The sequence below is a fragment of the Stegodyphus dumicola genome, chromosome 2, assembly GCF_044657685.1.
Source record: "Stegodyphus dumicola isolate Sdum_Otavi_A_Nest chromosome 2, ASM4465768v1".
NCBI lineage: Eukaryota > Metazoa > Arthropoda > Arachnida > Araneae > Eresidae > Stegodyphus > Stegodyphus dumicola.
Window position 1 is genome coordinate 151,625,143 of NC_140769.1, and position 129,049 is coordinate 151,754,191.

Genomic DNA, 129,049 nt, shown 5'->3' on the forward strand with positions numbered 1-129,049 from the left:
AGATAAATAGAGAGAAATATGTATGGAGTAAGTAAAAGAAATAATATTGAAATTAATAACTTTAATCTTGAGTAATACAATAATATAGTTATAATACATTGATTTAAATGTATATTTTAATGTCTTATATGTCTTGTCTGAATGTTGTTATTTTTTGTTTAAAGATTTACAAAACTTATTAGGATTATTTATTATTAAAATTACATTAAGTATATTTTATTTATCAGCACTTTCAGGTATCCTTACTTATATGTGTTTCATAATTTTTGCATCTTCAGGATGGCTTGCTGCACAGTTTACCTTTATCAACTGAAGCGATTTCTGTTGCTGAACCATGTGTTGTAAGTCTTCATTTGAACAGTTATTAAATATTTAGTATTATAAACTTTTTCTAAAAAGTATTAACACTGTTTCTAAAATTAAAAAATATATTAACGTAATATTTACTTATGTTTAAGAAGTATGAATGCTATGAACAGTCCAATGTATTTATGCTTTTTTATAAGTTGAAAGTTACTTTTAAAATGGTAATGATTATTTGTATTTATTTTTATCTGATCAGAGTTTATAATTTCTTTCACTTCCACATATTGCATATATTATAATTTCTTTTATGTTTATTTGCCACAACCTTCAGCTTCATATTTTGGAGAAATAAATTTTGCTGCCGAAGTATCTGATGTAAATTGCCATATTGCACTTCTAAAAAAATGTTAATAGTTTTTTAACATCTATTCGTAAACTGTACTATGTTTTTTTTTAATGTTTCCATATTCATAATCATGCACTTTATTTCATTTCACCAGTGGTTGCAAATGTGTACATTACAGTACATCTCAGGTGTGTTTGCAACAACATTTAGCATTACCTTCTGATTAAATAACAGCTGCTAGTAAAGAATCTATTCTATGTTTTCATTTGAGCAGCTATTAAATGTCATATGTTTTACATATATTAATGAATTTTTATACGATTTCTGAAATATGAAATAACAATTTATTATCTATTTATGAATTATAAAATGTTATGTAAAATAATTATTTCTTAAAATGAATGTAGTTTATATTATCTGTATTTCTAAATTTCTTATATATATATTTCAGGTTTGTTTGCAAGAACAAGCTTCAACTTCATCTTGTGATAAAATGCCATCTATTTGTGAAGGATCTCATGTAAGATAATTAGTGTATTATTAAATTGCTTGCTTATACAAAACGTTTCTATTAACTTTTTTTTGAGGGGGGTAAAAGGAATGTAATTAATTTCATCAGCATTTACAAATTCTTTGTGTACATGTCAGGTTTGTTTGCAAGAACAGCCTTTAGCCTCATTTTGCAATGAAATACCATCTATTTGTAAAGGCTCTGATGTAAGTTGATAACTAATGTATAATTAAATTGCTTCCTTATATACATTTAAAATGTTCTATAAAGTAATTTTTTGGTAAAAGGAATGTAATTAATTTCATCAATAGTTGCAAATTCTCTATGTAAATTTCAGTTTTGTTTGCAAAAAAAACCTTTAGACTCATCTTGCAACCAAATTGTAATTAATTTTAATTAATTTCATCAGCATTTGTGAAGGCTGTGATATAAGTTGATAATTTGTGTTATTAAATTGCTCATGATTATGGAGATAATCGATCCCTTGAAAAGCTGGAAATAAATTTTAAAAATCTATTTTTAAGTGAAATAAATTTTAAATATTAGAAAATTAAACAAAAATAATCTAGAAAATGCTGAAAACAATAGAGTCAGATTTAAAAACCCACCACAGTGTAGGAAAAGAGACCTGGAAGTTGCATTTTTATTTTGTGGATTTATTATCTGTTTAAGTTTGGCATTTAATCCAAAGGGGCTTTGTCCCTGAAGGACTATTGTTTTCGTTTTTTATTGAAACATTATAAACGGCTGCATCACTTTTCAAATTGTTGCCACCAAATATTATCACCCTGTACTATATTTAAAGAAATTATATAGTGAAGAATCTGCATAAATGCATGTATGTTTTTTGCATTCTGATAAAACAACAGTACCTAGAGCCATCAAATTTTGAATGACTTAATTCTACTGTGAATATGGACATCTGGAAGACCGAATTTGAAATTCGGAATTTGTTTTAATATAGATTTTATATGTTGTAAAACTTTAACGAATTTTTGATTAACAAACTTGAGGATTTCAAAGCGAGCAATGGCAATGTTGTACAGAAAAGACACTTTTATCTCCAGCGTGTGAAACAATGAATCGGGAATTCTGAAGATATGTTCATTTTAAAATTATCTTGCAATATTGCTGTTGAACTGAATTTTATAGTTTAAGTGTGAAAAACTTGATATTTAATAAATAAAGGTAAAACACAAAATGTTAAAAAAAGGCCCCTTTGGGTGTAATTTAAAATCTGAAACCTTTCAGATCTTTTTTGTTTGTTTGTTGTGTTCCCCCCCCTTCTTTGATGATTATTCATATAGATTTTGTCTTTATTCCAGGATGTTCTTTTAAGGAATTTTATAAAACAGCAGACTGAATTGATCTTGCTTCTGCAATGCCAGAACAGAATATTACTGAAAGAACTTACAGCAACCAAAAAAAAAATGAAATTAATGTTTTAAAAAAATGGCATAGCACTGAAATTCAACTTCATGACCTTCAAGTACAGCATGAGGAATTGCTGAAAGGAGTGAAACAGATTTCTTTCAGATGAACAAATAGCAATGTTGAAAATTCCTCGTAGAAGCATTGCAAAATGGTCTAACGAGGGAATAATAAAAGGCCTCAAAGTTAGATTTGCCTAGGGCAAGCATGGTTATAATTACTTGCACAGAATAGGTTTTCCGTGCCTTCATACAGCACTTTAAATAAAAGACTTCGAGGTCTTGAAATGAATTTTGGAGTCATCAGTGAGATGATTAAACCTTTGAAAATTAAAGGAGAAAAAATGAATGCTAGTGATAAAGACTATATTTTATCATTGGATGAAATGGAGATTTCTGGCAATCCTGGTTTTGATATTTCAAAACGGAAATTTATTGGTAAATGTACATTAGGAAATCAAAAGGGTGCAGGAAATCACTATTTAGTTATTTTACTAAGAGGTTTGAAGCTGAAATGGAAGCAAGTGGTTGCCCATGAGATAACTGGACAGGTAACAGGATGCCAGCTCAAACAACGTGTTGTCAGTGTTATCGAAGCTGTCAATTCTGTTGGATTTAATGTTGTTGGTATTGTTAGCGATATGGCAGCAGTAAATAGAAGCCTGTGGAATTCTTTGGGAATATCTGTTTCTTGAAACCAAAGAAATAATTTCACTACTGAAATTAAGGGCAAAATTATTTATGTATTTGCCACATCTTTTAAAAAATCTCTGGTCTGCAACTCTTAATCATAGTATAAAACTGCCCAGTTATGTTTGCAATAAAGAAAATTTGGTTACTTTGCATGTATCTGCAGGATTTATAAAAGATATCTGGATTACTGAAACAAACCAAAATTGTGGTTTGAGAACTATGCATCATCTCAGCAAAGAAGATCTCTTCCCCTCACATTTTGGTAAAATGAATGTTGCATCTGCTGTGAGGTTTTTTCCAATTAAAACAGCTGTGGGATTGGAGAAGGCAGTAGCTTTAAAAGAGATAAGCCCTAATGCTCTAACAACAGCATGGTGGATAAGATTTATATGTCAGTGGTTTCAAATGCTATCCTCTAGATGTAGAAAGAACTCAATTTCTGTGACAAATAAAAGCAAAAAAATTGAGTTACTTTTTGAATTTATTAATGTTATACAGCTTATAGAAATTGGTAAAGGGTGGAAACCATTACATACTGGTTTGATTCTTTCTGCTTTATCAGCCATACAGTTAGCAGAGGCATGTTTTCTGAATGATTTTCAGTTTATTTTGACGAGCAGATTGACACAAGATGCTCTAGAAAATGTATTTTCTCAGATACGCAGAAAAGCTGGTTTGAAGCCAAGTGCTTTGCAAGATGTGAAAGCATTAAAGCTTATCTGTTTATCTCAGTTTATATCTGACATTAAGAACTCCAGTTATGCTACTGATTCAGATATTTACTTATTAAACTATGCGAAAGATGAATTTGAATTTCTGAAGGAGAAAAAAGCTTTAGAGCCTGTTACCATACCAGAAGTTTCTGATGTATCTCTACAGAATCTCACCCTTAGTGAGGAAAATAATGTCTGTTATATTGCAGGAGCTGCAATAAATTCTGTTTTGAAAAATGCTTGTAATTCATGCTCACAGTTTCTCTTAGTTTGTGAGCAAAATACTCCTTCCATTGATGAAAATAAGCAGTACATAATTAATTTTGCAAATTTAGGTGGGCTTAAATGTCCTTCTCCAGAAATTTTTAAATTGTGCCTTCTGTGTGAAAAAATAATTCAAAATTTTCGAGACGAAATAATACATGGAAATGTAACTATGGATGTGGAATTTGTTAATATGATTTGTAAGAAAGCAGGCGAGGTAAATATTCCCTCCTGTTGCAATATCAAAACGAAGATAATAAAATATTATTTGACTGCCCGTGGAATTGGTCTCAAGAAGCTTCTTCAAAATAAAAGGCAGCAGCGGCAAAGTTTTGCATCTCCTGCTTTTAAAAGGAAGAAAGTAAACTAGAATCTAATCAAGAGTTTAAGAAGTTTTTGCTGTTCAGTTCTGTCTGTAAAAAAGTAGAGTAGTTGTCACTGAAAAATTGCTGTTTGTCTCTTCGAATAATAATTAGGCCCACCAACAGCTGAATGGTTAAAGTTACTGAATGCTGGGAGTTCCATCTTCTGTTCTATTTCCGAACAGGCTGGCTGCATGGTTGGTTTTTTTGTGGTTTTTCCCCATGTGTAATGTGAATACAAGCCAGTTCTCCTTAGAAAGTCCTCTACAATAGAAGATCTCATAGTCAGCTAAATCGGATTTACTTTTGTGTGACCTTAAATGAGGCATCGATTGTGAATCTGTTTTGGCATGTTATTAGGAATTTTAAATGAAACATTTATTGCTGTTGTGAAACAATGATCAACTGATGTTTACCTTACTAATCAATGTCTTATAGTATTGTAATGGCTTGCAGGATTTTTCATAATGGGATGTTGCATATGTTTTACTCTTCTTTTTTACCAAATAAATAGAGTATGTTCCTAATCAGACATTTCTTCTTTTGTACCAGGGTTATATAGTATGATGTGATAATTTGGATTTGTTTATAGAATACATAACAGTATTTTTTGACATTCTAATAGAACCAGTGTATTTTATTTATTTACTTATTGCTTTAAAACAGATTTTGAATCAAGGCTTACTTCCCACCCCCTTTGGGTATGCACATAAAACATGTTTAAGCTATATTTATAATATATCAATGAGATACAGTGGATGGACAAAAATATGGAAACACCTTGTGAAATGCATGTTTGAAAAGAAAGATTGATTTTAATGAAATGTACGTGGTGCTGCCGTTTTTGACTACTGACGCCACCTATACAACTTCGTAAATGTGCTAAACAGTTCAGTTGTTGTCGGAGTACTGTTATGTGAGGTTGTCATTGCATTATGTCAGAGTTAACAGACTTCGAACGTGGGCAAATTGTTGGAGCACATATGGTAGGTGCTTCCGTAAGCAAGGTAGCCGAGGTGTTTAGTGTTTCAAGAGGTACTGTATCGAAGATTTATTCCGCATATTTGAAAAGCGGAAAAACATCATCTGCTAAATCACAGGGCAGACGAAAGTGTGTCCTGAGTGATCGTGACAGACGATCATTAAGGGCAATTGTGACGAAAAATAAGAAGACCACAGCTGCAAAAGTTACTGCTGAAATGAATGTTGTGTTACCGAACCCTGTGAGTACCAAAACAATGAGAAGGGAGCTTCATAAACAGGGAATTGCTGGCCGTGCTGCAATTGAGAAGCCACTCATCAGTGACACTAATGCCCGTAACAGGAAAAGGTGGTGTTTAAGTCATAAAGCCTGGACTATAGAGCAGTGGAAGCGAGTAATATGGTCTGACGAGTCTTCTTTCACATTGTTTCCCACTTCTAGCCGAGTTTACGTCTGGAGAACGCCATCTCAAGCCTATAATACAGACTGTTTGTTGCCAAGAGTGAAACATGGCGGGGGTTCTGTTTTGGTTTGGGCAGCCATATCGTGGTTCTCTGCTAGCCCCAAATGAACTGTGTCAGGGCACATGACTGCCAAGACTTATGTGAACATTTTGGCCGATCAAGTTCATCCCATGGTACAAACTTTGTTCCCCGATGGTGATGGTGTCTTCCAAGACGACAAAGCCCCTGTTCACACAGCTCACATTGTCCAGAACTGGTTTTCTGAGCACGAGGATGAGTTGTCCCATCTCCCCTGGCCACCACAGTCACCAGACCTGAATATTATCGAACCTTTGTGGTCTTAGGTTAGCTCCTTTAATGGAAAAAGAACAAAATAAAAATGATATACCTTGAAAACAAGAATACTATGTGAATAGTGTTGGCTAAAATTTATTCAGATGGTTTTTTGCATTTATTCAAACATCTCCGCATATAAATGAGAATTAATTATATTATATTAGTTTTAAAAGTAAAACTAATATAATATCATTCTATATAAAGCTGTTTGATGTATAATGGAAAAAATTCAATTACTGCAGTATGTTTTAATAAAATTTGAATATAATAGACTAATTGCACTACATTAGACCAAAAAGCAAAACATTTTTATTTATTTATCTTTATTTTCACTATATGTGTTTGTCATATGTTTGTTACTAGAGGACTTATTTTATAGATTTGAAGCTAAATAATATTTTTATGTTTTTACTTATGCAAATTAATTAATAAAAAGAACTGTGATTTAAGTATTGTCTTTGCTGTGATATAGATTGAATCTTATTATGTTATGGAATTATCATTTAAATATTCAGATACGTGTAATATTAAGAGCATATGTATGTAAGTATAATTTTTCCAAGTATAATAAAAAGTAACCATCAACAACAAATAAACTTATAAGTAAATAGTATCTGTAAATTCTGTATGTAAAGGTATTATTTTTATTTTTATTTATTTGTGTGTGTATTATTTTAATATTGTTTATAGCTAAATAAAGAACAAAAAAAAAAAATTAATGGAATTTTTTTACTCTATTAAATCTATGAATCCCACAGTCATCTGAGCATTGAAGTAATTTTTATAGCATTCTGCACTTCATTCTAAAAGCATTATAATTTAAAGGTGTATATCTTGAATCAGTATTTAAAATCATAAAGTGTTTAGCAGCTTTTTCTGGAAACACACACAAAATAACATTTTTAACAAATTTGCTACAGTAATAGACATTTGATTCCATGTGAGCAAAATTCAAATAACATATTAAAAATAAAAAACAAAAATTAAAGATTAAACCTTATCCTAAATTAATGGAGGTTGAGGGATTTCCCTCAACCATATTAAGAATGTGGTTGAGGGAAAGCTCTTGTCAAAAAATACATTTTGAGATAAATAACATTATGCGTGTATTTAAAAGAAAAAATTGAAAATTCAATAAAGGAGTTCAAAAAGAAAGCATTTTTAACTAAAAATACAAATTTGAAATATGATATGTGAAAATGTTTTAGAAACTTTTAAAATAACTTGAATCATACAAGAAATTTGGCAATTTAAAAAAAAAAAATACGAGAAAGAATCTGTACTGCAGACAAAAGAAGGGGGAAAAGCCACACATCTTTATAGGATTGCAGAAAAAAGCTGAAATTCGGATTCTCTAGAATGTTAAATTTTAGCGGACAGCGCTAAAGAGCCAAAGTTGCCGCTCCACACCTAAATTGCAACCCTAAAGCTTAGATTCAAAATGGCTGACGAGTCAGCCTGTATCTCTAGTAGCTCTAGATATATCTAGTTGGCCTTGGCCTACCCAACGACTTCTTATCTCGTTGGGCCTACCCCACTTTTAGAATTTTGACGTCTTGTATAAATCGACTAGTTTCGCCTGGATGGTAATTCTTGAGCAAGCGCTGAAGCTAAGGAGCCTTAGCTGAAGGGCGAGAAGCAACATAAACAGAACTTTGGCTTGCACTTGTAAACAGTGTTAAGTACAAGGAGGTTAGAATAGAAGGAGGGAGGGTTCGCAGTTTCCTCCACTATCGTCGAATGAAACTCCACGGAACAAGCAGCGTCCATGTTTGTTACTTCAAAACATTGCAATACGGCAGTGAAACGTACGTGTTTGTAAGCTGTTCTATGCATGCATTTTCCAGTAAAAATATGTTAAATTTATAATGAAATGCTTCTCTATTGTTAGTTTTTTGTTTTAAAGATATAAAGATGATATCCGTAATTTACTAAGTACAGAAAATCATTAAGAAATATTTCGAAATCTAAATGCATGTGCATAACATTAAAGCCTTTAAAAATTATGATTCTGCATAATTTCAAGAATTTGCTTAGGTTTTATTAGCAACTTCTCGGGTATTATACTTTCCAATTGTTTCTTTAAGAAGTGATATTTCTGATTTATTCGCAATATTATTATAATTTATTAAAGAATCATTTTTACCTGAAATTAATAACAGATAATTATCTAAAAAATGGTAACATGTTGCTTTTTTTTTTTAAATGAAAGTTTTAAATCGATTCTTTTCACAACCAATAATCAACTTATATCAACAAGAAAATAAATATTAATAAAATAAAACAGATTTATGTGAATTCAATGATTTCAGTTTATGCGCGTTTCATATTTATTACCTTGAATTAAGCTGAATTACAGAAATATACCTATATAAATTTTCGATATATCTTTTCACATGTTCAATTGTGTAAATATTTTACTTACATTTATCGCTATACTGCCCAGAAATTTGTAAGCTTATGCAAAAACATTTTAACAACAGAACAGTTTATCTTGATCAAATGCACAAATTATATCCGTAACAGCTCACAAAACTTAAGAATGAATAGTAATTAATACATAAACAAAAGCGTTGCTTTATTTAACACCTTCACAATTCATAAAAATGGTAACAATTGATTTCTTACTTTTCATGAAAATTATAAAACGAATTATCTAAACGTTCAAATTATACAGTTTAAATCCTAGCATATATCATTGTATGTTAAGGAACGAAGATACCAGCTGTAAGCAAAAACATTAAAATGTATTTAACATGTTTCGATTATTATTAAGTCATTTTTGTCACATCTGGAAAGAAAACAACATGAATTGTGATATTTTTTAACATACTTATAAAATTACATAGAAAAAAAGAAAATCAATACTTACGAATGAAGAGTAATCCCAGTAATATTTTTCGGAAATCTATTTGTGCATCCATATGCAATATAAGCTGACAAGCTTCAAAAAGAAAAGGGAAAAAATGTTACAATTTCAGACTTCCTTGCGCAAGTCACAGCGATAACAGTAACATGGCCGTCAAGCTTCACCGTTTAAGTTGAACCTTCCCTCCTTCTATTCTAACCTCCTTGGTTAAGTATAAACTAGCGCATGTGTCGCTAGTTTTTAGGGGCTCTCATGTTGGACGATTAGACACAGGAACTCGACGGTTCTTCCCAGGGGGGGGCCCAAGAGCGATGCGTAGTGCAGGGAGAAAATTATGCCACCTGCGCATGACGTCATGTGGGTGACAGTCGTTAGTTCTCGGCGTTTGTTTACATTCGTTGCATTTGATCTGGGATGCATTTGATTTGTGTTGTTAATTTGCTTTTATACCTAGTCGGAAATGGCAAGTTGTGTTATAGCGTTGTGTCAGAATTATAGAAGGAAAACTAAAAGTCAAGGCATCACATACCATCGTTTTCCAAGTGATCGTAAGTTATGGACTATTCGCTGCAAAAGAGCAGATAATTTCAACATCGAAAATGCCAGAATATGTGCTATTCATTTTATCATAATTTTCCTTTTATGAAGTAGACTTATAGCGAGATATTTAATCTCAGTGTCGTGTTTACCAATAGTGACTACCTGAATGATTAGTTGATAAATTCGCTTATCCAAGTTAATTCACATGTTTTGGTTACTTTCTTTACATCCCAAAAGTAATTCTATGTATTGAAGCAATGTCTGGGTTAAGCATTGAGAACTAAGTAAACTGATACATGCTTCAGAAGAAAGAACAATTTCTCGACCACACTATGATGCAAACATCGATGAGCGAGCAACATATTTCCTTCAATGTTGTTTAACTGATGCATATGTCTGATGTAATTTAATTGATATAACTAAGTGAACTTACACATAGCTGACTCTGAAGGAAAACAAATCTGTGTATAATGCTAGAATACAAATAGCGAAAGAGTAAGTAGATACTCTTCAGTGTTATTTAACTGCTGCATATGTTTTAATTTTGATTCCATATAACTTGTTTTTAATTATAAGAGAAAGAAAAATAATTTAATATTGAACACATATTTTGAGTATAACAAAAGTATTTTAAGAAACAACCTGATAAAAATACATTAGTAATTAAAAATATTTAATTTGTGTACAGGCTGAATTGAAACTAAGATGTGGTGGTGTATTTAATTATGGCAAAGCACACTAGGGCTATCTGCGTAATAGGTGTGATGCCTTCTTGGAGGACTTTCTCAGGTAAACTGGCTCGTATACACATTACACATGAGGAAAACCACGAAAATGCCCATGCAGCCAGCCCGTTCGCGGGATTCGGACCGAACTACCAGTGTTCAGCGACTTTACCGCTCAGCTGCTGGTGGGCTGAAACTAAGATGTATGGCAAGTTTATTATTATTATTATTATTATGCGTATATGTCTAAGAAAATGTATTTTAATTGTTCCATTTTTAATGTATGGAAGGAAGAATAGGATGCCGATATCGAAGATTATTTACTATAGCAAATAATCACGTCAGGATAAATGTTATATAGAAATCTTGGGAGTGTAAGGGGTTATAAGAGTACTTTTAGATTATACTGAAAAAATATGCACTTCTGCTAAAATCTGAAGTGAATCAGTATGAAGTGACTTTTCACTTTAAAAAGAATGTGATAAGTATACTATTTAAAAGTATAATGACGGATATTAAGAAATTTGTAGAATTTTATGGTATTTAAATATGAATTTGTTAAGTCAAATCTTTTTATATATATTTTTGCTTGAGATATGTAAATTAAACTGAAAATCACGATCATATCTTTCTCATGGAATGTCAAAGTTCATTTGTATTAAAAAAAGTGCATGAGCAATGAAAATAAATAGAACAATACTTTTTTATTATGTTTTTACCATGGTCTTAGCAGTTATGCCATCATGTGTTCTGTTCAACAAAATTTATTTAGTGCAAACAATACTACGAAAAAATATTGAAAAATACCTTGTTTTACAATATTTATTTCCCTTAGTTAACTTAAATATCGTTTTTCATTTTCTAAGGCTTCCCTTTACGAAAAGAATTTAATGTTTATAATTATTTTCAGCATTCGTACGAATTCTATGCATAAAATAAACATTTTCTTTAACAAAATACTTAATCGGAAAGTATATACCCGGTATTTCCGGTGTATCTACCACATATAAAATGATCATTTTGCTTTAGTTTACATTTTTTCCATTACCAAAATCATGTTGCAGACGCGTCGGCCGATGCGTCCTGTCTCCCGGGTGACGTCACTACCAGCAACCAATGGCACGCTTTTTCCGTTCCTGGCCTAACCTTAGTATATTAAAGAACCTTGGGTTCTTCCTGATCGCTATCGCATAAGTTTAAAGGAGTAAAATTTGGGTTAGAGTTTCTTCGTATTGAATTGACATTTGCAGTTTGATATGTTGAATGGATAGTTTGCTTAAGGAATAAGTGTAAATTATTTTACCTTCATTATTGCATGGAAATTTAAAGTACAGTAAGCGTTACATTCGTCATTCCATTGTATCTAAATTTCTACGTTTGACTTTGTAAGATCATAACATTTTGTATTATACCGACATGCATTGTATATAAATACTTATGCTTTTGTGTACTTTAGACATTGGTATTTCAGCCTAGTATTACTTAAAAATAAGTATTAGCATATAAATATGAATTGCACTGAGATACCTTTTCATAATCCACGCTTTTCAATGTTGCATGCATGCGAAACTTGTTATCCATTTTGTTGTGTTAGCTAATACTGTTAATCATTGCTCAGGTAACCGCAAAAATCATAACATCGTTATTGTTCTTAAAGTTTACATTATGATGCATGCTTACATGTTAAAGTGTTGCACAAGTGTCTATGATAGATTTACGACCTCAAGTTTTCAAAGCTGAAGGTTTGATTGTTTGAAGAATTGATCTTATTAATTTTCTTCATAAAATATTTTGGTATTACGTATGATATATCTGTAATTTATTATAATTGAATTATTATTATAATGAATGTTGAATTATTATTATAATGAATGTTGAATTATTATTATAATGAATGTTGAATTATTATTATAATGAATGTTAAATTATTATTATAATGAATGTTAAATTATTATTATAATGATTGTTAAATTATTATTATAATGATTGTTAAATTATTATTATAATGATTGTTAGATATAATTGATTAATGTTTGGAAACTGCATTACATAGAATTTTTTGGGGGGGATAGAAGTAAAAACATGCATGATTTATAACAATAGTTTTTAAAATTTCAGGTATAAAATATATCGTCAATGCACTTCTAAAATAAATTATTATTGTTGAAAAATATTGTTTGGTGAATTTCAGTGGTCTATAAAAGGCATGTTTTTTCCTAATGCCGATTCTCCTTTTTTTGGTGCTTATTCTACAAATTTGGTGAACATTTTCATTTTTTGAACTGAAACTTGTTCAGAAATATATCTAAATTAAGCATAATTTACTTTAATTTTCAAATGTTTTAATTAATTATAAAATTTTTAAAATTATTATTTACATAAAGAACTTCATATAATTTCCAAAATTATATGAAGTTCTTTATGTAAATAAGTATTTAAAGTTAGAGGTGCCATATAATTAATTTATTTATATACTTTTTTGAAACTACTTCCTTTAGTACTGTATTTACTTGTGTATTCTCTTCATTTTAATAATAATTTTACTACTTGAAAAAGGGGGTGGAAAATTTGGAGTATGAAGAGATAGCTTAAATGATAAACATAGCACATTAAAAAGCATACATATAAAGATACACAAGTATTATTATATTATGCATTTCAAAAGTCTTAACAATTGTATTAATATTCTTATTATTTACACAAAATAATTTCCTCTTTATGCATAAATTTTACATTATTATCATAAATCAGAAATTTGAAAATAATTTGCTAAGAAAACTGGATGGGCAATGCAAGTAAATATGGTAATCTGTTTACATGGAGTATTGCTTTTCTTGCAGCATTTGGCATATGTTAAAAACAATGACGATGTACGAGTTGATGATATACGATATCGAGTTTGTATGTCAGTATCGAATTATAGAAAGACATTTTACATGTCATAGAAGGGGAATGAGTTCTCTCTGCTTGCATGTGTTGTATCTACATTAATTTTTTTGTATACGGAATTATTTGGGATTTTTTATGTTCAGATTCTAATTAATAGAACATAGTTTCGTATGTTTCAGTAATTAAACATTTGTATATCAGGTGCTGAAGAAGTTCATCCTTTTGTTATAAAAATGCTAATAAAAAGGCTTGGTATTTCTTTGTTAAAGTGTTCATTATATTTAAGGGTAAAAATACATTTACAGATGCCCCTTGGTAAAAATTGGTGAGTTTTGGCAGCACATGGATACCAAGCTTGTGCAATTCTTTGACTTGTTATTTTGACTTTAATTAGCGATGATTTTTATGCCAAAAATTGCTGCTACACAAAGACAAAATGACAAGTCAAAGAATTGCACAAACTCGGTATCCATGTACACATCGACCTGTTTTCACTTAAAAAAACATCAGAGAATTCCATAAGCTGGGCACTGTACACTCGATCTATTTTCACTAAAAAAACATCGAAGAATTGCACAAACTTGGCAGTGCGCACTCCCTTAACTGTCCATTTACACATTGGTCTAATTTCACCTTTGATTTTAAGAAAGTCAAGGAAGCACCCAATTCTACAGTGGAGTCAAACAAAAAATGCATAATCTCAATAAACTACATTTTAAATCAAACAATAAAATAACATAAAAAATCAAATTCATCTTATGCATCTAAGCACTTTCTGCATCTTCAGGCTGTGAAACACAAAATTCCGGTTGAAATTTGCTGTACGGTTCCGCTTGGTTTCTGTCTGAAAAAAATCGCCATGTGGTATTTATTGTTCGTGAAATCTGAAAGCCCGCTGCGTGAAGTAGGTTTTTTGGTAACCCTAATGTTGGCGAAACTAGTTTTGGGGGAAATTGTGAATATTGCCAAATTTGTTGTGATGAGATTTTGGCTATTTTTTGTAATAGTAATCCTTTCTTATAGACTAAAGATTTTGAATTGTTGCATTTGGTTGCACGTGCATGATGTTTTATGAAAGTTTGCTTATTGTTATAAATGAGTATATTATTCGAGATACGACTATAATTTTTGACTGGAAGAAGTACATAGAAGGAACAAATTTGTTTTTTTTGGATCTGTTATACGCTATTAACAACGAATGAGCCGAAACGACCAGATATTTAATTACTTACAACGAATGAGCCGAAACGACCAGATATTTAATTACTTATGTGGACGAGATGTTGGTGGAAGGCTTTAATGTATGCACATGAAGAAAAGGTATGTTAAAGAATTGACGTTTTATTTATTTATTGGTGTCTGTGTGTTAATTTTTATTGAAAGATTTGTTGTTTAATGTTTATATGTTGGGAAATGTATATTTTTGGTTATTTATTCCTTTGTGTTTGTGTATTTTTGGTTGTTTGTTCATGTCTGTGTGTTAAGACAGCTGCAAATTTTTTCTGGTCAACATGATAGTTTTAACTTTATTTTAGCTTTCTGATTTTGTTTAAGTGAAAATAGATTGATGTGTAAATGAAGAAAGTGAAATTAGTGCACAATGCCTAGTTTGTGAAATTCTCTGATGTTTTTTTAAAATTAAAATAGGCAGATCTGTACATGGACACAGAGTTTGTGTAAGTATTTGTGATTTTCTGTAGGGGGTGGAAGGATCAACAACATCTTGAAATTGGTGCCAATGTTGGCATAAAAAAAATCAATGCTTTGCCAAGCGGAACCATAGAGTAAAGCCTAACCAAAATTTCTTAATAGCATCCAAAAACTTCCTAAAATTATCTGAACTAGAATCCGTATATTAGCATTGCCACATAAATTCACAAAAATGAGTAAAAAATATCTTCCGACGTCCAACCATACGCATTTCCTTCCTACAAAGGGGACACTTAGAATGGCTACTAAGTAAACCTTCATTTACACACCCGTCAATTAATGCTCTTTTCCCTTTTGTTCCAAATTGTACAGAAACTTCAAATTAATCTTACCACATTCAGCCATTCTACCATCTAAACCACAAAACAAGCAACGTACTTCCTAATTAACACACACCACAAGCCCTTACAAATCTCGTTTCCCATCATTCAAAATTTACCATAATCACGCAACCATTTACGTCATAATGGGGTTTCTATAACATTCAACTACTCCACGATAATACAAGGGGCACCCTTCAATCTACTCTAACCTATTTAAGCAAACTTAAATCAACAAGTCTGTAATGTGCAGATTTCACGTCTTCGAAGGCTTAATGGTAGTCACTTTAACAAGAGAGCAACAAATTGTTTTATTTGTTGACTTCTGTTTGCTCCTGTAACACCTTATAGCATTGTTTATATATATATATATGTGTGTGTGTGTGTGTGTATAGGTACACATAGTTAAATATTTTGCTGCATTGCAGCAATATCTATATTTAATGTTTTTTGAAGAGTATTCTAGTAAAATTTCCTAGTGCAAAATTTTGTTTTCGCCAGTTTACTCAAATCAAATAAATGTTGCAAGATCTTAAAATTACTCTAACCATTATGTTTAAATTATTATTGTTTGTATATTTAAAATAAAAAGTAAGGAATATTTAAGTATTTAACATATATTAGGAAAAACATGTTAAATAATAATATTACTTTCAATTAATACAGAAATTAATTTATTAAAACTTTAATAGTTATACAAAATAGATTAAGTTGAAAATAATTGGATTTACTATTTAAAAAAATTGTAATTTAACAGGATTGCCATGCTACCTGGAAAACCGTAAAAAGTCAGAGAATTTGTAAATTGACCAAAAAATTCAAGTAAAAGTCAGGGAATTTCATATGGATATTCCCCCCAAAAAAGTGAGTTTTGGAACCGACGTTGGAACCGATCACTTTCTAGGCGAATTATGTATCGCATGAGCATCATTCGGTCAGCTGGCTAAGAGCCAAATTTTTGCTGCTTCCCCATCAGACTGTCTTGAGAGAAAGGGAAAGCAAGTTTCCAGCAGCTTTTGGTTTCCAGTAACCTCGAGTATCGAGAGACTCCTATGCACATATGCAGTGCATGTTGAACTAAAGAAAATATGTATGCTCATATAAAATAAAATCGGTTTAATCCTAGTATAGGGCAACATGGAGGTTAGAATAGCCACGGGATTTGGGGATATTATGATGAGCAGTAAACGGGTCATTTTGGTGTTGGCGACAATTTTCAAAATCATGCCAAGGCCGTAGCGTATACTAGGATTTTACCGCAAAATCTTTTTAACCCTCCCTTTTTTTTAATAAATGCCTTATTTGTCATTTTGCAGTAAAATAAAAAAATAGTAAATAGTCACCTAGGCTAACCATTTAATGTAACTATATTCGCTAAAATATCGTTGATTATTCAAATTCAATTTTTAAATAATTATCTTTATTTTAATCTTATTTATGTCATTTAATGTTGCTTCTTCTCTCTAAATTTATTTATTATTTATTAGTAAATAAAACCTTCAAATTTCAGGAATGTTTCTCTGCATAATCCTGACATTAATTCTAGCAGTATGATGACATACCATCATGAAATTTAATGCATATATGTTTTGCTTATGCATGCTGTTAAATAAATATAAAATACCTGAATTTATTTTAAAATATCATTAAATAGATTTTCCTTTCGTTTAGCTGAAAAATGTCTGCAAAAAAGACATTTTTTAATCCAGATTGGGCAGATTCTAATCTGATTCTTCAGTGGATAAAACAACTATTATAGTTATAATAGTAATGCTTTGGAGATTATATAAGTCATATGTGATATATATATATATATATATATATATAAGTCATATGTAATTGGCAATTTTTGGGTTTTCAAGTGGTACCATAATTAATTTACCTCTTAGCACAGCCAATGTGCTTTACGCAGATAGACTGGAATTTTCTTAAAACACACCTGGAAAACCTGGAAGAGTCAGGGAATTTCATTTTCCTATTTGAGTGCCAACTCTGATTTAAGCATTTGTACAGTATTTTGTCATACATAAAATGTATTAAAATTTTTTTGTTTTGTGCATATGACTAAAAAAATAAAAATAAATAAATAATTTAGCTGTTGTAAATCTTTGAATGTCCTGAAAAATGTGTCGAAATAGTCTTCTACTACGCCAGTTTTCTAACTGCTTACTAAATTTTTCTTACAGTTGCATTGCATTGCTGGCGGCGGCTGGAAGAAGGTGCTGCTTGCTTTTACCGCTGCCTGGCGTCTTCTAAAGAAAATCTTTTTGCGTTTCTGTTTGCAGAATCATCGGTATGTCTGAAGGTAACATGCTTGGTGAAACAGATAAGGTTTCTTTAAATGGAGATGATAATGATTCAAAAGAAAGCGTTTGCAGAGATTTCTTGCGCAATGTTTGCAAACGAGGCAAATTTTGTAGGTTTAAACATCCAGAAGGCGATGAAGCAGAAGCTTTAGGTAAAAAAGAAATTGTATTTTGCCATGATTTCCAGAACAAAGAATGCAGGCGACCCAACTGCAAATTTATGCATTGCACCAAACAAGAAGAAGAGATATTTCGTTCAACTGGACGCTTACCAGCTGCAGTTCTGGAAAGTAAGGCCAACAAAATCCGTATGCAGAATGCAAAAATACCTATTTGTAAAGATTATTTGAAAGGCGAATGCAGACGTGCAGGTCGATGCAAATTTAGACACTTGTCTGCATTTGAATTGCAGATAGAGAGCAATAATCAGAATAATAATCACCTGAGACGAGATCGATTTGATAATAGTGATCAATATGATACCTTTATTGGTTATGAGCCACAGGCTAAGCGTCGTGCTTACGAAAATTCTTTTTCAGACGGTACCTTTCCTTTAGGTGAACGCCGACCAATGATGTCTCAACACTATCGCATGTTAGAAGAAGAGAATGCTATGCTGTTACATAAAATTGAAGAACTGAAGAAACAGGTTGTGGATTTGACTGCTACTAACGAATTTCTACTTGATCAAAATGCTCAACTGAGAGTGAGCAAACAGACACTTGTTTCCCCAATATCACAGCAGCTAATACCCCATACTCTTACTCCTACCATGCCATCACTTCCAGCACCATCTATTACTCAGTTATCCCAAATACCATTAAGCAGTGATCTTGGTGCTGCATCTCTTACTCCTGATCTTACTCTTGGGCAGGGTATTGCCCCAGTTTCAATTGCCCCTTCACAAGTGACACTTCCCACAATCTCTGCTGCATCTCTTTCCCAAAGTTTGCCACAAACTATCATAACATCCACAGCACTTATATCTTATCCTATCATGACTCAGAGCATGAGACCTGTGATTCCTCACAGCTTGGGTTAAATTCTTTTCGATAAAATATATAAGTGGTTTATCTTCAGATCATTAATTTTAACGAAATATAATTTGAATATCTTAACTCCTCATAACCTTCGTTTATTCCTTCATTAGAATTTTCCTACTTACTTACATTTAATTTGAATTTTTTTTTTTTTTTTCTAGCTGATCATGAAATACAAAAGCATTACATTTGTAGGAATGGCCATTTTAAATTTATGTGTACTAAATGCTGGTGTAATTAAATTAAATTCTTTTCCTTTGAATGCTTAATATAATAGTTATTTCAAGGTTGTGCTACATTTAACTATATTTCTCTCAAGTGTAATATTAACTTAATGATATTACTTATTAAATTTATTCGGTACTTTTCCGTTTCGCCGGCGCAAATCTCGCCAAGCAGACTGTATTGGCGACAACATACAGTATGCACATAAAAAATATTAAAAAAGAATGTTAGTTCTAAGAATTCTTTTTTTGAAGGCATAAACATTTTAATATCGCTTACAATTTTATAAAAAGCCAATAAATGAAGGCAATAAATTTGCAAAAAGACATTAAATTAAGAATTTACTATGGTTCAACATCCTGATTCGCCGGTTCATATCACGTGACCCCAAGCGATCTCATCTCATGTAAACTACTCTACAAAAATCTAATGCTCTCAGTAATTATCTACATTAATTTGAAGTTAAATCTTAATTTGGAACACAAGTTTAAATGCAAGAAATAATTCAGTTCGTACGAATAACTTACTCAGAAATTATGTAAAAATGCAGTACTTTACTTCGCTAATGCATTCTCATTAGAGTCGAGGAATTTAACCTTTGACTTTACCTTTTCTATATTTTCGGCTTCGGGCAAGCGCTGTGATTGCATCCTAACTGACTTAATTACCGAAAATGGCCTTAGACATAAAACTGAACTATCTGATAAAAATTCTATGTAATTATATGCCAGTAATGAAAGAAACAATCAATGTGATAAGAAAAAGCTGCGACTTGTTTTGAAAATGAGCCGTAAAAGGTTACCAGCCAGAATATTCCGTTTGGCATCGGTTGTACCATTGTTGGCGACTTTATCGCTTGCGCCGGCAAAACGGAAAAGTACCATTTATTCTTATGAGAAAAGGGAAACAATAAATATTTAATATTTATTATTATTAAAAAAAAACTTTGTTATAGTGGGTTCTTTTAAAAATCAATATCTTATTGTAAATTCTAGTAGATTTGTCATGCAGTGATGCAATACTAAAATATTTTACAAAAATGTCAAATAAAGAAACATATTTGAATGTATAGAATTTTAGCATATTTTACTAAACGTGTAAACTTTGTTTTTATGATTCTGTTTGTCCTGATGTAAAATGACATCGTAAATAAATGCTTGAATTTAAATGTTATTTATTTTTTGTATATTCCTTAAAAAGGAAGTACAAATATGTATTTGGCCAGCCTTGTTTAAACCATTTAATTTTATGTCATTAGATGCCACAACTGATCATATTTCAAATGTTAAAAAATGTGAAGAGTAGTTTAATAGTAATCAAATTAGATATATTAGGTAAAGACATATTGTAACTTTACTTATAATTATAGATACATTTCTTTAGAGAATATATAATTATTAATACAAACTATCAGTATGTGCATGCGAAAGCATATATTTTTAAGTTTATTTAAGAATTACAATTATTACTCCACATTTTGAGTGCAGTATGATTTAAAGTATTGGCTCGTATAATTTGTATTTTAAAAGTTAAAAAAAAAAAAAAATCCCCATTTTTTTTAAATAAGTTTGTATAGTTATTGTTTTTATTTAGTATGGGAAATATATTACAAAATTACCTGAAGTGTTTATTTTTGATTAATAAATATGAGTATTTATTTAAACTTTTCATTAATAATTATTTATTACACGTGATTGCTAAATGGGATTAAAAAATTTGAAGAGAAGATATGTATAAAATTCATCTTATTTTATTTATTTTCTGTAGAAGCCTGTTAAGTCGATATCATATGATTAAAAACATAAACTTGCAAATTATTAACTATATGTACCAAATAAACACTTCTTTAAATTTTTTAATAACCATTTTACATACTTAACTGCCAATTCTGTGGGTTTTAATGGGGAACTCCTGGCTTTTCATCACATCAGGTCTTCCGCTAGATCGCCAGATCTGGTTTTTAATTTTTAGCCTCTGCTAATGAAAGTGTTTTCCAGCAGTAAGTAAAATTTATTGAATTAATGAAACTTAAATTATTCATATTTCAATCGCACACTTCTAGAGTTTTTCAGTATAATTTTCCTTTTTAAATTTTTATTTGAATTGCCTTAATCTATTGTAGACATCTGAAGAATTTTATACAGGGTGCGACAGCCTTCATAGTAAAATATTAGAGATACACCATAAGGTAGTAACTATAATTTATTTATTACCTCTTATGTCAATTAACAGTTAAAGGTATGCCTCTTACTAATGCATAAGTCATTGCCCATTGTGTGGATTATTTTTTGAATGTGATGCCTCCTCTGCACAACACATTCATCTAGGTGGCGTTGGAAGCTTGTCATAACTCTGTGTAACATATTCCCTGGGACACTGCCGACGGCAGATCTGATGCGAGCCTTCAACTCTGGAATGATGGCACAACGTGTTTGGAAAACTTCTTGCTTCAGGTCGTCCTAAAGGAAAGAGTCTGCACATGAAAGATCAGGTAAGCAAGGTGGCTAGGAAATGTTACCAAAACGGGAAATTACTCTACCTGGAAATGTCTGGAATCCGTCCATCTGGAACTTTCCCATGATGTCCCAAGTTGAAATGTTGCCAAAATAGACACTGGGTAGCAATAACAGAGTAGCTATTCTTGAAATAACTTTCAACAGCAAAGGCACGATGCTGTGCACTCCACCAATCCATAACATCATCACACTCGAAATGGCAGCTCATTAGTACACGAATGCGGCATGAGCTGGCGTGCATTCATGCAGTACATCATTGTACTAAGCAAGTCAAATTACGCTATGAACGCAGCCGCACTCTGTATGAAGATTCAGCTAATGTTTAGTCAGTAAATATTTGTGTTTAATTTTGTTTTGTCAATTGGCATCAGTATATGGCACATAACTAAGTTTATCCACACAATAATATGTATATGAATTATTAATTTTATTTTTGTTGTGTTTCGGACTTTGTTAAATTAAAGCCTTCCTTTCCTATTCAGGATTTCTTCAGCATAAAAATGTGAGAAAGTTACAAAATGAGGTTAGGCAAAGATCATTTATAATCTGTAATTAAATATTAATAAATTTTACATTAGAATCATATTATAAATAGTTAAATAATCTGAATCGTGTTATAAAGCAAATTTAAGGCAATTTGGAGTTCATGTGAAATGGGCCCCCCCTGTAAAAATCTCCCATAAACTCCTAGTTTTTCATATTTCAAGTTTGGCAGGTATGTATATATATCATTTCCACTCATGAAGTAAAGAAAAAGTACATGTTATAAAATTTTTAATTTCTAAAAATTGCTATGATACCCTTTCATTTAAAATTAAAAACATAATTTTAAATATTAGAATTTCAACCCCAAAGAAAAATTGTAAATGAGCTGGGATTAAATTTTAATAGCTATAGATCATTAATTATGGCTGTTAATTAAGTGATTAGTAATATGATTTATTATTAATAATTATGTAATGAGAAAGTTTACTAGGCATAATTTTAAATTAGAGCCTATTAGAAGCTTTAAATATTTTCTGATTATTTACATCCCTGTGAAAGACAGCACGCTGTGTCGCCAAAATGCATTTATATGGCTACCCAGGCCTGTAGTAGATTACTGCAGATTCCCCTTCAAATTAAACTGTTTTTATTTTTGTTGCATTGAGCATTTTTTTTCTTGTAAGGAATACAGTACAAAGTCTTTAATCCAGAATGATCAATAATCCGGACCTCAAAGCTACAAACTTTCTACACATGCGTAGCGTTTACGCATGCGCGTTTAATGTATAACGGACGGTATAAGCTAGGCTAAAATTATCTAATTATCTATCTCAGTTAATGTTGCAGATTGCGTTGTTCCTTAATCTTCTAATTAGATCAGGCATATTATTTTTTGCAGGCTGTTAGAACAATTTTATAAAAAGTAAGCTTGAACTTTCGATTAAGTCAAAAAGACTTTCCGATTCTGGAGGGATCTACAAAGCGAAAGCATGTTTCGATGTCCATCAAACAAAAAGTGGAATTGCTGCAAAAAGTGGATACAGGCATGACGAAAGTGACAGAGAGGTTAGTGAAAACGAAAAAATTTCGATTGACAAGTTAGTCGGTATTCTCGGCACAGCAATTATAGGACTTGAACAGCGGAACTTTGTAACTGAACAAGAAATTATGTCTGTTTATAGAATTAAAGAGAAAATATTAGCACATGAAACGAAGCAACTTAAACAACTTACATTGAAAGAAATGTTTAATAGTAAACAAATAAATATTAAGCCTTTTTTTTTTTTTTTTTTTTTGTAAATTTTGATGCCCTTTAGATCATAATTGTTCTTTATTTCATAAATTACGGTTTCATATTTTAAATTTTATAATTTCTGCTTGCCATCTTACCAGATTTAAATTGATGATCTATAATCCGGAAAAACCCCTAGTCCGGAATCACCAAAATCCTGACGAGTCCGGATTAAAGACTTGGTACTGTAGTAGTGAGACTGTGGAGTCTACTGGCTGATGAAAAAGAAAGCATTCAATTTCTTCAGAAATGTGCTGTAATGTTTAGCAGTAGAGTATGTAAATTTTCTCATTCCATGAAATTGCATTTTATAAATATTCGAATTTTGTAAATCAAAATTTGTGCACTGATGTGGAAATTTTCTTAACTCTATGATTTTTTTTTTTTAAAGTAAAAACAGATTGCTGTATATATGGGAAAACAACAGCATGCACAATGCCAAATTTGTGCAGTTCTGTGATGTTCTTTGAATTTAAAACGTATCACAAACAACAGCATGTTCAGTGCCAAATTTGCGCAGTTCTTTGATGTTTTCATAGATGAAAACAGATTGCTGTGTTTGTAGAAAAAAAAATAATAGTAATAATTACACAAAGATTTCCTCAGAAGGATCAGTTTTTGTTCTGGTATATTTCTTGCTTTTTAAATTTTATTGATTCACTACTGTTTGATGGAATTCATACTGCCATTTTCAAAATTGCTGTAGCGTTTTGCATATTAGCTTCCTAAAAAATCAGTTGCCAACTAGTTAGTGACTTTGGGGGGGGGTGAGATAATCAGAAAGTAGCGTTGATTTCTAATCATATTAATAATAAAAAAAAATCTTAAATGAATTCTTTTTATAGCCATGCTGTGTTGTACAGGTAATTCATTGCATCCAGGCTCTAATCTAGATCTATGCTGAGAACAGAGCAAGTGAGTCATTTACTGCAGTAAAAGTGAGAAAGTGCAAAGTTGAATTATGATGAATTAAATGTTAATGTGAAAATGATCATGCATATTTAACAAATATATTTTGAGTTTGCCTTAGATATTGAAGTCTGTCAACATGGCTATAATAAAATCTGTTGTATATTCAGAGGAAGTTCATCAGAAATGAAAGCTAAATAAAGCAATCTTGGAGCAGCTCTGATGATCAGGTTCAGGAATAAAGTTCTGTGATGAGAAAACCTTGGCAGATAACCTAGCAGTGTGGTCATATTGCCTTTGGATATCATAGATATCTCTAATGCTAACTGATTAGAAATTGCATGTCCTTTAAGTGGTTTAATCTGGCCAAATGCAATAAAAGCCTGACTATCCGGCCTTCAATTAAATAGAAAGCTGATGTAACCGGAATAATTTAGAGTTTTACGGGAAAAAAATTACCAAATTAGAGATTTGCAATGCCATTAACACATATGTATTGTCATTAAAAAATAGTGTGATTTATTACCAGTAATGGATAAGTGTGATGTCACAATACAGTCATAAGAAGTTTATTTTGATTTAATGGAATTTCAATTAATTATTAATATAATGGTTAACTTTTGTAAAGGAGGATTCCTTGTATTTTGGAAAAGGGGGAAAATATATATTTGGGACTGCATGAAGGAGTATTTATGCCGAAAACAAAATTATTTTGTTTAACTAAAATACATTTTAAGAGTTTTTCATAAAAGATATTGAAACTGAGGCTAGCCTATAGCAGGTTTTTTTCATCAGTTTATAACATGTAATGAAGTGATAATTATATAACTGGCATTTAATTTTTGCAATTTGAAATTACAAACAGTGGCATAGTATATTTGATAAATTTAATCCTATGAGTAGTAATTTCTCATGCATTATTGCTATTTAGAGCTAGTAGTGAAATGTTTTTATTTACATAGCATTAGTTACTTTGATTTGTATAATAATGTATTTTCTGATAGTTTTTGTAACCTTCAGATCAAGATAATGATTTCTGAATCATGAAAGTAAGTAAAGATATAAACATCTTGAAGAACAAAGTAATGTATACAGAATGGCTTAAGCTCTCATTACCAATTAACCCTTTGTATTCAGTTGTTCTCTTAGAGAGAACATCATAAACATACCACTTTAATATTTCATATTGGAGAACATAAAAATTTATTAGTGATTACACAAAATAATTAATGCAAACAGAAATTTTTGAAAAGTTGCGTTTTTTTTTTAAGTTTTTCTATTAAAATGAAGGGGAAAACATCAAACCATATGATTTTAATGTACCATGGTATGTAAAAAAAATCTGCCAGTGTTATGTTAGAAAAGGAAGTTTCAAGTTCATTCATGGTATGATCTAAGTTCCATTTTAAAGAAAATGATAAGGATCATCTGTATGTGTAAAGTAGATTTGTTTTGATCTTTGCAAGATTGTGCATATAAAGGATAAAGTGTATAATTTGAAAAGATAAACATGCCAATTCTACACTGTAGTGTTAAAGAAGAAAATCTGCAAATGCAGTTTCATTTGAAGCATAACTTGGATAGATAGATCCTGCCCTGCACTAAATTTTACATTTCTTGGTAAATTTTACTCTGTAATTCTTAATCTGCAGTTTTATGAGCAAGGGTACCGAATTAAGAGTAGGTCAGTCTGAAGAAAACTCCTTACATAAAGGGTTAAAAAGCAGTCACGTCATGTGTGGGATAAAACAGGAAGCTGTAATTGAAAATAATAAATCATATTAAACTAATAAAACATAACCCAAACTAAAAGAATAATAAGGCAGTGTCAACATGATTTTTTCCTTTGCTAAGATTATTACAATCATATCTATAATCTTTCAGTGTAAGCATAAAAGGATGAAATACATCTCAGTCCATTTCCAGAGTGGGGAATTCCTCAGATTTCACTTTCCAGTTTGTTTCATGTTCTTTTAGTCAATTTTGGAGATTTTTAAGTTCAGATTTTAGCTGTGTTACATGTGATGAATTTTATCCTAGATAAGAAATATACATAAAAATTTTATCTTGAAATCCTTAATTGCATAGTTGGGGTTGAAGGAAGACTGCCTCCAGAAACTCAGGTTCACATGCTGAAAAGTGTAGAGATGTTAAAATGGTTTCGTTTTTAAATATAAAAGTCTTATTTTTTTTTGGGGGGGGAGGGGGTATAGAAAATTTAAAAAAAAATATTAAATTAAGTATATAATCAGTTTAGTAAATGAGAGAAAGGTAGAATTAAGCCAGGCTTTCATTGATGAATATTTTTTTAATTCAGAGTAAATATTAATTTATTGAGTTCATACTGCATAATTTGCTTAATTTGGAAATTTGTTTTTTTAAAAAATTAATTTGTGGTTTTATAAATCCTTTTGAATTTTTAGTGCAGTACAACACATATGTGGATCGAAAATCTGCTTAGTTTATATGGTACTTGAATGTATTATCGTGTCTACTGTGAAAACTGGCTTCTACTAGAAAATTGGTGGACATTTCACCAAAGTGGCACTAATCGTTCTTGTGGTGCTGAATTTTAATTAGGAATAACGTTGAGAATTTTGGCTTTGTGTGAAACTTGGTTCCTTACCAAAAAGGCATATGTGCTGTAAGTTAAACATGAACTATAATGGGTGCTTTCATTGACCTTAACTGATGAACAGTCTATGACATACTGGCAATCAACATAACATGATGAAGATGAAGGTTGGATAATGGGTGATTAACAAGACTGGTATGTTGTCAGATACTTGGCTGTAATGATTCCATGTATGAATTATGATTCATATAATAATTCTGTACCAATTCCACCATTCTGAAGAGAATTCCGGCTACTGGCCACATTGATAACCAGGATATTGTGAGGATACTCAGTCTTCTCATAGACACACCTACTTGGCTTCTACCATGGAACTAATATATCATTGAACTTTACGCATCTTCGGTAGCTGGAAAATTTACAAGAAATGCAAATTTTCTAACATACAGAATTCTGAAGGAATTGGTGAACCTTCTATTTGTTTAATAAACATTCATACTCGACTTGCTTTGTTTTTGCACTTCGTAAAAGTCTCTTGTCTATTTCTACCATTTTGTTAGTTTCTTTGATTTTATTGGACTCTGCAAGCTTAAACTTCCTGCTAGTAAATATTCTAGTCTATTACTGTTTTGTTGGTCATATGCAGCTGCCCATAATGTGTCTAAAAATACATACTTTTTTTAAATGCCATGATCTCGTGACTAAAAATAATCCATTGATTGCTGTTCTGTTAAAGGAATGTCCCAGAGTTTAATCATTCTTTTTAAAATGCAAGAAAAATACAGCAATAGCAGTTAATTTATATCCTTGTTCATAAACCAAAATGTAGCTTATCGAGAATCACAAAAGCCAGATGTTGTTATGAATGTGCTGTTACATTTTTCCTGCTTAGTCATAATTGGCGCTAAATTTCACTGCTTGGCAACAGTTTCCCAGTCAACAGGACAATACCGTTTATATTTTGTGTAGCTATTATACAGACTTCTTGGAAACTTAAATTTTCAAATTAAAATTGAATAAATAGCATGGGTGTTTTAGTTTGTAGAATAAGTTTAAAACTCATAGAATCCACACATACTTTTTAAACATACAATTTATTTGCTAAGCATATAATTTTATGTCATCATTCATCAGTTATGTTGTGTCTTGTGCAATAGAAAGGCAGCTTTGTGAAAAGTACAAATCATATTGTTTTTAAAAGATTGTTATTTCTTAAATGAGGTGGGATTTTCAATCATGCACAGTATATCATTTGCATAATTTTATAATTAATTAATCAAAAGTAAACCGAAAATTTATATATATCTATTGCAAATGAACTTATTCTAAATACTATCATATTTAGGTAATATATTGACATGAATTATCATCTACATTTCATAGTATTCATAGTTTATCATATGCATATTCATTTTACATACAGCATATTGCTTTTAAAGTATAGTGTACTTCATCACTCATATGAAAATACCTTTACTTAACTTTGACTATATAATGAATTAATCAGATTATTGTAAATATAAACTTAGATACAAGTAAGTATAATTTTCTTTTATGGTAATTTTCTAAAATACAATAAAAATTTCTGTATCACTATCAAAATTTGTAATTTTATCAGATTTATTCGATGGCAACCATACATGGTGGCAGTGTAGATAGTTAGATAACAGTCATGGTTTATTTCCTACGACTTGTAATGCTACGGAGTAGTTTGTTTTAATAATGGTTTTAGTTCTTTCACTGTGTGTTGCCATACAATCAGATCTTGATGACTTGAAATATATCAGTCTAAACTGTAATTGTAAAGCAATAAAAAGTAACAATTTTAATAATCAAATTAAAAATTGAAACGGAATAGTTATATATTTACACGCATACATGGCCAAATCATGATACTTGAAAATTTTGATAAGGTTTTAATTCAAAATTATGCATGGTTTTCTTCCATTTGAAGGAGATTTTAATTTCTGATAATTTTTACTGTGACAATGCATACAAAGTTAATGAACATATATTACTAAAAATATAAAGTATTGACAATGTTTAATATTTTATACAATAGAATACATTGTATAAAAATACATTCTTTATTAAGATATGCAGATCTGGCTTTTCCTTGCTTTGGCTATGGTCACTTAGCTTTGAAGCAGACGCCAATTTCGCTCTGTGTTCACTTGCCATAGAAACAAATAGTTATAACAACTGTGGCAAAAATGCCTGTTGAAATATTTTGAAGATCGGACAGTTTTTTTTTTTTTTTTTAGTTAAAAAAATCATAGCAAATGAGTCAGGACTATTTTTTCAAGAGTCCTTTGAAAATGGATGTATTAATATCTTGCTTTTTTGTCACATTTTTATAATCATTTTGTAATTCTGTTTCATCATTGTCTATTGTAATTTTTTTACAAGTCAGAGTTCTTGCATCATTTAAAGTTGGATGTTTTGCAGTTAAAGTCTCTGTTTTTAAGAAATGAAATTTCAGGTTTCTAAGAAAATTTTATTTCTGTGTAAAAATAAACTCCTGACAGGTTATCATTGTATTTGAGGCTAAAGGTCATAAAACAATTGTTCATGCCGAATATATTCAACAGGAATTGAAGGTATCATCTTTTGAAACATTCAGAAGTAAACAAGGAGCTGTTGCAAAAGTAAGGGATTACAAAAGGACTAATGTGGAGACTACTCAGCATTTCCAGAAAAAAAAGGGGGGTTAGATTTAGCTGTTTATTCATGTAAGAAATGGAAATTTGAAAGAGCAAATTTTTCAAATATAACTTTGGGAAAATGTACAGATTTAATGCTGAAAATATGTAAATGAGTTTACCGAAAGATTGGAGACAGAAGTTAGACTGCTTACATGTACATCTTTAGAAAATTTCTTCTTTCAGGAAATTGAATTTTCTTTTTATTACTTTTTTAGAATAACTATAAAGTATAATATGGGGATTTGTTTTAAATGTATTTAGTCATTTTTATATTTTTGAATCATTAAACTATATTTACTTTTAGTCTAATGAATAAATCTATTTTGATTGTCTGAATGCATTTTTTAGACTTTTTAAGTAACTTTAAAAATATTAAGCATATATTTATTTGTGTAATTGTATAATAAAAATGATTTATTAGAGATCATTATGTTTTTATATGCATTGCAGTTTGATTTAAAAGAAATTGATATTAATAATAATTTAAAGCTACATGACATAACAATTGATCTGTATACTTGCTACCTCTTCCTCCTCCCCAAAAAAACTCTGAAAATAACATATTAAGCTTGTGGAAATATTGATTATATTCTCTTCAAAGAAGCAAACATAAGCATAGCAGATTATATTTTTTATCTTGTCTGGATTAAGAAAATTTACAACTTTGAAAGTTGAATTTTTATTTCCAAAAGAAAATACTAATTTTATGTATCTGAGCTGTTAGTTAATTGTAAAAATTACTAGCTAATTTTTAGTTTTAAGCATTCTGTTTTCAAGGTTTTGTGCACTTTTGATTGAAAGTTAAATCAACTGGTAGAATAAGTATCGTATGTAGTATGAAATGCTTTCCATATATATGCATATTAAAACTGAGCATTAAAAAATTGCAAGGATGTGCATCCTGTAATGTACATATTATTGACAGTAATATGATTTTTAATTCATTGCTATTTAGTTTTTTTTTTTTTTTTTTTTTCATTTTCTCCAAATTAATTATTAAGATACATAAGATTTTAATGATTCTACTATTTGAAATTTAGCATGAGCACAAAACTCGATTCAATCCGAAATTAGAAAAGATTTAAAAATATTTATGATACATATTATTTTATGGTTTAAGAGAAGAACAAAAGAAACTATGTAGTTTTCAAAGAAGCAATATGGAATTTTTTTTTAACTTGTATTCATATTTTAACATATTCATTCTCCAAAAGATGGTTTTTCCATTTTTGTTTTCCCTTTGCAATCACCTTGATCATCATATTTGAAATCACAAGCATTGTCATCTTTCTTTGTATTTTTCATCATTCATTATTCTTTTCTTAATTGTGATCATGATTAGAAAATAAATACCTTCTAATGTGTTCTGGTGTTTCTGATTTCTTGAAAATATGTAATGACTATTTGTAACAGATATTTTTCATTACTTAACTATACAACTGTTATGCTAAAATATTTTCACTGCAAAAACATGAAAACAAACATAATAATGACAAGAGGTATAAAAATTAGTATCACAAAAATTCAGTTAACCAATAATATTATACTTCAGTTGTTTATTATTTAGCTTCCCCTTCATCAAGGGTTTTGGTATTTTACAGATGAAGTAATTTTTTAAATAGATAAACATCTTTTCCTATAGATGAAACTGGATAAGTAAACTGAACTATTAGATTACATTTCACACCTTCATCACATATTTTCATATACAGTGAAGCCTTGGTTTGTGAACTTAATTCATTCTTGAGTTTGTCATTCTAAATGTTCGTAAAACAGAACGTTGTTTTCCACAAGAATTAATGGATTAATTTGTCTACGGACTCCAAATGATTGTTTGAGTACTTTATGCATAAGCTCATGATACAAAATTAGTGGAACTCATTAAATATAATGCATATATAACATTAAGATATATACTATATCAACACTATATTAAATATATTAAAAAACAGGTAAAGATTTTACTGTGTCTGTACAAGAGGACTTGGCTAAAAGTATCATTTCTGTCTTTGAAAGAAAAATTTTGAGAAATATTTTTAGTGGCATAAGATGTAACAATATCTGGAGAAGAACAACTAACTGTAGATAAAGTACACTGCTCGACACTAAAAATGCAACACCAAGAAGGAGTGGCCAGAAAGTGATGAAATTTGGAAAATAGAGACAGCAAGCAGCAATAAGTGATCTTTATTTCAAAATGATAGTCAGAATACAGAGTGAGAACGGCGTCGGCTCAGTAGGATGTAGGTCCACCGCAGACAGCGATGCACGAAGATGCATGGCTGAGGGATGGCTCTCCATTCCCTTTCAACCATTTGCCACAGTTCGTCTTCTGAACAAGGTAGGGGCAGAGTCTGCAAACGGCATCCAATCACATCCCACACATGTACGATTGGTGACAGGTCAGGAGAGTGCAGTGGCCAGGGAAGCATCTGTATACCTTGCAGAGCATGTTGGCAAATGCGAACACTGTGTGGTCAGGCGTTATCCCACCAGCCATAGTACATTATCCAAGTATCGTTGGGCCGTCATAGTGCCCTGAATTTGAACTAGAGGCCACCTGGAATCATAGGCAATAGTGCCCCAAACCATTATGCCATGTTGTTGCGCGGTGGGGTGTTCCACAGTTACTGCCAGATTAGATCTGTCTCCGCGTCGATGCACACACGTATGCGGCAACTGTCACTGGATAAACAGAAGCATGACTCATCTGAGAACACGACGTTTCGCCATTCTGTCATCCACATTGCTCCAGTCCAGGACCATTCTAAACATTGGCATCTATGCTGTGGGGTCAATGGCAGTCCTTTTAACAGACGGCGTGAGTGCAGGCCACGTTCAATCAATCGACAGGAAATGATTCTGGTCAGCACGGAAAATCCAGGGTATCTTGCACATGCTGCAGAATCGCGGTACAAGTGACTTGCGGGACCGCCACAGCTTGTCGGCGGATGCGTCAATCCACGACACGCGTGCTGACGTCACACTGGTTGCACCTGCACCCCTTCCTCTTCCCACATTTCCTTGTCCCAACTATGTTCCCCGTAGCCTATGCACCGTGCTAGCACCCATGCGGGTATCAGCTGCGATTTGACGTAAGGACCAAGCCGCCCTTATCAATTCGATCACCATACCCCTTGTAAAATTGTCTATCTGCTGGAAGTGTCTTCGTTGATGGTGGCCTGGCATTCTCTCCTATTACACGTATGCTCTGGGAAAAAAATGAACTTTCTTCGATAAGTCATCTGGCAGAAATAACGACACGAATATTGCCCATTCTGCTCATATAAGGCAGTTCCGTTATATCTTACTTCACGTGCGTCAGAGAGCTGCACATTTCACATCTCGCATAACTCAGTAACGTGCGTCTACTCTTAAAATTTGCATAAATTTCTGACCACTCCTTGGTGTTGCATTTTCAATGTCAAACAGTGTATATAGTATAAATAATAAGTATATAGTAATAAGTAACTACATATAGTAAAATATATAAGGATTCAGAGAATAAATGGGCAGGACACCTGTGCAGAATGGATGAAAATCGTATAACTAAAAAGATCTTCATGGCCAGACCGTTTGGCACACAAAAGAGAGGGAGACCTAAACCTAGGTGGCTTGACTGTTTGGAAACAGACTTCAGAATTTTAAAGGTAACTAACTGGATGTCCAAGGCCAAGGATAGGACAGCTTGGAATTCAATTCTGAGGAAGGCAAGGGCCCATTCTGCACTGTCTGGCCATTGAAGAAAAAGTACAAAAGGAAAGTTGGGCATATGAAGAAAATGAAGTGAAAGGTACAAAATATTACTCCTTGAAAGAGAATTCTTTTTTGTAAACATATAAGGCAGCTACTGTTTTAGGGAGTTGTTTTTACTTCCTTGTACGAAGTAAAAAGGAAGTATTGTAATTGTGAAAAGTTTCAGGCAGCATATTTCAACGAAAATATCCATTTTGACCGCTATTGAATGCAATTTAACGATGTTTTTGTGTGATATATGTACATAAGGACAGAATAAAAGACTCGTTTCCTCCAAAAAAATTATAAAACTGCTCTAAAATTAGTTCTGAAGAGAATTTTTTGTGGCATCTGTACGAACATATGTACATGCGTACTCAAAAACGAGTAGCCTCAGAACGTTGAAATTTTGTATATAGGACTGCTATAACATGTAGATGTGCACCTTGTATTTTGGTTGCAATCAGCCGCACCAAACGTACATAAATATATTTATATATAGATATCCACTCTGTTACCCGGCTCAGTTTCTTTACTGTTATAGGTTTGTAAATTGTACATTTTTTGCTTTAAAAATGATTGAATTATGTTGTTTTTAACTTCCGGTTAAGGTTTTTATGCCTTTAGTAAATCTGTATGCAATATTTTTAGAATTATCAAAAATTTTAAAATTGTTTAAGTGCCGCTAAGCCTTTTTTTATATGGCGGCCATTGATTGTTTACATTTGAAACAGCAGACTAGTGGATTTGTTGCCAATCTAGAGAAACTTAGCTTCGCAACAACAAAGATAACGCTTTCATTTATTATTGCCAATTAAATTATGCTTAATCCTTTCTGGAATTTTTCGAGGAAATAAGTGTTTAAAATTTACTTCGTAATTTTTACTATAGATATTTTGAGTTTTTATGTATTTTTGCCTTCTCCCGAAGTGAGAACTGAATTAATTGAATGAGAAATACTCAATTGTCTGTTAAAAACTGTTTCTTTTTTGTTTTGTTTGCTTAATTTCTTTTATACATCGTTCTAGCTTTATTATAGTATTTGAATAAAACATGTGGCAATGATTATATAATTCTATTCTTTAAATGATATAAATTTTGTGCATTATGAGTTATAATATGAACGAAATATAATACTGTTAAGTGAATCTAGCGCTAGAGTGCTGCTATGGTAAACAAATACTAGAGTGAATTTTAAAGAATGCATTTATTCTGTTGTGGTTTATGCGCTGTCGGCAAAGTAAATTTAATTCATTCCAATAAGTTTAAATGAAATGCAAGAAAAAATGCATATAATTTAATATTCTGTAGAAGGAAGTCGTGGTGTACACATCAGATTTTTTAATCTTCATACTTCTGCTCTCTACGTGAGAATCACTAAGCATTAGTTCCATTAAAAATATAACCAATGTGATTTATTTCTCTGTACATTTTAAAATGGTCTTAAAGCAAAACATGGCATTGTCATCACAAATATTTACATAACATCTTACTAATGATTATCAGTTTTTTACCAAATGAGAGTTTGCACCACGCCCTATTTTGTATAAGCTTCGCACATAAAAAAAGTAGCAGCACCCTCCCTTCATTCATCTAAAGACATTTCCACGTCAGCCATCTTTTATTGCTGTCTCAGAAGTTGCTGAACTAATTTTTGTGGTCTTCTTGCAACTCTTCCATGTTTTAACTGTTAACTTCTAAGCCCAAGTTTCCACTTTTTTTTGCCAATATCATCAATAACAAACGCTTTCTCTGTATTACATCTCTCAAAGTCTCTGCCGGGAACTCAATCTGGCCAGTTTCTACCAAACTGAATTCAGTATCCTGCCAGCTTTGTTTATGTGATTTAAACAGTGGAGGGTTTTAAAAGGACATTTCCAGAAGTCTTTGAGCATTAATTCTGTATCAGAGATTACTTGAAAATATTGAAAAAGCACTTTGGTGTACATTTTTTTAAATTTTGATAGAACTCACTGATATAAGGCTATATTAGATAAGCCATGTTAGGAGGCAGTTAAAAAAATTTTCAAAGAAAAAAGTAGGTGCATTTTTTTCAGCAATAACATTATGTACTTACTGTGAAATTTTTAAATCAATAGCTATGATAGATTTTTTTAAAGAGTGCGTGCAAATATGAAAATCACCAATTTGAGAAAAATGGTTTTAAAGTTTCAAAATTTTCAATATATTTTCTCTCAAATAACACTAAAACAGTTTAAAACTGCCCAGCTGCAAACACCATACCCTCCTGTTATTCAACAGCTGTTACTGCAACAAGTTTGGCTCCTTTTCATGCTCTGCAAGCATCTATTGTAGACATCTCTGCCTTTATTTCGGCTGACCGAATATGATGTTCATCAGTGTCTGCTGCAGACTTGGCTGCATTATCAGCAATTCAATATCCAAGTTCATTCCTAGTATGTAATCGCCCAGATTGACCTTCGTTATATAACCCTCATTTACTGCTGTCTTCACAATATTATAACCACACCCAGAATTTTTAGGACACAATTTCCAAATCAAAGCATTCAATGATTCATTTGGATTCTGTGTTTGCCTCCTAAACACTTTTTAATAATAATAACAACACACTAATATCTTTAAATATACATCTTTGATAGCATCCATTACAGGTGGTGGAATTGAATTTTTATACTAGCCACGATCTCAGATTTCCACTCGCCCTCGCTCTTTGATATGTACACCACGAATCCTCCCCTGTTGGGCAAAAATTGTGAGTAGGTTCCACATCGGTTGAACGTTTCTGGTAAAATATTGCCCACACTGCCTTTTGCATATCTTTTACAGAATTGCAATGTTTCTAATAGCATTTCCATAATAAATTGTCAACTGGTTTATAATATCATCCGTAAGGCGACCTTTTCCACTAAGTTGCTTCCCCCTTCATTTCTTGCTTTCGTAATCTAGTGCCTATTTTTTTCTGAATGTGTCCAACATATTCAACTTTACCAATATACATGATGTTAACAGTAAAAATTAAAGCAATCTACGAGTGAATATTCGTAAGCAGCTGCGCGTACAAATATAAACAAATGTCAAGTGGTGATTTAAATGCCTGATCTGGCAATATTTACCTCAGAATCGTTTTTTTTAAATGTCATAATTTTTAAGGTTCTAATTCGTTTATCGTAACGTTGTTTGTTTTAACCCGTTCAGGACTAGCGTCCCATATACGCGACGCAGCTATTCTGCTCCTACGAGCCCAGCGTCACGTATACGTGACATTAAAATGGAACGATTTATTTGAATTTTTAAAAGCCAGTAAATGGAGCTAAGTGGTAATTGTTTTCAGATGGCCTGATTCATACAGCAATTGACCTTCATATACTGGCATTAGTTTCTGGTTTTGAGAGATTTATTGAAATAAACAAGCTGGAAATCACAGTTCTTTATAAGTACGCCTATGAATTAAAGGGTGTTTTTGTTTATTTTTGTTAAGTATTTTTTGTTTGTTTTTCTATTTATTTTGAAACTTAACATAAGCTTTCTTGCTTAATTAAAAAGTAACATTACAACAACATTAGGACAAGGGGAAAGACTATCAGCTTTCTCGATGCGTAATGCGTCTTGCTCGCATTTCTCAGGAAAGAGCCAGCATTTTTTTCTTACTCGATTTAATAGGTCATTTGTATATAATGCCTTAAATGATCATTATATATAATGCCACAGGAATTATATTTTGGGATATAATGTATATATTGACACGATCAGTAATGGATATCCCACCAATGGGGGGGGGGGGTCTTTCCTTGATCACTTTCCGGTAATTGTAGAGGCTGTTTTCGATTTAGAAAAACAGGAAGGCTTCTAATATAAACCTGATGTCACAGTGTTTGAGGATGAAATATTTCTGAGTGTCTTTTAAAGTTTTGTGACATGTGTTGGGGTTATATATAGTTTCATTCCGTTAGCCATGGCTAAAAGACCTTACTTAAAAACTTAAAAATTTTTCCAAAATCACCGGATACTCCACCTTTCCGTCTAACTGTAAGACAGTTTCTGAAAATTTACGTTGATAGAGGAGGTAATAAGGGTAGGAGATGATGCGTTGTGTGCGCTAAAACCAAGGAAAAGCGAAAGCAAACAATGTATTTTGAGTGCGAAATATGCAATGTAGATTCAGGTCTTAACTGCGTGTCGATTCTTGTTTTGAATTATTTCACACACAGCAGAACTTTTAAACTGGAATTTAATTACCTAGAGGTAATTCTTGTTCAGTTTTTTTTTTTTTTTTATTTCGTATTTGTAAATTTTTTTCATGTTTATAGTATATACTTCTGTGTCTATAGTTATGATTTTAGTATTTTGCCGGTTTAATTTATTTCTATTGTGATATTCTTTATATTAATACGCATTAAAAGAAGTACATTAACAACTCCAAAAATTGAAGTCGTAATATCAAAATGCTGATTTTATACGATTTTCTTTTTTCTTTTTTTTTGTAAAATTAGGCTTAACTGCTGAAAATGCGTGGGCCGTTGGCGACGATCCATTTCAGAGGGTCCAGTTCCGTGACTGTGCTTCGTTCTCCCGGCGCTGGTCCTTAAGAGGTTAACAGACTCAAAAATGTTTACAGTTTCTAAAAATGTAAAAAAATAAAATTTGATTTTTTTGAATGTGTAAAGGTCTCCCCAAATCACAAAGCTTTCATCTGATGGAAGCTTAAGTCTCCACTTGCTTTTTGACATAGCAAAAGAGACTATCTATCATTGAATTGTACCAAAATGCTATCTGCTCATGAGTGATGTATGTTTTCTTTGCCATTTTATTAGAATAAAGCAGTTTTGTCACAGTTCAATAATTAATGAGAAAGAAATCTTTCAGATTTTAATTCTCACTAAAACCCTGCATAAATTGCACAGCAGCTTTTTTGTTTGCACTTCCAGCTTCTCCATGCCTGATTACCTTATTTTCTTAAATTTCTCAAACCACCTTCTACTTGTTTAAAAATATGAATACCATTTGGGATAATTTTTTATCAGATGGTGATGCAATTGCATTTAAAAAAATTATAACACTGGGAAAATATTCGATGTAACAAACGCAGAGTTTCAAAAATAGTCAATTATTATAAATACAGTGATACCAAACTTGAAAATTTAAAAATGAAATTTATTATCATTATTTTAGTTTGTCAGCGGCACATAAATTGATGACTTTGGAATAATTAATAAATCTCCCTGCACAATATACTGGAAAATTTTTATAAATTATTGATTTTTATATAATTACTAAATCTAGAAATCTTTCTGTTTTGTGAAACTTTTATTTCATTCACATTTATCTCTATCTAAATAGAAAATAAGAGAGTGATTATTACAGTTTTCATGATTAGAATTTTTAGTTTTGAAGGAAAATATTTTATTGAAATGATTAAATCCAACAAGACTAAAACTATTAACTATAAAGCTATAAATATAAACTTTTATCAGTAGAATAAATCTAATGATAAAAACGTGAACTCACAGATATATCAATAAAAATAATAAAAAACTGATAAAGACTTAACAAAGCATAAAATATATATATATATATATATATGCAACAAAATCAAACTTACTTTTGTATGTTTAGAAGGCTGAAGGCCATCTTTTGTACACTTCTTAAGTCTGAGTTGGAAAGTTAGAAATGGAAACTATTGGAATGTTTTTATAATGGCTAGAACACATTAATGAGGCATCATATGAAATTGAATGATCACAAGAATAAATTCATCTAAAAATTGATAAGAATCCCTGCATGTTCTTCTCTCACCTAATACAATGGGGCTTTGAGCTTGCTGGAAGGTGCAAGGTTGATGGGGCAACTACTTCTGATGTCAAAGCTTCCTTTCGCTTCAGTGTCTAGGCTTTTTTCTGTTAAGAGAGAGGGGGGATGTCTTTGTGGAAGATTTTAAGGAACTGACTTGCATTCACATTACACATGTGGAAAATCATGAAACCTGTCATGCAGCCAGCCATTTGTAGCATTTGAATCTGTGGGCCCAGATTTAATTATGTTGCTTGGCCATTGGCAGGTCATTTTTAATACTGAGATGAATTCACTGAAGATATGATGAAGCACTTTTTTTTAGAATAAGGGCTGATAATAGTCAAGCAATTTATATCCATATTACTATGGCAATAAATTGCTATGTTGATTGAGCAATCAACCTTTCTTAGTAAGGAGGCTGACTTTTTTTTTATTTCTGGAAATCCTCTGGTTGTTAGTTTTCCAGCCAAGAGAATGATCATTTATTAGATTTCATTTTCAAAATATGAGAATTTCTTGGTAGAAAACAAAGAGTAAGGCCTGAAAGTTAATTAGGAAAGTTCATTTGAAGAATTTAATAATGGGTAATTTAAAAATTGCTTTCTTAATAACCTTAATTTCAGTTTCAAAATTTGAAGCAAGGATGCCTATAGTTTGTAAGTCTTCAAGAAAATCTCTGCAGAAGAATTTGCTTCAGAAGCACAGCCATCAATATAGAGCAGTAGCTCATCTGCACTGGAATATTCAGCTGAAATAAGATTCGAAGAAATACACTCTCAAGGCAGTGAGGATAGGTTCATATTTTTTTTTTCCTTAATATAAATGAAAAGGTTTTAATAAGTATTTTTAAAAAAGTGAATAAATGAAAAATGTTTTATGAAGCGTAATGAAATTTTGTTTACTTTATTAATGCAGTAAATTATAATTTTAAACATTTTTCATTTTTAAGTTATTCACATAAACAGTATTCAAAATCAGCTTTTCTGACCAATTGTTTGAAGTAAAGCTTATTCTGACTTGCATATGGTGTAGTTTCAAGAGAACTATTAAATTATCTCACTTTCAGAAAAACCTCTTTATAAAATTTGGATAAATTACTCATTAGGTTTTCTGCTTAGCTAGAAAGGAAGTGAATTTGAAAAACATGCTAAGATTATCTGTCTATGGGAGGGATGTGTTTATGGATAACTTACATAATTCCATTCTGAGTTTTGAGAGTTGCATTTAATCATTCTTCAGTAATGTTGCTCTGCATTTCATTGAAAATTCATTTTCATTAATAAATAAATTATGAAGAAAAAAACAATGATGTCATAACACAAATACTATAATAATTAAAAAATATGAAGCTGAATATCCTTTTTTATTGATTGTTATTAAATTCAAGTAACAGTTACAAGGATCCTCTTCATATGAAACAGTAAAACAAAAATACACAGATATCATTTTATATATATATATATATATATATATATATATATATATATATATATATATTATGTACATTAGGTTAGAATCTTGAGTCACTTCATAGTATGTGGCCTCTTTACCTAGGAAGAAAGTATGAAATACAATACCATATAAAAATTATATTGTTGTAAATTAAGCTTAGATAATATTAATCAAAATTAATATTATTTATATTAATTTTGATAGGATAGATTTGGAGATATTTATTGTTAATTTTATTTTATTTAGTGCCTTTTTTTTTTTTTTTTTTTGTTTCAATTTCGGATGAAAAGAAAAGCTATGTGCTAAGTATTAGTTATTTTTTGTTTTCTGTTTAAACTAAAACAAAACAATGATAAATAGAAATGCCATTATTTTATTTTATTCAAAATATAGAGAGGCTTTTCATCTTTTAGACAACTTTCATTATATTTACAAAAATATTTTAAGTAAAATTTTCGTGGTTTTTTTTTTTTTATAACCCTTTTTCACAACTTTCCTATACCGTAATTTCCAAGACAGCCTTTTGCAGTATCGGAAGAGGTATTTTATCCCATTCCTCTTAAACAGCTTTTCAAAATCTAAGGAGGATTGTACGTTAATGTTTGGATAATCAGATTTTTAAAAACCCAAAAAATCTATGGGTGATACATCAGGAGATTTAACAGGGAAAAGAGTCGAGGGTATGGTCTTGATACCAATTTCTTATTCTATTTTCTTCAGGAAATTAACAGTGGAATTTGATGTGAGGCTGTTTGCTTTGTCTTAATGCAGTTTTACTTAATTTCTTATTCTATTTTCTTCAGGAAATTAACAGTGGAATTTGATGTGAGGCTGTTTGCTTTGTCTTAATGCAGTTTTACTGATTGATGGCACTGTGGACAAAGAAAAGGTATTTCACATTTGAAAACTGGATATCAGATATGTTCCTGATAATGAGTTGATCTTAACATTCTGCTCTATTCTCTCTACTTTTAATTTGCCATTATATGAAAAACCAGCAACAATCATAAATCTTTTTGAAAAACTTTCTTTAGATTCTTTGGACCATGTTTTAGGGTTCCACTGAAACAGGAGAATGAAATTCCCTGACTTTTCCAGGTGTGTGTAAGAATATTCCAGTCTATCTGCGTAATGCACGTTGGCTGAGCTAAGAGGTAAATTAATTCTGGTACCACTTGAAAACACAAAAATTTGCCAATTACATGTGACTTATATATAATCCCAAAAGCATTACTATTATAACTATAATAGGAGTTGTTTTCTCCACTGAAGATTGAGATTAGAATCTGCCCAATCTGGATTAAAAAATGTCTTTTTGCAGACAAACGAAAGAAAGAAATCTGTTTAATGATAATTTTAAATAAATTCAGATAGTTTAATTTATTTTGCAGCATACATTAGCAAAAAATATGTGCATTAATTTTCGTGATGGTATATCATTATTCTGCTAGAATTAGTTTCAGGATTATGCCAGAGAAAATTTCCTGAAATTTTAAAGTATTATCTACTAATACTAAATAAATTTAGCGGGAAGAAGCAATATTAAATGATACAAATAACATTTAAATAAAGATAATACTTAAAAATTGAATTAGAATAATCAACGATATTTTAGTGAATGTAAGTTATATTAAATGGTTAGCCTACGTGAATGATTACTATTTTTTTTAAAATTTTACTGCAAAATGACAAATAATTTATTAAAAGGGAAAGTTTAAAGGTTTTGCAGTAAAATCCTAGTATACGCTACAGCCTTGGCATGATTTTGAAAATTGTCGGCAACACCAAAATGGCCCATTTACTGCTCATCATGATGTCGCCAAATCCTGTGTGTACCATACACGGAGGTTAGAATGGAACACATGTAGGCTATTTTAACCTCTATGATACCGTATACTGGAATTAAACTGATTTTGTTTTATACGAGAATATGTATTTTCTTTAGTTCAACATGCACATGCGAGTCTCTCGATTCTCAAAGTTACTGGAAACCAAAGTTGCTGTGAAAATTGGCTCTATGATAGCTGGCCGAATGGAGCTCACATGATACATAATTCACCAAGAAAGTGATCCCTTCCAAAGTTGGCACAAAACTCGCTTTTTGTTTTTGGAATCACCATATGAAATACCGCGACTTTTCCAGATTTTGCTAAAATATTTATATTCCTTGACTTGATTTTGCAAATGTCCTTTGACTTGGGAGATTTTCTTTTAACATGAAAGATCTTACCTTTGCAACGTTTGAAACATTCCGTTTTTGAAATTGGATTTGTATTTGGAACAATTTTTCCACTTGAAGTGAAAATTTGATATATTTTTCTCTTTTTTGTTAACAATATTATCTATTGTAGATTTAGATATCGAAAAACCATGACTCTGGCAATGTTTTTTGATAACTAGATAAGAATAAAATTTCTTTTGAAAGAATGTAAACATAGCCTTCCATCCATTGCTTCTTTAAAAGTGCCATGAAAACAAAACTGTCAAGTAGCAGATGATAATTTGTACTTTCAAAAATATAGTTGCAGTTAAAAAAAAATTCAAGCAGATGATTCCCCCCCCCCCCATAGTGAAGTAAAATCATCTAAAAAATAAGCGAACAGCCTCTGTATTTGTTAAAACTAAGTAAATGAAACCTTAGTAAATTAGTAAAACTTCTTCTTATCGATATTCTAGATACTTGGATTTCATTCTAGGAATAGTGAAATTAAGTTTGCTGTGAACTTTTTTTGTTGATTTAAATTATTTTTTAATTAAAATTCTATAATTATAACAAATGATAGATATTTATTGTTAATTTTATTTTATTTAGTGCCTTTTTTTTATTTTGTTTCAATTTCAGATGAAAAGAAAAGCTATGTGCTAAGTATTAGTTATTTTTTGTTTTCTGTTTAAACTAAAACAAAACAATGATAAATAGAAATGCCATTATTTTATTTTAGATGAACTTCTGTCGTATCACAGTTATTACGTATATGCTGAGAGGAAAATGATCAGTTGAACAGATAGGCTACAACCCTAAGTAGTCTGGATATTTATATTTTATTGCATTTAAAAAACATGCATAGAATCAAATGAGAAAGAAGAAACATGCCAATGTAACTTTTAAAATTTGGCAAAAAGCAACCTTGATGCAGTGTACATTTTGAATAACACTTTATGAATTTTGAGGGCCATCAGACATGGATCCTTCTTCAGAGAGAAAAAAAAAACTCTGGTTGAGATGGGAGAAGCAACTACTATTTTATATTGAGAACAATGCGCTGATTAAAGTGAATGTGAACTAAAGACCATCTCACAAGAAAAAGAGTAGCAAAACATGAAAAATTATTATTGTAAACGTCCAAAAGTTTTAGCACTGGAATTAATGCCCCTAACTAAAGAAGACAAAATTTTGTGAATATGAAAAGCTTCAAGGAAATCTAATTCACAAACTGTTGAAGCTTCATGGATAATTTTAACAAAATTGAAGTTTTATGAAGTTTATGACAAGAGTACCCTGCTGTGATTAGCCACTAAATATTTATGCTTATTTATCTTTTTCAGACATAAGATTCATATTCTTTGATGCAAAGTTTGAATGCTTTTTTTTTTTTTTTTTTTTTTTTTTTAAGTTTAACTGATATATCAAATCACAGTGACAAGATATGTTATAAATTCCCCAAGAATTTAAAATCATTAGGAATAAATTTTATTGATAAGTGACATAAAGATTTGAACGTTGAATGTCTAAAGAATCCAAGGAATTTTGTGATTGATAGAAGGATGAAATGAAATGACAACAAGGTTATAATAGTTGTTTCTAATAACAGAATATCTTTTAAAGGGTAAAACTAATATTTTTTAAAAGCCTTATATCAATGATCATAGGAGAAAATTCTTTGTCAGTGGCAAATGATTTCATATAATTGAGTTAATGAGAAAACAAAGATTCTGAAAGACACACTTTAAGAGCACAATATATGTAAAAGTTTAACAAAAAAATTTGTATAGAGAGGCAAACAAACAGATAAATAGTGATGTTGAAATTCAATTCATTTCAGAAAAATTAGAATATCAATGAAAGGAAAGGAATTGTCAGATTCAATTTCAAAAGTGATCTAGATAGCTGGACCAATCAATTTGTAACAGATAAAATCTTGGTTAAATATTTTATTGCCATCAAAAAAGGGGAATATGTCATTAACATAGAAAATCCAGAGCAAAAGACAGTTTTACAAGTAGTTTAATCTCAGAATAGGCTCGTAAAAGTCAGCAAGTACTGGAATGAGGAATTACCCATAACTAATTCTTCAATTTGGCAATAATAATTATTTTGGGAAATGCAGCGAGTCTGAAAACACACAGAATTGTGAGAATCAAGATCAGTGTTATAAATGTACACTGGTCTGCAAAACTTAAGCAACAATGTAAATTTTAATCAAATAGCTATGAAATTGCAGAAAAGAGTTTCTTGCGATCAGTACAATGGACACGCAATTCAGTAGAAAGGTCATACATATGCAAATGTCAGGAACAAAACGTCACAGGCAACGTGAACGTAACGCAAAACTCGTGCGGTCGGCGCGATTAACTTAAGACTACAATAAAAGGAAGGACGGGGGTCGCAATTAAAGACATTCACTGTAAGTGCAAGTTAGTTCTTTCATGAAATATGGCTAGAAGAACTCACCTGGATGACTCCACACGTGGAAGAATGATTGGAAAGCTGGAGGAGGGCGTAGTGTGACCTGTATAGCTGAAGAGTACGGAATCAACAACAGTGTCATTTCGCGCCCTTGGGAAGCCTTTCAAACCATAGGTACAGCAGTTAGAAAGGTTGGTGGTGGCTGTTCCAGGAAAACAACTGCTGTGGAAGGTCGATATATTGTCCTGCAGGCGAAAAGAACCCAAAACCAGTCAGCAAGTGCCACAGCTCAGCAACTGTGTAGAGCAACGGGGTGACAGGTGTCGCATTTTACGGTGTCCGGACACCTTCACAAAGGTATCCTATTCGCCCGCCGTCCTGAACGCTGCATTCCTTTGAAAGCTAGCCATCAGCGTCACTGTTTAGAGAGGTGCAAGGAGCACAAAAACTAGACATCTCATCAATGGAGTCGTGTCCTCCTTACGGATGAGAGTCGTTTTAGTGCCACAAGCGATTCTCAACGGCAGTTGATTTGGAGAGAGGTCGGGACACGATTTCATCCCAGTAACATCACGGAAAGAGAACGTTACGGCAGTCCTGGAGTTCTCGTCTGGAGAGGCATTATGCTGCACTGGAGGACCGAGCTCCCTGTTTTCGACAGAGGTTCTGTAACCGGAGATCGCTGTTGTCGGCAGGTGATCCTTCCCCATGTGCATCTGTTCCGAGGGGCCATTAGAGCAGACTTTGTTTTTATGGATGACAATGCACGGCCACACCGAACTCCTGCTGTTCAGAAACTACTGGAAAGTAAAGATATCACTCGAATGGCTTGGCCAGCGTACTCCTCTGATTTAAATCCCATAGAACATGTGTGCGATGCTTTGGGGAGACGTCTTGCGGCACGATTACATCCTCCGGGGAACAACCAACAACTGAAATAGATGCTGATTGAGGAATGGGAACTCTTACCTCATGATCTGTTGGGCAATCTGGTGCTGAGTATGGAGAGACGGTGCGAAGCAACCATTGCAGTAAGGGGAGGGCATATTCCATACTAAGTAAAATGTGCTTGTTGGTCTTCCTCATGTACAGACAGTCATGTGTAACGATACTATGAATTCAATAAAGCCTGTTTTTGTCTGATTCCATACTGTATGCATTGTATTCATTTCCGCGCAACTATGCTTTCGTTATCATTTAAACAGAAAATGCTGTCTCTCGTTTCTGAATTTCATGTCTCTCGGATAATTTCTCGTGGAGTTATGGCAAAAGGAATAGTTGTTGCTTAAGTTTTGCACACCATTGTATGTTTCAATAATATGAATTCAATTAACCCCTTCCGGTATGATTTAATAATGAAAAAGTGTGCATGAAATAACCATTTAATTTTTATTTAAAAAAACTTGTTTCATTTTATAATTCTTACATATTCTCAATTAATATTCATTTTTACATATTGTTAAATGACATTAAAAACGATAAAATTAAGAAAAAATCAGAGCAAAACTTTAATAAGGTATATGGTTAATAGTCTTCAAGCGTGTGATACTTTTCAAGACACTCTGGTTAAGTGCAAAGGAATCCTGCATTGTTTACACTGCCAGGGAGTCTCACTTCTAATTTTATTCTTGTAACACACACGGCACCTCTTAGTAGGTTTTCTTTTATTCTGAGTTAAAGGAATGTATTCTGGAAAATGTCCCCATCTTTTAGCCGGCAACCTAGCCGGGGTGTCACTACATGAAGGACGTCCACGGGTTTTATAATCCGGTAGTATAACTTTTTGTAGGATTTGTTCTACTATGTCCAGTCGAAAGCTCCCAATTCCGATTTTGTTGGTATTATTGATTTTGCTACATAAAACATATGAATTGTAGAGCGCAATGTCAAACATGTAAAAAAATATTTTCTTATATCCTTTCATATATTTTCGCATAACCGGAAAACACGCCAACTGTTAATCATTTTTGTCGATGCCTCCCATTCCGTTATTGTACTCAATCACACAACTTGGTTTTAAAACATTCTCCTCTTTTCCATCTTTCCTCTTTCTCTTTTTTCCCATATCCATGATGTCAGCATTACAATGTTTGCTGCTGAGTATATATACATCTCTTTTGTCACACCATCTCAAAGCTAGTAAACCTCGACTGGAGAGACTTCGAACTTCTCCTCTTCTCAGTTTTGATTTTGAAAGCTCCTTTGGCATGTTTTTTCGTATGGTTCCAACAGCGTTCGTATTGTTTTTCAAGAAATTTAGGAACAAATTTGGAGATGAATACCAATTATCCAAATATATAGTGTATCCTTTTCGTAATACATGCTTTGATAGTTCCATCACCACACTTTCTGATGCGGGCATATCACCAATCTTGTCTTCACCGATATATATTTTGAACTGGCTACAATATCCGGACTCCGACTCACACAGTTTATAATATTTTATTCCAAATCTTGCTCGCTTGGATGCAATAAACTGCACAAAACTCAATCGACCTTTATATTTCATCAAAGACTCATCAATAGATATACTATTTTGGGGAGTGTAAAGGTTAGTAAATTTATCATTTAAATAATTTACTATATTTCGAATCTTTTCCAATTTATCGTTGTCGTCCGCTTTTTCATTATCTGCAAAATGCAGGAAGCATGATATAGCTAAGAACCGTCTGAGAGACATAGTCTGTGAAAATACTGGCGTATGTAAATAAGGCCTTTTCGACCAGTACATTTTTAAATCTGATTTTTTTATTTGCGGCATAATAATGCATAGCGCGAAATATGCTTTCATTTTGCCGACAGTTGCAGGAAACCATTCTACATCTGTTTTCTTGTTTGGACAATGTTCTTTCTTTATTACTTGTTCTGCATACCTGTTAGTTTCTATTGATAGTATTTCCCAAAAGTTCACATTCAATACTTCTTCAAAAACCTCTAATGGCTTTAGATTAGCACTTAGTTTTTGCATAATCAGAGGGTTTACACCAGGTATTCCTGTAAATTTTTTTAATTCAGGCACATTATCTATTTCCTTCCAACACCATTCTTCCGATGATGTGTCTACGATTCCAGAAGGTTCATTATCATCATCACTTATTAGTTGCCTAACACGTTTTCGCTTTCTTGGTAATATTTCACTATCATTGTCTTTATTATCAGTATCAGGTAAGTGTACACTTATTTCTTCTGATTTTTCATAATCACTCCAATCACCTTGACCTTCATAGTCTGCAAAACTCTTATCCATTATGGTATTTACTATACAACACGTTTTTCCGGTATTTTTCCGTTTCGCCGGCGCAAATCTCGCCAAGCAGAATTTATTGCTTTATTGGCGACAACACACAGTATACACGTAAAAAATGTTAGCAAATGTTAGTTCTAAGATGTTTTTTATTTTGAATGCATAAATAAAAAATATTTAAATATTGAATTTTGGAACAATATTGAAAGAACTTTTCACACCATTTAACTGAAGTTAATTCTTCACACCAACCATAAATAAATCTTACACACTTCATGAAACTCAACACTCGGCGACTTTATTGCTTGCGCCGGCAAAATAGAAATTTGCGTTGGCCAAACGGAAAAGTACCGTTTTTCCTTTACAGAAATATATATTGACCGATGCTCACACTAAATTTTTACAAGAATGAAATCTTGAAGACTAACAACAATTCGGCCATGACTTGTACCAAGAAATTCTAGTGGTAAACAATATGTGATAAGATCTGCGATATTTCCACAAGTAAAAAAAGTGTTGCCAAATTCAGTACACTAGAAATTTTAAACTAAATTAATTATCATATTCAACAGTATGCAAGACGAGTGTAGCTCGTCATTGTGCGATATGGCATGAAAAACCAATGACAAGTGTAGCTCGTCATTGTGAGATATGGCATGAAAAACCAATGACAAGTGTAGCTCGTCATTGTGAGATATGGCATGAAAAACCAATGACGAGCTAGACTCGTCATTTTACCGGAAGGGGTTAATATAGTCCCCTAGTTATCTTTTGAAACTGGCTCCACCGATCATTCATTAGTTTTGGATAATAAATACCTTTTTTAAGGAAAAATGCTTTAATCTCTATTAATAAGGATATGAAACGTTTGAAAATGTTTCCTCTTTATAACCAATATACTTTGTTATGTAGCATAAGATCTGCATTCTTTGTATTTCAAGTAAAAATTCTTTAAATTGGCAATGATTAATAGCTTTAGCTATAGTGGAGTTAATCACCAATTCCATAACCAGCAAATTTCTTCTCGAATTGTCTGTGCACGGAGCCCTTTTTGATGAATGATAAATGGTAAGTAAGTATCTTGTGACTGATAAATAAACAATTGTACTGAAATCAGTACAATGGCCCAATTTTAATACATCAGTAAAAATCTTACTAGAATCAGTACAATGGCAATTTTAACTAAATAATGTAAAAATTAATTTTTATTTAAAAATATCTGGCGTTTTAGTTTTTAAACATTTCTAAATTGAAGTTTTTTGATATTATATGCATCCCAAACATTGTTTATGTATTTTATGTTGTCTAAACTCAGTTACTAGGAAAATCTTTGTTTCAGACACTGAAAAAATGTTCAAATTTGAAAGGTCTAAGAAGCTAAAAATTTTGAAACTAAATTTCATTTTTACGTTATTTGGTTTCTCATTCAAGTTAAAATTGCTATTGAATGATATACTGATTCAAAGCATTTCAGTAGTTAAAATTTGGCATATGACAATTACTATGACCGCACAATTTGATGTATAATAGCCGAAAACGGTACCAAAAAAAAAAAAAAAAAAAAAAAATTTTTTTCCTAGTAATAATATTGGCGGATATGTTTTCATGCTTGTGAAAAATTTAACCTTTTGAGGCCGAGGCTTTGGTAGCAGTAAAAGCTACTAAAGGACGGGGAATCTTGAACCAAATACTTTCCCCCTTTAAGAAATCACCTCCTATTTGCAAAAAAGATTCTTGTGTGTAGTTTAATGGATTCTCAGATGGGTGCATCTATGTCGCAAAAGGAAGACATTTGAAATAGATAAGTGGTTAAAACCCTAGAGACGTCAAATTTGACATTTCACCCCACGTTTCAGCCTGGAAAATGGGGTAAAAAGACATGGCCTTTAAAGTGGACAACCCGTCTTTTCAAAGAGAGGACACTATGGCCACTATAATGGCCATCCTGTCTTCAAAAGGTTAATGGCCTTTGTGGTGCATTTTCAAGATTTTCTTGCTTTTACGCACACTCGCTTGCATGTGCTATTTTGTGGAAGAGCCACACTCTATTTTGTGGAGTAGCCGAAGAGCCACAGTTTGCCAGCCACTGTTCTGCAATATGCAAATGTCTGTGCCTGCAAAATGAAATTAGTTACGCACTGTCTTTAAGCCATATTCTCATACACAAGGATCTGAAGAGGATTAACACATTATTAAATACTTGTCCAATGACTTTTGATTTTTCAGTTATAATTAGCTTTTCCCAAACTGGGAATTTTTAGCATATTTTTATTGCATAGTTATTTTTAAATCAGTGTCTGAAATTAAATATTTTAGATAAACTCTAATGTAAAATACTGTTTTGTTTTCTATTCTTGACAGTTTTATATCCACATGCATAAGTAAACATGTTACTTTGAATTTGAATAAATTTTTGCAAATAATCTGGTAATAAAAAGTTTGGTTAGATGTAACATTCTAAGAAATTGTATATTACCTGTTGGAATTTTAATTCAGATGTAAAGCAGAAAAGCGTTTTCTAACTTTGACTACAAATGTACTAAGATCATTGGTTTTATTTAAATCATCCAATAGTTTCTCCAGATCTTCAATGGCTGGTGTACAGTTTGAAACTGAAAAAATATATTAATAATGAATTTAAATGAAGGTCTCAAAAGAAATACACTATTAAATGCAATTAAATATGTTTTAATTAAAAAAATCATAAAACAATGTATGCTTCTTAACCTTCCAAATTGTGAAGTCATATATATAAATTCAACAATATTTTGTCCTGCCAACTTGAAATAAGCACATATATGCTTTTTACATGTTTAAAGCAAATATTTGTTTCTTGGATTTTTTTAAGAATTTCTATAATTTACTGAATAACTATTACTAAAACATTGAAATATCACAGATGGATATAGTGGTAGTGATCAATACATTACATTGATATATATTCCGTAATGGTAATTTTAAAATCTATTCTTTGTTTTGTACTTTTCAGTTTTTATTGCAGTATGAAAAAGCTAAAATAGCTTCTGTTTTCTCTCTATTTAGATTTTAAAAAAAAAGAAAGAAAGAAAAATTCAGTTTTTAAAATTTAAAGAATGAACTAGTTATTTTTCTTCTTATAGTGATTATGTTTCCTATAGCTAGATTTTGAAATTTTACAAAACTGTTATCAAATTTTTCAGAGAGATACAGAAAGTATACAAACAAAATATACTCATACTGAACTTAGTTTAAACTAATTATTAATAAGGGTTTATTTTACATTTCAATTTGAAATTTATTCTAATTTAAAAATTAAATCAACACATTTTGTATTATCTACCAGTTTCAACACATTCTCAGATGGCGATGAACATTGAATTCTTCTATTCATACGTTGTTTACCCCTTATGATATCACTGCATAAGCAGGTGTTCTTGAGTATTACACACATCCATGTCCCAATAGTCACAGATAAATGTCATCTAAAGTAGAATATAGTGGGTTGCTGAAAAAATTATGACACTTTTTTTTCTATGCTTTTCAGAGGTCATTTATTTATATAAAAATATAACTATACTAATTTATGCTTGGAAATCAGAGGGTATAAGACCAATAGTATATTGTTCATTTTGTTCAAAGACTTTTGCAATCTTTCAGTGAGTTTCATAATTCTGTGAAGGGCCTGTCTTTATTGGCAAAAGCTGAACAGCGTGCCAATTTACAGCCTCATCTAAACTGAACTTTATACCATGCAAAGAGCTTTGAAGAGAGAAAAACAAGTGGAAGTTTGAAACCACAAGGTCAGAATATGGTAGATATTGGAACACATTTCACTCAGCCTTCGATAATTTTTTCTGGGGAATCCTTCTGTGGTCTCATGTTGTCATAATAATCGTAATGTCATCTTCATGATTAGCGAACTCTGGACTTTCCTGGATGATGGATTTGATTGAACTATCCAAGTGCTCGACAGTACATACTGAATTGTTTATTTGTTTCCTTGAAAGGAGCTTTAATAAATACCTTTAAAATGCTACCACACTGAAGGTTATATGATGAATATCTGCTTTTGATGTGGTTTAAGCTGAATCATTATATAGGGACCAACACTATTGGTAGACTACATAATAAACAGTCCATTTCTCATCATCAATTATGAGTCACACACAACCAAAAAAAGAGCTTTTCTTTCATTTAATGAGCATACTGCAGATGTTTATATGTATCATTAACTGCACTTCTTTGAGGTCATGAGAACCCAATTATTGCACATCTTGGTTTCTTCAGGTTTCTCTGAATGAAGGGTTTGACTCAGTCACTGCCTTTATTCTGTCAGCATCAATCTCAGTTGACCCATATGACCAAGAAGGATCAAGGCCCGTCCACATGAGTACGCTCCAAACATAGCTGACGAACGCGCTTTTACATTACCAGGGTAAAAGCGTCCAAACGAGTATGCTTGCGAAGAGCGCGTTTAACCAATAGAATTATTTTGCGAAAAAATCACGTGACACTGTAATATAGCGTCAACAGAGCTGTTATCTTATTACTTCGCGTGCTTCTGTATGTTTTGCGGCAAGTTGTCCGAATCAGATGATTTTTTTTAATAGCTGAAATTTTACTATTAAGTGCAATTATTAAGCAGAGGCAAAACTGCAAAAAATGGCAAGAATGGGTCCGAAAGATTTATTTAGAGCAACATGTTAAAAGTATTTTTTTTTTTTTTTTTTTTTACTGCTTCATTTGCGAAATGAATATCCGGAATTATTAAATTCCTACTATTATCTCACACTCTCCCTATATCTTGTTCAAATTTTCAGTACATAAAATGCTTTTTATTCATCCACTCAAGTTCAAATACAATTTTTTAAACTTGTAGTGAATGACACTTGATGCTAATACAGCTTTTTCACATATTAAAATTTTTTTAATTTTTAATTAAAAAAAATATGTTTGTATTTTTATTTATTTATTTATTTATTTTGTATTTTTTTTAAATTTTTCTTTGTGGACCTAAGTAGGAATTGACTTAATTTTTTTTATATTACTTATTTTTTAATTACTTCAGGATGAGTATCGACCAGTTTGACAGACTTGCAGATTCTATATTGTATGAAAATTAGGATTTATAAAATTGGTTTCGAATACAGTATATAAAGAGAATTAAATTACTTAATTCTCTTTATATACACCATCCGCCATATAATAAAACCAACTTCATATTTTTAACTCCCCCTCCCTTGGTCTTTGTTTTTCTTTTTATTTATTTTTTAATTTAGAATGAGGTTCAAACTTTGTACAGTTCATGAGAAATTATGTGCATGATAAAATATGCAATAAAGTAAAAATAAAGAGAATTTATAGATGATATATGATAAAGAGATGCAGATATATTATTACATAAGGATTTCTATTTGCAATGCACATTTTTAAACTAAATTAAAAACAATAATAATAATGAATAAAATAAGAAATGAAAACAATAATAATAGGTAAAATAAGAATATAATGATTCATGATTAAATATAAGAAACACGTTTCAAAATGAGAATAAGCTAACTGAATTATTTACTGGCTACAGGTGAGGTTCGAACTTGCAACCTTTCCATTCGCAAAGCAGCGCGCTGACCACTCAGCTATCTGTGATAGCAATGTTTGTGAAAAATAATGTAACAAGTAGAAGTTGCTGCAAAGGTAATTTAATTAAATTTCAATAAATGATTGCTGTATGACACAAGTTGTAACTTTCCTCCAAAATTTCGTAATTGTATTTTATTGAATACTCTTTCACAGTCAACTGCTTTATTTTAGAAGTTGTTACATTGCTGAAGTTAGTTTTTGGTGTACTTAATATTGCGATATTTATAGAGCTTTTTATTACACATGATATAGCCAATATTTTGAAACGGGTAAGCAAGAAGGTTTTCTGATTATGACACGTGATAAAAACTCGGTCGGCTATTGGCTATACGCGCGCGTCGCGGGCAAAAAAGCTGAACAGGAGCGTACTCAGTTTTACGTCTTCTGCGTCATGCGAATTTACGCCGGCATCAAAAAAGTTGCGTCAACTACGTCGGGAGCGTCCTCGTGTGGACGGGCCTTTAGGGTTCGTAGCCACATTTTAGTTAAAAAAATAAGCACCTAGAAGCACTTTTCAAGCACATTTTAAGAAAAAAATATAATCACCTGTCTAATTACATATACACAACTGCATGACCTTAAAAGAAAAATTAGATTTGTAATTTAAAATATGAGAAATTCAATAATTATTATGAGAGAATGAGAATTACTCAACCATGGAAAACAATTACATTAATTTTTTTTTTAAATTTTAAATAACAGTTAAATTTACAGAACTAGTTTACAATGAGAGGAGGAAAAAACTACCCAGAACTAAATTATATTACAAGATTTAAAGATGGAATTTAAGTTCAAAATAGAGAAAATAAATAATAATAAGCCATATTTATTATATTAGCTTGGCACCTAAAAATAAATACAATTTATTTTTCCAATCCTATTAATATTTAAATAATTTAACTTAAATCAAAATTCTGAACATTTTCTAAATTTGCATTGTATAACAGTTTTCCCTTTACAGATATTGCAAGCAAAGTAATTTAAGTAAAAATAAGTAAAAAAAGAAACTTTTCTGAAATCAGAAGGCGGGAAATTGCTTCATGCAGTCATTCTTTAAAAGTAAAAGCTTAACTAACCGGCATTCTCAGAAATTGACGAATATCTGAAAATTCTGAATAGTCGAGCGTAACTGGTAAAAGAGGAAAGGGGGTAGATTGTAGCCGTTTTTTTAGATTTTTCAGCTAAATGATGCTTTTGACATTTCAATATGTGAATTACATAAAAAAATAGTCCAATGGAACTGAAAAATAATCCACTTAGCAAGCACAGTAAAACTGTTTTATCTCTGCGAAATATGGCAAACATTATTGCGCAATACGTGAGCCTTAACTCTTCCGATCGTGTTGTTACGCAATCAGAATCAACAGCTGCCGGTATTCGTACCGTCATGCGTCCATGTGGGATATTTTAAGGGCTTTTATTTTTTATCTTCAAATATAAAGTACTTGTAAGGACCGCTATGAACCCTAAGCATTGTTAAAATAAAAATCACTAAAACAGAATTTTGTGAACCATCATTATGACCTACATTCTTATAGGAAATTGGAACCATAAATTTTATAGCTTGGTACATGCTCTTTTCTTTATGGAAGTAAAACAGTGAAATATAGCAAAAATATACTTTAATATATTAGTGTATCTATTGTCAGCTTGCAAAATCTTTAAATTTCAGCTCTTCAATAGAGGGATTCTCTATTATTTTTAAGAATGAAGCTAGACTGTCGATGTCAATTGCCAGAAATAACATAGGTGTAATGGTTGTAATACTTTCAGAAATGAACTAATGCCTCCTGTTGTAAAAATGCTTCATGACTTTTATCAGCAATGTAATACTTTTGTCAATTTAAATACAATAATTTAGTTATGAATTTCATTTTTTATGCAAAATAATTCAATCTGCATAGATGAAAAGATATGCACGAAAAGATATGTATTAAAAACGCTATCATCTTCCAAATAATAAATTAATTTGATTGAATGTACTTTTAAAATGAAATTTAACAATAAAATTGCATAATCAATCAGTATTGCATGCTTTATCGTGTTTAAAATGTGTAATTTTGCACATCTAACTGATATTACAAATAATAATAGCATACCTGCCAACCTCTAAAGATAAAAATTCAGAAGATTTCTCCAAAATTCAGAACACAAAGAATTAATATCATGCTTTGATATTAAAAAAATAACAATTTATACAAATAGAAAAAAGAAAATTGTACTTACATTAGTAAATCTCAATTAAGTAGTAACTAAAAAATTTATTAGGAAACATAAAACAAGAACTTAATGTTACACAAAAAAATTATTGCAATGAATTTAGAGTGCATTTTTTGGCTTTAGCCAAAAATTCTTTGGAAAATTTCCTGTCATAACAATTAGTTTCCTCATAACATTTAGCAATTAAAATGTTTTCTAGAGTTTTTGGTGAAATTGAAGAACGAAACATAGTTTTGTTTTTCTTCACAACACTGAAGACTCTCTCGCACTCAGCATTACTGTGTGGAATTACGAGAATAGCACATAAAACTCTTGCTAGACTATCATATTTTGGTGTTCCATCAGCTCTTTTTATTCACATCAAGTCTATCTTCTCCAGAACTGGCAAAGTCTTCAAACTGTGCAGCAGAAAATTGGTTCTGTAGTTCATCTAAAGCATCATTTTGGCATTCGATTTCTTTAATTGTTAACAAAAATGGAAATTTATCAATAAAAAAACGAATCTTTTCAAAAGATGAATTTTCAATTTGTTTCAAATTTGCCACTTCAGCATTTAAAAGAACTTCATTTTGCAAAGGAAACTTCCTTACAATGTAATCACAGGCTGAGGAAAAGTACTTTCTAACACATTGAAAAAATTCTTTTTTCTTATGATCTTTCAAAGAATTTACAAATTCCCTGGTTTGATTTCCAATTATAAGATCATTGTCATCCTTTTGATTTGCTAAACTATTATAGGCAACACGAATCAACACACTGTTTTTCACAATGAACGGTTTTATAAACTTAGTATAAAGTTCTTTCAAAAGATCATTAAGAATTTGGATAAGCAGGGGAGATTTTGGTGAAGCTGATTGTAGAAGGGTATTTACACTTTCAAAAATCTTATTGGTACTTAACACAAAACTACAATATGCTTTGTTCAAATCCGAAGAAAGAAGATAGAAAATCCTTTCCTCCCGGCTAATAGAAGACTGTTCCTTCTTCCCTTCAACTTCTTTAACAAAGTTGACCTTTGAGGAGTATTCCAAGCATTTTCTTTTTAAAGGGTTTGATTCTGTGTGTTGGCTTTTCCCTTTTAAAGCATTTTGATTAGAAGCAAAGTTGGTTTTCGGAATCTTATATGCCGACAAATTTGATGGGATCTGTGGTTTCGTTTTGGTCTCTTCGTGGAAATATTTTAGCAATGCATCCCACTATTCAATAAACCTTTCTAGTGCTCTGCCTAAGGATAACCATCTCATGCATACATGTTTCAGAATTTTTCTCGTTTCACCAGAGCACAATTCTTGGAAATTCTTTAGGTTTTCTTTCCTTTTTACACTTTTTTCCAGATAGAAAAACACATCAATCAGAAGCTGGTCAATATTTAATGGTAAAGCAGCTGCAGCTTTTTTTTGCTGCCAAATTAATTAAGTGGCATGGGCATCCAATAACAATTAATTCATTTTGTTCTTTTTTGAGGAAAGAGGCTACACCCTTTTTGTCACCCACCTTGACATGAGCATGAGCACCTTGACATCTGCACCAAATGAAATGCAGTTTGATATTGGGATGTTAAGTTGTTTCAACTCATTAATTACCAAGGAGGCAATATTTTTACCCGTAGCGTCTCCATTTAACAATGGACGATGCAAAAGATGAGTTTTCATTTCATTAGAAACATCACAGAAATATGTGACAACGATGGGGTAAAGCTTCCAATCGCTGTCGTTGCTGCCATCGATTGACACCAAAAATGCTGAATTCTGGAGTGCAGCTATCATTTTACTTTGTGCATCGCAAGCAATTTCGTTCACAATAGAAGATGTTTTCGTGCGAGCACAAGCATATTTCTGAGCAATCTTGGAGTCAGGAAACATCCGTCTGAAAAGTTGACCGGCGTGATCGGCAGCGCTTAGCGGCAGGTTGTGTTCGATAAGGAATGCAGTAAACAAACACTCTGTCAAAATGACATCGGCATCCGAATTCGTAGCCGAATTTGAAAAAAAATCATCCACTTTCTTTGACGTTGTCGAAGTCGAAGCATTAACTTCATGCTTCACAATGTCGCTTCTTCCACCGTGACTTATTATGAAGTCACACACGCACACGTTGCAAAATGCATTGTTATTTCCTTTGAAGGATTCTTTAATTGTTGGAAATTTGGCTTTGTGGGCAGGCCGAAAATATCGAGAATACGTTTTTTTTAACTCATTTCGTAACAACGACATATTAAGAAAATTCGTAGCACGTGCAAACAAACAAACAAACAAACAAAAAAAAAAAAAAAAAAAAAAACACAGAATGCGACAATCCATGCTCGCTGAGTAATTCCCTTGCTGCTGAAGCGAACGCGAAAAAAATAATGTGGCACCCACAAAGAAAAGAGTGGGAGAAACAAGTTCAGCGCATTGGATTGGCTGGTTAAGGGGCGAGTTGAAACCACAGGTTACTGGATTCGAAGTAGTCGGTAGTTGGCGGTAAAACACGATGCAATTGGCAAAAATCGCTGAATTGGCGAAAAATTCTAAAATTTCGACAAAAATCACTAAAAACACTTGAAAAGGAAAAATCGTAAAAAATGGATTACGATCATAAAATCGTAAAGACAAACGCATTTTCGTAAAAATTACGAAAAATCGTAAAAGTTGGCAGGTATGTAATAGTAAAGAAAAAATAATAATAAAGCTGGGGATTAGGCTTAATTTCATCATTATGGCTGATATTCTGAATATATCACATATGTTTGTAATGCAAGCTGAGATTTTGTTCATGAATAACAATTTAGTATTGTTATGGTTTTATATTTATTTAGTTTGCTATTTTTAATAGAATTGTTATTAAAATTGTTTTATATTCCCGTGCAATGCAGCACGAGACTTATTTGAAAAGAAAGCTACGCCGAAAAAGAAAAAATACAGGAGCATGCACATATCATAAATAGATATCGCATAATTGTACTTTTTTGCTTTCCAGAAAACTCGAGAAATTACAAGAAGCTTTTACAGCATATAAATTACAAGAAGCTTCTCATGCATTTAAAAAGCTGAAGGAAAACATCTCAATTCAGTTGTTTGGATAACTGTTGTTTACAGTAGTGAATTCGCAGTGAAATCAGATTATCTTTCTCTGTTTTGAATTAAGTTCTGCTGAACGTTTTAATAGTTTAAATGATAACTACTGCGAGATATTGCAATATTGTATGAATATCTCTACGGAAATTTAAGCATTTTGTTTTTATTTGTTGTGATAAGAATAAATTTATTCACTTTTCATCGGACTAGTGCATTGAATTTATTACAAACCCGTACACATGCAACAGTATGGTAATCCTAAAAGAATAGTTTACTACAAATCCTATAAAGAATAGTTACCTAGACTACAAAGCTCTAGCAATGATATTGGATTAAAAAGCAGTATAAAGCCAAATAAAAACTTTAACCATGATCATCAATAAAAAAATACTTTTTTTAATTTTTTTTATACATATTTCTCAGTTGTATTGGACAGATATGAAGATTTACTATGAATGAAATGTACTAAAATGTTTTTGTAAATTTTTAAAATAAGGAATTGACAACTGTAGAGTAAAGCTTAATCCTGAATATTATTGTGATGATAAAAGTTAAATTACACTACTAGCAACTGTATTTGGCAGTATTTATCTTATTTACTGACAAAATATTATGTGGTGAAAAGCAATTGTTATTCTCACTATTTAAGGCTTACTAGTGGCTTAACAGATAAGAATGAACTGCTTGCATAGGATAAAAGTTAGTTTTCCTTAGAAAGTCCTCCATGAAGACACCCCCTTAAGCAGATAACCTTAGTGTGCCATAATCATATACTCCTAATCTAGTGTAAATGCTGCTAGAAACAAACAAGAAAAGCAAAGAAAGAATTTATAGACTGATAAAAGAAAGTTTAAATAATAATGAAATAAATTAAATTTTTGTTTAAATTGTTAATTCTAAATTCTTCTACTGATAATAAAAACTGTCTTTTAAAACTAAATTTGTTGATGATGATTTTTAGTTTAAAAATGATTAAATGACTAAGTTTTTCTATTAATCCTTAGACGAAGTCTGTTTGATAATACATCTCTGGAAGGAAAAGAATAAACTTACCTTCGTAAATTACACCATCTGTTGTTATTTCAAATGTATAAGTATCTTGTGGTTTAGTCTTGTTTATATTGTGGAAACTAAATAAAAGTAAATCTTTATATCCATTTTCTTTTGTTTCCAGATGATCTACATAAAAATGAGGGAAACAAATCTCAGCATTATTATTTTAATTAATAAAAATTATTTTGGCAATTAAAAAATTTTAATGTATAAACTATCCCCAAATAATTGATAAATAATGGAATTTAAAATAACAAGACTTAAATATTAGAAGCTAGATAGTACACAGCTGATTGACTTGCCAACCTACAAGACTAAAAAATTGGGAGAATTTTCTCAATGGCAAAATGATTTTTTAAATGATAAAAATATAAAGAAAGAAAATAGATTTTTAAATAATGAAGTAATTTTAAATAATAACTAATTAATATCTGAAAGTTCAGTTACTAATTCTTAAATGCAAATAGTACGAATATACTTACATGTAAAAACATTTTTAGGTACTTTTCCGTTTCGTCAGTGCAAACCTCGCCAAGCAGACATTTTTGGTGACAACATATAGTATACACATAAAAAATGTTAACAAATGTTAATTCTAAAAATTTTTTATTTTGAAATTTTTTTTTTATTTTTTCATTTTAATATCATTTAAAATTTTGTAAAAAGCCAAAAAATAAACACAATAAATTTGTAAAAAGACATTAATTTAAGAATTTACTATGCTTTCATGGTTCAACATCCTGATTTGCCGGTTCATATCACATGACCCCAAGTAATCTCATCTCACGTAAACTACACTACAAAAATCTAATTCTCTCAGTAATTTTCTACATTAATTTCAAGTTAAATCTTAATTTGTAATACAAGTTTAAATGCAAGAATTATTTTAATTCGTACGAATAGCTTACTCGGAAATTACGTAAAACCGCAGTGCTGTACTTTGCTAGTGCATTCTCATTAGAATTGATGAATTTAACCTTGACCTTGCCTTTTCTGTATTTTCGCCTTCAGGTGAGCTGTATGATTGATTTCATCCTAATTGATTTAATTACTGTGAATGTCCTTACGGCATAAAATTGAACCATCTGGTACAAATTCTATGTAATTGTATGCCAGTATTGAAAGAAACAATATGATAAGAAATGGCTGCAAATTGTTTTGAAAATGAGGCGTAAAAGGTTAACAGGAGGATATTCCATTTGGTTGTTCCATTACTGGCGATTTTATCGCCTATGCCGGCAAAAAGGGAAATGTACCCATTTTTATTATTAATAGAAAAAAAAAAAATAAATAATAAATTTAGTTTTACTTGTGTTAAATGTTACTTGTGTTTTACCTTTTAAAGACCAAATTCGGACCCAGGTTAATTTTTTAATTACTTTTTTTTAGCCTGTCATGTTTTAATACCTTAAGTCAAAGGTTATTAGTCATTTCAGTCAGAGGGGAAAAAAATTTCATATTATTTGATTAACTATCCAAACCTGACCAAAATCACAGGGCAGAGCGCTGCGTCATCAAAATAGGCAGAATGCGTGTTTATATGGCAACCACTAATGCACACACTTGTGTTTTTAGGATTAGAGCATCATCTTTGTGATTTTGAACAACAGATATAGATTCTGCCACAGATATTATAAAGAATTGCATGTATATACACTGCGAAAAAAAAGGGCGACACAGTTCTATATCTCCCGCTTTACTTGCCCAATTGAGGAAATTAAACTTGCACTTTTCATGTCTCGAAAGCACGACTTAGGATATGTATTAGATTTATATATAGCTTTGTTGTAATATAGGTATTTTGACACAAAATCGGACTTTTTATGAAATGACATGCCTACTTTTTTCCATATTATGACTCAAATTATACTAAACTGCAAAATTTTGAAAAAAATCACACGATTAATTTTTAAAAAATTAGCTCTCAAAATTTTAGCTCCTCAATGTTAGTTGAATTTGATATATATTTATTAATATCTCTTTTTTTATTAAACTTACTTCATTTCTTCTTCCAAAATTTCAAATTTAGGTTCATTCCAAATAAAATTCACCCGATTTTTTATGATTTATGTTAAAAATTTGTATTTTTAAATAATTTTTATAAATTTTTTGAAAAAGTTTTGAATTATAACCTATAAAATTTTTACCATCATATTAAAGTAGATGCATTTCTAAGTATACCTGCAAAAATTGAGGGGTTTTTTTTTTTTTTTTTTTAATTCAAAACTTCATAGGATATATGTGAATTTACATATTTGCGAGTTTTGAAATTAGGCATATATGTTATAAGCAATAATAATGCCAAATGTGGTTTATGCACTTTGTTAAAATTGTTTGAAATAATGAACAATAACTTTTTTCACTAGTTTACAATGAAAAAAAGAAAGAAAACGGATTGCTATCAATTAAGAAGTTCGGCGAGTGAATTACTCTTGGCACAACTGAAAAAAATATGCCAAGATAAATTTTTTAATTTTTCCATAAATTTCACACCAAATTTTACAAAATTTAATATTTAGGCATAATTTGAGTCGTAGATCCGAAGTATGGGGGAAAAAATGTTATTTCAGAAAAGTCCAATTTTGTGTCAAAATACAGGCTGCTGGAACAGGGTATTCAGAAAGTAAGGAACGTTTTGGAATTAAAAAGAAACTAAGTACAAGAAAAAAAAAATTATTATCTGCATCAGAAAGAGCAACTAAAATTCTACTTTTCTACATAGTCACCAAAAAAATTGAAGCATTTATCATAGCGGTGGACAAGCTTTGAAATTCCTTTGTCATAGAATTCTGCCGCCTGCGATTTCAGCCACTCAGTGATGCGCACCCGCAGCTCCTTGTTGTCGTCAAAGGGCTGTGTTGCTAGCCAGTTCTTCATTCTTGGAAACAAGTGAAAATCACTAGGTGCAAGATCAGGACTATAGGGCGGATGAGAAAAAAACCTCCTATTTGAATGAATTAAGGAGTTCTTGAGTGCGGTTTGCCATGCGAAGTCGGGCATTGTCATGCAAAAACAAGATTTTTGACGTCAACTTTCCTCGACTCTTGTTTTGAACTGCTCTACTAAGGTTACGCAAAGTTTGATAGTACCGCTCAGAGTTTATTGTGGCACTACGTTCAAGAAAATCAATCAGAAGCACACCTTGCCTATCCCAAAACACAGTCGCTATAATCTTCTTTGGTGACAAGGTTTGCAAACATTTTCTTGGTCTTTTGGGGGAACTTGTGAGCCCCCACTGCATGGACTGTAATTTTGTCTCGCAATTCACGTGTCTCACCCACGTCTCGCCACCAGTTACATTCGATCCAGTAATGAATCACCACATCTGTCATAGGCCTCCAGAAATGTCAAAGCTGCCCCCATTCGCTGACCTTTATGGTGGTCTGTAAGCAATTTCGGCACCCATCTTGCACAAAATTTGTGGTAGCCTAGCTTTTGTGTGACAATTTCAAACAACAAAGTCTGTGAAACTTGTGGAAAACTAGGCAAAAGCTCCGTTATTGTGAAACGGCGGTTTTCACGAATCTTTTCATCAACTTTAGCTACCAGTTTGTCAGTCACAATGCTAGGGCGTCCACTCTTCTCTTCATCGTCAACATTAGATCGGCCATTTTTAAACTGAATGCACCATTTCTGGATTGAACCTTCATTTATTACGTTGTTTCCGTACACTTTACACACTTGCCGATAAATTTCCATAGGTTTTAGGTTTTTTGCTAACAAAAACCCTATCACAGACTGCCCCTCACAACTGGCGGGATTTTCAATTGCAGCGCACATTTTAAATTTGAATATCGAAAAAACTGGCAGCGTGGAAATGTTCCCGTTGTGATGGCTGGACGCCGACTGAGATGCCAAGCACGCAGACACCAAAATATATGTGATCGGCGCATGCCTAGCGACGTCAGGCGGAAACGTTCCTTACTTTCTGAATAGCCTACGTATAAATCTGATATATATCCTAAGTCGCACTTTCGAGACATGAAAAATGCAATTTGAATTTTGTCAATCGTCCCAGTAGAACAGGAAATATAGAACAGTTCCCCCCCCTTTTTTTTGCAGTGTACATACATGTTTCAAAATTTTTATTATTTAAATTTTATGCAACTGTCAGAATTAATTCAATTTTTCTTTGTCTTAGAACTCTTCTCAAGATAATAATAAATCCACATTTATTGGTAAAGAAGCTTCACTTGTAGCTGGCAAATTTAAGAGGAGACAAGCGCACCTCATAATTTTCAGACCTGAGTTTTCCTTTTTTAAGATGCCTGCAATATCAGTCTTCAAGCCTACCATTACTAGTGAATTGGCAGCATCAAGTGCAAAGCAAGCGATAATCCAAAAGGATTGCATTTTCTTTTAAAATTTTAATAATTACCTATGCTATATTAAAGCCTGGTGAATCTCCTTCTAAAGTTCAAAAAGAAAATTACACTGAATTTCGGAAAACACTGGACTAAAAAAAGAAACAACAAGATAGAGTTTTGCATCAGTATTATTGCTTCCAAATGTAGAGATGTAGAATGGAGCTGTTTTAATACAATAATACCTGAAGATTTATTTTTCATACTCATTTCTTTAACAATTTCCGCCACTTTTGTCCTTTCATTTAAATATTTTATAAGAATTTCATTATCAGGAAACATTTTTCTAAATAAAGTTCCAGCATGATCTTGTGCATTCAGTCGCAGGTTGTGCTCCAGTAAAAAGAACTCTTTTAAACTTCAGTAAGGTTTATCAGTAGAAAGTACAAATAGAGATGGCCCAGATGAAACAGCAAAACATTTTATCAGATACTGGATGAATAGGCAATTATACTAACATGCAAACATTGCATACTTTTGATATATCTGAAAAGTGAAAAAATATGTAATGCCATTCTATAAAAATATTTAATGTTTTTAATTAGATACATTTTTATGCATCCAATGAAAAACATTAAATATTTTTAAAAGAAAATTAAACTGCATGTGTTAAATGCATTTCTATTTAAATCAATATTATTAAAAATTAAAAATATAATATTCTTAAGAACCACATCTGTTGCTTTTAAATGGCTTAGTTTGTGAATCAATAACAAACAGGTTCAATCTGAAAGATAAATATCTTGCAATTTTTGGAATGGCAACAAACAGACTAGAATGAAAAGTGAAATAAGAGAAAATCTTGTTTCAAGGCTAATGACCTTTTTGGTACAGAAACAAATAAAATTTATATAAAATAAGCTTTTCTTTAAAATGGATAAAATAATTAATGAACTAAAAGGATAAAAATAATTCATCACATAGTTAAATGGAAACAAATAATTCTCTTTATGAAATTTATCTACAGTTTTTTTACCACGGATAAAAAAACATGGGCGCCTAAATAACAAAATCTAATAATCAAACTGCACATTGTTAAATATAATTATAAAAAACAATCACTTGTATATTATAATCAAGGGTGCTCCTTGTTTTATTGCATAATAAATGCTTTTATAATTTTTATACAAAACTGTAAATGAATTTTGTAAACAAAAAAAGTATTATGCTCTTTCTTCTTCTATACTATATGATAAACTATTTTTATCCTCATACTTGCCAACCTATGACACTCAAAAGTCAGGAGATTTTTCACAATGTTAAAAAGACTTTTTAAATGATAAAAATATAAATTTTAATAATGAATTAACTTTAAATAGTTACTAATTTTTAAATGCAAGCAACACAAAAATGCCTTACATATAAAAAAATTTTTTTATTACTTACATAGTTTAAAAAAAAAAAAAAAAAAAAAAAAAAAAAAAAAAAAAAAAACTTTAATCAGTTTTTGTACAAATGTTATGAACAGTGGCAGATATTGCTTTCGTTAAGAAAGAAACTTCATAATTTTGTTCATAGCAATTGCCATGTAGGCCTGCTTTCACTAATAAAAGTTTTTCTAATGTGTCATCACTAATATTAGATCTAAATTTAGTCCTCGTTTTCACAACAACATTGAAAATCCTCTCACACTCTGTATTACTATTGGGAACTGTCAAAATGGCCAACATAATTCTAGACAGTTCATGATATTTTAAAATTCCATCAGCACCTTTCAGTTTTCCAATTAAACTCCACTAGGTGTTAATCCTAGCTGATTTTATAACTCCATCCAAGTTTTCTAATTGTAAACTGCAAAATTATGACTGCAATATTATCAGTGGCAACATCAATATCATCATGTTCGATGACTAAATGAAGTAACAAAGGAAGACTGCTAAAAAATTTTTTGTTCATATAACAGAAGTATTAAGATTAAGCCAAGTTCCATAAAAATCGTGAGAAATTTTAAGAATAAGAAAAAGTCGGGAGAAATATATTGTAAATTGGGTTGGCGGGAGAGCGGTCGAAAATTGGGAGTCTCCTCCCTAAATCGGGAGAGTTGCCAACTCTGTATCCTGTATCCAAGTTGGCTTGACAATGTTTATCTTGCGATTTGATTACCCCCCAATCAATATTTGACTTGAAGAACTTGAGTTCATTCTTAAGATTCAAAGATTTGGGGAATAACCAGAAAAACCATAAATTCAAAACAAAGTAAAGTTATTATACAAACAAAGCACTTCATGAAGAAAGCTTTGCTATGTACAAAATTTAGCTAACAGTTAATAACAGTAATATGTAATATAATCATTGATTATGCAGTTTTTTGTACTTTATAGTACTGAATTCTAAATTAATACTTCTGAATGTGGTTCTTCTAATTTTTTTGGAGGTTGTACAGAATACCTTTGCTGAACACAGACTTGCAAAATGCAGTTTTGCATATATACATTATCTTTAGTTTTATCAATTTAATTTGTCCAATGCAAGAATTTTAATTACATGCAGTAAGCTACAGATCGTCGGCCACATTGTGATAGCCATCTTTAATGACTTGTTTGAAAATTTACTCATTAAAGAAGTCAGACATTACCTAGAACAGTAAAATTTGAGTTTTAAAACTCTCCTGATTCTCGATAATGCTCCAGGACGCGATGCTGAAGCCCTCACAACACTGCATCCAAATGTAGAGATTTTATTCTTTCCATCAAATACCCTTTCCTTAGTCCAACCAATGGATCAAGGCATTATAAAAACATTCAAAGCCTATTATATCCAGCATGTTTACATTTCTGCAAATAAAAGTTGTAGACAAAGGAAAGGACAACACACTAATGGCATTTTGGAAGCAATTCAACATAAGATTCTGCATAGAATTGTTCACACTCACATGGGAACATATAAATTCATCAACAGTAAATGCTTGCTGGCACTGGCCAGAGGTTTTAAAGGACAGGATCAACTGAAATTGAAGTCAAAGAAATTGTACAAACTTCAAAAGCAATAAAACCACAAAATATTTTCAGATGTGCAAGAAGGGGAAAAATCAAAGAATTAATAAAGAATGATGATCATGGAATGACAAATGCAGAAATGGATGATCTTTAAACCTCAACCGATGATGAAAGCAGCGACCTTTAATGTACAAGAAATTAACAGAATTGTTAAAATAGGCACAGGAACTGTCTGATTTTATAACGGAGACTAACCAAAATGAAAAAGAACAGGACACTTTAAGAAAAGGTATTGAAACATTTTGCACTCCTTACTGTGTAAAATATTTAATGAGTTGCATCCAACATTGTCCTACACAAAAATCACCAGCTATTTAAAAAAATAATTGTATCACATACCTAACTATTAAGCAGTAATAGAAATCCTTTCGATTAACATTTGCTTCATTTTAAATATTTAGGTTTGTATAAATTATACATACTTTCTTAATCTGAACTGTACCAAACCAGTTTTTTTTTCCATAGAAAGTCAACTTCACAGAATATGATTTTGCAATATGCGCTATGTGTTAATAACATAACCCCCATGTTTGGCAATGTTTTATTGTATATCATGAAACACTTTTAACAAAATGCATACAGTTATTATTCTATTATTTTATGTGACAGTATTGTACTGAAGATACTAGCTCAAATGAGTGAAAATTGCTCTGAGTAGTGAAATTCATAGAAGAGAACCTTATTATTAAAAATCTACTAAAAGGCTCTGTTATTTAAAATGAAATTTAATATTTAGTTATTATGTCATAAAAACATTAACTGAAAAAAAAAATGTAGAGCTGTGATCCTCTTTTCATTCAATCTTTCATTATAATGCACTTTGTACTGAAGTACTGAAGGTGTACTTTGTTTACTTCTTTTTATTGTGGCAAAATGGGTAGTTTTAGAAGGGTCAAAGTTCTCGAATCTTTCATCTCCTGTTCTGCATCCCTTAGGAAAGTGCACATTTTGATCCATACATCATGGCAGTTGTAGTTTGAGTATGAAATACTTTGCAAACAGTTATTTAAAATTCTTTTGGTTTCTTTAGTCTGCTCCCTCTCCACACACAGTAACAGCTAAAAGATGGATGCCTTCAAAATGAATTCCCTTGATAAAGGAGCCAGCACTATTGTATAAAACAGCCATTTTTATACCTGCACATATATTATATTCAAATACTTTCTGGCAGTTTTGTAATCTGTATATTAAAAATCCTTTGCAGTAATTAGTAATAACAATAACAAGAACTATGTGCCAATACCTCTACCATTATAATGTTATATACAAAATTATTAATATCTAAGGTAATAATTTCCTAAATATAATAAATTTATATTTTTATTTGATTAAGTCTTTGTTCATTGCAAAATATAGCTATTATTCAAAGTGCGGATAAGTGCACACAAATCAATAACACACCTCATAGATTCATAGTGAATAATCATCTCTCAATTCATTTTTGACTGATAAAGTTAAATATTAGACATCATCTAATAAATAAATATGTTGAAAAATAAATAACTATATAAATATGTTGAAAAATAAATAATCAACTTACAGCGAACACGTTTGATTTCCAGTGCAAGATATTTTTCATATAATGACAGTTTGTTTTTTCTGATTTCATTCATCAGATGACATTTTTCTTTCTCTACACAGAATATTTTTGGTTATTTCATAGCAACAAAATTTTCTCAGCACATGAAAAATAAGAATTTCCTTTCTCTAAGCATTCTGTTTGTTTTCTAAATTTATAATAATAAAATAATACAGAATTCATACCTCTCTTTTTCTTTTCGAAGAGAGATTGGAGTTCGTTTTGTTTCTCAGAAAGTGAATTTTGTCGCTGAAGTAAACTTTCTACTGTCTGCCTAATTCCATTTCTATTAGCATAATCTAAAAAGATAAATAAATGAAAGAATAACTCAGATTTTTAAATTATGCTATGTAAAATTATAGAAAACATTTACCATCCTTTATAATTATAAAAAAGCAGAGTGGTGACACTTTTGTAAAGAGTACAAAAAAATACATTTATAAAAAAAATCTTTTATTGGTATTAATATTTTTCAAAGAATACCTTTTCAGTTTTTAAACATTATTTTTACACGATTATGTTGAAATAAAATATTTTATATATAATCAAACAGAAATGTACAAATTTCTTTAGGACTATCGATAAATAAGATCATGATTCAGACTACCATTAATGTCAAATGGTGCCAATGTGATTGCATTAACACCTTTTTTTATGTACCATATTCTTTATGCAGAAACTCTAACAATCTAATCATTTATTTTAAATAATTTGGATATATCCAGTTGCAGTTTTTCCATGCAGTATGTCTTCCTGTCACTATTTCTAAAGAAAAGAAAAAAAAAAAAAAAAAGTTTTTTTTTAAATCACTCTGTTATTCTTGACTCAAATGAGGAGCTTTATCTTCACTGTAGAGATAGATCGTTCACCATGTCTCTATCCTTTTCAATTAATTCATATTCAATCAGCTGACAACTGTAATCAGATTCAGGGAAAATTATTGTATCAGTCAAAAATTTTTAAAAACAATATACTGCGGCATTGCAATGGAAACATGCAAAGTTTCCGCTTTGTAGAATTCAACCGCAATTTTATTTTTTGCATTCTATGAGATATCGCAGAGTGTGTACGGAGACGCAACAATCTGCTTTTCGTTGAAGTTATTTTGAGTATGAGAAAGTTTATTTTTTTATAAATTTGACACCTGCCTCACTCCACATTGGTGACCAATGCTGGACATTGTAAATCCTTCTGATCATTTCATATAATTTGGACTGTACGAAAATGGAATTATACTTCCATATACAATGGATAAAGTATGGGTTGCAAAAATAACCAATTTCATTCCTTCCGATCCATCTCTGTGGTTCACGGTGGCGGAATCTACTTTTGAATTAGTGGTTCTAAAGACTACAACAGAATCCAAAAATATAATCACTGTATGGCAAACCTACCACCTGAAATCACTATGACAGTAAGAAATATGATCATTTCTGTTGATAAAAAGCATTCATATGAAATGAATAAGTGAATAGCATGTTAATGTGGCAGAAACATTTGTTTTGGAATTATTTTTACAACTACTTATGAATATGCAGTCTATTTTAGCATCAATCACCCCTATAACCACATAAAAGACTTCTAAAATAGTGCATAAAATATTGGAAGTATCACCTACCCAGGCAAGCGCAGTTTCTAATTTTTGTGCATCATCCTATATTGAGCAGAGCTCTGAACTGCTTAAACAGTAATTTGCTTTGCAAGGAAGTTGCTTTTCACCGACGTTCAAGAAGTCATTCTCATAATTGTAATTTTCATCATATTACTAATAACGAGAAATCCTCTGCAAAAAGTGGTTTGTGTTGGTACCACCACGAATTTGCTTCTAAAACCAAGACGTGTACCCCATCTCGAAGCCTAACAGCAATATACATGCTAACAAGGTTCTCTCAACCACACTCCATCATGCAACAGCGGGTTCAACTGAGCACAGCCACAGCCCATCAATGCCATTAATGCACTGGGCTCACAACCTCTCCTTCAATGATATTTATTACAAAATGTTATTGCTAAGCATATGCAATTTAGTTAAAAATTAGCTGATTCAACATATTAAGCATATAGAGTCATTAAGTTATTTTAAAGCAGGAGGCATGAAAAATAAGCAATGCCCTTACCGGGACTCCTACCTGGACCTCTTGAATATATACCAAGTGTGCTAACCATTACAACCACAAAGTCATGCTGGAAGGAAGGAGAAAATGAAATGCCGTTATAGATTCAAATTCTGCGTAATATCTTCTTTTAATCATTTTAATTTTGAGAAAACAAATTTGAAGATTGTAGGGTTTATATTTATTTTAACTAACATTTATTTTAAGTTTAAACTATCTTTCCTGTCAAGCCTTACTTTCCCCTGGAACTGCCAATGCCAGAGTATGTAAATTTCAGTAGAACGCGCAAGGATTCAAATTATCAGCGGAAGTATTCTGATTTAAATAGAAAGGAAACGAGTTCGAGGTGTGATATTCTTACTTCACGAGCGCGGAGGTAGTTGGCCAGAAATTGAAGAACCCCGCGTTTCGGCCTGTGTGCTTGCCTGGAAGTAGTGTTAATCGTTCAAGTGATCTTCAAGTTTGCTGAATTAGCAGCGGTATTGTAAAACGCGGTGAGTTAGTTACTTTTAGAGAGCCTCGTAGTTAGAGTCTTGTCTTTAGTTTCTTTTCAGGCTATTATTTTTATTTTACCGCCGAGTTGGCGTAAAAAGGGTACGCGAGGCGGTATATTTCCCGCAATTATACAAAATAGTAACGGCGTATGTCAGGTCCTGCAATCAATGTCAGTTAATAAATGATATTAATTACAGCCCGGCCGGGTACTTAAATAGCATTCGCGCTACATTTCCGAATGAAATTTTAGGCATAGATCTTCTTGGTCCCTTCCCCGAGAGCGAGTTAAATAAAAATCGTTTTTTTTTAGTAATAGTAGATCATTTTTCAAAATGGATAGAAATTGTTCCACTTAAACGCGCGTCAGCCAAAACAGTCGCAGATGCATTCTTACACAGATACATTTTAAAATACGGTGCACCGATAAAAGTCATTAGCGATAACGGAAAACAATTCATTAGTCAAATATTTGAAAACATATGCAATGGACTTGGCATACGCCATATCAAAATGGTTCCGTATAGACCACAGGCTAACATAGCAGAAAGAGTTAATAAAAACATAGTAAAAATAATTCACAGTTACGTGAGCACACATCACAAGCGCTGGGATGGCTACATAAATGAATTAGCTTATGCTTTAAGAACGGCACATCATGATACTACGGGAAAAACTCCAGCAGAATTATTTTTAGGCAGAAAGTTAATTATGCCTTTAGATAAATTATTCTTTGTGCAACAAAGAGAGCAGGAGTTTAAACAAAAAGATGTGCAAAAGCTCATTGATCAGGAGCTTAAAACCTCGGATACGGCAAGAAATAGGCAGAAACTATATTACGATAGAAAACGCCGTGAAGCAGATTTTAAAGTTAGGGATAAAGTATTGAAGTGGAAATTTTCTTTATCAAGTGCCCCAGACAATTTTATGGCAAAGCTAGCTCCAAAGTTTGAAGGCCCCTATGTAATTCAGGAAATCAAAGGAGTAGTCTTATATCTTAAGAACGAGAGAGGGGAAATCTGTAAAGCAAGTCCCGACCAGGTGAAAAAATACTATAATCCAAATGATTTTGAAATCCTTAAAAGTTTCTTGCAGGACTCAAGTCTAAACAAAATAGAAGGTCCAGAGACTACAACAACTATTCCACCACCCAAGAAACAGAGAAATGAAGAGAAACCTAGCACTTCTACAACCCGGACGTCGGTATCAAAAAGAAAAAAATAATTTTCAAACTCCAGCGTTTAAGAAAAACAAAAATACAGATGCACCGGGTAAAGAAACCGTGGTAAAGAGAAAAACACCACCTACAAAGGATAGCAGGAGAAATTACACATCAAGGAGAACGCGCACACGGCCACAGAGTCAGGTGCCAGCAAGGCCGCCGTTCCGGAAACTGAAATGCCAACAGGAGGCACAAAAATACGAGGAACAGAAGAAATTCAAGAAGGACTCCAGACCGGAGGACGTCAAGACCAGCCATCCCAGGGAGAAACGGAAAGGCCAACAACCAGACGATTACTCCGCCAAGAGGCCAGCATGTAGAGGACGCAAAAGAAAAAGTCAGGTGGACGACACTCGGAGGGCAGTAAGGAGAAGATTAACATCCATGAAACCTCTAACTTGGGACCAATTCTGCCAAAAACGAATGACGGAGTTTCAAGCATCGAAAACTCAAAGATAAGTTAAAACCTTCTATAAATATTTTTCTCTTTTGTTCCGAAATGTTATGCATAAGTATGAAGTTCTATGTTTTGACGAAAGTCAATATGTCTCGGTTGAGACTTAGTTTTGTTTTACTTTATTTAGCTAAGGCAAAAGTATTTTTTTTTTTAAGTGTAAAAGCTAAAAACAAGCATTTTCTGTTGGTCGAAAGACTAATTCTGTTATGTTAAAGCCAAAATTTGGCCGAAGATAAAGATAACTTCGTATTCTTGTATTAATAAGAATTTTACTTTCAGTGCCGCCAGCTTGGCGAAGAATGAGTAAAGTAAAAATTTATTTTCTCTTATTCATTTTATGGTAAATTGTAAAAAGCATATGTATTAAAATTTTGTAAATGTATGTAAATACTTGAATGTTATGTAAAAGTAGAATTTAGTCTAGAAGCATAAAATTGTAGATGCTAAAAGTGAATGCTTAGAAGCAATGAAGTCAAAATTTAAGTATTAAACTGTAAAGTCATGCTTTAGAGTGAAAGCCTGCATGTTTAAAGATGAAGAGGGGGAAGTTAGAATGAATGTGTTTTGTAGGGTTCTCCACCTACATTTGAATTTTTAAGACTATTAAAGTAGCTCATTGAGTGGTAGAATGTCGAGTAAGGTGTGTCTATTTGGTCATTGAATTCTAACAAATCATGGTGGTTAGGGGAAGTGTTGTAAGACTAAAACACGAATATTCACGTTTGACACCACACACGGTGGAGAGCCAGGGTAAAGTTAAATTAATGCTTGAAAAATTGAATGAATGTGAAGTAAGCAATAACTAAGAAAAACGAATCGTTTAAAAACAAAAATTTATTGTGTCAAGAAAGTGTAAATTATAATGTATGTAGAAAGATACTGATACTTATTCCTTCCAGATGCTGGAAGGAAAGACCAAGATTGATTGATGAAGTCCAGGAAAAGTTGCTGTAAGAAGAGAGCTTTGTAACGATCAACAGAATTTTAGTATACAAATGATTACATAAGATATTTTTTTTGTGTAAACGAGGTTCTCGCCAATTAGTTCAGAATTAGAGAAACTTACAACAGGTCGTTTGTAGGACCTGCTTCCAAGTTTTCCAAATTCTGGCAGCGGCAAATGTAGGGTTAATATTTATTTTAACTAACATTTATTTTACGTTTAAACTATCTTTCCTGTCAAGCCTTACTTTCCCCTGGAACTGCCAATGCCAGAATATGTAAATTTGAGTAGAACGCGCAAGCATTCAAATTATCAGCGGAAGTATTCTGATTTAAATAGAAGGAAACGAGTTCGGTGTGATATTCTTACTGCACGAGCACGGAGGTAGTTAGCGAGAATTGAAGAACCCCGTGTTTCGGCCTATGTGCTTGGCGGGAAGTAGTGTTAATCGTTCCAGTGAGCTTCAAGTCTGCTGCATTAGCAGCGGTATTGCAAAACGCGGTGAGTTAGTTATTTTAGAGAGCCTCATAGTTAGAATCTTGTCTTTAGTTTCTTTTCAGGTTATTATTTTTATTTGACCGCCGAGTTGGCGCTGTTTGTGAGCGTCAAGAGCACGCACTTGTAATTTATTACGTTGAATAAAAAGGGACTTAAACCCTTAACAAGACTCTGTCTTTTATCCAGTTTTCACAGTCACCTCTTGGTTGCGTGCAAGTTGGAGGCACGCAACGCTACAAGATAATCAGGAGAATAGAAAACCTCGTATACATAACAACTCCTTTTAAAGTGTGACTGGAGATTAGAGGACACAATTGCCAAATAATGGTAGTGGTAAGAATTCTCATCCACCACCTTTTAGTTCAGGTGCCACTGTAGAATCATTAGGATTTTTTTTAAAGCAGGAGATGTGAAAAATGAGCAATGCCTTTGCCACCACTCGAACTTGGACCTCTCGAATACGCGCTTAGTGTGCTAACTGTTACACCATGAAGGCATGCTGGAAGGAGGGGGAAAAAACATTATAAGCACATGATAAACACGATAACTGGTGCAATTAAATTCAGCTAGTAGTAAAGCGTGATATTTAGGTATGCAGTTTAAAATTAGCTGGTTGAACATGGTATTTAATACAATTTAGGTTGATAGAAAAGAATGATGTTAAGCATATGTAAGTAAGAAAAGTACAGTAAATCTTAGTATTATTACTGAAATATATTTCAAGTCTATTATTATAATAGTTTAAATTATATTATTATAGTTTTAAAATCATTTATTTTTTCAGATTTTTATGGCCCTTAGAAAGCCCCCCTTTTTTTAAAAAAAATCTACAACATTAAAAATATACTGCTGGAGACATCTTACCCTAAAAGGATAAAATCTTTAATTGCATTTAAATGGAACACTTGATCAATTAAATGGCATTTGAATACTTGATCAGCTGAATTTTCCTTGTAGACTTTTTTTTTTTTTTTTTTTTTTTTTTTTTACATTCAGAGGCCACCTGATTGGGTATGTGCACCAGTTGCTGCATTGTGGAATGATAAAAAATGTGATGTACATGCCTGCCTAAGCCTATGTCCGTCATTCATCAGTCACATGTGCTTCTAAATCAGCAGCATCCACTGATCTGCTGTTTACTGTGAGCATATTTTTCATGAAGGCATTAATTTTTCTGAGACGCACCACTGCACATAAGCATCTCTCTCAGACAACTTCCTTACCTGAGCAAAAATAATTCCATCTATTCGTAGTTAAAAAATTCAGAAGAGAGAGAATGGAAATCAGACAAAATAATAATGAACAACTGAAGAATAAATTACAGATGGAAATGGTGACTGGTAAAAGTTTACAATTGGGTCCCCCTTGTTTATTTGGCCATTCTTTTTTGATGCAAAGATCAGCACAATTTCAAGATGGCCACTACACAAAACCAAAATAAGAAGTCAAATAATTCAGCGTTCATAGCCACATTTTAGTTAAAAAAATAAGCACCTATAAAGCACTTTTCAAGCATATTTTAAGGAAAAAAAATAAGCACCTGTCTAATTACATTATACACAACTGCATAACCTTAAAAATTAGACTCGTAATTTAAAATATGAGAAATGCAGTATTTATTAAGAGAATAAGCATTACTTCAACCATGGAAAATACTTTTTTTTTTTTTTTTTAATTTTAAATAACAGTTCAATTTACAGAACTAGTTTACAATGAGAGAAAAAAACTATGCAGAACTTAAACTATAAATTTTGTAAGATGATGAAATTTCAGTTCAAAATAGAGAAAACAAATAATAATAAGACATACTTATTGTATTCACTTGGAACCTAACAATAAATACAATTTATTTTTCTACTCATATTGATATTTAATTAATTTAAATCTAAATTCTGAACATTTTCTAAATTTTCATTGTATATCAGATTTCCCTTAACAGATATTGCAAGCAAAGTAATTTAAGTAAAAAAGAGGAACATTTCTGAAATCAGAAGACAGAAATTTGCTTCATGCAGTCATCCTTTAACACTAAAAGCTTAACTAACCCGCATACTTGGAAATTGGCGAATATTCGGACAGTCGAGCATAACTTGGAAAAGAGGAGCGGAGGGGGGGGGGGGATAGACTGTTGCCGTTCTTTAGATTTTTCCGCTAAATAAATGTTTTGACATTTCGATATGTGCATCATATAAAAATAAACCAACAGAACTGAAAAATATTCTGCTTAGCAAGCACAGTAAAGTGTTCATAAACAAATCTGGGACCGAACATCAAAATTAATTATCTCTGCAAAATATCGCAAACGTTATTGCGCAATACGTGCATGCCGTAATTCTTCCCCACCTAATATTATGCAATCGGAATCAACAGCTGCCGGTATTGGGAGAATAAAGAACTAAATAAAGAAAAAGAAAGAGACTTACCAATCTGGGGTGTTTTTCATTCTAATTTTCAACAGACTGCGTTAAATTTCCGGAATAGAATCATTCTTCGCTTCGGTTGGTAGACCGCAGAACTTTTAGTCCTATTCAATCCAGATTGGAAAGTGACAAAAAATAAAAAGTCCGTTGCTTGTTTTGCAGCGAACTGTAACAGTTTCAATATTTGAGATTTTGCAGAGAAAGGAGAGAACCTCCCAACCTTCATACTGTATAATGTACTGGGCAAAAAAATGAAATTATTTTGACTATTCGATTACTTTCCCTTTATTTAAGCCATTCAGAAAATTATTCCTTAGAAAGCTAATCTGTGTTAAAACACAACCATTTTTGGAAGTATACTATACTTCATCAGTGTTATATATGTAACTGTAACTGTATCTATTATTATCTTTAATCATAACTTTAATATAGAATAGTAAATGAGTAATGTAGAATAAACGATGTTTGTGTACATCTTGTAATCATCACTGAGCACGTACCCAACACATATAAAATACAACACATGGCGCAAAAGAAAATCTTTTTTGAAGAACCATGCAGCCTCGGTAAAGATGTTCTAAACAAAAACATCATGGGAAGTTGTTTACTGTGAAATTGAAACTTATATCGCTGGTAAGTGAGTTGTTTATTTTTATTGGAAGTGGCTAAAAATACATATATATAAACTATTTAAAGTCCTAAATTAAATATGGATGGATTAAAGCCACCAAGTAATCTAAGTTTCGAAGGAAATTTAAGCGAAAACTGGAAGAAATGGAAACAAAAATTCCAAATTTATATGTTAGTGTCTGGTGGTATTACTAAATCACCTGAAATTAAAGTAGCTATTTTATTGCATATAATTGGTGAAAAAGCACTTGAAAAATTTAATACTTTTAATTTAAGTGAAGAAGATAAGAAGGATGTTGACAAAGTAATTGAAGCTTTCGAAAATTTGTGCATACCGAAAGCAAACGAAAGTGTTGATAGACATATATTTTTCTGTCGAACACAACATGTAGGTGAATCGTTTGATGATTTCTTAACCGATTTAAAGAAATTAAGTAGCAACTGTGGATTTGCAGAATTAAAAGATAGTTTAATAAGGGATAGAATAGTAAGTGGAATTCTAAATTAAAATCTCAAAGATAGATTATTAAGGGAAGATCAGTTAACATTGGAGAAATGTATTAAAATGTGTAAAACTTCTGAATTAGCAGAACTTCAGCTGAAAACTTTAACTGAAGAAAATAAAATAGAAGCTATCAAACATAATAAATTTCGACCTTCAGGGGAAAAAAGTCAGCCTTGTAAGAAAGACTATCATGTAAAACAAAAGCAACAAAGTACTAAATCTTCTTCAAACTGTCAAGGAAATAAGTACAATAATCCAAAACCATGTAGAAAATGTGGAACTTTTCATAAGTTATACAACTGTCCTGCTTATAATAAGATTTGCTTGTACTGTAAAAAGAAAAATCACTTTTCAAAAATGTGCACTTTTAAAAATGTTAATGTTGTACAGAATAATTTAGAGCATGAGTTACATAATAATGGTAATGAATATATTTTAGGGTCAGTAGAATATATAAATCCATTTTCTAAAAATAAAACCGAATGGTTTGAAAAACTAAAAGTAAACATATCTAAATATTTATTTGTTAAGTTGGATACTGGAGCTCAGTGTAATGTGCTACCATTGCCTAAATTTAAACAATTAAATTTAAGAGAGAAATGTTTGACTAAATCAAAAGTCACTTTAAATAATTAAATGGTACTACAATTGATGTAGTTGGAAAATGTAAATTATTATGTGAAACATCGAAAGGGGACAAGGATGAATTTCAAGTTGTAGCATGTGATAAAACTGTTCCAGCTATTTTAGGTTTACCTACATTGCAAAAATTAAACCTAATACAAAGGATTTGTACAGTAAATCCTGATTCTAATGAAAAGTTACCAGAACTTTTAAAAGGATATCAAGATTTGTTTAAAGGAACTGGGAATTTAACTGGATATACATATCATATTAAATTAAAACCAGGAGCTGTTGGTAAAATAGAACCCTGTAGGAAAATTCCACTTAGCTTATTAAATCCATTAAAAAAGGAATTAGCAAGAATGGAAAAAGATGGTATTATAAAGAAAGTTAACCAACCGACAGAATTCGTGAATTCATTAGTGGTAGTAAGGAAAAAGAATGGAAATTTAAGAGTGTGTTTAGATCCTCAGCACCTTAACCAAAATATAGTGAGAGAACATTATCACATACCAACCTTTGAAGAAATTTCATCTCAAATGACAATTGCAAAGGTCTTTAGTATTTTAGATGCAAACAAAGCATTTTGGCAAATTAAACTGTCAGATTCAAGTTGTGAATTTACTACATTTAACACTCCGTTTGGTAGATATTGTTTTTTGAGGTTGCCATATGGACTGAGTTCATCACCAGAAGTTTTCCACAGAAGTTTTTCTGAAATTTTTAGTGATTTAGAAGGAGTTCAAATATATATAGATGACTTATTAGTTTGGGGTAAAGATAAAAAAGAACATGATTCAAGATTAGAGAAGTTGTTGGACAGAGCCAGAGAAAAGAATGTTAAATTTAATTTAAATAAATGTAAATTTGGGCTGAATGAAGTGAAATATATGGGACATATATTTTCTAAAGATGGTTTAAAACCAGATGAAGACAAAATTAAGGCTATTCTAGATATAAAACCACCAAAAAATGTGAAAGAAATAGAAACTTTCCTAGGAATGATTACATATGTTTCTAGATTTATACCTAACGTATCAGAATTGACATCATGTTTAAGAGATTTGTTGAAAAAACAAGTTATCTGGAACTGGAATGCAACACATGAAAAAGCATTTAGAAGACTAAAAGATGTCTTGGTAAATAAACCAATTTTACAGTATTATGATATAAACATGCCAGTAGTTTTATCTGTAGATGCATCTCAAGAAGGACTAGGAGCAGTCTTACTGCAGAATAATTTACCAGTGGCATATGCATCCAAGGCATTAACAGATACACAGAAGAATTATGCTCAAATTGAAAAGGAAACTTTAGCTATTGTATTTGCGTGTGAGAAATTTCACCAGTATATATTTGGAAAAAATATTACTGTGGAAAGTGATCATAAACCACTGGAATCAATTTTTAAAAAGCCATTAAATAAATGCCCCGTAAGACTACAAAGAATGCGTATACGATTACAGCCATATCAGTTTGAGGTAAAATATAAACCAGGAAAAGAACTTTTTATAGCAGATGCATTATTAAGATCATTTACTGATAAAGGATCTGATTTCTTTGAAGGAGAAATAGAAGCTCATGTTGGATTAGTTGTAGAATGTATACCAATGTCTAATGGTAAAATGGAAGTTTTTCAACTGGAAACAGAAAAAGATGAAGAACTACAAGTTTTAAGAAAATTAATTAAAACTGGATGACCAGATGAAAAATGTATGGTTCCAGAACTGGCAAAACCATATTTTAACTTCAGAGAAGAACTATCAGAAGCAAATGGATTAATATTTAAAAATTCCTGTGTTGTTGTACCAAGAAGTTTACGAAAAGATATGTTAAGCAGAATTCATTATGGTCATTTAGGAGTAGTAAAATGCAAGATCAAAGCAAGAGAAATATTATATTGGCCAGGAATGTCCAAAGAAATTGAAGATTTGGTACTGAATTGTCAAACATGTTTAAGTTTACAAAAAGCTAATACTAAAGAACCGACGATATCTAACGAAATACCTAATGGTCCATGGGAAGTATTGAAAACAGATCTCTTTTACTTTCAAGGGATTATCTAATAGTAATCAATTATTTTAGCAAATATGTTGAAAATGACATTTGGAAGATTTGTCAAGTGTAGCAGTGATAAAGCAATTGAAATCAATTTTTGCAAGACATGGTATTCCGAAAATAGTATATTCGGATAATGGTCCACAATATAATTGCAGGAAATATAAAGATTTTACAAGAAGATGGAATTTTGAAACCAGAACTTCAAGTCCAAAATACCCACAGTCTAATGGAATGGTTGAAAGACATATTCAAACTGTCAAGCGAATGTTAGAAAAAGCTGTAGTTGACAACAAGGATCCATATTTAGTTTTACTGGAATATCGTAACTCTCCTATTTCAGATGAAATTAAGTCACCTTCTGAATTGATGTTTGGACGAAAAGTAAATGGATTGATGCCTATAAAAGAGAATTTCATCCAAGCTAAACGATATGAAGACCATAAACAACACTTACTGAAGAGACAAACCTTACAAAAAAGTTATTATGATAGGAATGCAAGACCATTAAAACCACTGAAAACAGGAGATCATGTTTACATAAAAGAAAGAGGGAAAAAACTAAATGAAAGAGGGAAAATTATAGAAGAAGCAGAAAGACCACGTTCATATAGAATTGTAGAAAGGAACAGAAGAGACCTTCTTAAAGGAACTAATCAGGAAGAGTTTGCAATACAAAACAACTATGAGAATGAAGTTATAGATGAACCCTAGGTACATGAAAATAGTAGGAACACTACAAATTTAGATGTGCCTGTAAGTCCTTCAAAATCTAACAGAAGTGTTGTGTCACCAAATAGTGAAAGAGGTATAGTATCATCAAATTTTTCAAATGGACATAACTACGTCACTCGATCTGGTAGGACTGTTAAGAAACCTTATTATTTAAAAGAATATGTTTAATTTTACTACTATTATTATTTTTTATAAAAAAGGGAGATGTTATATATGTAACTGTAACTGTATCTATTATTATCTTTAATCATAACTCTAATATAGAATAGTAGATGAGTAATGTAGAATAAACGATGTTTGTGTACATCTTGTAATCATCACTGAGCACGTACCCAACACATATAAAATACAACACAATCGGTTACTGCAACTATGTTATTACAAACATTCATACATATGCTCATAATATAAGCATAACGGGCTGATCTTTACATTATGGTAACTTGGCGATTTTTTGGCGAAAATTTGGCAACCAACTCTCCTACAGCAACCCTCTATTTTTTTTTCCCGCCGCCATTTTGTCTTCATGAAGTAAAGACATGTTTCTTTTCTTTTTATCTACTGAACACTTCTTCCAACAATCTACTAGCCGAATTACACTTATGCTAGAAATTTTATCTAACAAAACTGCTTAATCATGACAAATATTCACTGCAAAATTGGGAAAAAGTGCACAATACCATACTCCTACGCGTTTTTCAAAATAACACGTACACATAAACCATGTACACGCCGACTTTTTTTTTACTTAAAAAAAAACATCCCAGAATTGCACAAAAATGGCATTGCGCACACTCTTCACTATATCCATGTACACTGCTTTTTTCTCATAAATTAGAAAAATTTCACGAAAATACATGACAATTTTCTCAATCTTTAAACCCGGTAAAAAGAACATATATGAAATTACCTGATCGCGAAAAAGTATTTACCCTTTACAAATATGAACATTTCCACATATAAAATAAATAAAATATCCAAAAACTTTTACCTCTAAATAATCTATTATATTATAAACGTCACCAATGAATTCATACCGTAACCATTACAAATACTTAGTGTCAGATATTTAAATTATTTCCATGCACGTTTACTTCAACTAAAACGTATACCAAATTCCTACAAACATAAAATTCACAAAATAACTATCATTTAATTAAAATATAATTAAATTCAAAAACACTACTTAAAATATAAATGAGCACATACATTAAATTAATAAAAATTACCTTACAATCCTAATTACTTTAAACTAAATCATTGTTAATAACAATTTTCCCAATAATACCAAATTCCTTTACTTCCACCTTACATTTAGAACAATGCATAAAAATAATATCCTCAAATAATTAAAAATACTAACTTACCTAATCTTCTTCAGAATCTTGATTACGTGTCCGATAAACTTTTCTTCTTTCTGTTTCAGGATCTTTAAAATCATACTTATATTTCACAGCAAGGTACCAGGTAAAATAAATAACTTAATAAAACATCTTTATTTCTATCTCACACAACCTTAAAGAAACATTTATTACTACCCTTTTCAATACCACTAAATACCCATTTCAAATTCACTTTAGTTACGGCCATGGGATCCAAAAATTCACGAACACTGTTTCACACAACACAGAATAAAGCCAAATACAAAATTTCCAGATTTTTTCCCTTTTCCGATTAAAGAACCGTAATTCGTCCATTAATATCACATGACATATCCCATGATCTCTCATTTCCCTCACACAAAATAATGCGTAATCGGAACTGAGTACTGCTCACATTATTACCAAAGTCCCAGGTAAGTAACCTTTATCGCCTCCAAAATGTCGCCAAACTACCACTTACCATGTTGTAAAGATCAACCGCATAATGATCATAATAAACATGAATATGAACTGACCAAGCGGAATGAGAATGCAAGTTATTAAGATCTTAATAGAAATTCAAACGTGTGTAGCATTTGGGTGGGAGGAAAAGAATGCCGAATGTACCGGAATTTTCTAATGCTTTCGCAATTCTTTGACCAATAGAACGACGGGCACCTGTCTGTACTCTCCGCCACAATAAAGGTTATGTTAATGCAGAGAAAGACGGAAAAGCTACCGGCAGTATGATTCACCATTTGACATTCCATATTAGGAAGAAAAGTTGTTTATTTAGTTTCGGCTTTATAACGAGGAAAAATTGGGTGTTCATTTAAAAAAAAAAGCACTAAAAGCAAAAAATAAACACTAAAAAAAAAAGGGGGGGCTTTAAAGAAAACATAAGCACCTATAAGGGCCTTTATATTTTATTTTCAAATATAAGGACTTATAAGCAATTATAAGGACCACTATGAACCCTGTAATTGCATAAACTCAGAAACCATATACATATCAATCTATTTTCGCTTAAAAAAACATCAGAGAATTGCACAAACTAGGCATTGTTGTCTTTGTACACATCAATCTTTTTTCACTTTAAAAAAAAAAAAAAAAAAAAAATCAGGAGGCTGAAACCAAGTTAAAACTATCAATGGTAACCAGAAATGGGGTTTCATTGCCTAAATTGAAAAACATTTGGTGTCAATCGAAGGGGCACCCAATTCAAAAGTACACCCGTGTGATGCCACAATATGCAAACTTATGAACAGCAATGAAATGAGCCAAAAGAGGGATGGTTGCTACCTATGAAATGTGAATCTATTGCATTACTGAGTTTTAACTATTGTTGCCATTCTTTACATTAACCGAGTTCTCTGTGGAAGTACTTCCCCCGTTATTTTCATATTAACACTGGCAATAATTTATTAGTAATTTCTGTTTTCTGTCAACACATATTAACTTAATAAACTGTACAACAGTCACTAAGGTCAATAATTATTTACTTCCTTCAAAAATATTTCCTTCTGAAAGATTTTATGGCATTATATCTAATAAGGGTAAAAGTTTACAATTGGGTGTCCCCTTTTTTTTTTTGGCGATTCTTTTTTGATGCCAAGATCGGCACCAGGAAGGCACAATTTCAAGATGGCTGCTACACAAAACCAAAATAAGAAGTCAAAGAATTGCACAAACTTTGTGTCCATGTACACATCAATCTGTTTTCACTTAAAAAACATCATGGAAGTGCACAAACTAAGCATTGCGCACTGCCTTAAATTTGTCCATGTACACATCAAACTATTTTCATTTAAATAAAATAAGGAAGCTAAAACAATGTTAAAACTATCATGGTAACCAGAAGTGAGCTTTCATTGCAAAAATTTAAAAAAAAAAAAAAATTGTCGATAATCGAAGGTGCACCCAATTCGGGGAAAGTGCAGAATCGCCCACTGCTTGGCGCGTTTGCAAATACTCGGTATCCATGTACACATCGACCTATTTTCACTTACAAAAACATCCCAGAATTGCACAAAAATGACATTGCGCACTCCCTTGACTTTATCCATGTACACATGGACCTATTTTCACTTAAAAAGGTCAAAGAAAATTGACAAAAATCCAATTCTTACTCTTGTAAAAAGCGCCAAACAAACGCCAATCAAATAAGTGGGCACTTTAGCCCCCAGTTCTACACTAGAGCCCTAATAAGATTAAATGCACAATTACAGATGATTACAACAGCTATTCAGATGATTATTAGGAAGTTATTGCCAACAGAAGCAGGTGAGCATTATTAATATCAAGTTATTGCCTACGGAAATCCACGTGTCAGTTAACTTAAGTACAGAAACTGCTTACCTTTTTCAATGTTTTTTATTAGATTAACAGTTTCCTCCTTTTCTCGTAAGATATAATCTTCCGTCTGAGAAAGACTGATCTTGATAATCTCTTCTGTTTTCAAACAGTTAACATTATCAAAATTTAAACCTATAAAATAAAATATTTTTTAACGTGCTAAATTTCAACAATTAAAATGAACATGAAAAACCATTAACAGAATCTATCAAAAAAAAAAAAAAGTAAACCAACTTTCTAATTGAAAACCAGCTTTTCCCACTTTCACCATGATCAAGTTTAACTGGATAAGATAGTCTCAAAAAATACTGTAATAATACACGCACTATTTATAATTAAATGTTGAATTCTCGCGCGTTTTACAAATTACGGATTTTTAAAGTAGTGTCAAGACTGATCTTCTTCTTTAGCAAAACTACAAAAAAAATTCTTACATATATCCCACGGAAGTACTTTCTTAAACTTTATCAAAACTGACGTATACAGCATTATTATATTTGTATTTTAAGTATAAATATTTTATAAAAAAAAAATTACATTTTTGAGCATGGGAAGCAAATTCAGGGAATCCTAAAAATTTAACATTAATTCGTTTGCAGAATACCGAAAAGCTTCTCTGTTGAATTGAAGAGAAGAAGAGAATAATTTATATTTGCATTTTGTAAATCACCTTTTTTTTTTTTTGAAAGAAAATTTTTTACTCCGTGACCGTTTGAGTTGAACCTTCCCTCCTTCTAGGGGGAGTCTGCGATCACCGAGGCAAGCGGCAGCACGATCGCTGCGCTCCGTAAAAAAGTGAAAATATTTCCTTTCCTCTTGGTGATTATCAATTAAATTTCTTTGAAAAATGTTTTTTTTTCCCTACAACACCTATATCATTCCAATGAATTTCGGCTCCGATGTTGACGAGAATAAAACAGCGGACAATGTAAGGATATACTCCAAAAGCCTGGAATTTTAAGATAAGTACTTTTCTTTCATCTAAACTAAATCAAATTTCTTTAAATAAGTGCATTTAAATCAATAAATCTTAATTTTTCATCAGTTTAAAGCATTAAAAAATACTTGAAATTGCCATTCCTTGTGGCTTCCTTTGTGTATCAACTCCAAACAGACGACTCAGGCGAACGCAGTTCGCAATAAACGGGCCCCCGCGCGGTTGCGCTATCCCTGAATAACTTGTGATGGCGATTTTCGAGCTTTCTATTACCATAGCATAGGTAGTTCCTGACGAAAAGAGAACAGTGTATGACAATAGAGACAAGAGTAGCATGGGTAGGGGCAGATAACATGCCCAAACGAATGAATGCAAAGCTGAAGTTGTCTTCTGGAATAAGTCGCGGAGGAAAAAGTTATCCGCCAACCAGTAGCCGTGATCCGGAAAGGACGAATAGAGAGCGAGGAGGGCGGAGCACGGGAGAGTTCTCAGGTGGTCACCCACCCAAGTCCTGTCCCTGCTACCTGCTGCTTAACTTTACGGCGCCAACGCCGCAGTAAGGCCTCATGATCCTGGAGAAAAAAGGAGTTGTACGGTGAAAAATTAGTCGCTTGCAAGTTGAAAGATGTTCATCAGAATAAGCAGCTTTTCGGGGTTGCTAGGGGCTGCTTGGAGATGCTGGCGGTTATCTTTGAAAGCTGCAACAAACTTTCTAATGCAGTCATCACTGAAAATTTCATGGATCTGTTTGAAAATGTTCATAAGTTCCAATATAGATTTAAAATCACTCTCTTTCGCAGAGTAACCGATGTCTTGAGTCTGTTGAGGCTGGGTATCATCAGTTTCTTTGGGAGTAAGAGGCACAGGGGGGTTTTGTGATTTAGCCGCGTCAGCATAGCTCACATCTGGTCTTGTCTGTGAAGGATGGGGTTTTTTCGTAAATTTCCGAAAATACTCGCAACCACGGTAGGAACTAACGTGATTTTTTGAGCAGTTGCTGCAGGTAGGTCATCAGTCTTTTTCCGATCACACTCCGCAGAGATGTGGTTTTTAGCACATTTCACACACTTGGGGGCGGAGTTTGCAGGTATCAGAAGAATGTCCAATTTTTTGGCAGTTGTAGCATTGGTATACAGTGAATCTTGGCTTGTACTTCTCAATCTTTACGGCAAATCGAAGGAGATGCTGGATATCATAGACTTCATCAATATTCAGAGTATGGCGCAGTTGAACTTGGAAAATAGGGAGGGGGGCTTTCGTACGAAAATTTCTGAGGCGTGCAACTTTACACACTTGAAAGTTCAAATCCATCAGAGCTTGCTTGATTTTATCAGCATCGGTATTAATAGGCAGTCCTTTTATCACGATTTTTCTGGGTCTGTCATTTTTGTGCTTCACCAGGAAAAATCCAAGAGAACGATGACTTAAAAATTTTGCAATATGGATGTAGTCTTCCAAAGTTTCCGGAATAACACGGAGACAGTCATGATGAAATTTGCCTATGAATTTGGCTTCGGTATTTTCACTGATGTCTGTGAGAATTTGGTGGTGCTCCTCCGTAGTATTTATCATAACGTGAGGGACGTTGCTCAGGCTATTATTGGTAATAGGATTTTCACTGTTACTAGCAGCGTTCGTATCCATGTGTTCTTCACTCGCTAAGGCGTTAAATTGGTTACTTAACTCCGGCAGCGGGACCGGTTCAGGGCTCTTGAGACGTGCGAACTTCTTCGGAGTAGTGAACTTGGTTTCCTCGGCAGCGTCCGTAGGCTCGCAGGGTTCTTGAATGTTGGGGAGGGTGAGAACAGGAAACGGCGTTTTACGTTTTCTGAAAAGACACGCTTCAGGGTGGTCAATACTTGAAAGAAAGGTTTCACATTTTCCCTGGATTGAGTTAATATCGTTCTTGAATTTGTTGCGAATATTAATAGTCTCCGCAAGGCCGGATTCCACGAGTTTCAGGTGGCTTGGATTGAGTAACTTGATCAGAGGAATCGCAGCATTCAGATGGTCACGCGCTTCTTCAATAAGCGGAATAGCTTGGATGGCGGCTTCGTAGTCCTTTGTATCCCGGATCTGGAACGTACGACAGAGTGGGAGCAATAGCTCGCTTCCATATGGAATACCATTTGAGAGTGTAAGCTTGGGAAGGAAAGTAATTATTCGATTTTCCGAAATTTGCAGTCTGGATTCCGGTCGTTTCACCTCTTCTAAGAAGAAGCGAATAACTTGCTTCATCGCATGAGTGCTTTGTGGGTCAGTTGTCAGTTTGAAGATGAGTTCTGAAAGTTCGGCTTGTATCCATGCTGCTTTAACTGCCTCGGTAGTTTCTTGATACTTTTGCCGTAGTGGAGTAAGAGTTTCGTCAGAAGTTCCGTTGGCTTCAGCAGTTTGGATGGCGTACTTAAGCTCATCCAGTTGACATCTACGGGTATTGTAGATAGTGCGAAAAAACGGGACATCACACTTTCTCATAAAGAGGAGATTGTAAGGATTCTCCCGCACAGGAGGTAAAGTTTCTTCCGACATCTTTCTCAACGTCAGCATTATCAGTTCCAAACAGCCAGCGTTATCAGTTCACGTCTGTCAACACTTACAAAGCCCTTAAGGAATCTCGAGAAAGGGAAAATTTGGGGATGAGAGGGATAATTTGGGCATCGCGCTATTTCCCTCTCGGATCTTCTGGATTCTCATTTCTTTCTAGATCGCTAGAATATAGTTTCGCCTTTAAATAATATTATACCTCACCGATTTTTTCTCATACTGTTCTTTGCTAACTGTTAAATGTCCATGTGTAAGGGATGGTTTATTCTTCACCGCCTTAAATGAATTCTTAGAACTATGAGCTTATATAAATAACAGTGTGCCTCATTGTGTTATACTAACATTACTTAACTAGTAATAAATTATGATAGTAAAATAATTAATCTTGTAATAAATTATGATAGTTAAATTAATAAATACTGTTTAATTTGTGTTTTTAATACATATACTCAGTAATTTACACCCACACACACACACACACACACATATATATATATATATATATATATTGGTGTGTGCGGTTGTGGTCTTGTATTGTACAGTCGGCCACAAAAGTATTCGAACACCGGTACCCATTCAGAAAATTTACTTTTCCGTTGAGAAACAAAATTGTCTCCAGAGTCCATCTTGGTTCGATAGACAAAAAAACAAAAGGATGGCTCATGTCCAAAATTGGCTAGGTGCATGAAACAAAATACAACATGACCTATCTGGGTGAGATGGGAAACAAAATGGCTGCTCACGTGATCCATTATTGCGCTCAGAGAAAACGCAAAGTGTGGCTGCGGCTCATCTCGGTTCGCGAAGAGTGAAAACCCAAAACGGTCTGTAGTGTCTATCTTTGTTGGATGAGAAAACAAAAGGATGGCTCATGTCCAATTTATTTAGGTGTGGGAAAAAATATAACGTGACCTATCTGGATGAGATGTCTCCAGCGATCCAGTATAGACTTTTTCCCCATCTGCAATAGGTGACATCTATAAACAATTTCATTGAAATCTCCTCGAAATATAAGAAACAGCTAGCTCGTGAAATTGTAAGGTATTCCCAAAAAATTCCACTTCTTGAAGAAGGAAAAACATCCTAGATGCAGATGAGGTAGAGAGAGAGAAAAAGCATATTGCACTATGGAGAACCCGCACGGTTCTGAACAGAAAACGTGGAATGCTTTTATAGAAAAGAGTTGAAAGTGAAAATAAAAGCCGATTGGAAATTTTTCAATTGGTTGCCGACTGGGAAAAAATTTTCAGAGCTCAAAAAAAAAATTCTGAGATGTAAAAAAAAAAAAAAAAAAAAAAAAAAAACTTTTTGTTAATTTTTATCATGTCTTCTAGACATGATAAAAATTAACCCTACCCCCCTTTTGTGTGGGAATGTTGTCTCACTGTTTCTAAAAATAGACCATGACTCCTTCTAGGAATTATACTTTTTAAAAAGGATGAGTTTAAAGTTTATAAGATAAGATAAGTTTTTAAAAAGGATATGTTTTAAAAAGTCTTTGCGTTTCTCCATTCCAAAGTAAACAAAGTGAAGACATCAAATTAATAGAAAAAAAAGGAAGAGTTTTTTTTTTTAGCTCTGGAAATATTTTTCCAGTTCAACAGCCAAGAAATATTTCCAGCCAATACAATTTCATTTTTACTTTCACTTTCAATTCATTTCTTATATCTATAAGAACATTTCATTTTTCTGTTCAGATCAGTGTGGATTGTTCAAGATGCAGCAACTCTACTCCATCCCACAACCAGGAAAAAAGATGTTCTTTCATGAGATGTTCTTTTGGCTTTCGAAAACAATGATGACATGATGATTGTAATACATTTCTGTTCTCATGTCCCATACTTGAACTCAGAATTATTTCCAGAACTCTGAGAATTTTTCCTAGTCACCTCGATGACCCAACTTTCGTATATTTATTTTTTAAGCCACTCGAGTTTCGACTTCCCATCCGTGTGTGCTGTGCATTCAACCTAGACACACATTCCCTGAGCTCTAAGAAAATGTTTCCCAGCAGACTCAATCGCTGAAATGGATTAAAAATAAATTCTTTCATACATTTTTAAAGCTCAAGCGTGTTAGGTGTCATGGAAAGAGCCTTTTTTTCCCTGAGCTCTAAGAAAATGTTTTCCAGCAGACTCAATCGCTGAAATGGATTAAAAATAAATTCTTTCATACATTTTTAAAGCTCAAGCGTGTTAGGTGTCATGGAAAGAGCCTTTTTTTCCCTGAGCTCTATGAAAATGTTTCCCAGCAGACTCAATCGCTGAAATGGATTAAAAATAAATTCTTTCATACATTTTTAAATCTCAAGAGTGTTAGCTGTCATGGAAAGAGCCTTTTTTCCCCTGAGCTCTAAGAAAATGTTTCCCAGCCCACTCAATCGCTGAAATGGATTAAAAATAAATTCTTTCATACATTTTTAAACCTCAAGAGTGTTAGCTGTCATGGAAACAGCCTTTTTCCCCCTGAGCTCTAAGAAAATGTTTCCCAGCAGACTCAATCGCTGAAATGGATTAAAAATAAATTCTTTCATACATTTTTAAATCTCAAGCGTGTTAGCTGTCATGGAAAGGGCCTTTTTTTTCCCCAGCCCACTCAATCGCTGAAATGGATTAAAAATAACTTCTTTCATACATTTTTAAAGCTCAAGCGTGTTAGCTGTCATAGAGCTGCAGATGAGGTAGAGAGAAACAAGCATGTTGCACCATGGAGAGCCCACACGGTTCTGAACAGAAAACGTGGAATACTTTTATAGAAAAGAGTTGAAAGTGAAAGTAAAAGCCGATTGGAAAGTTTTCACTTGGTTGCCGACTGGGAAAAAATTTTCAGAGCTCAGAAAAAAATTCTGAGATGTAAAAAAAAAAAAAAAAAAAAAAAAAAAATCTGAAAGGATTCAGATTTTAGATTACGTCCAAAGGGGCATTGTCCCCGAAGGACTTTGATTGTGATTAATGATATGATATTTGTTTTTCAATGCAAATGATTTTTACAATAGTTTTTTTACTAAAGTCTATTTCAATGGTTTCTTCTTACTGCGGTTGCTTGACTACCGTTTTATTGAGAATGATTACTATTCTATTGTTTCATACAACGGGAAATGGTAACTATATGGAAATGGAGGACAAGAGTGGAGGATGAGAGAGTGTGGATGAGTAGAGAGAGGAGGAGGATTAGAGAGTGGAGGAGGATGGGAAAGCGAGTAGGATGGGAGAGCGAGGAGGATGAGAGAGTGGAGGAGGATGGGAGAGCGAGGAGGATAAGAGAGAGGAGGAGGATGGGAGAGCGAGGAGGATGAGAGAGTGGAGGAGGATGGGAGAGCGAGGAGGATAAGAGAGAGGAGGAGGATAAGAGAGAGAGAGGAGGAGGAGAAAGTGGATAAGGATAAGAGAGCGAGGAGGAGGTGAGAGTGGATCAGGGTAAGTGCGTTATTTTGAAAAGTGATTCGCCGTCTACAGTTGTCGACGCAAAACGCCCAAACGAAACTAATAGTCCTTCGGGGACAATGCCCCTTTGGACTAAAAAAAAAAAGAAACTTTTTGTTAATTTTTATCATGTCTTCTAGACATGATAAAAATTAACCCTACCCCCCTTTTGTGTGGGAATGTTGTCTCCCTGTTTCTAAAAATAGACCATGACTCATTCTAGGAATTATATGTTTTAGAAAGGATGAGTCATAGTCTTTGGGTTTCTCCATTCCAAAGTAAACAAAGTGAAGACATCAAATTAATAGAAAAAAGGAAGAGTTTTTTTTTTTTCAGCTCTGGAAATATTTTTCCCATTCAACAGCCAAGAAATATTTCCAGCCAATACAATTTCATTTTTACTTTCACTTTCAATTCATTTCTTATATCTATAAAAATATTTCATGTTTCTGTTCAGATCAGTGTGGGTTGTTCAAGATGATACATCTCTACTCCATCCCACAACCACGAAGAAAAGATGTTCTTTCATGAGGAATTTTTTTGGCTTTCGAAAACAATGATGACATGATGATTGTAATACATTTGTGTTCTCATGTCCCATGATCGAACTCAGAATTATTTCCAGAACTCTGAGAATTTTTCCTAGTCAGCTCAATGAACCAAATTTCGTATATTTATTTTTTAAGCCACTCGAGTTTCGACTTCCCATCCGTGTGTGCTGTGCATTCAACCTAGAGACACATTACCTCAGCTCTAAGAAAATGTTTCCCAGCCCACTCAATCGCTGAAATGGATTAAAAAAAATTCTTTCATACATTTTTAAAGCTGAAGCGTGTTAGCTGTCATGGAAAGAACCTTTTTTTCCCTGAGCTCTAAGAAAATGTTTCCCAGCCCACTCAATCGCTGAAATGGATTAAAAATAAATTCGTTCCTATATTTTTAAAGCTCAAGCATGTTAGCTCTCATGAAAATGGCCTTTTTTTCCCCAGCCCACTCAATAGCTGAAATGAATTAAAAACAAATTCTTTCATACATTTTTAAACCTCAAGAGTGTTAGCTGTCATGGAAAGAGCCTTTTCTTCCCCTGAGCTCTAAGAAAATGTTTCCCAGTCCACTCAATCGCTGAAATGGATTAAAAACAAATTCTTTCATATATTTTTAAAGCTCAAGCGTGTTAGCTGTCATGGAAAGGGCCTTTTTTTCCCCAGCCCACTCAATCGCTGAAATGGATTAAAAATAACTTCTTTCATACATTTTTAAAGCTCAAGCGTGTTAGCTGTCATAGAAACTGAAATTTATGTCATGGTTTGTGTCTCACACGTCGTCAACGGTATGGTTTGAGGTGTCTTTCAATATCATGACATCTCCTTTCAAATAGGATTGAAGGATTTTTCTTAAACTATGTTGAAATATTGTTGCATCCAAACCACGGATGGGAAATTCTGATTCATGGATGGATCATCCAATTTCGCTAGAACCTGATAAACGGTTGCTGATGAAATCCAAACGAGGGGTCCTAGCTTTTCAAAAGGGAAACATTTTCCCCTAAACAGAAGAATGATTTCTATTCTGTGAGACATTAAATAGTGGAAAGAAACTTGTGTTCACAGAAGCTCTTTCTAGAAGAATGTTCCTGGGTCCAGATGAGATAGAGAAAGAGAAAAAGCATGCTGCACCTTGGATAGCCCGCACGGTTCTGAATAGAAAACGTGGAATACTTCTATAGAAAAGCGATGAAAGTGAAAGTAAAAGCCAAATCGTCTTGGCTGGAAAATTTTCACTTGGTTGCCGACTGGGAAAAATTTTTCAAAGCTCAAAAAGAAAAATCTGAGATGTAAAAAAAAAAAAAAAAAACCTTTTTGTTAATTTTTATCATGTCTTCTAGACATGATAAAAATTAACCCTACCCCCCTTTTGTGTGGGAATGTTGTCTCCCTGTTTCTAAAAATAGACCATGACTCATTCTAGGAATTATATGTTTTAGAAAGGATGAGTCATAGTCTTTGGGTTTCTCCATTCCAAAGTAAACAAAGTGAAGACATCAAATTAATAGAAAAAAGGAAGAGTTTTTTTTTTCAGCTCTGGAAATATTTTTTCCATTCAACAGCCAAGAAATATTTCCAGCCAATACAATTTCATTTTTACTTTCACTTTCAGTTCATTTCTTATATCTATAAAAACATTTCATATTTCTCTTCAGATCAGTGTGGGTTGTTCAAGATGCAGCAACTCTACTCCATCCCACAACCAGGAAAAAAAAGATGTTCTTTCATGAGGAATTCTTTTGGCTTTCATGCATTCAACCTGGAGACACATTCCCTGAGCTCTAAGAAAATTTTCCGAGCCCCCTCAATCGCTGAAATGGATTAAAAATAAATTCTTTCATACATTTTTAAAGCTCAAGAGTGTTAGGTATCATGGAAAGAGCTTTTTCTTTTCACAGCCCACTCAATCACTGAAATCGATTAAAAACAAATTGTTTCATACATTTTTAAAGCTCAAGAGTGTTAGGTGTAATGGAAAGAGCTTTTTCTTTTCACAGCCCACTCAATCGCTGAAATGGATTAAAAACAAATTCTTTCATACATTTTTAAAGCTCAAGCGTGTTAGCTGTTATGGAAAGAGCCTTTTTTTCCCCAGAGCTATAAGAAAATGTTTCCCAGCCCACTCAATCGCTGAAATGGATTAAAAATAAATTCGTTCCTATATTTTTAAAGCTCAAGAGTGTTAGGTATCATGGAAAGAGCTTTTTCTTTTCACAGCCCACTCAATCACTGAAATCGATTAAAAACAAATTGTTTCATACATTTTTAAAGCTCAAGAGTGTTAGGTGTAATGGAAAGAGCTTTTTCTTTTCACAGCCCACTCAATCGCTGAAATGGATTAAAAACAAATTCTTTCATACATTTTTAAAGCTCAAGCGTGTTAGCTGTTATGGAAAGAGCCTTTTTTTCCCCAGCCCACTCAATCGCTGAAATGGATTAAAAATAAATTCTTTCGTACATTTTTAAAGCTCAAGCGTGTTAGCTGTCATGGAAAGAGCCTTTTTTTTCCCCAGCCCACTCAATCGCTGAAATGGATTAAAAATGAATTCTTTCATACATGTTTAAAGCTCAAGCGTGTTAGCTGTCATGGAAAGAGCCTTTTTTTCCCAGCCCACTCAATCGCTGAAACGGATCAAAAAATAAATTCTTTCATACATTTGTTTAAACCTCAAGACTCTTAGCTGTCATGGAAACTAAAATTTATGTCACGGTTTGTGTGTCACACGTCGTCAACGGTATGATTTGAGGTGAAAATTGAAAACCCGGTATGAAAAATCTCTTTAACTTCACTTTAGAAGAAGGTGTGGGATAGAGAGATTTCGTCATGGGAAAATATCTTTCAATGTCCGTCGATGAAATCCAAACGAGGGGTCCTAGCTTTTCAAATGGGAAACATTTTCCCCTAAACGGAGGAATGATTTCTATTCTGTGAGACGTCAAAAATTGGAAAAAAGCTTGTGTTCACAGAAGCTCTTTCTAGAAGAGTGGTCCTGGGTCCAGATGAGGTAGAGAGAGAAAAAGCATGCTGCACCTTGGACAGCCCGCACAGTTCTGAACAGAAAACGTAGAATACTTTTATAGAAAAGTGTTGAAAGTGAAAGTAAAAGGCCAATCGTCTTGGCTGTAGAATTTTCACTTGGTTGCCGACTGGGAAAAATTTTTCAAAGCTCAGAAAAAAAAATTTGAGATGTAAAAAAAAAAAAAAAAAAAAAAAAAAAAAACTTTTTGTTAATTTTTATCATGTCTTCTAGACATGATAAAAATTAACCCTACCCCCCTTTTGTGTGGGAATGTTGTCTCACTGTTTCTAAAAATAGACCATGTATACCAATATACTACAAACGGACTTGAACGCCTGTTCTCAGTATGTAGCTATACAAATTTGAAGGTAAAATTAAAAAAAAGACAGCTTTTGGGGGAAAAGGGAGTAAATTTGTATAGGAATATACTACAAACGGAATTTAAGGCCTGTTTTCAGTATATAGCTATACAAATTGGAAGGTAAAAAAAATAAAAAAAAGACATCTTTTTTTTCGGGGGGGAAGGCAGTGAATTTGTATAGGAATATACTACAAACGGACTTTAAAGCCTGTTTTCAGCATATAGCTATACAAATTGGAAGGTAAAAAAAAATTAAAAAAAAAGACATCTTTTTTTTTCGGGGGGAAGGCAGTGAATTTGTATAGGAATATACTACAAACGGACTTTAAAGCCTGTTTTCAGTATATAGCTATACAAATTGGAAGGTAAAAAAAATAAAAAAAAGACATCTTTTTTTTTCGGGAAATTAAGTGAATTTGTATAGGAATATACTACAAACTGACTTTAATGCCTGTTTTCAGTATATAGCTATACAAATTGGAAGGTAAAAAAAAATAAAAAAAAGATATCTTTTTTGGGGAAAAGGAGTGAATTTGTATAGAAATATACTACAAGAACATCAAGAAAAGAACATCATGGGTCCAAGAATTGAAAGTGAAAGTCCAAAAACGAAATGTTAACGACTGGGAAGAAAATTTTCAAAGCTGAAAAAAGATTTAAAAAAAAAATACTTCTTTTTTCTTTCTTAATTTGATGTCTTCATTCTTTTGACCTTGTAGAAATAAAAAAAGTGAAGACATCAAATTAAGAAAGAAAAAAGGAAGGTTTTTTTTTTTTTAATGTGTTAAAATATTTCCAGAGCTCTGAGAATTTTTCCCAGTCGGTTTGTAGAAGCAACTCGTTAATGTATTTAAACCACTTGCGTTTCAGTTTCAGATCAGTCTGTGCTGTGCACTCAACGTGGATACACGCTTCTCACTCTCCTGGGAAAAGCTTCTGTGAAGGTATGTGAACATTTTTTTCTTACTCTTTTGTATTTCATAGACTACAAATATTTATTGAGTCACCCATTTTATAGAAATGTATTCTTATTTCCTTTCAATACTTTGAGGTGGGGTAACATTTTTCCCCGTGCTACTGTTTTTGCTTTTCAAGGCTAGAAATGTTTTACTCAATAGCTGTTTTTATAGAAAACATGCTATTATTTCGTATACTGATATATTTTGTGAAACTTTAACAAATCCTTTTCAACAAAGCAAGATCATGTGATCCACAGCTGGCTAGACACGTCAGTGTAATCGGATCACGATTGTTCCATCATATACTGATATATTTTGTGAAACTTTAACAAATTCCTTTCAAGAAGCCAAGATCTCGTGATCCACAGCTGGCTAGAGCAGTCAGTGTAATTGGATCACGATTGTTCCATCCTATACTGATATATTTTGTGAAACTTTAACAAATTCCTTTCAAGAAGCCAAGATCTCGTGATCCACAGCTGGCTAGACCCGTCAGTGTAATTGGATCACGATTGTTCCATCCTATACTGATATATTTTGTGAAACTTTAACAAATTCCTTTCAAGAAGCCAAGATCTTGTGATCCACAGCTGGCTAGACCCGTCAGTGTAATTGGATCACGATTCTTCCATCCTATACTGATATATTTTGTGAAATTTTAACAAATGACTTTCAAGAAGGCAAGATCTCGTGATCCAGAACTGACTAGACCGGTCAGAATTAACGGATCACAATTGTTCCATTGTATACTGATATATTTTGTGAAACTTCTTTAACAAATGACTTTCAAGAAGGCAAGATCTCGTGATCCACAGCTGACTAGACTTGTCAGAATTAACGGATCACGATTGTTCCATTGTATACTGATATATTTTGTGAAACTTCTTTAACAAATGACTTTCAAGAAGGCAAGATCTCGTGATCCACAGCTGGCTAGACTCGTCAGTGTAATTGGATCACGATTGTTCCATCCTATACTGATATATTTTGTGAAACTTTAACAAATTCCTTTCAAGAAGCCAAGATCTTGTGATCCACAGCTGGCTAGACCCGTCAGTGTAATTGGATCACGATTGTTCCATCCTATACTGATATATTTTGTGAAATTTTAACAAATGACTTTCAAGAAGGCAAGATCTCGTGATCCAGAACTGACTAGACCCGTCAGAATTAACGGATCACAATTGTTCCATTGTATACTGATATATTTTGTGAGACTTCTTTAACAAATGACTTTCAAGAAGGCAAGATCTCGTGATCCACAGCTGACTAGACTTGTCAGAATTAACGGATCACGATTGTTCCATTGTATACTGATATATTTTGTGAAACTTCTTTAACAAATGACTTTCAAGAAGGCAAGATCTCGTGATCCACAGCTGGCTAGACTCGTCAGTGTAATTGGATCACGATTGTTCCATCCTATACTGATATATTTTGTGAAACTTTAACAAATTCCTTTCAAGAAGCCAAGATCTCGTGATCCACAGATGGCTAGACTCGTCAGTGTAATTGTATCACGATTGTTCCATCCTATACTGATATATTTTGTGAAACTTTAACAAATTCCTTTCAAGAAGCCAAGATCTCGTGATCCACAGCTGACTCCATTAGTCAGGAAAAACGGATCACGATTTTATCAGTCGTATACTGATATATTTTGTGAAACTTTAACAAATCCCTTTCAACAGGGCAAGATCTCGTGATCCATAGCTGGCTAGAGCAGTCAGGATCAATGGATCACGATGGTTCCCTCGTATACTGATATATTTTGTGAAACTTTAACAAGGCAAGATCTCGTGATCCACAGCTGGCTAGACTCGTCAGTGTAATTGGATCACGATTGTTCCATCCTATACTGATATATTTTGTGAAACTTTAACAAATTCCTTTCATGAAGCCAAGATCTCGTGATCCACAGCTGGCTAGACTTGTCAGTGTAATTGGATCACGATTGTTCCATCCTATACTGATATATTTTGTGAAATTTTAACAAATGACTTTCAAGAAGGCAAGATCTCGTGATCCAGAACTGACTAGACCCGTCAGAATTAACGGATCACGATTGTTCCATTGTATACTGATATATTTTGTGAAACTTCTTTAACAAATTCCTTTCAAGAAGCCAAGATCTCGTGATCCACAGCTGGCTAGAGCAGTCAGTGTAATTGGATCACGATTGTTCCATCCTATACTGATATATTTTGTGAAACTTTAACAAATTCCTTTCAAGAAGCCAAGATCTCGTGATCCACAGCTGGCTAGACCCGTCAGTGTAATTGGATCACGATTGTTCCATCCTATACTGATATATTTTGTGAAACTTTAACAAATTCCTTTCAAGAAGCCAAGATCTTGTGATCCACAGCTGGCTAGACCCGTCAGTGTAATTGGATGACGATTGTTCCATCCTATACTGATATATTTTGTGAAATTTTAACAAATGACTTTCAAGAAGGCAAGATCTCGTGATCCAGAACTGACTAGACCCGTCAGAATTAACGGATCACAATTGTTCCATTGTATACTGATATATTTTGTGAAACTTCTTTAACAAATGACTTTCAAGAAGGCAAGATCTCGTGATCCACAGCTGACTAGACTTGTCAGAATTAACGGATCACGATTGTTCCATTGTATACTGATATATTTTGTGAAACTTCTTTAACAAATGACTTTCAAGAAGGCAAGATCTCGTGATCCACAGCTGGCTAGACTCGTCAGTGTAATTGGATCACGATTGTTCCATCCTATACTGATATATTTTGTGAAACTTTAACAAATTCCTTTCAAGAAGCCAAGATCTCGTGATCCACAGCTGGCTAGACTCGTCAGTGTAATTGGATCACGATTGTTCCATCCTATACTGATATATTTTGTGAAACTTTAACAAATTCCTTTCAAGAAGCCAAGATCTCGTGATCCACAGCTGACTCCATTAGTCAGGAAAAACGGATCACGATTTTATCAGTCGTATACTGATATATTTTGTGAAACTTTAACAAATCCCTTTCAACAGGGCAAGATCTCGTGATCCATAGCTGGCTAGAGCAGTCAGGATCAATGGATCACGATGGTTCCCTCGTATACTGATATATTTTGTGAAACTTTAACAAGGCAAGATCTCGTGATCCACAGCTGGCTAGACTCGTCAGTGTAATTGGATCACGATTGTTCCATCCTATACTGATATATTTTGTGAAACTTTAACAAATTCCTTTCATGAAGCCAAGATCTCGTGATCCACAGCTGGCTAGACTCGTCAGTGTAATTGGATCACGATTGTTCCATCCTATACTGATATATTTTGTGAAATTTTAACAAATGACTTTCAAGAAGGCAAGATCTCGTGATCCAGAACTGACTAGACCCGTCAGAATTAACGGATCACGATTGTTCCATTGTATACTGATATATTTTGTGAAACTTCTTTAACAAATGACTTTCAAGAAGGCAAGATCTCGTGATCCACAGCTGACTAGACTTGTCAGAATTAACGGATCACGATTGTTCCATTGTATACTGATATATTTTGTGAAACTTCTTTAACAAATGACTTTCAAGAAGGCAAGATCTCGTGATCCACAGCTGACTAGACCCGTCAGAATTAACGGATCACGATAGTTCCATTGTATACTAATATATTTTGTGGAACTTTAACAAATCCTTTTCAAAAAAGGCAAGATCTTGTGATCCACAGCTGACTCCATCAGTCAGGATAACGGATCACGATGGTTCCATCTTATACTGATATATATTTTGTGAAACGTTAACAAATGACTTTCAAGAAGGCAAGATCATGTGATTCAATAGAATTGTTCAATCGTATACTGGCATATTCTGATAAAACAACAGAATGATCCAATTTTGAATACGATCCCAATATGTTTTTATAAAATCCATTTCATATTTTGTTAAACGTGAACGACTGACTTTCAAGCTGGCTGCATGGGTGTTTTTTTTCGTGGTTTTTCCCCATGTGTAACGTGAATACGAGCCAGTTTCCCTTCCAAAGTCCTCCACGAAGACATTTCTTAAGGCAAATAGACCTCAAATGCTTTACCGTCCTCCAAATCGACTTGACCTCTCTCCAACTTCCACGGTGTCATTTGAACGATCGAGTCGGCTGTTGGAAAAAAATGTCTGACAGCTGAAAACAATATCCCCACATCCCTTCACAAAACCTCTTTTCAGGAGGAAGAAGCGTGTATTCAGCTCCAGTGCACAGCACAGACTGATTTAAAGCTGAAACGCGACTGGTTTAAACAGATGAGAACCCTCTATAGAAATAATTTGAATATATCTGGTTTTGTGAATTAAGCCGACTGGGAAAAGAAATTCTCAGAGCTCAGAAAAAAATTCTGAGATGTAAAAAAAAAAAAAAATCTTTTTGTTAATTTTTATCATGTCTTCTAGACATGATAAAATTAACTCCCTTCTCTTTTTGTCTGGGAATGTTGTCTCACTCTTTCTAAAAATAGACAATGACTCATTCTTTCTAAAGAATAGAATTCCAAGAAAAGATTGGATGAGTCATGGTCTATTTTTAGAAAGTGGGAGACAACATTCCCATACAAAAGGGGGGGGTGAGTTAATTTTTATCATGTCTAGAAGACATCATAAAAATTAACAAAAAGATTGTTTTTTTTTTAGTCCAAAGGGGCATTGTCCCCGAAGGACTATTAGTTTCGTTTGGGCGTTTTGCGTCGGAAACCGTAAGAAGGCTGTATCACTTTTCAAAATAACGCACTTACCCTGATCCACTCTCACCTCCTCTTCGCTCTTTTATCTTTATACACTCTCTCCTCCTCCTCGCTCTCTTATCCTCCTCCTCTCTCTTATCCTCCTCGCTCTCCCATCCTCCTCCACTCTCTCATCCTCCTCGCTCTCCCATCCTACTCGCTTTCCCATCCTCCTCCACTCTCTAATCCTCCTCCTCTCTCTACTCATCCACACTCTCTCATCCTCCACTCTTGTCGTCCATTTCCATATAGTTACCATTTCCCGTTGTATGAAACAATAGAATAGTAATCATTCTCAATAAAACGGTAGTGAAGCAACCGCAGTAAGAAGAAACCATTGAAATAGACCTTAGTAAAAAAACTATTGTAAAAATCATCGTAATCTAAAATCTGAATCCTTTCAGATTTTTTTTTTTTTTTTTTTTTTTTTTTTTTTTTACATCTCAGAATTTTTTTCTGAGCTGTGAAAATACTTTTCCAGCCGATCTCATTTCGTTTTTTTGACTTTCACTTTCAAATCTTCTCTTTTCTATAAAAGTATTTCGAGTTTCTGTTCAAAACACTGTGGGCTGTTGAAAAGGTAACACGTCTCCTTCTCTACATTAATGGGGAATCCAAGATGTTCTAAAGAAGAATTGTTTGAGAATCTCTTAACCTTTCTGAACTTTAGAAGAGCTAGCTGGATATTTCTTCATTTCTTTTTCAAGTATGGGTTCAAAGGATTCTTTTAAATAGTTGCAAGTAAGACGTTGTATCATTTTCTGTTGATCATGAATCTATTAAAAAAATTTCAATGCCTAGTTTTAGGGCTACCTATACCCAACATGATTCATATGTTTTACTCTACGTTTTAGATGAGACCCTCTCTTAAAAACATGATTTTCCTATTCAAAGTTGAAATGAGTTTCTAAAAGCATGATTCTTTTAAAAAAACATGTGTGATTGTGTAGGTGTGGTGGGACGGTTAGATTTCTTCTCTTACGAGATAGTCATCTCCACCCTCTCGTGGTCGCTGAAATCTCGTGATAGCTCAAGTGAAAAGGGTTCGTTTATTTTGACTCACAACCACGTTATATTTTTTTGGATATCTCCTCCAACGACTCGTGGAACTCTTTTCCCTGAAATCAGGTATGTTTAGCAGTGCACGCCCTCTGAAGTGAAGCTCGGAATACTTTGACAAATCCTGTCGAGTGGATTATGAAACCATTTTTAAAGGACCTCAGAGAAACACCCATGAAGACGATACCAACGTGTCGTTTTTCAGAAAGCATGAAGGTGGTTCATGGTGAGAGATGAGATGGTAAAATAGTTTTTTTCTTAGAAAGTTGAAAAAATGGAGAGTAGTAAGACACAGTCTCTTTTTTCGAAACTGAGTAGGAGGGTCATTTTGAGATGAGCTGGAAAATATTTTCTGAGAGATTTGAAAAAAAAAATTTTAAAAATAAAAAATATATATATTATATAATATATATATTATATAATATATATATTATAAATATTTTTGTTCATTTTTATCATGTCTTCAGACATGATAAAAATGAACGACATCTCTCTTTTTTTCTTTGAAACCTCTTTCAACCTATCTCGTCCTGTTTCTCAAGTAACATTCCTTTCCTGAAAAGCTAATTTCTTTAGAAACCTAAGACAACTCTTTTCCTGAAAAGCTAATTTCTTTAGAAACCTAAGACAACTCTTTTCCTGAAAAGCTAATTTCTTTAGACACCTAAGACAACAGGTAGAGACATATTTCGAACCAAAAAGAGAGTAGAGATCCTTTTGAATAATGTCGAATAGACAAAACACGAGTAACCATTTCAATTCTATGCTTTTTCCTAGGGACGATCCACGAAAGGGTCCTCTTTTGTTCACGAAGCGTGGTTCACCCATGAATTAAACACGTAGGCTCGAAACATCTCTATCTCCACGGTGCAGTTTGAAAGGAAGGTGACCCACCCATCACCCCAGCTATGAAATGAAACGTCAAAACAGTGCACACGTTCTAGAAAAAGAACCCTTGTAGACATTTGGGGGCTCTACAGCACAGACTCAACAGAAACAAAACGATAAAAACTTTCATAGATCCCAGAGAGTGGATGCTTAAAAATAAGGTGATGTCTCGTCGATCAAATCAGCTGTAAATAAATGGCTAAGAGCTGTGAAGAATGGATGGCCTACCTTCACAAAAGCTCTTTCTAGGAAGGAAAAGTATGTATCCAAGCAGAATACACAGCACAGACTGATGTTAAGTCGAAACTGGAGTGATTTCAATACACAAGTATGAATTCATTCTAATAACACTTTAGATAGGTCTTGTTTGACTCATCGAGTCGAGGGGGAAAACATTGACGTGTTGCTTTTCCAACAGCCCACACTGTTCTGAACAGAAACGTAGAATGCTTTTATAGATAAGAGAAGAATTGAAAGTGAAAGTAAAAAAACGAAATCAGATCGGCTGGGAAAATTTCTGAGCCGAGAAAAATTTCTGAGTGAGGAAAAAAAAAAAAAAAAAAAAAAAAAACCCTCTTCCTTTTTCTTTATTAATTTGATGTCTTCACTTTTTGACATTCTACAAGGTCAAAAGAGTGAAGACATCAAATTAATAAAGAAAAAGGAAGAGTTTTTTTTTTTTTTTCCAATTTCAGAATTTTTCCTGAGCTCTGAAAAATTTTTTCCCAGCCGATCCCATTTCGTTTTTTGACTTTCACTTTCAATTCTTCTCTTTTCTATAAAAGTATTCCACGTTTTTGTTCAGAACAGTGTGGGCTGTTGAAAAGGTAACATGTCTTCCTCTCTCTTTACCCAAATCTGGAACCCATGATGATCTTAAGAAGAATTCTTTAAGAATCTCTTACGATTCCTGAATCTTAGACAAGCTGAATGTTTCTTTTTCTTATTTCGAAGCTATTGATGGATCAAAGAAGAAGATTTCAATGGACTGACTTCATCGTTCTAGGATAGAATATTTTTTCGAAATCTCTTCCTACTTTCGTCTACACAGAAATGCTTTCAACGAAAGTTAGGTCCTCTTTTACATTTCCTTTTTAAATAGTTGTTCAAAGGGATTTTCGTTCTGCTGATTAAGTTTTCCCGCGCTTCACGCTACCCATCCTCACCCATTCCTAAAGGATCTCAGAGAAAATTGAAAGGGAGATCGCGAAAAAGAAATACCCTCCAGTGAACACAGTTCCAACGACAGTGGATAGATTTTTTCGGTATTTCCAGAGATATCCCCGGTGACCGATAGGTTGTTCAGCCACATGGGTGTCACGAATAGGCACACCATGCCTGTTTCCCTCCCTAAAATGTTTCTTCGGAAAAGGGAAAGTTTTTTTCCCACCCCTTTGGAGATTCCTTTTCCGAATTGATACCCAAACCCATCGGCCAGAAAAATAAATTTTTTTAAGAACTTGCCGTTTCTGAAATATATTACAAATATACGTATTCATTCTAATATTGTTAACAAATTGGATGAACTAGTCTGTAAACTCTAAATTTCTTAAGTGATTCCAACAACATGAGACTTTAGTGTTATTTCATCAATCTTTTAAATACTATTTGTGTCTTGTCAAATCCTTTTTATTTGAGATGGATCATTGCTAAACAAAATGGTTGAAATAGCATGATAAGAAGGAAACGAAACACGTGTTAGCAAATATTTACGTGACATAAATATTATCTAATTATTTCCACGGATCCAGCTAACTCAAACTGCCTATATATAAATTGTTTTGGGGAGTTAAACTCATCTTGTCACAGGCTTTAGCTAAATACACAATGTATTAGAAATTCCTTAGAAACTTTAAACAATATAGTTGTAAGAGGTTAGAAGAAAGAAATAATAATACGGTTCTTCCAAGCTACTTTACGTAAGATTCACGAAGCATTATAAGAAACAATAAATAACCTCTTAAAATACATGTATGCATAATTTATTAAAAATATTACAATGAATACGTATCTTATATTGGGTTTCAAGAGTAGAAAGGTTCTTAAAAAAAATTTATTTTTCTGGCCGATGGGTTTCGGTATCGATTCGGAAAAAGAATCTCCAAAGGGGTTGGAAAAAAACTTTCCCTTTTCCGAAGAAACATTTTAGGGAGGGAAACAGGCATGGTGTGCCTTTTCGTGACACCCATGTGGCTGAACAACCTATCGGTCACCGGGGATATCTCTGGAAGGACCGAAAAAATCTATCCACTGTCGTTGGAACTGTGTTCACTGGAGGGTATTTCTTTTTCGCGATCTCCCTTTCAATTTTCTCTGAGATCCTTTAGGAATGGGTGAGGATGGGTAGAGTGAAGCGCGGGAAACCTGAATCAGCAGAACGAAAATCCCTTTGAACAACTATTTAAAAAGGAAATGTAAAAGAGGACCTAACTTTCGTTGAAAGCATTTCTGTGTAGACGAAAGTAGGAAGAGATTTCGAAAAAATATTCTATCCTAGAACGATGAAGTCAGTCCATTGAAATCTTCTTCTTTGATCCATCAATAGCTTCGAAATAAGAAAAAGAAACATTCAGCTTGTCTAAGATTCAGGAATCGTAAGAGATTCTTAAAGAATTCTTCTTAAGATCATCATGGGTTCCAGATTTGGGTAAAGAGAGAGGAAGACATGTTACCTTTTCAACAGCCCACACTGTTCTGAACAAAAACGTGGAATACTTTTATAGAAAAGAGAAGAATTGAAAGTGAAAGTCAAAAAACGAAATGGGATCGGCTGGGAAAAAATTTTTCAGAACTCAGGAAAAATTCTGAAATTGGAAAAAAAAAAAAAAAAAAAAAAAAAAAAAAAAAAAAAAACTCTTCCTTTTTTCTTTATTAATTTGATGTCTTCACTCTTTTGACCTTGTAGAATGTCAAAAAGTGAAGACATCAAATTAATAAAGAAAAAGGAAGAGGTTTTTTTTTTTTTTTTTTTTTTTTTTTTTCCTCACTCAGAAATTTTTCTCGGCTCAGAAATTTTCCCAGCCGATCTGATTTCGTTTTTTTACTTTCACTTTCAATTCTTCTCTTATCTATAAAAGCATTCTATGTTTCTGTTCAGAACAGTGTGGGCTGTTGGAAAAGCAACACGTCAATGTTTTCCCCCTCGACTCGATGAGTCAAACAAGACCTATCTAAAGTGTTATTAGAATGAATTCATACTTGTGTATTGAAATCACTCCAGTTTCGACTTAACATCAGTCTGTGCTGTGTATTCTGCTTGGATACATACTTTTCCTTCCTAGAAAGAGCTTTTGTGAAGGTAGGCCATCCATTCTTCACAGCTCTTAGACATTTATTTACAGCTGATTTGATCGACGAGACATCACCTTATTTTTAAGCATCCACTCTCTGGGATATATGAAAGTTTTTATCGTTTTGTTTCTGTTGAGTCTGTGCTGTAGAGCCCCCAAATGTCTACAAGGGTTCTTTTTCTAGAACGTGTGCACTGTTTTGACGTTTCATTTCATAGCTGGGGTGATGGGTGGGTCACCTTCCTTTCAAACTGCACCGTGGAGGTAGAGATGTTTCGAGCCTACGTGTTTAATTCATGGGTGAACCACGCTTCGTGAACAAAAGAGGACCCTTTCGTGGATCGTCCCTAGGAAAAAGCATAGAATTGAAATGGTTACTCGTGTTTTGTCTATTCGACATTATTCAAAAGGATCTCTACTCTCTTTTTGGTTCGAAGTATGTCTCTACCTGTTGTCTTAGGTGTCTAAAGAAATTAGCTTTTCAGGAAAAGAGTTGTCTTAGGTTTCTAAAGAAATTAGCTTTTCAGGAAAGGAATGTTACTTGAGAAACAGGACGAGATAGGTTGAAAGAGGTTTCAAAGAAAAAAAGAGAGATGTCGTTCATTTTTATCATGTCTGAAGACATGATAAAAATGAACAAAAAGTATTTATAATATATATATTATATAATATATATATTATATAATATATATATTTTTTATTTTTTAAATTTTTTTTTTCAAATCTCTCAGAAAATATTTTCCAGCTCATCTCAAAATGACCCTCCTACTCAGTTTCGAAAAAAGAGACTGTGTCTTACTACTCTCCATTTTTTCAACTTTCTAAGAAAAAAACTATTTTACCATCTCATCTCTCACCATGAACCACCTTCATGCTTTCTGAAAAACGACACGTTGGTATCGTCTTCATGGGTGTTTCTCTGAGGTCCTTTAAAAATGGTTTCATAATCCACTCGACAGGATTTGTCAAAGTATTCCGAGCTTCACTTCAGAGGGCGTGCACTGCTAAACATACCTGATTTCAGGGAAAAGAGTTCCACGAGTCGTTGGAGGAGATATCCAAAAAAATATAACGTGGTTGTGAGTCAAAATAAACGAACCCTTTTCACTTGAGCTATCACGAGATTTCAGCGACCACGAGAGGGTGGAGATGACTATCTCGTAAGAGAAGAAATCTAACCGTCCCACCACACCTACACAATCACACATGTTTTTTTAAAAGAATCATGCTTTTAGAAACTCATTTCAACTTTGAATAGGAAAATCATGTTTTTAAGAGAGGGTCTCATCTAAAACGTAGAGTAAAACATATGAATCATGTTGGGTATAGGTAGCCCTAAAACTAGGCATTGAAATTTTTTTAATAGATTCATGATCAACAGAAAATGATACAACGTCTTACTTGCAACTATTTAAAAGAATCCTTTGAACCCATACTTGAAAAAGAAATGAAGAAATATCCAGCTAGCTCTTCTAAAGTTCAGAAAGGTTAAGAGATTCTCAAACAATTCTTCTTTAGAACATCTTGGATTCCCCATTAATGTAGAGAAGGAGACGTGTTACCTTTTCAACAGCCCACAGTGTTTTGAACAGAAACTCGAAATACTTTTATAGAAAAGAGAAGATTTGAAAGTGAAAGTCAAAAAAACGAAATGAGATCGGCTGGAAAAGTATTTTCAGAGCTCAGAAAAAATTCTGAGATGTAAAAAAAAAAAAAAAAAATATTTTTGTTGATTTTTATCATGTCTTCTAGACATGATAAAAATTAACTCACCCCCCCCTTTTGTATGGGAATGTTGTCTCCCACTTTCTAAAAATAGACCATGACTCATCCAATCTTTTCTTGGAATTCTATTCTTTAGAAAGAATGAGTCATGGTCTATTTTTAGAAAGACAAAAAGAGAAGGGAGTTAATTTTATCATGTCTAGAAGACATGATAAAAATTAACAAAAAGATTTTTTTTTTAGTCCAAAGGGGCATTGTCCCCGAAGGACTATTAGTTTCGTTTGGGCGTTTTGCGTCGGAAACCGTAAGAAGGCTGTATCACTTTTCAAAATAACGCACTTACCCTGATCCACTCTCACCTCCTCTTCGCTCTCTTATCTTTATACACTCTCTCCTCCTCCTCGCTCTCTTATCCTCCTCCTCTCTCTTATCCTCCTCGCTCTCCCATCCTCCTCCACTCTCTCATCCTCCTCGCTCTCCCATCCTACTCGCTTTCCCATCCTTCTCCACTCTCTAATCCTCCTCCTCTCTCTACTCATCCACACTCTCTCATCCTCCACTCTTGTCGTCCATTTCCATATAGTTACCATTTCCCGTTGTATGAAACAATAGAATAGTAATCATTCTCAATAAAACGGTAGTTAAGCAATCGCAGTAAGAAGAAACCATTGAAATAGACCTTAGTAAAAAAACTATTGTAAAAATCATTTGCATTGAAAAACAAATATCATATCATTAATCACAATCAAAGTCCTTCGGGGACAATGCCCCTTTGGACGTAATCTAAAATCTGAATCCTTTCAGATTTTTTTTTTTTTTTACATCTCATAATTTTTTTTCTGAGCTCTGAGAAATTTTTCCTAGCCGATCCCATTTCATTTTTCGACTTTCACTTTCAACTCTTCACTTTTCTATAAAAGCATTCCACGTTTCTGTTCAGAACAGTGCGGGCTGTTGATGAGGCAACATGTCTCTCTCTACCCAAATCTGGAACCCTAGTCACGAGAGAATATGAGACTAGAAAAAATAGTTTAGCTTATTGATTTAAAAAATGTCCCATGCTAGAACTCAGAATTATAATCAGAGCGGGGCTTTCCAGTCTCCAGTGCCAAGATTTTAGATTTGCCATGGTGACATGTTCCCAAATTCATAAATTCTTCAATTATAATCTCCTTCATTGACAAATGGCTAAGAAATTCTTAAAGAATATCATGAGATTGGGTAAAGAGAGAGGGTGGAGAAGATATCCAAAACACATCTCGTGGAGATGACTATCTCGTAAGAAAGAAAGCTAACCGTCCCACCACACCTACACAAACACACATGTTTTTTTTAAAAGGATCATGCTTTTGAAAACTCATTTCAACTTTGAATAGGAAAATCATGTTTTTAAGAGAGGGTCTTATCTAAAACGTAGAGTAAAACATATGAATCATGTTGGGTATAGGTAGCCCTAAAATTAGGCATTGAAATTTTTTAATAGATTCATGATCAACAGAAAATAATACAACGTCTTACTTGCAACTATTTAAAAGAATCCTTTGAACCCATACTTGAAAAAGAAATGAAGAAATATCCAGCTAGCTCGTCTAAAGTTCAGAAAGGTTAAGAGATTCTCAAAGAATTCTTTTTTAGAACATCTTGGATTCCCAATTAATGTAGAGAGGGAGACGTGTTGCCTTTTCAACAGCCCACAGTGTTCTGAACAGAAACTCGAAATACTTTTATAGAAAAGAGAAGAGTTGAAAGTGAAAGTCGAAAAACGAAATGAGATCGGCTGGGAAAATATTTTCAGAGCTCAGAAAAAAATTCTGAGATGTAAAAAAAAAAAAATCTTTTTGTTGATTTTTATCATGTCTTCTAGACATGATAAAAATTAACTCACCCCCCTTTTGTATGGGAATGTTGTCTCCCACTTTCTAAAAATAGACCATGACTCATCCAATCTTTTCTTGGAATTCTATTCTTTAGAAAGAATGAGTCATTGTCTATTTTTAGAAAGAGTGAGACAACATTCCCAGACAAAAAGAGAAGGGAGTTAATTTTATCATGTCTAGAAGACATGATAAAAATTAACAAAAAGATTTTTTTTTTTTTTTTACATCTCAGAATTTTTTTCTGAGCTCTGAGAATTTCTTTTCCCAGTCGGCTTAATTCACAAAACCAGATATATTCAAATTATTTCTATAGAGGGTTCTCATCTGTTTAAACCAGTCGCGTTTCAGCTTTAAATCAGTCTGTGCTGTGCACTGGAGCTGAATACACGCTTCTTCCTCCTGAAAAGAGGTTTTGTGAATGTGTGTGGAGATATTGTTTTCAGCTGTCAGACATTTTTTTCCAACTGCCGACTCGATCGTTCAAATGACACCGTGGAAGTTGGAGAGAGGTCAAGTCGATTTGGAGGACGGTAAAGCATTTGAGGGCTATTTGCCTTAAGAAATGCCTTCGTGAAGGACTTTGGAAGGGAAACTGGCTCGTATTCACGTTACACATGGGGAAAAACCACGAAAAAAAACACCCATGCAGCCAGCTTGAAAGTCAGTCGTTCACGTTTAACAAAATATGAAATGGATTTTATAAAAACATATTGGGATCGTATTCAAAATTGGATCATTCTGTAGTTTTATCAGAATATGCCAGTATACGATTGAACAATTCTATTGAATCACATGATCTTGCCTTCTTGAAAGTCATTTGTTAACGTTTCAGAAAATATATATCAGTATAAGATGGAACCATCGTGATCCGTTATCCTGACTGATGGAGTCAGGTGTGGATCACAAGACCTTGCTTTTTTTGAAAAAAATTTGTTAAAGTTCCACAAAATATATTAGTATACAATGGAACTATCGTGATCCGTTAATTCTGACGGGTCTAGTCAGCTGTGGATCACGAGATCTTGCCTTCTGGAAAGTCATTTGTTAAAGAAGTTTCACAAAATATATCAGTATACAATGGAACAATCGATATCCGTTAATTCTGACAAATCTAGTCAGCTGTGGATCACGAGATCTTGCCTTCTTGAAAGTCATTTGTTAAAGAAGTTTCACAAAATATATCAGTATACAATGGAACAATCGTGATCCGTTAATTCTGACGGGTCTAGTCAGTTCTGGATCACGAGATCTTGCCTTCTTGAAAGTCATTTGTTAAAATTTCACAAAATATATCAGTATACGAGGGAACAGTCGTGATCCGATTATACTGACTGCTCTAGCCAGCTGTGGATCACGAGATCTTGCCTTATTGAAAAGGATTTGTTAAAGAAGTTTCACAAAATATATCAGTATACAATTGATAAAATCGTGATCCGTTAATCCTGACTAGTCTTGCCAGCTGTGGATCACGAGATCTTGCCTTGTTAAAGTTTCACAAAATATATCAGTATACGAGGGAACCATCGTGGTCCATTGATCCTGACTGCTCTAGCCAACTATGGATCACGAGATCTTGCCCTGTTGAAAGGGATTTGTTAAAGTTTCACAAAATATATCAGTATACGATTCATAAAATCGTGATCCGTTTTTCCTGACTAATGGAGTCAGCTGTGGATCACAAGATCTTGGCTTCTTGAAAGGGATTTGTTAAATTTTCACAAAATATATCAGTATACGATTGATAAAATCGTGAATCGTGATCCGTTTTTCCTGACTAATGGAGTCAGCTGTGGATCACGAGATCTTGGCTTCTTGAAAGGAATTTGTTAAAGTTTCACAAAATATATCAGTATAGGATGGAACAATCGTGATCCAATTACACTGACGAGTCTAGCCAGCTGTGGATCACGAGATCTTGGCTTCTTGAAAGGGATTTGTTAAAGTTTCACAAAATATATCAGTATACGAGGGAACCATCGTGATCCATTGATCCTGACTGCTCTAGCCAGCTATGGATCACGAGATATTGCCCTGTTGATAGGGATTTGTTAAAGTTTCACAAAATATATCAGTATACGATTGATAAAATCGTGATCCGTTTTTCCTGACTAATGGAGTCAGCTGTGGATCACGAGATCTTGGCTTCTTGAAAGGGATTTGTTAAATTTTCACAAAATATATCAGTATACGATTGATAAAATCGTGATCCGTTTTTCCTGACTAATGGAGTCAGCTGTGGATCACGAGATCTTGGCTTCTTGAAAGGAATTTGTTAAAGTTTCACAAAATATATCAGTATAGGATGGAACAATCGTGATCCAATTACACTGACGAGTCTAGCCAGCTGTGGATCACGAGATCTTGGCTTCTTGAAAGGAATTTGTTAAAGTTTCACAAAATATATCAGTATAGGATGGAACAATCGTGATCCAATTACACTGACGGGTCTAGCCAGCTGTGGATCACGAGATCTTGGCTTCTTGAAAGGAATTTGTTAAAGTTTCACAAAATATATCAGTATAGGATGGAACAATCGTGATCCAATTACACTGACGAGTCTAGCCAGCTGTGGATCACGAGATCTTGGCTTCTTGAAAGGAATTTGTTAAAGTTTCACAAAATATATCAGTATAGGATGGAACAATCGTGATCCAATTACACTGACGAGTCTAGCCAGCTGTGGATCACGAGATCTTGGCTTCTTGAAAGGAATTTGTTAACCCATTAACGGTTTCACCCGGATTTTCTCGTTCTTTTATGCAGGTCTCTTAACGGTTCGTTACGGATTATTGTTAGTTTAAATGTACCCTCGAAAACGGACAGTCCCGTGTTTTTGTATTATCGAAAAAACACGCCAAAAAGGACTAGCCCGTATTTTTGTATGTCTTCCAACCCCCAATGCCTAAGGGGACAGGGGTCCATGCAATCCTGACGACAATGGGTAATGGCTGTCATTAGCGTGGGGAGAAATCTCCTTGATGTTTTGGGATAAAGGCCTTACACTGACTCTAAGGAAACAAATTTATTACCAGTTACAAAGTGGATGCATATATAGAGGGATTTAAGAATTTCCATTTTAGAGCAGTTATTAAATAAAAAATGGAATTTTTTACAAAATGAACGTTTACCTATAAGAGCATTAATGAATTAAAACGAGAAAAATAAAAGTAGTAAATGCAACGGTTTTAACGGTTTGTGGGTTACCTTTATTTTTAAATATCATGTTCTTCGCACTTAAACCATAAAACTTCAGTTAAACATCAATACCGCAAAATAAATTTTAAATGAGTATATCTTTAGAATTTCCAATACACAGTCTCGCCCGTTGAAGATAATTTTTTATATTATTATTTTCATACAGTGTTGCCTTTGCTCGCTTTAAAATCGTTGAGTTTCTTAATAAAAAATTCATTAAAGTTTTACGAAATAGGAAACATATAATAAAACAAATTCCAAATCTCGGCTTCGAGATGCCCATATTCGGGTGGAAATGTACGTTATTCAAAATTGGATGGGTCTAGGTACCGTTGTTTTATCACAATGCGAGAAACATACATATATTTATGCAGATTATTCATTATTTAATTTCAAGGCAGATAGCCCTCGAGTGCTCTGCCGTAATCTAATAAACCAAAACCATTATTTAATTTCTTTAAATATAATACAGGGCTGTAATATGTGGTAGCAACAGTTTGAAAAGTGAACTGACATAGTTTTCAACGGAAAATGAAAAAATGAAGTTAATAGACCTTCTCGGCTAACGCCCTTTGTTTTAAAAATAATGTATCGTGTAATTTAATGGGAATACGAGATTAAATAATTCTCTTTAAAAAATTCTTCTACAAATTTATATCACGAATAATAAAAACGTGAGGCTGTCTTGATAAATTTATAAATATTATGCATCTGACAATGCGATTTAATTATTTGATTTCGTAATTTAAGAGCCTATAATTCTTCTTATAAAACTGTACAGGAATTTAGCAAAGAAGCTATTAAGTAATCTCTTATTACCATTAATCTATGCGATAAATTATTATTATTATTATTATTATTATTACTTTTGGTTCAGTCTTTTACTTCCAAGCATCCTTTTACCTCAAATAATCGAAAAAATATATAAATTTAAAACAAAATTCGCCCTCAAATCAGAAATTAGGTTACAAATTTCATGCAAATTTTATTTCAAAAGCTATTTTACGCTCTGTAAAATGATGCAAACTTAAAAATTTAAGATTTTTAGTTTATTCATAAATGGAAATATGCGCAACAAATTTCTTCGACATTAAATTTAAAAAACTCTAAATCAAATTATTATCATCCGTAAACGTAATTGTTCAAAATCTGAATTCAATAGCTTATCGATAAGCAGTTCAAAAATCGACGACGAGCTTTTGATTAAACACCGTGAATGAACTGAATACAATTTTTGAAACAGCTCTATTTTTAAGCACTTTGGAAAGATCGGTAAGTTGTTAATATAGCATTACCGTTATTTTTATAACATTCTTGGCATTATGAAACATGTAAGTGACATTCATAAGCGATTCCCGACAGTTCTGTTCATTTGTCAAAGTGGCTGCTTTTGAAAATATTGTGAAGCTCACTCGATGTGCTCCACTATCTATGATACTCATTAAAGATATTTAATAATGTTTTATTTCTGTACAGAAATACTGGTAAAATTAAGAGGTCAAATATTTAATTATTTGAGTTATATAACTACTTATACTGTCTCAAGAAATTTTGAGTCATTTTGTAAAAATAATCTTTTCTTTAAAATTCCTTTGCCCCCCTACCCACTATGCTTCATGACTTTATTACTATTCTGATGAATGGAAGGTTTTTAGAGACATTACATTTTTTTTAACAGCAAGAGACATGAAAAATGAGCAGTGCCTTACCCGGGACGTGAACCACGGACTTCTCGAATGCGCGCCGAGCGTACTGAGACCACGAAGGCATGCTAAAAGGGCGGGAGAAAATACCGTATATACTCCCCCTTTTAAAGGGTGACTGGGGATTAGGGGACCGAATCGCCAAATCCTTGCGGCGGAGAATCATCATCCACCACCTTTTTTGGTTTGGGTGCCACTATAGAAACATTAGGTTATTTCGAAGCAAGACATGTGAAATAGGAGCAATGCCTTCGCCGGCACTCGAACCACCAACCTCTCGAATACACGCCGTGCGTGCTGACCATTACACCACGAAGGTATGCTAAGAAGGCGGGAGAAAATACCTTATAGGTTACAAAAGTTGAGTACGTAGTCACAAATCTAACTAATAAATGCTCTACAAATACAACTTTTAATATTTTAGCAGAATTTTTTGGAAACGTATTTATATAGATTGTTTTAGAAATCGACACAGTTTGATGCCAGTTTAGAGGAGGGGTTGTTTATGAGCGTATTAAAAATGCTTTTCCCACTCAAAATGTTAACTACTTTAAAATAATAATTCATAATCGCACTGAATCTAATGTTTACAATTATTTCCCCTGAGATTTCTTTAAAAAGAAAGAATTACAATTGTGTTTAATGCAGAAAATTTAATGGAATTGGCATCTGCGCAAGAGGAAACTATCAGGGAGGACTTTCTAAGGAAAACTAGATTTCCTTCACATTGAACGTAGAAAACTTTCACCGAACAAGCGTGTTCACCAGGATTTGAACTTATGTAGGATTACCAGTACTCAGCGGTTTTAGCGCTTGGCCACGGCAGGCCGATTAAAAATCTTGTTTAGAAACCTTTAATCTTGATTTAGTGTGACAGGTGCCGTAGTTTGAATGTAAGGATTACTTGAATACAGCAAAACACACGAGGACTATCTGCTTTTAAGGAAAGAGATGCCTTCGTAGAGGACTTTTTAACGAGAAAACTCTCATATTCATGTTATATATAGGGAAAAACATGGAAAAATACCATTCAGCCATCGTATTCGTTCGTCAGGGTGTAAATCGAACTACCAGTATTTACCGGCCACTAATATGACCGTAGTTGAATAGGGGAAATAACTGTTGGATTGTAAGGCATCTAAATTAAGAAATAAAAAAAAAATTACTTTTGAGGTAATCTTAAACCCAAATTAAGTTTTTTATTATAATTATGAAAGAGTTCAATTCATTTTTAATTTTCAGATCGTTAAAATTAGTGTGGCTTTAATGAATGATTATTTAGACCTGTTACAGGAAACAAATACATCAAAAGTTTCCTTTAAAATATCAGGAATTATTGAAAAATCTTCTGTAATTTATAAACGAGAAAACGTATTTATCCAGATTTTACATGTGTGAAAAAATAATGAATTTTGATCTTCCCTAGTAGAGACATTTGTGATTATATTCCTAGTTCCAAATTCAAAGTGAGAAATCTAGGTGCCTGAAGCCAGAGAACACTCGATTCTTCTTGGCTTCTATTTTCAGCGTCGAAATAGATCAACTGCATGGAATTTTTATGATTTTTCTCAACATGTAAACTAAATGCGTGTACGTGTTTCTTAGAAAGCTCGTCGGAAGTAGAATACCTTTATCTTGGTAGATAGATATCGTGTGCTTTAGTAAATTTAGCAAATCTAAACACAGGGCCGACAGTACTATGTTTGAGGCCTTTCTCTAACATAGTCGAATAGTGTATCGAATAGTCGAAAAATGAAATCACCCTACATCGCCCTCTTTTACTTACTTTTATACTTTTATCTCAATATTATATATTGCATCCACAAAAATGTCTCTAAATTAATGTTATTTGGATTCGAAAACCATTTTATGCTTAAATACATCTTTCCAGATGTTTGTCTTTTACTCACTGAGAGTCAATGCTTCTTGAAGATGTCAATTCATGAATGAAAAATTATTTCTTGCTTTTCCGGTTTCCCCTAACCGTTCCCACAAAGGCCGAACCTTTGGGCAAAAACAGCACTCCTATGATGTTAATTCCTCAGTAAAAGAGAAAGCACTGAACGGGCTAAAGTAGTAGAAATCTTGACTTTCCTTTTCACTCAAAATTCAAGCATTCCCAAAATCTACTATAAAAGATATACTCCCTAAGGTATAAAATTTTTGTGTAATGAAATTATAAAATGCAATATATATATATATATATATATGCATTATAATATATATATATATGCTAAAATATGAATGCATATATATATATCATTGATTATATATATATATATATATATATCATTGATTATATATATATATATATATATCGTTGATGACATATATATATCAATTAAACCTTTAGACACACTCACACACATACATAATCAGATATATTACATATATAGAATCACATAGTATCAGTAGGTGAAAGAAGAAAATAAATCCTACTGGTGAAAGATTGCTGAAGAAATTCAAAGCATAATGAAAGTTTCTTTTATCTTGGAATCAAAGAACTTTTTTATCGCTTTAGTTTTTGGGAGACTATTAGATTAAAATGTAATAAATAAATAAGTATATGGAAGAAAAATAAATCTTTAAAGGAAGAAAAAGGAAAAATGGAACCAAACAATCAAATCATTTTCAGCATTAAAACCAATTTTAAGTGTGACAGTATATTTTCCTGCCGATACGAAAACTTAAGAAAATAGACAGAAATCTGCATTGTTTCACCTATCAATATACGACAAATGGAATAACGATACAAGAAAAAGTAAATTTGAAAAATTTGCGAAAGCGGAATAATTTCGAATGCTGCACAAATAGAAAGATACCATGCAGATACATTGGATTTTTTTCGAAGCAAGAAATGCGAAAATTCAGCAGTGCCTTCTGCTTCTAATAAGGAGGTCTTCCAAATTCTAGCTGGAAGGACTTCCATTTATAACAAGATAGTGAGAATGGCATAATTCCTTATTATTTGTTTTCATTTAAAGGGCGAGAGAGAAGAAGCACGAGGCACTGTCGGAATAATTCATGTGTTAACGAATTATCGTCTGACATGTTTTCGTTGGGGTGCCATTGAAGAGACATAGCGTTTTTATGAGAAAAAAAAAAAAAAAAACACGAAAAATCCGTTATCCTATCAGCGAAATACGAACCACAGGCATTCCGACTGATAGTCCGATCTACTATCACTTACACCCCGAGTTAAAATTCTAGCTGGAAGAAGCTCCATTGAGCAATTTCCAGCTCAAAGAAGAATGAGATAATTTCTCATAATCAATACGGATATATAACTGATGATTCTAAAATTCTATTATCATTAAGACTGGAAAAAATACACGATTTAATTCATTTTCATACATTTTTAAAAGAAGTTAAATTTTTCAGAGAGTTACTATAAAATATTTATTAGAATGTCAAATTTAAGCATTTCAATTATTTATATAATAAAGGATAAATTTTATATTTATATAATAAAGAAAAATCTTTAATAATATCACTCTGATTTTAGTGGAGATATTTTAAGAAATAAATAAGTGAAAGCTGGAGGAAGAAAAACTATTTCAAGTTATATGTTTATCTTAAAAGTAACGAGAGAAAAACTATGTTAAAAGAAAAGGCACGCATATCGAAATTGTTTCCTGTACTGCTGACAAATTGTTATATGGCATGCATACTATAATGTTCATGAATAATTGATTGCTACTAGAAACAATTATTCATGAACATTATAGTATGCATATATTATATAGCATATTTCTAGGGACTGATTTGCTGTAATTTCCAATTTGATTTTTGCATACTTTTATATTTAGGACACTAATTACATCACACTGAAGATTACTCAATGCAATAATTCCATTGCAGTTTTATAGAAAATTATAAAATTTTCAGTTTCAATAAACAAATATATAATATTTCGATGACTCAGCAGGTAACATAATTTATTATCTTTCAAGTTTTTTTCTAAAACACCTCGGCAGATATAGAATCAACCGCAGACTGTACTAACTTTAAAAAGCGGCAGTATCTGAGTGTTCACATTTCTGTTTATAACTGCAATAAGAACAAGTATAAGTTTGAAAAGTTTACCAATGGCTATGTGGGTAAAAGAGATGATCATAAGTATTTTGACCTGGTTTTGGTTTCTGGTCAATACGTTGGCTGTAGGGAAGATTTCGTGATTTTTTCCATGTGAACTAGTTTTCTTTATAAATTCCTCTAAGTCTTTCGTTAAGTACATACAAAGTTGCTACATTAAACATTAGTAAGTGTTTACATAGGTAAACATTTTAAAAGCGACTAGCGTAAAGAAAGATTATTTAAATTATGTTTTTTAAAATGCAAATTCAGAACACTGAAAACCAAACAGTAAACATTATAAGACTAATTTAATAATCTTTGGTTTGGTTTACTTGAAAACTTTACTTAAAAAACGTTTAAATTTACAATGTTTACAACAAACTATTATTCTGCCATATTCATCGATTGCGTTAATCAAAATCTAAAATTATTTAACGTAAAATGTAATTATCCGAAAATTACGTAAAATGAGAATTTTTTCCCACTATATGTGTAGTTTACAATGGCTAGAAAAAAAGATAGCTCTAGATAATGAGTATTTCTAGAATGAAAAAACTCTATTGACTAGAAATAGTCTTTGGAGACCTTAGTGTCAGTTAGCCTGTGGAGGTCAGGTTCCCTTCCAAAAAAAGGTAAAACTGTTTAAAATGCATATAGTTTAACGCTTCCTGTTTTATTTGGAATAACATTTCAAAAATAAAACTCGTGTTGGTTACGAACCAAGCAATTCTTAACGGGATAAAAAGCCGTACTTTGATAATGCTAGGATCATGCATTCAGTTTTCGTCGTTTTAATAAAATCCATTATGATACTTATGCTGGTAATTATAAACTGCATTTACGGATACAGAAGTATGATTAATACACTAATATCACAGAATATAAGCTTTTTATGCTCTGACAAGTTTTGTCAAGATACCAATTTTTAGTTCATATACAAGTCGTAAATTCCCTAGCCAGATTCCTTTTTTATATAAATAGATGCATAGAGGAGAAAATGGAACAGTTAATTATATTTTTTATTCTTTTTCAAAATTTAATTCTTTTAGATATAATTTTTAACGATAAACGATATTCTGCTAAGTTATAATACAAAAATTATTACTAATAATAATTTATATCCTAATATTTATATCCTAATTTAATAATATTTATATCACTCAAAACAGAATTGGAAAACCCATTCAAATCATATTTAATCAAAACATTTTACGAAGTTATGGGAAAAAGGAATTTTGGGGTTTGTTTGATTTTTAACGGTGAATTCAATCATTAAAACATTTTTACCGTGTTTCCTCATTCATAAAACATTAGCAAAATAATTTACTAAATAATTCTTAGATGTAATAGTATTCTTGTTTATCTTTTGTTATATGACTAAAAATAAATAAAAAAGCGGCTGGTATTCAATATTATTTTATTTAATTACAAATACTTGGCTATTGCTACTCAAGACATAGTCTTTCCATATTATCACTTTTCTATTAGGCCTTGAAATTATGTTAACGACCTAATAGAATTCGGAAAATCCTATGATTGCATAAAACTGCGGGAGGTGATAATAATGACAAATTTTAAATGAAAATAGAAATTTATTTAAATAAATTTATTTAAATTCTATTTGTGAGTGTCTGCTTTATGCATTTAATGTATCAAATGCAGAAAAGTGAGAAAAATCCATCCAACACAGAGAAATAATTCTTTCTAGTCTGTGGTAAGATTGTATCAAATTCATTTAAACTTCCGTTTAAATTCGAAATGCGATCTCTCAAATCAACGAAGGAATACATTTTCGGCTTTAAATTCTACATTAGTAGCAACTGTATAATAGCTAAACTTACCAGAATATTTGTAGAAAACCGCCAAAATTCTAGAAATTGCTATAAAATCCCGAAAAATATTAGGAAGATTTTGCTTGCCAATTCCACGCTGAAAAGACGAAGATGAGCTCGACAGTAAACGAACAACTTGTGGAAAAAATTCAACGCTAAAATATAAATGCATATGCGAAATTTTCCAAAAATTTCTGATAAATATTGTACTCTCATCGTAAATATGTATGGACTTATAATGGGATGAAAACTGAGTCGGTAAAAGAATGGATTAAAATTTAATTTCCCAAAACAAATTGGTTTACTAAAACTAAATAAAATAGATAAGTAAATAGTAAAAAAATTGTGTAACAAAATAAATAATGATCTTTCTTAAAATACTGCCCAATAAAACATGTCGAATAATTGAATGTTCACAAGCTTGGAAGCTAAAATTCTAAAAAGATTTCGGAAAATTCGGCAGTCACATGTTAAAAGAAACAAGTCTACAGGCTACTAGTACAAACAAAGAGGAGGGAGACGAAACTAAACGGAACAACTACTTCTTGGCATTCAATAGCGGGGAGGCAATTTTATGGCTTATCCATCACACTAAGGGGAAGCAAACATGCTGCCTTAGGCTGGGCCATCTTAGAGAGATTTCAGAAAACGAAAGCGATTTTTTTTGGAGGGGTTTGTTGTCTGACAACGCGACCGTTTTCGAAGCATTTCGTTCCGAGAGGCGGGCTCGTTGATGGGTTAAAGTTTCACAAAATATATCAGTATATGATGGAACAATCGTGATCCGATTACACTGACGTGTCTAGCCAGCTGTGGATCACATGATCTTGCTTTGTTGAAAAGGATTTGTTAAAGTTTCACAAAATATATCAGTATACGAAATAATAGCATGTTTTCTATAAAAACAGCTATTGAGTAAAACATTTCTAGCCTTGAAAAGCAAAAACAGTAGCACGGGGAAAAATATTACCCCACCTCAAAGTATTGAAAGGAAATAAGAATACATTTCTATAAAATGGGTGACTCAATAAATATTTGTAGTCTATGAAATACAAAAGAGTAAGAAAAAAATGTTCACATACCTTCACAGAAGCTCTTCCCAGGAGAGTGAGAAGCGTGTATCCACGTTGAGTGCACAGCACAGACTGATCTGAAACTGAAACGCAAGTGGTTTAAATACATTAACGAGTTGCTTCTAGAAACCGACTGGGAAAAATTCTCAGAGCTCTGGAAAAATTTTAACACATTAAAAAAAAAAAAAAAAAAAAAAAAAAACTTCCTTTTTTCTTTCTTAATTTGATGTCTTCACTTTTTTTATTTCTACAAGGTCAAAAGAATGAAGACATCAAATTAAGAAAGAAAAAGGAAGTTTTTTTTTTTTTTTTTTTTTTTTTTAAATCTTTTTTCAGCTTTGAAAATTTTCTTCCCAGTCGTTAACATTTCGTTTTTGGACTTTCACTTTCAATTCTTGGACCCATGATGTTCTTTTCTTGATGTTCTTGTAGTATATTTCTATACAAATTCACTCCTTTTCCCCAAAAAAGATATCTTTTTTTTTATTTTTTTTTTACCTTCCAATTTGTATAGCTATATACTGAAAACAGGCATTAAAGTCAGTTTGTAGTATATTCCTATACAAATTCACTTAATTTCCCGAAAAAAGAAGATGTCTTTTTTTTAATTTTTTTTTACCTTCCAATTTGTATAGCTATATGCTGAAAACAGGCTTTAAAGTCCGTTTGTAGTATATTCCTATACAAATTCACTGCCTTCCCCCCGAAAAAAAAAGATGTCTTTTTTTTAATTTTTTTTTACCTTCCAATTTGTATAGCTATATGCTGAAAACAGGCTTTAAAGTCCGTTTGTAGTATATTCCTATACAAATTCACTGCCTTCCCCCCCGAAAAAAAAGATGTCTTTTTTTTATTTTTTTTACCTTCCAATTTGTATAGCTATATGCTGAAAACAGGCTTTAAAGTCCGTTTAGTATATTCCTATACAAATTCACTGCCTTCCCCCCCGAAAAAAAAAGATGTCTTTTTTTTATTTTTTTTACCTTGCAATTTGTATAGCTATATACTGAAAACAGGCCTCAAATTCCGTTTGTAGTATATTCCTATACAAATTTACTCCCTTTTCCCCCAAAAGATGTCTTTTTTTTAATTTTACCTTCAAATTTGTATAGCTACATACTGAGAACAGGCGTTCAAGTCCGTTTGTAGTATATTGGTATACATGGTCTATTTTTAGAAACAGTGAGACAACATTCCCACACAAAAGGGGGGTAGGGTTAATTTTTATCATGTCTAGAAGACATGATAAAAATTAACAAAAAGTTTTTTTTTTTTTTTTTTTTTTTTTTTACATCTCAAATTTTTTTTTTCTGAGCTTTGAAAAATTTTTCCCAGTCGGCAACCAAGTGAAAATTCTACAGCCAAGACGATTGGCCTTTTACTTTCACTTTCAACACTTTTCTATAAAAGTATTCTACGTTTTCTGTTCAGAACTGTGCGGGCTGTCCAAGGTGCAGCATGCTTTTTCTCTCTCTACCTCATCTGGACCCAGGACCACTCTTCTAGAAAGAGCTTCTGTGAACACAAGCTTTTTTCCAATTTTTGACGTCTCACAGAATAGAAATCATTCCTCCGTTTAGGGGAAAATGTTTCCCATTTGAAAAGCTAGGACCCCTCGTTTGGATTTCATCGACGGACATTGAAAGATATTTTCCCATGACGAAATCTCTCTATCCCACACCTTCTTCTAAAGTGAAGTTAAAGAGATTTTTCATACCGGGTTATCAATTTTCACCTCAAATCATACCGTTGACGACGTGTGACACACAAACCGTGACATAAATTTCAGTTTCCATGACAGCTAAGAGTCTTGAGGTTTAAACAAATGTATGAAAGAATTTATTTTTTGATCCGTTTCAGCGATTGAGTGGGCTGGGAAAAAAAGGCTCTTTCCATGACAGCTAACACGCTTGAGCTTTAAACATGTATGAAAGAATTTATTTTTAATCCATTTCAGCGATTGAGTGGGCTGGGTAAAAAAAGGCTCTTTCCATGACAGCTAACACGCTTGAGCTTTAAAAATGTATGAAAGAATTTGTTTTTAATCCATTTCAGCGATTGAGTGGGCTGTGAAAAGAAAAAGCTCTTTCCATTACACCTAACACTCTTGAGCTTTAAAAATGTATGAAACAATTTGTTTTTAATCGATTTCAGTGATTGAGTGGGCTGTGAAAAGAAAAAGCTCTTTCCATGATACCTAACACTCTTGAGCTTTAAAAATATAGGAACGAATTTATTTTTAATCCATTTCAGCGATTGAGTGGGCTGGGAAACATTTTCTTATAGCTCTGGGGAAAAAAGGCACTTTCCATGACACCTAACACGCTTGAGCTTTAAAAATGTATGAAACTATTTATTTTTAATCCATTTCAGCGATTGAGTGGGCTGTGAAAAGAAAAAGCTCTTTCCATGATATCTAACACTCTTGAGCTTTAAAAATGTATGAAAGAATTTATTTTTAATCCATTTCAGCGATTGAGTGGGCTGTGAAAAGAAAAAGCTCTTTCCATGATACCTAACACTCTTGAGCTTTAAAAATGTATGAAAGAATTTATTTTTAATCCATTTCAGCGATTGAGGGGGCTCGGAAAATTTTCTTAGAGCTCAGGGAATGTGTCTCCAGGTTGAATGCATGAAAGCCAAAAGAATTCCTCATGAAAGAACATCTTTTTTTTCCTGGTTGTGGGATGGAGTAGAGTTGCTGCATCTTGAACAACCCACACTGATCTGACGAGAAATATGAAATGTTTTTATAGATATAAGAAATGAACAGAAAGTGAAAGTAAAAATGAAATTGTATTGGCTGGAAATATTTCTTGGCTGTTGAATGGAAAAAATATTTCCAGAGCTGAAAAAAAAAAAAAACTCTTCCTTTTTTCTATTAATTTGATGTCTTCACTTTGTTTACTTTGGAATGGAGAAACCCAAAGACTATGACTCATCCTTTCTAAAACATATAATTCCTAGAATGAGTCATGGTCTATTTTTAGAAACAGGGAGACAACATTCCCACACAAAAGGGGGGTAGGGTTAATTTTTATCATGTCTAGAAGACATGATAAAAATTAACAAAAAGTTTTTTTTTTTTTTTTTTTTTTTTTTTTTTTTTTTTTTTTTTTGAGCTTTGAAAAATTTTTCCCAGTCGGCAACCAAGTGAAAATTTTCCAGCCAAGACGATTTGGCTTTTACTTTCACTTTCATCGCTTTTCTATAAAAGTATTCCACGTTTTCTATTCAGAACCGTGCGGGCTATCCAAGGTGCAGCATGCTTTTTCCCTTTCTCTATCTCATATCTCATCTGGACCCAGGAACATTCTTCTAGAAAGAGCTTCTGTGAACACAAGTTCTTTCCACTTTTTAATGTCTCACAGAATAGAAATCATTCTTCTGTTTAGGGGAAAATGTTTCCCTTTTGAAAAGCTAGGACGTGGTTTGGATGCAACAATATTTCAACATAGTTTAAGAAAAATCCTTCAATCCTATTTGAAAGGAGATGTCATGATATTGAAAGACACCTCAAACCATACCGTTGACGACGTGTGAGACACAAACCATGACATAAATTTCAGTTTCTATGACAGCTAACACGCTTGAGCTTTAAAAATGTATGAAAGAAGTTATTTTTAATCCATTTCAGCGATTGAGTGGGCTGGGGAAAAAAAAGGCCCTTTCCATGACAGCTAACACGCTTGAGCTTTAAAAATATATGAAAGAATTTGTTTTTAATCCATTTCAGCGATTGAGTGGACTGGGAAACATTTTCTTAGAGCTCAGGGGAAAAAAGGCTCTTTCCATGACAGCTAACACTCTTGAGGTTTAAAAATGTATGAAAGAATTTGTTTTTAATTCATTTCAGCTATTGAGTGGGCTGGGGGAAAAAAAGGCCCTTTTCATGAGAGCTAACATGCTTGAGCTTTAAAAATATAGGAACGAATTTATTTTTAATCCATTTCAGCGATTGAGTGGGTTGGGAAACATTTTCTTAGAGCTCAGGGAAAAAAAGGTTCTTTCCATGACAGCTAACATGCTTGAGCTTTAAAAATGTATGAAAGAATTTTTTTAATCCATTTCAGCGATTGAGTGGGCTGGGAAACATTTTCTTAGAGCTCAGGGAATGTGTGTCTAGGTTGAATGCACAGCACACACGGATGGGAAGTCGAAACTCGAGTGGCTTAAAAAATAAATATACGAAATTTGGTTCATCGAGCTGACTAGGAAAAATTCTCAGAGTTCTGGAAATAATTCTGAGTTCAATCATGGGACATGAGAACACAAATGTATTACAATCATCATGTCATCATTGTTTTCAAAGCCAAAAAAATTCCTCATGAAAGAACATCTTTTCTTCGTGGTTGTGGGATGGAGTAGAGATGTTGCATCTTGAACAACCCACACTGATCTGAACAGAAACATGAAATGTTTTTATAGATATAAGAAATGAATTGAAAGTGAAAGTAAAAATGAAATTGTATTGGCTCGAAATATTTCTTGGCTGTTGAATGGGAAAAATATTTCCAAAGCTGAAAAAAAAAAAAAACTCTTCCTTTTTTTCTATTAAATTGATGTCTTCACTTTTTTTCTATTAAATTGATGTTTACTTTGGAATGGAGAAACCCAAAGACCATGACTCATCCTTTCTTAAATATATAATTCCTAGAATGAGTCATGGTCTATTTTTAGAAACAGTGAGACAACATTCCCACACAAAAGGGGGTAGGGTTAATTTTTATCATGTCTAGAAGACATGATAAAAATTAACAAAAAGTTTTTTTTTTAGTCCAAAGGGGCATTGTCCCCGAAGGACTATTAGTTTCGTTTGGGCGTTTTGCGTCGACAACTGTAGACGGCGAATCACTTTTCAAAATAACGCACTTACCCTGATCCACTCTCACCTCCTCCTCGCTCTCTTATCCTTATCCACTCTCTCCTCCTCCTCTCTCTCTTATCCTCCTCCTCTCTCTTATCCTCCTCGCTCTCCCATCCTCCTCGCTCTCCCATCCTCCTCCTCTCTCTTATCCTCCTCGCTCTCCCATCCTCCTCCACTCTCTCAACCTCCTCGCTCTCCCATCCTCCTCCTCTCTCTTATCCTCCTCGCTCTCCCATCCTCCTCCACTCTCTCATCCTCCTCGCTCTCCCATCCTACTCGCTTTCCCATCCTTCTCCACTCTCTAATCCTCCTCCTCTCTCTACTCATCCACACTCTCTCATCCTCCACTCTTGTCCTCCATTTCCATATAGTTACCATTTCCCGTTGTATGAAACAATAGAATAGTAATCATTCTCAATAAAACGGTAGTCAAGCAATCGCAGTAAGAAGAAACCATTGAAATAGACCTTAGTAATAAAAACTATTGTAAAAATCATTTGCATTGAAAAACAAATATATTATCATTAATCACAATCAAAGTCCTTCGGGGACAATGCCCCTTTGGACGTAATCTAAAATCTGAATCCTTTCAGATTTTTTTTTTTTTTTTTACATCTCAGAATTTTTTTTCTGAGCTCTGAAAATTTTTTCCCAGTCGGCAACCAAGTGAAAACTTTCCAATCGGCTTTTACTTTCACTTTCAACTCTTTTCTATAAAAGTATTCCACGTTTTCTGTTCAGAACCGTGTGGGCTCTTCATGGTGCAACATGCTTGTTCTCTCTCTACCTCATCTGCAGCTCTATGACAGCTAACACGCTTGAGCTTTAAAAATGTATGAAAGAAGTTATTTTTAATCCATTTCAGCGATTGAGTGGGCTGGGGTAAAAAAAAGCGCTTTCCATGACAGCTAACACGCTTGAGATTTAAAAATGTATGAAAGAATTTATTTTTAATCCATTTCAGCGATTGAGTCTGCTGGGAAACATTTTCTTAGAGCTCAGGGGGAAAAAGGCTGTTTCCATGACAGCTAACACTCTTGAGGTTTAAAAATGTATGAAAGAATTTATTTTTAATCCATTTCAGCGATTGAGTGGGCTGGGAAACATTTTCTTAGAGCTCAGGGGAAAAAAGGCTCTTTCCATGACAGCTAACACTCTTCAGATTTAAAAATGTATGAAAGAATTTATTTTTAATCCATTTCAGCGATTGAGTCTGCTGGGAAACATTTTCTTAGAGCTCAGGGAAAAAAAGGCTCTTTCCATGACACCTAACACGCTTGAGCTTTAAA

General features: G+C 32.8%; 2 protein-coding genes across 6 annotated transcripts; one reads left to right on the forward strand and one right to left on the reverse strand.

The window, feature by feature from the left end:
• Positions 1-11,654: 11,654 nt before the first annotated feature.
• LOC118204605 (zinc finger CCCH domain-containing protein 10-like) lies at positions 11,655-46,245 on the forward strand. 5 transcript variants are annotated; one of them, XM_035376912.2, is made up of 6 exons: positions 11,655-11,926; positions 17,647-23,598; positions 37,721-37,819; positions 41,276-41,408; positions 41,507-41,626; positions 43,415-46,245. In XM_035376912.2, the coding sequence occupies exon 2, from the start codon at positions 17,756-17,758 to the stop codon at positions 18,806-18,808; it is 1,053 nt and encodes a 350-aa protein (XP_035232803.1). In that variant the 5' UTR covers positions 11,655-11,926; positions 17,647-17,755; the 3' UTR covers positions 18,809-23,598; positions 37,721-37,819; positions 41,276-41,408; positions 41,507-41,626; positions 43,415-46,245. The 5 variants fall into 5 exon arrangements, with proteins under 5 accessions (XP_035232803.1, XP_085667398.1, XP_085667397.1 ...); XM_085811272.1 differs by having other exon boundaries at positions 11,655-11,874; positions 37,721-37,856; positions 41,276-41,361; XM_085811271.1 differs by having other exon boundaries at positions 11,655-11,874; positions 41,276-41,361.
• On the reverse strand, positions 40,365-86,041 carry LOC118179681 (kinetochore protein Spc25-like). The gene is made up of 7 exons (XM_085811274.1): positions 85,879-86,041; positions 85,648-85,776; positions 69,416-69,529; positions 69,192-69,284; positions 60,292-60,417; positions 50,820-50,955; positions 40,365-40,570 (listed from the first exon to the last, which is right to left on the reverse strand). Exons 1-6 carry the CDS (start codon positions 85,913-85,915, stop codon positions 50,831-50,833), a joined length of 624 nt encoding a protein of 207 aa, XP_085667400.1. The 5' UTR covers positions 85,916-86,041; the 3' UTR covers positions 40,365-40,570; positions 50,820-50,830.
• Positions 86,042-129,049: the final 43,008 nt, after the last annotated feature.

What these genes read in the sequence shown, in the direction of transcription:
- LOC118204605 (XM_035376912.2), top strand. Translation starts at nt 17,756, where the DNA reads ATGTCTGAAGGTAACATGCTTGGTGAAACAGATAAGGTTTCTTTAAAT.
- LOC118179681 (XM_085811274.1), bottom strand. Translation starts at nt 85,915, where the DNA reads ATGGTGAAAGTGGGAAAAGCTGGTTTTCAATTAGAAA. An exon ending in AATAAAAAACATTGAAAAAG is followed by an intron (nt 69,530 to 85,647) that starts GTAAGCAGTTTC and finishes TTATCTTTTTAG; the next exon opens with ATTATGCTAATAGAAATGGA. An exon ending in AGATGGTGTAATTTACGAAG is followed by an intron (nt 50,956 to 60,291) that starts GTAAGTTTATTC and finishes ATATTTTTTCAG; the next exon opens with TTTCAAACTGTACACCAGCC.